Here is a 135,685-nt window from a genome sequence, read left to right as displayed (position 1 = left end):
CCTCAGGGGCTGCACTGCAGTGAGTCCAGAGAGTGCACTGGCACCACTGGGGATGCAACGCAGTGACTCCAGAGAGTGCCCTGGCGCCTCTGGGGATGCAGTGCAGTGAGTCCAGAGAGTGCACTGGCACCACTGGGGATGCAGTGAACTGACTCCAGAGAGTGCACTGGCACCACTGGGGATGCACTGCAGTGAGTCCAGAGAGTGCACTGGCACCAATGGGGATGCACTGCAGTGAGTCCAGAGAGTGCACTGGCACCACTGGGGATGCAGTGCAGTGAGTCCAGAGAGTGCTCTGGCACCACTGGGGATGCACTGCAGTGAGTCCAGAGAGTGCACTGGCACCACTGGGAATGCATGCAGTGAGTCCAGAGAGTGCACTGGCACCACTGGGGATGCACTGCAGTGAGTCCAGAGATTGCACTGGCACAACTGGGGATGCAGTGCAGTGACTCCAGAGAGTGCACTGGCACCACTGGGGATGCACTGCAGTGAGTCCAGAGAGTACACAGGCACCACTGGGGATGCAGTGCAGTGAGTCCACAGAGTGCACTGGCACCACTGGGGATACATGCAGTGACTCCAGAGAGTGCACTGGCACCACTGGGGATGTAGTGTAGTGAGTCCAGAGAGCGCACTGTCAACTCTGGGGATGCAGCGCAGTGACTACAGAGAGTGCACTGGCACCTTTGGGGATGCAACGCAGTGAGTCCAGAGAGTGCCCTGGCACCTCTGGAGATGCACTGCAGTGAGTCCAGAGAGTGCACTGGCACCACTGGAGATGCACTACAGTGAGTGCAGAGACTGCACTGGCACCACTGGGGATGCACTGCAGTGAGTCCAGAGACTGCACAGGCACCACTGGGGATGCAGTGCAGTGAGTCCAGAGAGTACACTGGCACCACTGGGATTGCACTGCAGTGAGTCCAGAGAGTGCACTGGCTCCACTGGGGATGCAGTTCAGTGAGTCCAGAGAGTGCACTGGCACCACTGGGGATGCACTGCAGTGAGTCCAGAGAGTGCACTGGCACCACCGGGGATTCACTGCAGTGAGTCCAGAGAGTGCACTGGCACCTCAGGGGCTGCAACGCAGTGAGTCCAGAGAGTGCCCTGGCACCTCTGGGGATGCAGTGCAGTGAGTCCAGAGAGTGCACTGGCACCACTGGGGATGCACTGTAGTGACTCCAGAGAGTACACTGGCACCACTGGAGCTGTACTGTAGTGAGTCCAGAGATTGCACTGGCACCACAGGGGATGCAGTGCAGTGACTCCAGAGAGTGCACTGGCACCACTGGGGATGCAGTGCAGTGAGTCCAGAGAGTGCACTGGCACCACTGGGGATGCACTACAGTGAGTCCAGAGAGTGCACTGGCACCACTGGGGATGCAGTGCAGTGAGTCCAGAGAGTGCACTGGCACCACTGGGGATGCAGTGCAGTGAGTCCAGAGAGTGCACTGGCACCACCGGGGATTCACTGCAGTGAGTCCAGAGAGTGCACTGGCACCACTGGGGATGCACTGCAGTGAGTACAGAGAGTGCACTGGAACCTCAGGGGCTGCACTGCAGTGAGTCCAGAGAGTGCACTGTCACCTTTGGGGATGCAACGCAGTGAGTCCAGAGAGTGCCCTGGCACCTCTGGGGATGCACTGCAGTGAGTCCAGAGAGTGCACTGGCACCACTGGGAATACACTGCAGTGACTCCAGAGAGTGCACTGGCACCACTGGGGATGCAGTGCAGTGAGTCCAGAGAGTGCACTGGCACCACTGGGGATGAAGTGCAGTGAGTCCAGAGAGTGCACTGACACCACTGAGGATGCAGTTCAGTGAGTCCAGAGAGTTCACTGGCACCACTGGTGATGCAGTGCAGTGAGTCCAGAGAGTGCACTGGCACCACTGGGGATTCACTGCAGTGAGTCCAGAGAGTGCACTGGCACCACTGGGGATGCACTGCAGTGAGTACAGAGAGTGCACTGGCACCTCAGGGGCTGCACTTCATTGAGTCCAGAGAGTGCACTGGCACCACTGGGGATGCAACGCAGTGACTCCAGAGAGTGCCCTGGCGCCTCTGGGGATGCAGTGCAGTGAGTCCAGAGAGTGCACTGGCACCACTGGGGATGCAGTGAACTGACTCCAGAGAGTGCACTGGCACCACTGGGGATGCACTGCAGTGAGTCCAGAGAGTGCACTGGCACCAATGGGGATGCACTGCAGTGAGTCCAGAGAGTGCACTGGCACCACTGGGGATGCAGTGCAGTGAGTCCAGAGAGTGCTCTGGCACCACTGGGGATGCACTGCAGTGAGTCCAGAGAGTGCACTGGCACCACTGGGAATGCATGCAGTGAGTCCAGAGAGTGCACTGGCACCACTGGGGATGCACTGCAGTGAGTCCAGAGATTGCACTGGCACAACTGGGGATGCAGTGCAGTGACTCCAGAGAGTGCACTGGCACCACTGGGGATGCACTGCAGTGAGTCCAGAGAGTACACAGGCACCACTGGGGATGCAGTGCAGTGAGTCCACAGAGTGCACTGGCACCACTGGGGATACATGCAGTGACTCCAGAGAGTGCACTGGCACCTCAGGGGCTGCAACGCAGTGAGTCCAGAGAGTGCCCTGGCACCTCTGGGGATGCACTGTAGTGACTCCAGAGAGTACACTGGCACCACTGGAGCTGTACTGTAGTGAGTCCAGAGATTGCACTGGCACCACAGGGGATGCAGTGCAGTGACTCCAGAGAGTGCACTGGCACCACTGGGGATGCAGTGCAGTGAGTCCAGAGAGTGCACTGGCACCACTGGGGATGCACTACAGTGAGTCCAGAGAGTGCACTGGCACCACTGGGGATGCAGTGCAGTGAGTGCAGAGAGTGCACTGGCACCACTGGGGATGCAGTGCAGTGAGTCCAGAGAGTGCACTGGCACCACCGGGGATTCACTGCAGTGAGTCCAGAGAGTGCACTGGCACCACTGGGGATGCACTGCAGTGAGTACAGAGAGTGCACTGGAACCTCAGGGGCTGCACTGCAGTGAGTCCAGAGAGTGCACTGTCACCTTTGGGGATGCAACGCAGTGAGTCCAGAGAGTGCCCTGGCACCTCTGGGGATGCACTGCAGTGAGTCCAGAGAGTGCACTGGCACCACTGGGAATACACTGCAGTGACTCCAGAGAGTGCACTGGCACCACTGGGGATGCAGTGCAGTGAGTCCAGAGAGTGCACTGGCACCACTGGGGATGAAGTGCAGTGAGTCCAGAGAGTGCACTGACACCACTGAGGATGCAGTTCAGTGAGTCCAGAGAGTGCACTGGCACCACTGGTGATGCAGTGCAGTGAGTCCAGAGAGTGCACTGGCACCACTGGGGATTCACTGCAGTGAGTCCAGAGAGTGCACTGGCACCACTGGGGATGCACTGCAGTGAGTACAGAGAGTGCACTGGCACCTCAGGGGCTGCACTTCATTGAGTCCAGAGAGTGCACTGGCACCACTGGGGATGCAACGCAGTGACTCCAGAGAGTGCCCTGGCGCCTCTGGGGATGCAGTGCAGTGAGTCCAGAGAGTGCACTGGCACCACTGGGGATGCAGTGAACTGACTCCAGAGAGTGCACTGGCACCACTGGGGATGCACTGCAGTGAGTCCAGAGAGTGCACTGGCACCAATGGGGATGCACTGCAGTGAGTCCAGAGAGTGCACTGGCACCACTGGGGATGCAGTGCAGTGAGTCCAGAGAGTGCTCTGGCACCACTGGGGATGCACTGCAGTGAGTCCAGAGAGTGCACTGGCACCACTGGGAATGCATGCAGTGAGTCCAGAGAGTGCACTGGCACCACTGGGGATGCACTGCAGTGAGTCCAGAGATTGCACTGGCACAACTGGGGATGCAGTGCAGTGACTCCAGAGAGTGCACTGGCACCACTGGGGATGCACTGCAGTGAGTCCAGAGAGTACACAGGCACCACTGGGGATGCAGTGCAGTGAGTCCACAGAGTGCACTGGCACCACTGGGGATACATGCAGTGACTCCAGAGAGTGCACTGGCACCACTGGGGATGTAGTGTAGTGAGTCCAGAGAGCGCACTGTCAACTCTGGGGATGCAGCGCAGTGACTACAGAGAGTGCACTGGCACCTTTGGGGATGCAACGCAGTGAGTCCAGAGAGTGCCCTGGCACCTCTGGAGATGCACTGCAGTGAGTCCAGAGAGTGCACTGGCACCACTGGAGATGCACTACAGTGAGTGCAGAGACTGCACTGGCACCACTGGGGATGCACTGCAGTGAGTCCAGAGACTGCACAGGCACCACTGGGGATGCAGTGCAGTGAGTCCAGAGAGTACACTGGCACCACTGGGGTTGCACTGCAGTGAGTCCAGAGAGTGCACTGGCTCCACTGGGGATGCAGTTCAGTGAGTCCAGAGAGTGCACTGGCACCACTGGGGATGCACTGCAGTGAGTCCAGAGAGTGCACTGGCACCACCGGGGATTCACTGCAGTGAGTCCAGAGAGTGCACTGGCACCTCAGGGGCTGCAACGCAGTGAGTCCAGAGAGTGCCCTGGCACCTCTGGGGATGCAGTGCAGTGAGTCCAGAGAGTGCACTGGCACCACTGGGGATGCACTGTAGTGACTCCAGAGAGTGCACTGACACCACTCGGGATGCAGTGCAGTGAGTCCAGAGACTGCACGGGCACCACTGGGGATACACTGCAGTGAGTCCAGAGAGTGCACTGGCTCCACTGGGGATGCAGTGCAGTGAGTCCAGAGAGTGCACTGGCACCGCTGGGGATGCACTGCAGTGAGTCCAGAGAGTGCACTGGCACCACTGGGTTTGCAGTATAGTGAGTCCAGAGAGTGCACTGGCACCACTGGGGATGCACTGCAGTTGCTCCAGAGAGTGCACTGGCACCACTGGGGATGCACTACAGTGAGTCCAGAGAGTGCACTGGCACCACGGGGGATGCAGTGCAGTGAGTCCAAAGAGTGCATTGGCACCACTGCGGATGCAGTGCATTGAGTCCAGAGAGTGCAGTGGCACCACTGGGGATGCAATGCAGTGGCTCCAGAGAGTGCACTGGCACCGCCGGGGATGCAGTGCAGTGAGTTCAGAGAGTGCACTGGCACCGCTGGGGATGCACTGCAGTGAGTGGAAAGAGTGCACTGGCACCACTGGGGATGCAGTGCAGTGAGTCCAGAGAGTGCAGTGGCACCACTGGGGATGCACTGCAGTGAGTCTAGAGAGTGCACTGGCACCACTGGGGATGCACTGCAGTGAGTCCAGAGAGTGCACTGGCATCAATGGGGATGCACTTCAGTGAGTCCAGAGAGTGCACTGGCACCACTGGGGATGCAGTGCAGTGAGTCCAGAGAGTGCACTGGCACCACTGGGGATGAAGTGCAGTGAGTCCAGGGAGTTCACTGGCACCACTGGGAATGCACTGCAGTGAGTCCAGAGAGTGCACTGGAACCACTGGGGATGCAGTGCAGTGAGTCCAGAGAGTGCACTGGCACCACTGAGGATGCAGTGCAGTGAGTCCAGAGAGTGCACTGGCACCACTGGGAATGCATACAGTGACTCCAGAGAGTGCACTGGCACCACTGGGGATGAAGTGCAGTGAGTCCAGAGAGTGCACTGGCACCACAGGGGATGCAATGCAGTGAGTCCAGAGAGTGCACTGGCACCACTGGTGATGCAGTGCAGTGAGTCCAGAGAGTGCACTGGCACCACTGGGGATTCACTGCAGTGAGTCCAGAGAGTGCACTGGCACCACTGGGGATGCACTGCAGTGAGTACAGAGAGTGCACTGGCACCTCAGGGGCTGCACTGCAGTGAGTCCAGAGAGTGCACTGGGACCACTGGGGATGCAACGCAGTGACTCCAGAGAGTGCCCTGGCGCCTCTGGGGATGCAGTGCAGTGAGTCCAGAGAGTGTACTGGCACCACTGGGGATGCAGTGAACTGACTCCAGAGAGTGCAGTGGCACCACTGGGGATGCACTGCAGTGAGTCCAGAGAGTGCACTGGCACCAATGGGGATGCACTGCAGTGAGTCCAGAGAGTGCACTGGCACCACTGGGGATGCAGTGCAGTGAGTCCAGAGAGTGCACTGGCTCCACTGGGGCTGCACTGCAGGGAGTCCAGAGAGTGCACTGGCACCACCGGGGATTCACTGCAGTGAGTCCAGAGAGTGCACTGGCACCTCAGGGGCTGCAACGCAGTGAGTCCAGAGAGTGCCCTGGCACCTCTGGGAATGCAGTGCAGTGAGTCCAGAGAGTGCACTGGCACCACTGGGGATGCACTGTAGTGAGTCCAGAGAGTGCACTGACACCACTCGGGATGCAGTGCAGTGAGTCCAGAGACTGCACGGGCACCATTGGGGATACACTGCAGTGAGTCCAGAGAGTGCACTGGCTCCACTGGGGATGCAGTGCAGTGAGTCCAGAGAGTGCACTGGCACCGCTGGGGATGCACTGCAGTGAGTCCAGAGAGTGCACTGGCACCACTGGGGATGCACTGCAGTTGCTCCAGAGAGTGCACTGGCACCACTGGGGATGCACTACAGTGAGTCCAGAGAGTGCACTGGCACCACGGGGGATGCAGTGCAGTGAGTCCAAAGAGTGCACTGGCACCACTGGGGATGCAGTGCATTGAGCCAGAGAGTGCAGTGGCACCACTGGGGATGCAATGCAGTTGCTCCAGAGAGTGCACTGGCACCGCCGGGGATGCAGTGCAGTGAGTTCAGAGAGTGCACTGGCACCGCTGGGGATGCACTGCAGTGAGTGCAAAGAGTGCACTGGCACCACTGGGGATGCAGTGCAGTGAGTCCAGAGAGTTCACTGGAACCACTGGGGATGCACTGCAGTGAGTCTAGAGAGTGCACTGGCACCACTGGGGATGCACTGCAGTGAGTCCAGAGAGTGCACTGGCACCACTGGGGATGCAGTGCAGTGAGTCCAGAGAGTGCACTGGCACCACTGGGGATGCAGTGCAGTGAGTCCAGAGAGTGCACTGGCACCACTGGTGATGAAGTGCAGTGAGTCCAGGGAGTTCACTGGCACCACTGGGAATGCACTGCAGTGAGTCCAGAGAGTGCACTGACACCAATGGGGATGCAGTGCAGTGAGTCCAGAGAGTGCACTGGCACCACTGGGGATGCAGTGCAGTGAGTCCAGAGAGTGCACTGGCACCACTGGGGATGAAGTGCAGTGAGTCCAGGGAGTTCACTGGCACCACTGGGAATGCACTGCAGTGAGTCCAGAGAGTGCACTGGCACCACTGGGAATGCATACAGTGACTCCAGAGAGTGCACTGGCACCACTGGGGATGAAGTGCAGTGAGTCCAGAGAGTGCACTGACACCACTGAGGATGCAGTTCAGTGAGTCCAGAGAGTGCACTGGCACCACTGGTAATGCAGTGCAGTGAGTCCAGAGAGTGCACTGGCACTACTGGGGATTCACTGCAGTGAGTCCAGAGAGTGCACTGGCACCACTGGGGATGCACTGCAGTGAGTACAGAGAGTGCACTGGCACCTCAGGGGCTGCACTGCAGTGAGTCCAGAGAGTGCACTGGCACCACTGGGGATGCAACGCAGTGACTCCAGAGAGTGCCCTGGCGCCTCTGGGGATGCAGTGCAGTGAGTCCAGAGAGTGCACTGGCACCACTGGGGATGCAGTGAACTGACTCCAGAGAGTGCACTGGCACCACTGGGGATGCACTGCAGTGAGTCCAGAGAGTGCACTGGCACCAATGGGGATGCACTGCAGTGAGTCCAGAGAGTGCACTGGCACCACTGGGGATGCAGTGCAGTGAGTCCAGAGAGTGCTCTGGCACCACTGGGGATGCACTGCAGTGAGTCCAGAGAGTGCACTGGCACCACTGAGGATGCAGTGCAGTGAGTCCAGAGAGTGCACTGGCACCACTGGGGATGCACTGCAGTGAGTCCAGAGATTGCACTGGCACAACTGGGGATGCAGTGCAGTGACTCCAGAGAGTGCACTGGCACCACTGGGGATGCACTGCAGTGAGTCCAGAGAGTACACTGGCACCACTGGGGATGCAGTGCAGTGAGTCCACAGAGTGCACTGGCACCACTGGGGATACATGCAGTGACTCCAGAGAGTGCACTGGCACCACTGGGGATGTAGTGTAGTGAGTCCAGAGAGCGCACTGTCAACTCTGGGGATGCAGCGCAGTGACTACAGAGAGTGCACTGGCACCTTTGGGGATGCAACGCAGTGAGTCCAGAGAGTTCCCTGGCACCTCTGTAGATGCACTGCAGTGAGTCCAGAGAGTGCACTGGCACCACTGGAGATGCACTACAGTGAGTGCAGAGACTGCACTGGCACCACTGGGGATGCACTGCAGTGAGTCCAGAGACTGCACAGGCACCACTGGGGATGCAGTGCAGTGAGTCCAGAGAGTACACTGGCACCACTGGGGTTGCACTGCAGTGAGTCCAGAGAGTGCACTGGCTCCACTGGGGATGCAGTTCAGTGAGTCCAGAGAGTGCACTGCCTCCACTGGGGATGCACTGCAGTGAGTCCAGAGAGTGCACTGGCACCACCGGGGATTCACTGCAGTGAGTCCAGAGAGTGCACTGGCACCTCAGGGGCTGCAGCGCAGTGAGTCCAGAGAGTGCCCTGGCACCTCTGGGGATGCAGTGCAGTGAGTCCAGAGAGTGCACTGGCACCACTGGGGATGCACTGTAGTGACTCCAGAGAGTGCACTGGCTCCCCTGGGGATGCAGTGCAGTGAGTCCAGAGAGTGCACTGGCTCCACTGGGGATGCACTGCAGTGAGTCCAGAGAGTGCACTGGCACCACCGGGGATTCACTGCAGTGAGTCCAGAGAGTGCACTGGCACCTCAGGGGCTGCAACGCAGTGAGTCCAGAGAGTGCCCTGGCACCTCTGGGGATGCAGTGCAGTGAGTCCAGAGAGTGCACTGGCACCGCTGGGGATGCAGTGCAGTGAGTCCAGAGAGTGCACTGGCACCACTGGTTTTGCAGTATAGTGAGTCCAGAGAGTGCACTGGCACCACTGGGGATGCACTGCAGTTGCTCCAGAGAGTGCACTGGCACCACTGGGGATGCACTACAGTGAGTCCAGAGAGTGCACTGGCACCACGGGGGATGCAGTGCAGTGAGTCCAAAGAGTGCACTGGCACCACTGGGGATGCAGTGCGTTGAGTCCAGAGAGTGCACTGTCACCACTGGGGATGCAATGCAGTGGCTCCAGAGAGTGCACTGGCACCGCCGGGGATACAGTGCAGTGAGTTCAGAGAGTGCACTGGCACGGCTGGGGATGCACTGCAGTAAGTGCAGAGAGTGCACTGGCACCACTGGGGATGCAGTGCAGTGAGTCCAGAGAGTTCACTGGCACCACTGGGGATGCACTGCAGTGAGTCCAGAGGGTGCACTGGCACCACTGGGGATGCAGTGCAGTGAGTCCAGAGAGTGCAGTGGCACCACTGGGGATGCAGTGCAGTGAGTCCAGAGAGTGCACTGGCACCACTGGGAATGCATGCAGTGACTCCAGAGAGTGCACTGGCACCACTGGGGATGCACTGCAGTGAGTCCATAGACTGGTTAGGCACCACTGGGGATGCAGTGCAGTGAGTCCAGAGAGTACACTGGCACCACTGGGGTTGCACTGCAGTGAGTCCAGAGAGTGCACTGGCTCCACTGGGGATGCAGTTCAGTGAGTCCAGAGAGTGCACTGACACCACTGAGGATGCAGTTCAGTGAGTCCAGAGAGTGCACTGGCACCACTGGTGATGCAGTGCAGTGAGTCCAGAGAGTGCACTGGCACCTCAGGGGATGCACTGCAGTGAGTCCAGAGAGTGCACTGGCACCACTGGGTATGCAGTGCAGTGAGTCCAGAGAGTGCACTGGCACCACCGGGGATTCACTGCAGTGAGTCCAGAGAGTGCACTGGCACCACTGGGGATGCACTGCAGTGAGTCCAGAGAGTGCACTGGCACCTCAGGGGCTGCAATGCAGTGAGTCCAGAGAGTGCCCTGGCACCTCTGGAGATGCAGTGCAGTGAGTCCAGAGAGTGCACTGGCACCACTGGGGATGCACTGCAGTGAGTCCAGAGAGTGCACTGGCACCACTGGGGATGCACTGCAGTGAGTCCAGAGAGTGCACTGACACCACTCGGGATGCACTGCAGTGAGTCCAGAGAGTGCACTGGTACCACTTGGGATGCAGTGCAGTGCGTCCAGAGAGTGCACTGGAACCACTGGGGATGCAGAACAGTGAGCCCAGAGAGTGCACTGTCAGCACTGGGGATGCAGTGCAGTGAGTCCAGAGAGTGCACTGACACCACTGGGAATGCAGTGCAGTGAGTCCAGTGAGTGCACTGGCACCACTGGGGATGCAGTGCAGTGAGTCCAGAGAGTGCAGTGACACCACTGGGGATTAAGTGCATTGACTCCAGAGAGTGCACTGGCACCAATGGGGATGCAGTGCAGTAAGTCCAGAGAGTGCACTGGAACCACTGGGGATGCACTGCAGTGAGTCCAGAGAGTGCACTGGCACCACTGGAGATGCACTGCAGTGCGTCCAGAGAGTGCACTGGCACCACTGGGGCTGCAGTGCAGTGAGTCCAGAGAGTGCATGGCACCACTGGTGATGCACTGCAGTGAGTCCAGAGAGTGCCCTGGCACCTCTGGGGATGCAGTGCAGTGACTCCAGAGAGTGCACTGGCACCACTGGGGATGCACTACAGTGAGTCCAGAAAGTGCACTGGCAGCACTGGGGATGCAGTGCAGTGAGTCCAGAGAGTGCACTGGCACCATTGGGGGTGCACCCCGGTGAGTCCAGAGAGTGCACTGGCACCACAGGGGATGCAGTGCAGTGAGTCCAGAGAGTGCACTGGCACCATTGGGGGTGCACCCCTGTGAGTCCAGAGAGTGCACTGGCACCACAGGGGATGCAGTGCAGTGAGTGCAGAGAGTGCACTGGCACCACTGGGGATGCAGTGCATTGAGTCCACAGAGTGCACTGGCACCACTGGGGATGTACTGCAGTGAGTCCAGAGAGTGCACTGGCACCACTGGGGATGAAGTGCAGTGAGTCCAGAGAGTGCACTGGCACCACTGGGGATGCAGTGCTCTGAGTCCAGAGAGTGCACTGGCACCACTGAGGATGCAGTGCAGTTAGTCCAGAGAGTGCACTGGCACCACTGGGGATGCAGTGCAGTGAGTCCAAAGAGTACACTGGTACCACTTGGGATGCAGTGCAGTGAGTCCAGAGGGTGCACTGGAACCACTGGGGATGCAGAACAGTGAGTCCACAGAGTGCACTGGCACCTCTGGAGATGTACTGCAGTGAGTCCAGAGAGTGCCCTTGCACCACTGGGGATGAAGTGCAGTGAGTCCAGAGAGTGCCGAGTCACCCCGGTGACTCCCGGCAAGCCCCGGGGCACCCCCAAGGACCCACCCCGGTGACCCCCGGCAAGCCCCCGGGCGCCTACGAGGACCCATCCCGGTGACACCCGGCAAACCCCGGGCACCACCATGGACCCACCCCGGAGACCCCCAGCAAGACCCCGGGCGCCCCCGAGGACTTAGCCCGGTGACCTCCGGCGGGACCCCAGGTGCCCCTGAGGACACACCCCGGTGACGCCTGGCAAGCCCCTGGGCGGCCCGAGGACCCACCCCGGTGACCCCTGGCAAGCCCCTGGGCGCCTCCGAGGACCCACCCCGTTGACCTCCGGCAAGCCCCCTGTCGCCCCCGAGGACCCACCCCGGTGACCCCTGGCAAGCCCCCAGGCGCCCCCCAGGACCCAGCCCAGTGACCCCCGGCAAGACCCCTGGCGCCCCCGAGGACCCACCCCGGTGACCCCCAGCAAGCCCCCGGGCTCCCCTAAGGACCCACCCCGGTGATCCCCGGCAAGACCCCTGACGCCCCCGGGGACCCACCCCAGTGAATCCCGGCAAGCCCCGGGGCGCACCTGAGGACCCACCCCGGTGACCCCCGGCAGGTCCCCAGCGCGTACGAGGACCCGCCCCGGTGACCCCCGGAAAGCCGCCGGGCTTCCCCGAGGACCCACCCCGGTGACCCCGAGCAAGCCCCCGGGCGCCTCTGAGGATCCACCCCGGTGACCACCGCAAGCCCCCAGGCGCCTCCGAGGACCCAGTTTGGTGACCCCCAGCAGAACCCCGGGCGTCCCTGAGGAACCACCCCGGTTACCCCCGGCAAGCCCCCTGGCGCCCCCGAGGACCCACACCAGTGACCCTCCAGCAAGCCCCCATGCGCCCCCGAGGACCCACCTCGGTGACCCCCGGTAAGCCCCCGGGTGTGCCGGAGGACCCACCCCGGTGACCCTCCATGCGGTCCCCAGGCGCCTCCGAGGACGCACCCCGGTGACCCCAGGCAAGCCCACGGGCGCCTCCGAGGACCCACCCCGGTGACCCCTGGCAAGCCCCCTGTCGCCCCCGAGGACCCACCCCGGTGACCCCTGTCAAGCCCCCAGGCGCCCCCCAGGACCCAGCCCAGTGACCCCCGGCAAGACCCCTGGTGCCCCCGAGGACCCACCCCGGTGACCCCCAGCAAGCCCCCGGGCTCCCCTAAGGACCCACCCCGGTGATCCCCGGCAAGACCCCTGACGCCCCCGGGGACCCACCCCAGTGAATCCCGGCAAGCCCCGGGGCGCACCTGAGGACCCACCCCGGTGACCCCCGGCAGGTCCCCAGCGCGTACGAGGACCCGCCCCGGTGACCCCCGGAAAGCCGCCGGGCTTCCCCGAGGACCCACCCCGGTGACCCCGAGCAAGCCCCCGGGCGCCTCTGAGGATCCACCCCGGTGACCACCGCAAGCCCCCAGGCGCCTCCGAGGACCCAGTTTGGTGACCCCCGGCAGAACCCCGGGCGTCCCTGAGGAACCACCCCGGTTACCCCCGGCAAGCCCCCGGGCGCCCCCGAGGACCCACCCCGGTGACCCCCGGCAAGCCCCCATGCGCCCCCGAGGACCCACCCCGGTGACCCTCCAGCAAGCCCCCATGCGCCCCCGAGGACCCACCTCGGTGACCCCCGGTAAGCCCCCGGGTGCGCGGGAGGACCCACCCCGGTGACCCTCCATGCGGTCCCCAGGCGCCTCCGAGGACGCACCCCGGTGACCCCTGGCAAGCCCACGGGCGCCTCTGAGGACCCACCCCGGTGACCCCCGGCAGGACCCCGGGCGCCCCCGAGGACCCACCCCGGTGATACCTGGCAAGCCCCCGGCGCCCCCGAGGACCCATACCGGTGACACCCGGCAAGCCCACGGGCGCCTCCGATGACCCACCCCAGTGACCCCCGGCAAGCCCCCGGGTGCCCCCGAGGACCCACCCCAGTGACCCCCGGCAGGACCCCGGGCGCCTCTGAGGACCCACCCCGGTGAACCCCAGCGGGTCCCCAGGTGCCCCCGAGGACCCACCCTGGTGACCCCCGGCGGGACCCCGTGTGCCCCCGAGGACCCACCACGGTGACCCCCGGCGGGACCCTGTGTGCCCCCGAGGACCCACCACGGTGACCCCCAGCATGACCCCGGGCGCCCCTGAGGACCCACCCCGGTGACCCCCAGATAGCCTCCAGGTGCCCCGGAGGACCCACCCCTGTGACCCCTGGCAAGCCCCCGGCTGCCCCAGAGGACCCACTCCGGTGACACCCGGCAGAACCCAGGCACCCCCAAGGACCCACCCCGGTGACCCCCGGCGGGACCACAGGCGCCCCCTAGGACCCACCCCGGTGAACCCCGGCGGGACCCCGGGCGCCCCCGAGGACCCACCCCGGTGACCCCCGGCAAGCCCCCGGGCGCCCCCGAGAACCAACCCCGTTGAACCCCTGCGGGACCGCGGGCGCCCCCAAGGACCCACCCCCGTGACCCCCGGCAAGCCCCGGGCGCCCCCGAGGACCCACCCCGGTGACCCCCGTCAAGGCCCCGGGCGCCCCCGAGGACCCACTCCAGTGACCCCCAGCGGGACCCAGGGCACTCCTGAGGACCCACCCCGGTGATGCCCGGCAAAGCCCCAGGCGTCCCCAAGGACCCACCCCAGTGAATCCCGGCGGGACCCCGTGCGCCCTCGAGGACCCACCCCAGTTACCCCCCAGCGGGACCCCGGGCGCCCCCAAGGACCCACACCGGTGATCCCCGGCAAGCCCCCGAGGACCCACCCCGGTGACCACAGGGCGTCTCCGACCGCCCCCGAGGACCCACCCCGGTGACAGCCAGCGGGACCCCGGGCGCCCCAAAGGAACCACCGCGGTGATCCCCAGCTTTACCACGGGCGCCCCCGAGGACCCACCCTGGTAACCCCCGGCGAGACCCCGGGCGCCCCCGAGGACCCAGCCTTGTGATCCTCGATGGGACCCCGGGCGCCCCCAAGGACCCAGCCCGGTGACCCCTAGCAGGACCCCGGGCGCCCCCGAGGACCCACCCCATTGAACCCCTGCGGGACCCCGGGCGCCCCGGAGGACCCACCCCCGTGACCCCCGGCAAGCCCCTGGGCGCCCCCGAGGACTCACCCCGATGACCCCCAGCAAGACCCCGGGCGCCCCCGAGGACCCACCCAGGAGACCCCCGGTGGGGCCCCAGGTACCCCGAGGACCCACCCCGGTGACCCCCGGCGGGACCCAGGGCAGTCCTGAGAACCCACCCCGGTGAACCCCAGCGGGACCCCGGGCGCCCCCGAGGACCCAAACCGGTGACCCCCAGCAAGCCCCCGGGCGCCCCCTAGAACCCACCCCAGTGACGCCCAGCAAGACCCTAGGTGCCCCCGAGGACCCACCCCGGAGATCCCCGGTGGGACCCCAGGCGCACCCGAGGACATGCCCTGGTGACCCCCGGCGGGACCCCGGGCGCCCCCGAGGACCCGCCCCAGTGAACCCCAGCGGGACCCCGGGCGCCCCCGAGGACCCACCCCGGTGACCCCCGGCAAGACCCCGGGCGCCCCCGAAGACCCACCCCGGTGACCCCCAGATGGACCCCGGGCGCCCCGGAGGACCCACCCCGGAGACCCCCGGGCGCCCCCGAGGACCCACCCCGGTGAACCCCGGCAGGAACCTGGGCGCCCACGAGGACCCACCCCGGTGACACCCGGCGGGACCACGGGCACCCCTGAGGACCCACACTGGTGACCCCCGGCAGGAACCCGGGCGTGCACGAGGACCAACCCCGGTGACCCCTGGCGGGACCCCGGGCGCCTTTTAGGACCCACCCTGGTGACCCCCGGCGGGACCCCGGGCGCCTCCGAGGACCCACCACGGTGACCCCTGGCGGGACCCCGGGCGTCCCTGAGGACCCACACCGGTGACCCCTGGCAAGTATCTGGGCATGCCCAAAGACCCACTCCGGAGACCCCCGGCAGTACCCCGGGCACCCCCGAGGACCAACCCCCATGACCCGACACTGGACCCCGGGCGCCCGTGAGGACCCACCCCGGTGACGCCCGGCGGGAACCCGGGCGACCCCGAGGACCCACCCCAGTGACCCCCAGCGGGACCCCTGGCGCCCCAGAGGACCCACCCCAGTGACCCCCGTCAAGGCCCCGGGCGCCCCCGAAGACCCACTCCAGTGACCACCAGCGGGATCCCGTGCGCCCCCGAGGACCCACCCCTGTGACCCCCAGCGGGACCCTGAGCGCCCCCGAAGACCCACCCTAGTGACCCCTGGCGGGACCCCGGGCACCTCAGTGGACCCACCCCAGTGACCCCTGGCGGAACCCCAGGCGCCCCCGAGGACCAACCCTGGTGACCCCCGGCAGGACCCCACTCGCCCCGGAGGACCCACCACGGTGACCCCCGGCAAGTCCCCTGGCGCCCCCGAGGACCCACCCCAGTGACCCCCCTTAAGTCCCCGGACGCCCCCGAGGACCCACCCCGGTGAAAGCCAGCGGGACAGCAGGTGTCCAGGAGGACCCACCCCATTGACCCCCAGCGGGACCCCAGGCGCCCCCGCAGACCCACTCCGGTGAATCCCGGCGGGACCCCGGGCGCCCCCGAGGACCCACCCTTGTGACCCCTGGCGGGACCCCGGGCGCCCCCGAAGGCCCACCCGGTGACCCCCGACGGGACCCCGGGCGCCCCCGAGGACCCACCCCAGTGAACCCCTGCGGGACCCCGGGCGCCCCCGAGGACCCACCACGATGATCCGCGGCAAGTCACCGGGCGTGCCCGAGGACCCACCCCGGGCCCCCCAGCAAGTCCTCGGGCGCCCCCGAGGACCCACCTGGGTGACCCCTGGCGGGACCCCGGGCGCACCGGAGGACCCACGGCGCCCCCGAGGACCCACCCAGGTGACCCCTGGCAAGTATCTGGGCGTGCCCAAAGACCCACACCGGAGACCCCCGGCAGTACCCCGGGCGCCCCCGGGGACCCACCCCCATGACCCGACGCGGGACCCCGGGCACCCCTGAGGACCCACCCCGGTGACGCCCGGCGGGACCCCGGGCGAGCCCGAGGACCCACCCCGGTGACCCCCGGCGGGACCCCTGATGCCCCAGAGGACCCTCCCAGGTGACCCCCGGCGGGACCCGGGGCGCCCCTGAAGACCCACCCCGGTGATCCTCGGCGGGACCCCTGGCGCCACTGAGGACCCACCCACGTGACCCCCGGCAAGACCCCGGGCACCCCCAAGGACCCAACCCGGTAACCCCCGGCGGGAACCCGGGCACGACAGAGGACCCACGCCGGTGATCCCCGGCAAGCCCCTGGGCTCCCCCAAGGACCCACCACGGTGACCCCCGGCGGGAACCTGGGCGCCGCAGAGTACCCAGCCCGGTGACCCCTGGCAAGCCCCCGGGCGCACCCGAGGACCCACCCCGGTGACCCCCCAGCAAGCCCCCGGGCGCCCCCGAGGACCCACCCCCGTGACCCCCGGCAAGCCCCCGGGCACCCCCGAGGACCCACCCCCGTGACCCCTGGGCGCCCCCGAGGACCCATCCCAGTGACCCCCGGCGAGCCCCCAGACGCACCCGAGGACCCACCCCGGTGACCTCCGACCAGCCCCCGGGAGCCCCCGAGGATCCACCCCAGTGACCCCCGGCCAGACACCGGGCGCCCCCGAGGACCCACCCCGGTCACCCCCGGCGAGTCCCCGGGCGCCCCACAGGACCCACCCCGGTGACCTCCTGTGAGACCCGGGGAGCCCCCGAGGACCCATCCCTGTGACCCCCGGCGAGCCCCCAGGTGCCCCCGAGGACCTACCCCGTTGAACCCCGGCGAACACCCAGGCGCCCTTGAGGACCCAGCCCAGCTAGCCCCTGCAGGTTCACGGGCGCCCCGTTGTATCCACCCTGGCAACCCCCAGAAGGGCTCCTGGGCACCCCGGAGGACCCACCCCAGTGACCCCCGCTGGGCCCCCGGGCGCCCCGGAGCTCCCACCGCGGTGACCTCTGGCAGACCCCCGGTCGCCCCGGAGAACCCACCAGAGTAACCCCTGCGGGTCCCCAGGCGCCCCAGAGGACCCACCCCAATGACCCCTGGCGGGCCACCCGGCACCCAAGTGGACCCACCCTGCTGACCCCCCGCGGGCCCCAGAGGACCCAACCCGGTGGTTCGCGGCAGGCCAACGGGCGCCCCGGAAGACCCACCCTGGAGACCCCCAGCGGGCCCCAGGGCGCCCTATAGGACCCACCTAGGTGACCCCTGGCAGGTCCCGGGGGCCCCGGAGAACCCACCCCGGTGACCCCCAGCGGGCCCCCGGGTACCCTAGACAACCCTCCAGGGTGCCCCCGGCAGGCCCTCCGGTGCCCCACAGGACCCAGCCTGGTGACCCCCAGTGGGCCCCAGGGCGCGCCAGAGGACCCACTCCTGTGACCCCTGGTGTGCCCTCGGACGCCCCAAACGACCCACTGCTGTGACCCCCAGTGGGCCTCCGGACACCCCAGAGGACCCACCCCTGTGACCCCCGGCAGGCACCCTGGGGCCCAGGAGGATCCAACCTGGTGACCCCTGGCGGGCCCCCAGGTGCCCAGGAGGACCCAGCCCAGTGAACCCTGGCAGGCCCCGGAGGACCCACCCTGGTGACCGCCCGGGCGACCCGGAGGACCCACCCCGGAGACCCCCGGTGACTGCCCGGGCGACCCGGAGGACCCACCCCGGAGACCCCTGGCAGGCCCCTGGGCGGACCGGAGGAACCACCCCTGTGATGCCCAGCGGACCCCCCGAGGTGCCCCAGAGGACCCACCCCAGTGCACCCCAGCAGGCCCCCGGGTCCCCCTGAGGACCCCCCCTGCTGCACCCCGGCAGGCCGCCCCCAGGCACCCCATCAGGCCCCCCCGGGCACCCCGGAGGACCCCCCCCGCTGCACCCCAGCAGGCCCCCAGGGGCCTATTAGGACCCACCCCTGTGACCCCTGGCAGGCCCCCTGGGGCCCAGGAGGACCCACCCCGGTGACCCCCGGCAGGCCCCCAGCTGCCCCGGAGGACCCACCCTGGTGACCCCCAGCGGGCACCCTGGGGCCCAGGAGGATCCAACCCGGTGACCCCCAACGGGCCCCCGGGTGCCCAGGAGGACCCAGCCCGGTGACAGCCCGGGCACCCCGGAGGATCCACCCCGGAGACCCCCAGCAGGCCCCTGGGCGGACCAGAGGAACCACCCCTGTGAAGCCCGGCAGACCCCCGGGCGCCCCGGATGACCCACCCCAGTGCACCCCGGCAGGCCCCCGGGTCCCCCTGAGGACCCCCCCCGCTGCACCCCAGCAGGCCCACCCTGGGTGCCCCATAGGAATTCCCCCGCTGCACCCCGGCGGGCCCCTGGGGGCCTAGCAGGACCCATCCTGGTGACCCGCGGAGGACCCACCCCATGACCCACGGCGGGTCCTCTGGGGCCCAGGAGGATCCAGCCCGGTGACCCCCGGCGGGCCCCCAAGGACCCATCCTGGTGACCCCTCGGGCACCCCAGAGGACCCACCCCGGTGGCACCCAGCAGGACCCCGCCCACCGAACCCAGCAGGCTCCCAGGGGCCCTGACCGACACCGCCCAGCCACCCCTGGGGGACCAGATCTGGTTACTGAGGACTGCCCACTGCAATTTGGTGCAGCAAATTGCTTGCGAAATCCCCCTTTCCCCCATTGTTTTTATTTGCAACTCACTTACCCATGCCTCTAGTATTGGCATAGATTTTCCATCCTTTTTTCTCCTGTCCTCTCTATGGTCACAGTAGTCAAACTACAGGATGGCACGGGCTATGTACCCTCTCTGTCGTCTTCCTTGCACAGAAGGACACTTACCCCTCATACCTCTGACACTTGTTTGTACAGGTGGGGAGGAAGATAAATTCTCTAAGTTGGTGGACCTCTCCTGAAAGTTTTTCCACAGCCGAGACGCAGGCCTGTAGGGAAGAGGAGAGGCTTCCTTCGTACTGCCAGGGCTGTTTAGCCAATTCATCCACTGCGGGTTCCTCATGGTCTTTCCAGTGAAGGTGCCCCCTACTCTAGATGCCTGCCCATATCCTCCCACTCTCCCTGCCACTCCTAACTATCCTGCCTTGGGACAGATCTCTGGATGACACTCTTCAGTATTTGTTTAACCTTAGACAAAACCTGAAGTGTATTCAGGAGACATAACGAGAAGAACATGCTGGTCTGAACATCGCAAGGATAGTCGAAGTTTTGGAAAGCTACCATAACACTCCTGGAGGAGAAGAAAGGGAGAGTGGACAAGTGGGAAAAAACACTGTCCCCTGACCCTACCTCAGAAACTATTAACAATTACACCTTTCACACTTTCTCTTCAGGGAGCCAACCTACAGAGGGGTCAGGGGGAAATGTCCAACAATAGTTTCTTTCTTTGAAGTTATCTCCTTGAAACTATAACTTCTGGTAATCTAAAGGCTTTTGACTTGCGTATTGTGGAAACAGCATTTCTTTTATGAACAGAACATTCTCACAATTTCCACTTAGTGAAAGTAATGATAATGCCACCACTATCTATCCAAATCTGTTCCTACTTACCAGAAGACATCATTTGAGTTCACATTAAGGCATCTTTTTCACACAGTCTGTTGTTCAATCTTAACAAATACTTAAGAACTTTCTTCAAAGTCAGGCTTACCTGTAAGCACTTGAGCTTCTGAGTTTTTTTGTTTTTAATTATTATTTTATTTTATTTTTAAGGGTTGGAAAGGGAGCTTAGAATCCACATAAGTAATTTCACTGAAAACAGGCAAGGTGAAGGAAGTACTTAAACTCCTCAACATTAAACAACCGTAGAACCCAGGAACACTTACCTGCCAGCTTCTGAACTTGAGTCACTTCCAAACTACTTCACAGTGAAGTCATACCACCAGGGTTTTACTGTACTGAGAAGGCACCACCAACGTAGCTAGCTCCTAGAGTCACTAAAACTATTCCACAGGGATGGTAGAAAACATGAAGAAAAAGCAGCCTCCTGAGGAACACTGAGTCCATTTCACCACAGTAGGAAAGCACCCTAGATAACCCAAGCCTCTAGCTCTCCTGGGTAGGTAATTCCCTACAAGTCCTCATGCTTCCTATAGAGCAAAGGTCAAATGATCCACACCTGGCAGATTTCACTTAACAAGGGTAGAGCCAAGAGACCTTGTGGAATAGGCTCATCTACCTGGCTTCAGTCTTTTAAGGTCAATCGCTCCTTATCACTAATAGAAATAGCCTGAGATGGGGCTTAGTGGTTAGAGTTGACCTAATGAATTAACTACAAAAGGTGCACAAGGGTCATATTTCTGGTAGTCATCTGTGAGGAAAATTAGTACAGCGTCTGTTAAAATCAATCAATCAATCAATCAATTTATAAATAAATAGAAGAAATAAAAGAAAAAAGAAAATGACCTTAAAGGCAAAATTGCTATCATAGATTTTCATCTGTCTAGTCATGGCAGATAAAGAATATAGTAATCAGAATTACTTTTCTTGACATTAATGTTATTTAAATTTGCTTTTCTGAGATCTCTTCTTTATGTAGGACTTTTCAAAATCTAGCCCTGTGACCTCTGACTACACTGTTTACTTGGGCTGCATAAAAACTCTCACATATAAATGCCAGGATCAGGATCCTCACCCACTATTCAGGTCAAGGATTGGGCTGAAGGTTTGGGCTTTAATTTGGTTACATGCCTACATTGCTGTTTCCTGGCAGGTCATGGGAAGAAGATTGGCTGGCTTGGGGGAGCTTATGTACACGTGGCTTTTAGGCTGCAGCCAAAGTGTTCCTCAAGATCTGGAAGTTTGAAGAGGGTTGCAGTCTCCAAGCTCAGATACAACCACATATTAGTCTGGCGCAACTGATTTTTGTGTTCCTTGCACTAGCTGTTCCTTCACCTCCTCTTCAGAGACAAGAACACGCATCTCTTTTGTGCTCCTTCGTTAGTAAACAAATCAGGAGAGATTAAAGCCCCTTTCTTCAAGTCAGTAAGATACCGGGCTACAAAGATGGTGAAGGGCCTAGAGGGGAAGATTTATGAGGAGCGGCTGAGGTCACTTGGCCTGTTCAGCCTGGAAAAGAGGAAGCTGAGGGAAGACCTCATCGCAGTCTACAGCTTCCTCACGAGGGGGAGCGGAGGGGCAGGCACTGATCTATTCTCTTTAGTCACCAGTGATAGGACCCGAGGGAAGGGTGTCAAGCTGAGGCAGGGGAGGTTCAGGCTACACATCAGGAAGAGGTTCTTCACTGAGAGGGTGGTCGTCCACTGGAACAGGCTCCCCAGGGAAGGAGTCACTGCACCAAGCCTGCCAGAGTTTAAGAAGCGTTTCGACTGTGCACTTAGTCACATGGTCTGAATTTTGGGGTAGACGTGTGTGGTGCCAGGAGTTGGACTCGATGATCCTTATGGGACCGTTCCAACTCAGGCTATTCTATGATTCTATACCCGCCTTTGGTTTCAGCAAGAATTCAGGCCCTCACAACTGAAGTTTCTTCTGGATGGTGTTTCTTCTGAATAGGATAATTTCATTTCCCTTTTGAAGACTTACAAGGATGTAGTAACAAAAGCAAAGGCCTAAAACAGTACCTGAGGCATAGGCTACTTTTCAGCCTGCAGCAGACTACAGGTAGGATATTATCATTTCAGACAACTAAGATCTACGTAATGTGAAGTGTTCCGGCATGCTTACAATTTGCCAAAGGCCAGAAAAGGGGACCTTCATTTTAAGACTGTATGGAAAAGAAAACAAAAACAACAACAACAGGGAAGGAACTTTTCCTTCACCTCAATTTTATTATTATTTTGCAACTCCTTCAGATATCCACAAGGAATTCTGCCGCTCTCCTCCCACACTCCAAAAAAAAAAAAAAAAATTAGAAATTGTGGCATAGAGGTATAATTTCAGTTCACACCAGAGGACATTCTTCTCACTGAAGTACAGTTAAGCCCCACAAAGTGCCAAAAAGCCTGCCAAAAAGTAATGTATTTACAAGTTAGTTTTACATGTTGGCATTATTTACTTGTCTGGTCTTGCATTCAGGGCTTGATCTATCTGGGGGGGAACATGTAATGCCGTGCAAGGTTGTTTGGTTGTATGACTGACAACATGACTTTAAAATTTTGAACTGTTTGTATAGAAGCAAAATACAGAAGAGTACACTATCCCCAATGGAAACGTAGAAACTACCTGTTGCTTCTCAGGTAGAAAGTTAAAAAGGTGTAAGCATCTGTTAAGGTGTAAGAAAAAGTGTCATCAGCTGTTTGAGCACAATTCTTACGTAAACATGAACATTTTGCTCTCCAATTTCCAACTTGGAGTGCAACATTTTTCATCATACTCTTAGATTAGGATTCTGATTCTAACACTGGTTCCTAGTGCAAATTTCCAGAGAAGAGAGAAGCAAACCAGTCCTGACTGCTTTGAATGAGATGGAGATAGCAACCAAATGTAAATGAATAAAATAAACCTGTAGGAATGTTTTCAAATAACTGTCGTTGTCCAAGAGCTTTAAATTCCTTGAATCCTTGAAAGGTAATTAATGTAAACTCAGGTTGCGTCACTGGATTTGAAGTAGTAGGCTAGACTTGCACCATTGCAGAGCCTCAGTCCCAGTTTAAATCGACACTGCCTCTAACTTCACAAGAATGAAAGAGAAAAGCACATCTTTCTACCTTGTCAGCTGCTGGCAGACCTAGAGAAAGAAAAAACAAAAGTTGTTAAAATTAAAAAGTAATGCTTTTTTAGGACATTTCACCCAATAGGTAATATTGAGTAGTAACCAGACAACAAATGAAAGGGAAGATGAAACAGTAGAAGGTACTTGCATGGCATTAATTTGCATGGCAATTGACAACAACCTCAATCTACAATGATTTATAAGTGCCTTACACCATTCACCCTTGAGACAGAAAAATGGGATTCCTATATTATGGAAGGGGAGTGCAATCCCTCTCAAAATACGAGAGTCTGGGCTACGCGACTGAGTACTGAAAATCTTAAGACTAGGCAGCACCGAAGTCAACTGAGAAGGGAGGATGAGTCTCTCTGGATGTTCACGTACCAGAAAGGAAACTCAGATTTTAGCCCTAAGCAGCTATTTTTAGAGACAGGCTGGGAAGAGGTTCTTTTTAACCCAGGGTCCATTTCAGCATCTTCAAAGCTAAAGAAATGGTTGACTGCTCTGTTGAATTGTGTTCCAGATGGAAAAACTCATGTTCCTGTTAACATGAAGAGGTTAATGTCTTGCTTCTGTCCTAAAGATGAGTTTTGGATTCAAACGTACCCCCTCCAAGATGAACAACTACCTTTACATTGTGGGGCTCATAGTCTGCATAAGAGATTTGTAGCTTCAAACTTTATAATGTCTCCTCTAGATGAAGGGAAGAGGTTGCAGACGTGTAAAAGGGCAAGACAACGTCCAAAAATACATTGCATTGCCACAAAGCTACTTTAACAGATTCCTGCCAGTGCAAAAACTCCTTTGCAAACCTCAACATATTAGACATTAGGGCTAAAAAGTGTGGAACGCTTTGTTTAACATTTTTCTGCATACTTCCAACTTTAGGAGCCAGTCAAGCTGAGATGACAGCGTGAGATCCCAACTGTGGCTTAGGATATGCTGTGCACCATAGAACTTCGTCCCCATAAGACACTTTGTTTAGGAATTACGTCCTCTGCGGTGACCTGATTTTTAAAGTTCCTTCAAAATATTCCTAGTGCTCTATGTAAGTCACACTGTCTTAATCCAGAAGTTTTCCTGGGGAGCAGATCTGGGGGCCAGATCTGGGGACTGAGCACTGCCCACTGGAAGTTAGAGCACCAAGTTTCTCAGAGAACACCTTTTTCCCATTTTTTTTCCTTGCAATTCAAGTACCCGTGCCTCTAGTGTCCTGGTAGATTTTCCATGCCTTTTTCTGAAGCCCTCTCCATGGTCACGTGGGTAAAACCACAGGGTGGCACAGCATGTGTACCCACTCTATCGTCTTCCTTGCACAGAAGGATGCTTACCCCTGATAGCTGAGACACTGGTTTGTACAGGTGGGAGGAAGATCAGTTCTCTTTAAGTTGGTGGACCTCTTCAGAAAGTTTCTCCAAGGCCAAGACGCAGATCTGTAGGGAAGAGAACAGGCTTTCTTCGTACTGCTTTTGACTTGCATATTGTGAAAACAACATTTCTTTTATGAACAACAAATTCTCACAATTTCCACTCAGTGAAAGTAATGATAATGCCACCAGTATCTATCCAAATCTGTTTCTACTTACCACAAGACAAAATTTGAATTCACATTAAGGCACATTTTTCACACAGTCTGTTGTTCAGTGTTAACAAATATAAGAACATTCTTCAAAGTCAGGTTTACCTGTAAGCACTTAAGCTTCTAAGGTTGTTTTTTTTGTTTGTTTTGCTTTTTGTTTGTTTTTTGGGTCCAGGTCCGGGACGGGGGGTCAGCTCTGGGTCCAGGTCTATGGGTTGGGTTTGAGTCCAGGGCTCCGGGTCGGGTCCAGGGTGGGAGATACAGGGTCGAGTCCAGGGTGGGGCTCAGCGTTTGGGCTTGGGGTTGACACTCAGGGATGGGGCTTAGGGTTAGCTCCAGGTCCTGGGTCAGCTCCGGGATTGGGGATCGGGGTCAGCTCCATGGTCCAGGGCTCGTGTCCGGAGCTCATAGTTAGCTCTGGAGTGGGGATTCCAGGGTCAACAATCTGGGGTCACTACTAGGGTCAGGGGCTCAGAGTTGGGGCTTGGGGTCAGGGCTTGGGGTCAGGGCTTAGGTTCAGGGCAAACTCTGGGGTCGAGGGTCCTGGGCTCGGGCATGGGTCCAGGTCTGGGGCTCAGGTTTGGAACTGGGTGCGGGGCTCTAGGGTTTGGTCTGGGTTGGGGGCTCCAGAGTCAGGTCCAGAGTGGGGTCTCCAGGGTCTGGTCTGAGGCAGGGGCTCTGGCGTTGGGTCTGGGTCGGTGGCTCAGGGATCAAGCGTCCGGGGTCAAGGGTTCGGGGTGTGGCTTGGGGTTAGGGCTCAGGTTTGGGACTCAGGTTTGGGTCCAGTTCTGGGGGTCAGGGTAGGGAGATCCAAGGTCAGGCCTGGGTCGCGGGCTCTGGGGTCGTATATCCAATGTCACACGTGTGGGTTTGAGGGTCCAGGGTAGGGACTCAGGGTTGGGGCTCAGGTTTGGGGCTAGGGGTTAGCTCCGGGTCCGGGGTCAGCTCCGGGTTTGGGGACTCTGGGACAGCTCTGAGGTCAGGGTCAGCTCTGGGGTCAGGGGCTCAGGGTCAGGGCTCGGGACTCGGGCTCAGGGTCAGGGCTCAGGGTTGGGGCTCGGGGTTGGGGCTTGGGGCCACCTCTGGGTCCAGGACTGGGGGTGAGCTTTGGGTCCAGGTCTTTGGGTTGGATTTGGGTCTGTGGCTCGGGGTCGAGTCCAGGGTAGGGGCTTCGGGGTCAGGTCTGGGGTGGGCTAAGGTTGGGGCTTGGGGTTGGCGCTCAGGGATGGGGCTCAGGGTTAGCTCCGGGTCCTGGGTCAGCTGCAGGGTTGGGGGCTCAGCGTTATCTCTGGGGTCAGGGCCTGGGGTCAGCTCAGGAGTGGGGATGCCGGGGTCGACAGTCTGGGGTCAGCTCTGGGGTCGGAGGCTTGTAGATGGAGCTCAGGGTCTGGGCTTGGGGTCAGGGTTTGGGGCGAACTCCAGGGTCGAGGGTCCTGGGCTCGGGCACAGGTCCGGGTCTGGGACTCGGGGTCGAATCCATGTCTGGGGCTCTGGGGTCTGGTCCAGGTTGGGTGCTCAGGGGTGGGGTCTGGGATGGGGTCTCCAGGGTCTGGTCTGGGGCAGAAACCCTGGCGTTGGGTCTGGGGGGGGTCACAGGTCCAGCGTCGAGGGTTCAGGGTTGGGGTTCCGGGGTCGAGTGTCCGGGATGGGGGCTTGGGGTTGGTGCCTAGGGGTCGAGCCCGGTTCTGGGGGTCAGGGTCAGGGGCTCTGGGGTTGGGTCCGGGTCAGGGGCTCTGCAGTCGTGACTCTGGTGTCAAGAGTTTGGGGTCGAGGGTCCGGGGTTGGGGCTCGGGGTTGGGGCTTAGGGTTGGGGCTCAGGATTGGGGCTCTTGGTTGGGGTTCGGGGTTAGCTCTGGGTCTGGGGTCAGCTCCGGGTTCAAGGGCTCAGGTTCAGCTCTGGGGTGGGGTTCTCAGGGTTGGGGGATCAGCACCAGGACTTTGGGTGGGGGATTGGGGTTGGGGCTTGGTTCCAGGGCTCAGTTCCACGGTCACGGGCAGGGTGGTGGCATGGATAGCGGGTAGGACAGCAGGATGGGCAGCTGGATGGGCAGCAGGATGGGCTACGGGCAGGTCTGAAAGCAGGGCAGCAGGATGGGCAGCAGGACGAGTAGGGCAGTAGTACAGGCAGCAGGCCGGACAGCAGGTCAGGCAGTAAAACAGACAGGACAGGCAGCAGCCCGGACAGGCGGTGCCCAGCAGATGGCGGCGGTGCCGCGGCGGCGCCCCGCAGGCAGCCCCCGAGTCGGGTCGGGTCTGGCCCCGCGCTGCCCCCGGTGCTGCCCACCCCACCCCACCCCACCCCATCCCATCCCATCCTATTCCACCCCACCCCACCCCACCCCATCCCATCCCATCCCACCCCAGCACGGCTCGGCTCGGCACGGCCCGGGGCGGGGCGGGGCGGCCGGGGGGAGCGGCGCTGCGCGGCCCCACGCCCGCTATAAGAGCAGCGGCAGCGGCTGTGCTCCGCAGTGTATGGCAGCGCCGGTCCTCTCCCCGCCACCACCACCCCACTTGACCTTGAATTTGGCACTCGGGGCCGCCCTGGGATGCGGTGGAGCGCGCAGGACCCTCGCCCGTAGGAAAGGGAGAGGAGGCCCCCTCCCGCTGTAGGAGCGCAAGAGGATTTACAGAGCATCTTTGCCCCCTTTGTTGAAGGGCAGGGGAGGGCCGTCAGGATGAGCACCAGCAGTAAGTACGGCTCTCCATTTGCTATGGGAACGCGGCTGGGATGGCATGGATCTGTCTGGGAGGAATCGGAAGAAAATGTGACACCAGGGCTAGCAACTCTAATGGGCTGGGTATTTTTTGACACCAGGGCTAGCAACTCTAATGGGCTGGGTATTTTTTGTCCCCCTCCCCCTCCTCCCCCCAGCATTCTGCTTCCTGACAGGGTAAGGCTTGGCTGGGGATGCTTTTGTGTGCGCTGAGCCATGGTGCTTATCTCTGATGAGTACTTCTTCGCTCATGTTTCTGGGGATTGGAGGGCAGATCATGCAGTAAAATGTCGATATGCAACATGGGGAGAGGCAGCCAGGAACACTCTGACTGGCAGCAGGCTCACTTCTGAAGCTGCTGCCTACATATGAATAGACACTGGGGAGCAGCCAATGGGGAGGAGAAAGAGGAATGAGGAAGGGGAGACCCCAAAAGCAGGGATCTGAGCAGAGCCCAGGTGTGGTACAGAAAGGCATGTACCTCTGCAGTTGGGTGTTCCTATTGTGCACAGGTGAGGGAGAGGGATGGAGATACTCGTGCACTACATATGAATCGCTAAAGAAGCAGGGCGTAGAGACATGCTACATAAGATGAGAACTGGCACCTGCTGCTGGTCTGCTTACCTCTGGTTTTATGGCCTCCTTGCAAAGTCTGGGAAGATTGATCAAGTCACACCTGACTTCTTTTTCATGGCTTTTAGGATGTGTGACAGCTGTGCCCATTTTGCCAGCAGGTCCATTCCTTTAAAAGCATGCCCAGCCACCCCCCACCCACAGCAGCTGGTGCTGACTGCCAGGTGAGGGTGTTCCACCTGGGATGAGGTGCTGTCCCTCCTACGGGTCCCAAAGGCTGTGAGGAGTTCCCCAGGCAGTAAGTGGCAGATCAGTGACTTTGTCCCAGTAGTGTGCTGAGGTTTCTCAATCTGAGGGCTTGGGGTGGTTCCCAAGCAAAACACTGTGGAAAAAAAATCCTTGGCAGGCTGCAGGCAACAGAACAGGTGATTCCAGATCTGTTGGGCTGCGTCAGAAGTGAGAAAACTTCCCAGGTGCCAGCTGCACAAGCCACGCCTGGGGCACGAGCTAGCCCCTTTTTGGGGGAGCAGTGTGGCTGGTAGTGCCTGGGTAGGGACCAAAGGGGACCTATTTGTTCCTAGCCCTGCTGGATGCCTGGTAGCAGAGGTTCTTCCTTCTCTCTATCTCTGAGTGATGAATGTGGGATGGCACTCAGTGCTCCCTGGGGCCAGTGACTACAGTGGTTGGGTGGGACTTCATGCCTTCTCTAAGCCACTTCTGACAAATTTGTTTGTTCCTACTGGGGGTTCCTTCCTAGCTCTTAACAACCAGCTTGGATGCTGATAGCAATGAGGGTTGTTTATCATGCCACGTATCATGACTATCTGATTGTGCTGCAAAACTCCTTTACCCGTTCCTCCCCCATGCAGAGGTCCCAGCAAACCCAGACTTGCACCCTGCCTGTTGCTCTGCCCTCACTCACAAGCAGAGGCTGCCAGGCAGGCAGTGAGCATGGAGCTGGGCATCCCTTGGGAGGCACACCGCCTCCTCCTGCCACTGACTTGCTCCATGATCTCTGGCATGTCACTGGGCCATGCCGTGGCATCTGGATTTCACAGCCTAATGCTTTGCCTACATGCTGTTCCCCCTTCCTAGGTAGCCAGGTCCTTCCTAGGTAGCCATCTGGCTTATGGAAGGTTTGGAAGGCTGCTAACAGCTGCTGTTTATTTCTAGAGCTGTGGGTTGATTGATGCGGCGGGCACCATGTGGGACCACACCTTGTACAAGCAGCTTGGCTGCTCTCTGCAGTGGTTCTGCAGCCTGTGTCCCTCGTGAGGAGGGCTCGGAGGTGAGGGGACCCTGCCTGCAGTGTCATGCGCAGGGAGGGAGCTGAGCCCTGTGTGGAAGTGAGGAGAGGAAACACAGCAGGAGGAGGATGGATGACAAAGCCAGACTGTGCACAAGGTGATCAGCTACAGGTGCAGCTGCAGTACTGAAGTTTTGGTGTTGCCAAACTGATGCGATGAGGACACTTTTTATCCTCTGTTGTGCGCCTGATCTGTGAGTTGCCACATCTCCTTTCCTTTTTGCTTGGTGTGCTTTGGTAATGCTTCTGTTCTGTCCGAAGTGATGTGAGGCAGGAAGCCTGGGGTTGCTGGCCACTGTACTGGCCTCAAGCCCAGCTGTTGTGCAAAAATGCTGGCTGGGCCTCTGGGGGCTCAGGGCAGGATTTGTTGTGCTCAGGCTGGGCTGTGCAGGTGCATCTCCAAACACAGCACACAGGAGTCCCGTGTGCCCTCGCTGAGGGACTTGCTTTGCACCCACTGTGGGCCCTGGGGTTGGGAGCCCCATGTGTGTCCTCTCCTGTGATGCGGGGGTAGCAAAGCCATATGGAAATGTTGCTTTAAGGGGAAAAGTAGGCCCCTAATCTTGGATGTGAACTCATATCCTGAGGCTCCAGAGCAGCCCAAGGGGGCCCGAGGGTGCAAGGCTTGTGGTGGCTGGGAACGCAGCCTCCTGGTGTACAACAAGCGCTTGGAGGGCACAGAGTTGATATTTACATTAGCTACACTATTTATACCTCCCACTCGGATTAGCACTGCTAATTGGTTGCAAATGGATTCATACATTCCTGAACAGGTCTATCAGCGCTGTGCTGCATCTCTGCTGAGGCTGGATCTGGTGGTACTAGCCTTTGCCTTAGAGAACATCCTTTGAAATCACCCTCTGAAGCCTCCACAATTCCAGGCTCCAGCCTTTCCCCGAGAACATTTTGGGGGAGGAAAGTCCCATCCTGCTCCCTCTGAGCAGCTGACACCTGTCAGAGCATGGGAAGGCCTTGCAGGGGGGTTTGGTATGCGAGGTGGAAAGCTTTCCCCAGACCATCCCAGTCCCTGGCACCTCAAATCCCTGCAGAGCAGCCCCACTGGTCTCGGGAAGCCAGGACAGGAGGTGTGGAACAAGGCTTGCTGGCCAAGCCTTTGGGAAAGAAGTCTTCATGCCAGATACTGATGAATGCAGCATGTTTGCTTGGTTATTTTTACCATTCCTAAATCGTGTTCCCTGTTACGTGATGATCCACTGAGCGTAATTACCCAGTAATCTCCAGGCACATGTGGTTACAAGGTGTTTACCAGCAAACTCTGCTAAGTCCCCGTGTAATTAAAGAGGAATCATGTGGGGGTGAGCGTCTCCAGGAGCTGTGGCTCTGCCCGGTACGGCTCAGCAGGCAGGGGGTGATCCCCAGCTCCCCTACCTGCTGGGGAAGGATGTGGTGCTGCTCCCCTGCCCAGAAATGCAGCACCCTGAACCATCAGCCCAGGTGATGTGCAGTGTTAGTCTTCCCCTTGGGGTTATGGTACAGCCTCTTCTGCTATAGCACGCGTGGCTCCTGGACAGCACCGGTTCCTCTTTCATCTTGGCAGTGCTGGAGGCTGCTACAGCAAGCAGTAAATGTAGGACAAAGCACAGCTCCAGCAGGGAAATGCTGCCCAGGGCTGTGGGTGTTGCTGCCTGGTCCCCAAGTGCTTGGTGAGGTGGGCTCGGGGTCTGGAGGAGCCCTCGTGCTCCTCAGCCTGGCTGGGCAGGCTCTCGGTGCGGTGGGAGAAAAGATAAATCTCCAAACAGAGCTCTTCACTCTTGGGCAGCTGCTCCTGGGGGAGGCTTGTAGAAGGGAGAGAGTTTTGGGAAGGTTGGAGCAGTCCTGGTGCAGGTGGTACAGAGAAGGGGTGCAGGTGTAGATGGAGAGATTTATATACAGTGTTGTAAGAGGTGAAAAGCTACCTTCCTCACATGTTTTCTCCTAAACCAGCCGTGAACATCACCTGGTGCCCACACTTCCCTAAGGAGGGCTCTAGCACTGAGTTTTGTAGAACTGGGGCACCAAGGGAACCTCCAGGCTCCCTACCCACATCTCAGTCCTCTCATTTAACACCTGACCCTGACTGCTGCCACCAACCTAACACAAATCATCCCCTCCTTTCTTCTGCACAGCCAGCAAAGGGACAATCATCAATAGCGTTCACTTTGTCCAGGCTCTGAGTTTTCTGACAGCTTCTCTCTGTCCCCAGGCTGGTGGATGGACGCTGTCCTCTCACCAAGCTCTGCTCAGGCTCCCCACAAGCCCACTGTCTTGGCAGTTTGCCCTCTGAAGAGCAGAAGCCACAGAAAGTGGCCTTGCAGGCCAATGAAGTGCATGCTGTAAAGCCAATTGAGGCAATTGAATTATTTCAAGGGCCTGCTATGCTCTTATAAAACAAATAGCAAGTTTTCTAATGACAGAGTGACGATCAGTTTAGCCAGATAATTCTTTATGATGCCAACAGGCTGGGCTAATGACAGACTGTCCTGTTACCAGTGAGCTGCTGTGATGCTGCCTTTGCTCTCTGTGAAGGCAAACCCACCAAGCTCCTGCCAGACCCTGCAGTCCTATCATGGTGATACCATAATGAAGTGCTCGGAACATCTAATTAGATATTTTTAGACTAAACGCATCAGTGCCTCTCCATTGTGAGCACTGCTGCACCTCTGGAAGGCATCCTGGGGGTAGAGTAGTGATGGCAAGGGCCCAGGGAGAGAGCGGTGGGGGGAAGAGGGAGAATTTACAGAGTGGAAGGGGACCAGGAGTGACTGTGGCAGCCATAGGGAAGGCAGAGCCCAGATCCAGATGTTTTAGCCCTGGAAAGCTTGCTTGCAAACAGCTCAGGGTAGGCATGTCAGGGATGGCTGACAGACTGCAGCAGAGAGGGTTGTTCTTGCTTGGAGGGCACCCAGGCTGTCCCAAGTCCTCCTGTGCCCAGCCTCTGCACCCGTAGGCCCAGTAAATCACTGGGGAAGTAGAAGAGCTTGTGTGCCCTGATGCACAGCCCTGATGGACATGCTTTCTCTTCCAGAAAAGGGCTGTGTGAAGCTTAATAGTACCCAGTTGAGCATGTGGGGCAGCCAGCTTGGACATATGGTTCCCATATATTTGATGGTGGCTCAGGTTTTTGGTAGGTTATAGCTTATACCTGCATTTTTCAGTTCTGCTACAGTCTGCATGCTCTGTCAGTATCAGCCATAAGACCTGGGCTGGGAATTGATTTGCTTTCTTTGCTGCCTGGGGCAGAGATCTGAAAGAAGGAGGAGCTGATATTATGGTTTCCTTATGCAGCCTTCCTGACCTTCCTTTCTTCTTGCCCTTTTTACCCTGGCAAAGCCCTTCTCTGAGCTCCAAGCGTTGCTTGTTTTTCTGCTCATGCACGTTTTACTTCCATTTTGAAACACCTTTTTTCTGAGGCTTAGACAAGTGGGAAAGCCCTTGGGAGGAAGGTGTCTCTAAGGAGCAGGACAATGTAAGAGGGTGTGTTTATCTTGTGGGTTTGAAGCCATTCTGCTGGTTTCCATCTCCCTTCTTGGTAAAAAGGGATCCATTCTGGAGAGCACCAGGCTGCTGTGGGCAGGAAATGTGCTGTTGGTGCAATGCCACCCCTGGAGTCGTTCCTCAGCACATTTTGAGTCCACTGAGGTCTGTATTTTAGTTTGAGGGGTTAATGTGTTCTCACAACAGTGAATTTTGGGAAGATTTCTCTGGTGCATGCAGCCTGGGTGAGATGAGCACAACCCAGGCTGGGACTTGAGGTGCGAGCTACGAAGCATGCATCCCAGGCTCTGCAGTATGGCACTCTTCATGAGCACACTTTGTGCATCTTGCTCACAGAAGCACACTGAGGGCCTGCGTGCCCTTCCCACCACCCATGTCATGTACTCATCAGCCCTGAAGACGTTGCTGCCTCTTCCATATCCAGCCCTCAGGACCTGGCTGCAGGGAGGCGTCCTGGTGAGCACTGCCCAGCCCAGGAATGCTCGCTGGCGAGGGGAAGCTATTTTTGCTGGGGCGGCTCCCTGGCTCAGCACCACTTGCTGGGACAAGTCAGGCACCTGCTGGGGGTGTCCCCAGCTGCAGCTGCTCCCCAGCCTGGATTCACTGCGCAGGCGGGGAGGGCTGTTTTTCCCCCGGTCAAGGACTCGTCCCTGCCCCTCTGGCCCTCCCCAGGGGACCCATGGCAGGTCCCTGTGTCTCCAGCTTCTCCCACCAGCTGGGGATCTGCATTCAGGTGCTGCATGCAGTGAAGGCAGGGGAAAACTGTACTTGTCTGGGGCAGGCAGAGGTCCTGGGGGATGCAGACCTATGTGCACTCAGCACCCATGGAAAATACATCCTGTAAGGGGCAGGATGCTGGGTGGGCAGGTGAGCTGTACGGCTCGGTGCCGGTTTCTCCTGTCAGCTCTGCTCCAGACTTTCTCTCTCTCTCTGCTCATATCGCAGCAGCCCTCGGAGTGTGATAGAGTGCAGGCTTCCCTAGCACCACTGCGCTCGCACAGCCACTGTCTGCACTCGGGTCCCAGCATGGCGCTGGTCCCTGCACACCCCTCCCTGCCCGCGCCCTGCGGGTGGCATGGGGTGCCCCTGCCTCCCTCCTCAGCACCCCCTGTCCTCAGAGGATGAAGAAGGGGGGAAAAAGTGAGATGAGCTCCCTCTGACCTGCTGCAAATAGCCACATCACCCGCATGTGTCTGAGCGATGTGGGCGAGCTGTGGCTCCTACAGGCGTGTCCAATGCTTGGTCACTGGCACTGATGGAGAAGCACCTGGGGGTGCTGCCTGTGACACAGAGCGTGTCATTGCCTCAGCATGTGGTGGGACTCTGCTCGGGTTGTGCCTCTCCTAATCTTGCCCAGCTGCTGACCAGGTCTGGGGCACTGATGGAGGTTTCCATCTTCCTGATGGAGGCATCAGGTCTTCAGTCAGGCCTTGGGAGGGAAGGGGAGGATGCTTTTCTGCAGGAATCAGGGAGACAGAAGTAGTTATCCTGGTGCTGTTGGAGTGCCCCTGGGCTTTCTGAATGCTCCTGTGCTCCCTCTGCCCGTGCTGGGCTGGAGACTGGGGTTGATCAAGAAACTTTGGTCTTCTCTGTTTGTCCAGGCGGCCTCCTGAAATTCAGTTCTTGGGGTCTTTTGTGCCTTCAGGAGGAGGTTTTCTATGGCACCAAGCTATCTTCCACCTCTTGCTTGTCTGGGACCACCAACCAGAAGGAGAATCACACAAATACAGCAGCTTCCTCATGGGCACTGGGCATGCAGGGAGCAGCACAGCCACCTCCTCAGCGAGGAGGCTTCCTCCACTTGCCTCTGGGGCACGAAGCTGGGTGATCCCCAGCTCAGAACCCTTCACCCTGTGAGAAATCTTCCCTCTGGATAGCCACATCACCTCTGTGAGGGGATCTGCTGTGTTCCCCAGCATCAGTGCCAGCTGCCTCCTTGGGAGGGAGCAGGTTGGGCCCAATCCTTCCCCTCCAGGATGGGACATAAATGGCAGTGCTGGCCCAGGCAGGCTGACCAGGGAGAGCTGAGGGACCAGGCGTGGATGTTCTCCCCCCTCACTTTTTTTAAAAAGTCACTGTCTGCATGGTGAGTTTTATGTGGTGATGACAGTTCCTGAGGGGTTACATATAAAATCCCTTGCATCTCCGAGGATGCTACCAGTTGAAAGCTTTTATGGCATTTTAAAAATAGCTGCAGAGGGGGAGAGAATGAGTAGATGGATGGGTAGGTGGATCCCTAATAAGGAGAGAAGAGGAAACTGCAAGAGAGGGAATGGAAAGACTTTAGTGAACGGCATGTGAGTGATTGCTGAGGGAGGGGGGGATGCAGTTGTACTGAGCTGCGTGCCCAGCAGGAGCGGGAAACCCTATAAAAAGCCTGGACATGAGATACGTTCCTTGCACAAGTCAGGGAGAGAGGGATGGGATGAGCATCAGTGTTGGCTGTCTCTCTTGCACGTGCTCCTGGTGTTCTACAAGTAGCCATTAAAATTAATCCCCAATTTGGGCTTGCTGCTGCTCTTGCGTGGCTCCCCGAGCACCTCCAGGCTCACCCATGCCCCTCTGCCCGCTTCAGGCTGATGGCCTTGCCTGGGAGCTGGCAGATGAGATTGATTTTTGGCTTTCCCCATGGTCTTTCCTACCTGGGCTGTGCTCCAAGGAGAGGTGCTGAGGCTGCCTCTCTGCTCTGGCCCTTGGCTTGCTGCTGACAGCCTCCAGCTCTCGGAGGCAGGACCTGGTGGGGCTGGGACAGAGGGTCCCCATTCCTCCATGGAGCAGTGATCCTGGCAGGATGACCCTTTGGGACAGCCCCTCGCTGCCTCACATCACTGCTGGTGTGGCAGCTCCAGGGCTGCTGTACAGCCCAGTGCTCTCCCCCAGCATTCAGGGAAGATTATATGGAGCGTCTATAAGAAATGCTAATTGCTTTGGCTTGTGCTTGGTACAGCAGAGCCACCAGGCACTCAGAGCTTTTAGTCAGCTCAGAGATCTGCCGGATCCTTCCTCTCCCTCCTCCAGAGAGCCAGCAAAGGTCTGATGTGGCCATCGCTGATCCTTTCATCCCTGAGCCCAGCTGAGCAGTGGGCTGGCACCCACGTGTGCTGCCCCAGCACCCATCATGACATAGGGACAGCAATGTGCTGCCATCGGGGTGCCACAGCCCTGGGCAGGCACAGCACACTCAAGCGAGGCTTGTGTTGGAGGAAGGTGCTGGGAGGGTGTTGGGAGCTTCCCGTCCCAGGGAAGAGGACGGAGCTCATGGCGCAGCAGAAGCCTTCAACACCGTTCTGCTGCCTGTCCTCCCTGAGCCCCACTGCTGTTGCTCTCCTGATCTGCCCCTGGCAATCAGATCTCTGTGAAGCTGGGCTCATTTGGTGCAGGCTGCTGGGGAGCATTCCTTGGCTTTGCCCCTGCTCAAACAGCAGGGAAAAGCGCTGTTAACAAGATTCCTCTGTCAAATATGCCAGCCTGTCACATCCAGGCCATCTCCCCCTGCTCCCCTGCGCTTGCTTTTTTTTTGTCTGTTTTTTTCTTCCTCAGCAGTGAGGCAAATAATCAGGGAAGCTGGGAAGTGTGTGTTCCCTGGTCCTTGTGCTGGCCTCTCACAAAGTGCTGCTGCTGGTCCACGTGCTGTTTTCCTATTGTGTTTTTCCAGCTCTCAGCTTTTGTCCAACGCTGCAACTCAGGAGCTGGAGTCCAAGCCCAGGTATCCTCTGGGGGCGTTGAGGTCTTCACCCTGCCTTTGTCACCAGACCTGGGGCTTGGTGGTAACGTGGATGGGTCCTGGCTGGCCCTGGTGATGCTGGTGGGCAAGGGGACGTGTGAGCTTGGGGGTCTCCTGGGAGCTGCATGGAGCCTCCTCCAGGTGCCTGGTGAATCGAGGACTTGCCAAGAGAGGTCATCTGCGGCTGTCCCAGTTCCTTCCTCCATGCTTGGGTCTGGTGGCACAAAGGGTACAATTCAGAAAATTTTGCTCCTTGGCAGGCAGTTCCTGGCTCATGTAAGCCAAAAGCATGCACAACAAAGCCCGTGTTGATTATGTCCCTTGAAAAGAGGACTTGTTCCCTGGAAAACACGGCTCTGCTGGGCCCGTTGACCACCCGATAATTGGCACTAATGAGGATCTGCGAGGTGGGTGCTGGGGACAGATAGTTGTTGCTGGTGTGCGGCGGGGAAGGGAGATGTGACCTTGGTGCAGGGAAGCTGGGCTGTGGGATGGGGCTGTCCCTGGAGAGCACTCTGCTCTCCTCCTGCAGCGCTTAGCTGCAGAGGATCTCTGGTGCTTACTGTACACAGATGGATTTATTTACATCTATATTGCAGGGAGCTGGGATGTGGAGGGTGAAATGCCATGTTGGGAGCATAGGGCTGATGCCAGGTTGGGCTGTTTGCCTCCAGCCTGACCACCGGTGCCTTTTTTCTCCAGGCCCTGATGAAGGCACCGAAAGCTTTTAGCAAGAGACAGCCACATCTGCCTGCCTGCCACTTCCTGCGCTGGCAGCCACCCCTTTCCTTTTGAAGTCTGTTCCTGGGCGTACACAGGAGCCAAGGAGAGCAGGAGTGTGGGAAGGAGGAGGGGAGGATGAGTCTGTGTGAAACCCCTGTGTACACGCGCCCTGGGGAGCTCATTGTTCTGCCCTGCCACGTCCTCCCCTCCATGCACACTGTCCCCTGCTGGCACTGAGCCCTTGTGGCCCCCTGGTAGGAATGCCCCGTGTCCCTGGGGGCTCAGGATGTGCCTGGGGTTTCCAGCCCCCTGGGAGGGCCTGGCACATGGGCTCTGGTGGACTGAGGTAGTGGGGTCGGGTGCTGCTGCCCTGCTCCAGCTTTCCTGTAACACCTGCACTGATTCCATTGCGGGTTCTCATCTTCTTCTTGCTAAAGTGTCCAAGCTGTTGCACCCAGTCCTTTCTCTGGGAGGTTTTTCAGGCTGCCAGCCCCTCTGACCACCGCCTCCACCTGGTTGCCCACTCTTGACCCCATAACCAGGAGCCCCAAGGCTTTGCCCCCCGCGTTGTGCTCTGCGTGTCAGAGGCTGTCTGTGCTGTGAGGGTGGCTTGGCAGCGGGAGAGCTTCCCTTGGGGATCTGTTTTTTTCTTAGAACAAACAACCAAGTGGGATGCTATTTTCCCATTCAAGCTGAGAGAGGTTGTAGCTGCTGCTTTTTGACCCTAAACCCTGACGTTTGTTTTATAATTATCTCTGTCTTCAATGAAGTGTGACCAAGAGATGAGAGCAGAACATGCTTTGGCGGTGGACGCAGCTTGTGGTTTTGCAGTTTCAGGGCTTATGTCAATATATTTGTAGCTGCATCGCTACTTCCTACATTGACCTTGGGCTGGGGGTCCAGATGAGCCTCAGGCTGTTTGAGGAAGCGTTTTTGGAGCCCTGCTCCTTTCACAGCCAGCCATGGAGATGGCCTGCCCTTGTGGGGCTGGCACCGGGCGTTGCCCCAAAAGGGTCCACTTGGTCTTGGCAGCATGGCCCTGAAACACCTCACATCAGGGCTTGGGCTGAATAACCTGGCCTTGTCCCCAGGCACCCACCCACGTCACCTTAAGAGTGTCCTCAGGTTGGGTTCCTGCCCTGCCTCAGGGCATGTGAAGGGCTCCCCCAGCCTCCCGGATGCTTCTTCCCTGTGCCAGGCTGGGATGTCCCACAGCATGGCATGGAGCTGCCAGAGGGAAATGGCCCATGGGCTGATGGGCACCATCTCGGTGGCACAGCTCAGTGTGTGCCCTCGGTTGCTTCCTTGAAGGTCATCCCAAGGTGAGCAGCTAAAAGGCAGCTCTCCTCCTCCTCCTCTTCACAGCCCTAGTGCTTTCCCACCCCATTGTTCCCTCCTGCCCCAGCCTTCCCTCCAGGGTTGTAAGCTTGTCTCCTTCCTTTTTTTTTTTTGCCTTTTCCTCCTTTCCTCTTTCTCTCCTCTCCTCTCCCACCAGCTTTGTTCGCCCTGGCTGTGTACTGGAGTTGCCATGGTGATTGCTGGAGCGTCTCCGCATCCCAGGGCAGGTCCTGTGCCCGGCCCTGGGAGCGGCAGGGCCCACTCCTGCCCCTCAGGGGGACCAGCCACCATGTCCTCCTGGGGGTGGGGGTCTCTGGGGACATCCCTGTGACACACCCTGGTGTGTGAGGGGAGGATGGGTCAGGGTGCAGGGTGGTCCTTGCCCACCCGGGATGGGGCCATGCAGCACCTTGTGCTGGGAGAGGTGCTGGCAAGGCTGCTGCGTGGTGTGGCATCATTAGCCTCTCATTGCTGGAGCTGTTAATCTTCGATAAATGTTGCTGATGAGTGAACATCACTTATGGAAAACAGAGGAGCCTGCTGCAGCATGGGCTGTCCCTATAACGGGCACCTCCATGTGCCAGCAGAGGGGCAGAAAGCTGTGCAAGTACCAGGCTGAGCCCCATTAACTTTTATGGGACACGTGCACCTTTCTTTTAGGGAAAAAGCTTTCTTTTTCCCACCCTGGGAGCCATGCTATTGCTCCTGTTGATATTATGTCACCATGCAAGTACCTGCAGAGACTTCACCTTGCCTTGGCCATGCTCAGGACCCTGGGGTGCAAACATCCCCAGGACTTTGGGCAAAGTGATACCTGGATCCCAGATCCTTTTTTGGGGCATGATGTACATGGAGGACCAACGCTGGCAGCGGGGACTTAGCTGCATGCCCAGCTGGGGAAGGTGCCCCTTCATGAGCCATATTCTGGTGTTGGAGGACACGAGCAGAGCAGCGGTTTGGAGGCAGACAGTGACCTGTGGTCTCTGGTGCTGCTTGGCAGACAACGAGATAACCTTTCAGTATTTGTCAGAGCTTTTGTGTCCCTTTCATGAGATAATTAGGGTGACGTGTTATTAGCTGATTACTGGGGGAAAAATATATTTACTGAGGATTTATTCTAGAAACATTAATCTTGTGTATAGTTGCTAAGTCCCCATAAATAATCTGGTTTTGATAATCAATTGCTATTGTGACCTCCCTTATAAATATCAATTAAATGCACACTTAATTCACATAAAGTTGCCAGATTTACTTGTACGTTTCTGTCCTGCTGTTTGCCTCAGGCAGTTGTCTGTGTGTGTGTTAGCTCCACTCTGTTTATCAGACAGCCCCAAACCAGGATGTGGCTTGCCAAGGCGGAGCAGTGGCAGCAGCAGCGAGGCTCCTCTCCTGGGGTCCTATGAGGAAAGCCCAGCACATCCCAGCTCCCTTCTAGATCAAACAAAAGTGCCCTGCAAACAGCGATGCACAGAGCCCTTCCCCTGCCCTTTTTGTGCTTTGTGTCAGGTTTGAGGGGAGCAGGAGCAGTCCAAAGAGATCCTTCACCCAGAGCAACCCAAGGTGCATGGCCGTGCGTGAGCTAAGCCCCAGTTTGCGGGTGCCAAAGCCCCTGCAGAGGCTTTCAGCAGCCTTGGTTTGAGCTCCAGGGTGATGGCAGAGCTGGGTGTGCAGCTCCCGTAGCTCTGTGGTGCCTTTTTGCTTGTTCATGATGAGGCTTGGCTGGAAACCCAGGTCTGGGTGGGCTCTGCAGGGTCCTGAGTGACCTCGGGCCAGTGGTGGGAGTTTCTCGAGCCTCGGTGTGGGCGGGTGGGTCAGAGGGGAATGAAGTGGGGCTGTTGTAGGGGTGAGGCAGTTGGCCCTGGCTAGCAGGACATGTCACTGTCAGCTTCCTCTGGAGCTGCAGGGAGATTCCAGTCTTGAATCAGGCTCTGTTGCTTGTCGGGGCTACGGTGACTTATTTTATCCTCTTGCAATGTTGCACACCCAGAGAGGGAAGAGGACTGGCTTTGTTCTGGCAGAGCCCAGAGGTGCTGGTGGCCTTCCTGCCAGGGAACACATGGATGGGCCAGGTGGGAGCATGGCAAACCTCCTGCTGTGATTAGGGATGTGGGGTTTTTTCCCCTCACCTGTGCCCCCTATGGCGCTGCCCCATAGCTGCAAGAGCTGGTGGTCCCTGGAGCGCAGCCTGCCTGCCCCTGCCAAGACACCAGGAGGGACAGCTTGAGCAGTGATGGTCTCAGTGACAGGGACCTTGCTAGGGGAGCTGTAAAAGAAATGATGAAGCTGTTGGAATTGCTGGGAAGACGTCAGCTAAGATCTCCTCCTGAGCCTGGCTGGAGCCCAGCCTGCTAATTGTGGTGGTAGGGGAAATACACAAACATACAGATGGCAAGGAGAACAGAAACTGCTGCCTCTTAATATCGAAAGCTCTGTTTCTGACCAACTGAAATCGACATATGGCAGAAGATAAACGCTAACAGCTTTGGGGGAGAGCGGCACACATCACCAGCCTGCTCAGGAGCACCTTGAGCCCTTGCAAAGCCCTAAGGGGGATTTGCCTCTCCCTGGGCAGCAGGATGGCCAGCCCAAAGTCACTGCTCAGGGGAGCATCACCTCTAGGGTATCATTCCTTGATTTTTTTTTTTTGTAGTTGCAAAGGGGCTGTGCCTATAGCTTGTAACAGATGTTCTGTCCCATGGGGCTTCACCCTGACCCTAGACACTGAGGGTGGGATGGGTGAGATGGACATCAGGCAGCAGGAGGCAGCTCAGTCAGCCCATGGGACAGTGAGCCTGATGCTGTGCTCCAACCCACGGTGTCTGCGGTGCCTAAAACCCCTTGGTGGCCATGTGGTTGGCACATATACGGTGCTGTGCTCCTGGCTCTGCCACCCCCTGCATAGCCACGTGTCTCCCTTGCACCCTGCGGGGGGGTGCAATCTTTTTCTGACCACTTAAAGGCTCCATTTGCTGCCTTCAACAGAATTAGAGTGGAGATTACAATAGATTAAAGGAGGCGGTAAGCACCCTCTGTGCTGCTTGTGTCATATGTGAAGGCCCCATGGGGGCCAGCTGGGTTGGGGCTCTGCTGAACCCTTGTCCTTTGCATATTTTTTGTAGGATGGTCCATATTAAGTGGCTACAAGTGTGTTTTCTCTTCGGATGCCATGGTTTGGAGGCAGTTTTATGTCCTGGCAGGGACGTGGCAGTGCCCTTCACACCGCAGCTGCGAGCTGTGCTGCACTGCTACCCGACTCTAGCTGTTTCAGAAGCACCTTCCTGGGGCGTAAGAGAGACCAGAGGAATTTGGAGCCTGCCGGGGAAGCTCCAGATCCATTTTGCTGCCAGCCCTGAGCCGAAATTCATCCCCTGGAATGTGACTGGCTGCACGGCGGCTGGTCTTGAACCTCCAGCTTCCGAGCATGCACTGATGGCAGTAAGGTTGCCCTGTAACCTACACCCCTTCGGTGCATCCTATTTTTGTGGAGTCTGTCCCCTCTGTGACGCCAGGGCTCGCTTGGCCAGCTGTCACCCCCAGTCCAAACTCCCACTTCATTGCATTAATATCTGTGCGGTGTCTCTGGCTAGAGATTTGATTTCAAGTTCCCTCCCCAGAGCAGAAGGAGTTAAAAATAGTAAATCCACCACCCTTCATTCTCTGGCGATGACGTAGCCTCCCATTTTGGAATTACAATGCCAGTGTGAATATGGTCTAAAATAAAACAAATGAGCGTGCTGTGCTCACTCTGCAGAATAAAAGAACAAGTTCCAGTCTCGAGCAACACCATGGAGGAGCCTCTGTCTGCTAACCTGCACCTGCAGAAAGCAAAAATTCAGCTTTCTTGCAGCGCTTGTGTTGGCCAGATGAAGGATGATATGCACGGAGTGATTAGCGGGGTAATAGAGGTGGCATCCAGCCCACTGGGGAACCAACTGATTGCCGGAGGAGCTGGAAAGGAATTAGCTTAGTGCATTATGGTTTGACACTGTCTTCCTCCAGCATCACATACAAACCGCCCTGCCAAGGGGTAGCTGGATGCCAGAAGTGAATTACTGGGGCAAAGCTGTGCTGGATGCAGCTGTGGTCCATGTAAAGGGCAGGGCGTGAGCAGCGGGCACCAGCCCTGAGCAGCAGCCTGCCTCCATCTCCCCGAGTGGGGCTCTTGCTCTGAGCTGGTCTAGAAAATCCAAAATCTTCACATTTTTCCCTCTCAGATGCTGCCCTAGTTTAAAAATGCTGGTTCCTGGCTTGCTTTGTAATATTTTAAATATAGCATCCTTTATTTTTTTAACGTATGCACCATATGTTTTGAAAACTGCAACAAAATCCGTGGGGCTTGTGGGTGGAGATTAAAGGGAAAAAAACATTTCCATACAGGAAGCTGCAAATGCGAAACACAGCAGCAAACAGAAAATCCCTCAGTGCATCAGCCAGAAATAAGCTCCTTTCTGTCCTGGCTGCCTCAGACCCACTCCTGTGCATGCAAGGAACTGACCTGAACCTTTCCATTGTGTCAGCTCCTCACCCAGATGCCCTGGCACCAGCTCCTCAGCCCCCTCCAAAGCCTGGTGTTTGATGCCACTGTGTCGGAGAGCATCCTCCTTTGCTTTTTCCCTTTTTCAGTGCTGTCTATTTGTCTTGTTTGTTTGGCTGGCTGGGCCCGATCCCTCAGGATTGGTTGCTGCATCCCTCAGCTTTGATGGCAGCGGGGAGCGTACACCGTGGCTCACTGTGCTCCCTCCCAGGAACAAATGCAGACTCAATTTAGCAAGAAATTCAGCTGAAGCAAAAAATGACGAGCTAATAGGTTTCATCTCTTGGCCAAAGCCTCAAGTTTTTTTCCACCGTGCACATCTGGCGCGCCTTGAGCCAAGGACCTAAAGGCATTTGCTTGCAGGGACACCCCAAACCTGCCCAGCCTGGTTAGAGCAGAAAATAGCAACATGTGGGCTGGGGCCGGGCTTGCTCCCCAGCCCGGGCGCTCTCCTCCTGTTCTCTAGCTGCCAGGAGCTGCCGGATGAGTCGTTTCACCGCCTGCAGCTCACCCACTTGTCACGCCTCATGAATAAAATCTAGGGGAGGAGATGGGCTGTGGCCAACCTGTGGCTGCTGGCAGGCTGCTTCCCTCTGGGGCCATCCTGCAGGTCCCCAGCCATGGTCACTGTCACCCCCGCAGGCAGGAGAGGGGCTGGGTGCCAAGGACAGTGGTGCGGAGGGGGCTGGTGGGACCCCCATGGCTGCCGGGTACCCAAAGCTCGTGCTGGGGTGGCCCTGAGGGGGATGACACCAGTTGGCCACATTGGAGGAAGGGACCTGGGACAGAAACCCCCTGAGAGTCAGAGTCAGCCCCTTGCTGGTTCCCAGCCTGCAGTGATGCCTCTTCGTGGGTTCCTCTGTGTTTGTTCCAGCTCTGCAGCATCCCCTTGCAGTAGAGGTTCGGGGCTGGGGCTGTGTGTCACCCTGTGGGATGTGGGGCTCTTGTGGCATGGGGATGGCAGGGCGGAGGGAGGGTGCTACCAAGGACCTTAGCTGCACATTGTGTCCTCTGGAGAACATGGCCTCAGGTACTCCTCCTGCACCTGGGACCCGCTGAGAGCATGCTCTGCGACCGTCCCAGTGGGTTTGTGCTCAACCAGGTCTCCATCCCGGAGTAGTCCTCAACTCAGTTTGGGGCTCAGGCAGAGCTCAAGCCCAGCACACCATGGATATGTGATGTATCAGCATGCTGGACTTACTCATCTGCCTCGCCCCCACGCTCATACACAATTTACTTGTATCTATAGCAGCCTGGGCAAGATTTTTAAGCTGAACCAGATGTAAGGATGAAATTCCATCTTCAGCCTCCCAGTGGGGATCCCTCCTTGCCCGCCTCGAGTAAATCTTTCCGCTGCCCAAACCGCTGATCTCAGGGAGCGCCACACATCTGCTGGGAGCCGGTGGGATCGGCATCCAACAAGAGCTTACGGCTGCCGGCCAGGGCTGGAAAACATCAGCGGGGTGAGGGCTGCAGGTCTCTGGGGCACTGCAAGGTCTCTGGACCTGTGGCCGGGGTCTCTCAGCTTCTCCCAGCTGGCTCCAGTCCCTCTGCATACCCCCGGGCTTCATGCCCATTGCTTATTGCTCGTCAGACCTCCTGAAGCATGGCTGACCCCTCTGATTCGAGAGGTGATCCCTCAGGAGAAACCTGGTCTGGCTTTCTGGGCTGGGATCCAGCATTTTCACAGCCTCCTGGGTTAAGAGCTGATGTGTGCATGCCAGCGGTGTCTGCTCAGGGCATCGGAGCCCCTGTGTCCCCTGCAGTGCTGGGGCTCTGCTCTCACTTCCCACCTGGGTGAGAAGAGCTCCGGGCAGCGTGTGTGGCACTGGGAGCTGCATGGTGCTACAGGGTATCTGAATCAAGCCCTTCTCCACCTTGCATGTCTCATAAAGGCTTTTTTGTCTTCAGCTGACTCTTTTCTAGCGAACCCTGCTCACAGGTGCTGGGCAGGAATGCTTTGCTTGGACTGCTACTGCACTAGGATAAGCCCCCAGCGAATCTCTCCCTTTGCAGGCTTGCCCTGCCCTCCCGTTTCTCCCCCCACCAGCTCCTGCAGTTTCCTTCTGGTGTGCTGAACATGCACATCATGTCTGAGGCTCAGCCTGATGTTCTCTGATTTCTGGTTCACCCTGTACGCTTTTGCTGCCAGGCCTTTTTGCTGGAACAGAGCAGATCAGGTGGCTGCCTGAGAGTGCACGCAGCCAGCCTCCAGCACCCACACTTGGGGTGACCAGGCCTTGTGTGGGGACCTCAGGGTGGCTGTTGGGAGCTGGGAGCAGGGTCCTGAGCACCTCTGAGCTAGTCCGCACCATTCCCTCGTCAGCATCCTGCACCTGATGCCTGTGCCAGCCACAGGCATCGCCCTGCAGAGCCGACGGGGTGAGTTGCATCGGAGCCATGAGATGGGGACATATCCTGCGTGCTCGGGGAAGCATCTTGCTTCCTAGCACTGCCAGTCACTGTGGAGCATCCTTGCTCAGGGATGGGGCAGAGGGGGCAGCTCCCAGCTGTTCTGCTGCAGCCACCCTGGGGCAGGATCCCGTGCCACCCCACTGTCCCCCCAGGACCACCGTGCTGTCCCCTCCTGTTCGGTGCAGCTCCCAGCTGCAGGCTCACCATGGCTCCTGCCCTGCAGCCAAGCATCCCAGCCATTATTAATTAAAACACAATCTATCCTCTCTCTCCCTCTCCCCAAGCCACCAAGAACTGCTAAAATATTCTCAGGGCTAATAGGGAGGGGAATTAAATAGTTACTGTGCAATTCAAGCTGTGCCTTTTGGAGATTTATTGCCGCTCCTGGAGCCCGTGATTCCCTCTTGGGTACTATGTAGCTCAGCAGAAATCTGCCTGCCCAAGACAGTGGGCACACTGTGCGAGGGGCTCAGGCAGCTGCAGTGTGGCCAGCCTGCTGCAGCTCCTGGGTGCCCAGAGCTGGGGGATCTCTTCTCTGTGAGCCACTGGAGGTGAACATCTCATCTCTGCCCACATGCTGGCTGGCTGTGCTAGGCCCCATGGGACGGGCATGATGCTTGTGTTAGGATGAGAAGTGGCGTGCTGCTGGTGGAGAGCAGCTCCTGCTGCAGGCTGCTGCGGGGAGCAGAGGCAGGGGGGTCCTGCTCACACCCGGTGTGGGGGCACGGGCTGCTGGCAGGGCCAGGGGCTCTGCTGGAAGCGTCTGCATGGTGTCTGCAAACTCATGAGCACCCAGAGTCCCGGTTGCAATTGCAGCTCAAGGAGCTCTTGTTGCCATGACGAGCTGTACAAGCATTAGCTGGGAAGAAAAGCCCCCAGCAGCGCTCGGTGGAGATGGGAGAAAGGCGGCCAGCATGGCAGCACACAGCCCCTGTGCAAGCCACACACCACTGTGGGTTCCGGTGTGGGTCCTGGAGGGGCCGGGGGTGCTGTGCGTGCAGCAGGGTGCTGTGCTTGTCCTCCTCCCGCAGCCCCGTGCGGCACAAGGACCTCTTTTCCCAGACAATGGCTTTGGCGTCAGCGGCGCCCTGGGTGTGCCTGTGTCGCGGTGACCTGCGGTGGCAGTGCCGTGCTGCCAGCACAGCCCTGTTCCCTGTGCTCCCAGGGTCATTTCGGGGGTGTCAGGGCACGCGGCTGACCTCAGCAGCCCCCAGCAGGCCGGGGAGGAGCTGCCAGGCTCAGGAAGCCGCTGAGCGCTTCACAAGGCTTCTCACCCCACACAGCCCACGTCCCTCATGGCCACGGGGCTGTGCCGGGGCAGGTCCTGACCCCACAGCGAGGAGGTGCATCCCGCACAGCCCCAGCCCCAGCAGGCTCTCTGGGCTTCCCTGGCCCTGCCGGGGGAAACACACATCCTGCAGGCAGGGGCAGCTGCCGGCAGCTGGGGGGACAATTGCCGGCTTCCTCCGTGCTCGCGCTTAGAGAATAATTTCCATGAACGCAGCCAGGAATGAACTCGGCCGCACATTCTCTATTCACTGCTCCTTTTTTTTTTTTCCCATTTCCCTCTAACCTCTTTCATTTTCTCCATTCTGCTTCCCTCTTTCACCTTCTCCTTTGGCTCCCCCAGTGACCTCCCTCCTCTCATTTCAGAGCAGTACCAATGTCCTGCTGCCAGCAGCTGCCTGCCCTTGCCCGCACTATCCCCTGCTGCAGTGCTGTCCTGGCACCCACGTCCTGTTTTTGTCCTGTGTCCCACTGAAGGAGGTGACACAGGGTGGGAGTGGCACGGCGGGTGGACAGCGTGAGGCAGGTGGGAGCAGTAATGGGTCATGATCTGATTAGGGAAGCCTGGGGCAAGATGGGGAGCAGCGGCAGGCCGAGGGCTGTCGCTGTAAGCCACAGATGGCTACGAGGGCAGAGGTACGTGGCCTCGCTGGGTTCCCAACCCTGCCTGCTCCATGATTCCCTAACGGGGCTCTTTTACCATTTTTGGGGACCCCTCAGTGCTGCTCCCAGCTCAGTGGTGCCACCACAGCCCACTCCTGCAGCTCCGCATGTGTTGCCAGCAATTAATGCAGTGCAAACATTGGAAGCAGCAGCAAAATGTGGAGCAGCCGGAGCCAGGTTCACAGTGCCCCGCAGCAGATCCATGGCACCTGCACTCAGCCTTTGTCAGCAGCACCCAGCTTAAAAAAATAACGTTAAACTTAGGTAAGGGATCATGGAACGCTTCTGAGTTTTACACAGGGGAAAGATTAGAATGAAAATATTTTAATGAAAGGTAGATAAGCAATTTTCTCACTGCTCCAAATGACTCCAAATGTGTGGAAGCATGACAGAGAGCAATGGCCAGCAACCTGAGCACCAAGATGGCCACAAGCCTGTCTCTGCAGCTCTCGGCTAAGCCACCGCTTGGAGCCCCCCAGTTATTTGGGGTACTTTGTCCCATCTTTCAGCTGGGCTACCTGTGCATGGCATAGCTGGGCTGCACACGCCTGCGTTGTGCCCTTTACCAGGCTGTCTGCAGACACAGCCCCGGTGCCTTCCCCACTGCTGCATCCTTGGCAGGGATGGGGCAGGAAGTGGCTGCAGGGCCGGAAGCCAGACAGTTCCCATGTGCCGAGGTCGGAGACACCGCAGCAGCACAGCAGCCGCGGCTCTCCCCACAGCACCGGCACCGGCTGGCCCCAAGCTTGCCCTTCCCTTCCTCCCCACGGCCACAGCCAAGCTCCTCCTTGCCTTTGGCCTCTGCAGGACAAGCCCTCAGCCCTGCAGCTGATGAGAAAACCATGTCCCGCGGCTCTGGGGCTCCCACCCTTCCTCCCTGCCACCCTCGGGGCGCAGCGGGGCTCCGGCACGAGGGAAAATCCTGCCCCTCGCCTCCCGCAGGGCTCCCACACACCTCTCTACTGGTACGCCTGCGGGGCAAGCCCAGGGGCTCTGGGGCTCCTGTCTCCCCCCCCACCCCTCAGCAGGGTCTCCTTCGTGCCCTTCCCACCCAAAATTACACAGCATGTCCCAGTGCTTCACCCCAGCCTCTCCCTCAGCATCTAGCCCTTCCTACAGAATTCCTTTCTGGTCACTCATTGCCCCGCTTCGGCCTCGACGCCTCCGGCCCGGTGTGCTGGCGGGGCCGGGCTTCCTCTTCCTGAGCCTCCCCAGCCCCCGCTGTGCTCCCGGCCTCTGACCTGGCCTCTGCTTTGCCTCCCTGCGATGGCACCATCCTGCCCAAGGGACACGGGGCTGCCCCACTTCTGCCATCCCTGGGGACAGCTACCGCCTGGTGTCATGGGGCAGGGACCTGAGGGTTGCTCACGGCCTGGAGCATCTCCTAGGCTGGTGGCGGCCCCACTCCCCGTGCCCTCCCTGGGGACAAAGCTCCTCGGTGTACTCCTCAGTGCAGTTTTGGGTGCTGTTTGGGGGCACTGTCTCTCCCACCCAGATTCTGAGCTCCCGTGCTTGCGTACGGCTGCCGCTGTGTGTCCCTGAAGCGGCGCAGGGCACCGATCCCTGACCGGAGGTGCCACCTTAATCGGGATCAGTGGGGGATCTGCCACGTGCCCACGCGGCCCCACACCACATCTCACTGCCCCACTATCCTAGGGCTGTGCCCAGCGAGTGCCAGGGGGACCTGGAGGCAGCCCTGGTGGGATCCAGCCCTGGGCAGCCTTCTGCACCCCATCGGGGGCTGCAGATGCATTGATCACTGGGTGAAGCCCAATTAAAATCCTGCCCTGCGATCACAACAGGAGCAAACTGGGGGCAGATTAAGGCATTCCTTGGGCAGCTCCCACCCCTTTGCCTGCCGTATCTCAGCCCGCAAGGCCACTAATGCTACTTACATTATTACTGGATTATTTGGGTGTAATGAGCTTTGCCCCGCTCAGCTGTCCCTCCGTGCAGGGGTGCTGTACTGTGTAATACTTCCTGCACAGGGCCACGAGGCGGGCAGCTGACTGCTGGAAAACAAGCAGAGCCCCAGCAAAACAATGTGTTAATGTTCCTGGCAAAAATTCCATCGCGGGGCTGAGCCTAATCACAAACCAGGGAGCTCGGGGCTTAGCGCTGAACAAAGCCAGCAGGACGGCGGCAGTGCCCTAAGCCGGGTCCTGACCCATCCCCATGGGTGCCAGTAGAGTGACTCCATGGGTGTCATCCCTGCCAGTACGGTGACAGCCACAGGCACCGCTCCATCACCTCTCCCATCCCCAGCTCCCTTCCCTCTTCTCCCATCAGTCCCGCCAGCACAGGGGCTTGGCCATATGGACACACAGATGCTTCCCCTAGAGACCAGAAGTACCAAATAAGTGATGTTGGTATTTTTTTTGACACTGTTTTTTTCCTCTTTATTATTATTAATGTTTATTTAAGTGCTGATGTAATTTGCAGCCTTTCAGCACCGCCGCCCCCCGCTTCCTGCTGTTCTGGCTGAGCTGTGTGCATTGCCGTGGCTGCATCCCAGGGCTTGCCTCCTGCTTCGCTCCCCGCCAGGGTGTGAGCACAGGGTGCATGGGGCGAAAAGTGTCAGCGCTATGACTCTGCTCTGCTGGACACCCCTCCAGCAGGGATGTCCCCTGACTGCAGGAGACCCAGCCCCGGGTGCTCCTGTTGGGAGCCGGCCCAGGGTTCCCCCGGCTGCTGCAGCGTTCGTGGGCTCACAGCTGCTACAGGAGGTCCTGGACCCCTCTTCCCAGGGTTTGTGCCTCCCTGCAGGAGCATGGGTGGGGGCACTGCTGCCTTTATGGGTGCCTTCCATTCTGCTTGGGACCCCAAGGTGATTTGAAATCCCAGAGGCTTTCAGGAGCTCGTGCCATGGCTGGAGCCTGAGCTTTGCAGAGGCGCAGGGGGGTTCTCATAGAGCATCTCAGCTTTCCTTGCAGCCCTCAGCCTGGATTCCCAAGCCAGCAGAGAAGCAGCAGCCTCCAGTCCTTGTCCCTTCACAGCCCCAGGGCACAGAGCAGAGTCAGGGGGACCAGCACGTTGTCACCCTGCTGTGTCCCCGTGGGCGGTAGCAGCAAGCAGCCCCGCATGTCCTAGGGCATGTCCATGGGTGCTTGACCCGTGAGATGGGCTTTTACCGTGAGATGGTCTCTAATCTCACTTTGACTTTTCTTTCTTTGCTTTTTAGGCCAATAATGGGCTGTTTCAGTTCCCTGACACCCGATCTGCCCTTCAGTGAATGCAGAGCCTCTCTGATGAGTGAGCTCCTCTGTCCCGTGCCCCGTCCTCCCTGCTCCACAGGGTGCTGGCGTGCCAGCTTTCAGCCCGCCGCGTCTCCTGTTCCTGGGTAGGCAGTTCAGCTCTGGGTCAGAAAGTCTCCAGTCCTTTGAAATCCCTGCCCTTCAATGGCTGGGTTGTCCAAATTGCAAGTCCGTCTCTGAAACCTCGCAGCAAACATGGCCTTGCTGCTCGGTCTGTGCCAGCCACAATTAACATGGCGAGGGACAGCCCGGAGCTCCTGCGAGCAGCGTGCAGGTGGAGCAGGGGAAGCAGGGGCTGCTCCTCGCAGTGTTTACAGTGTGTGTCTGGGGTGTGCTGAGTCAGCAGAAAGACCTCTGCTGTCTGGGGTGTGCTGAGTCAGCAGAAAAACCTCTGCTCCACGCTGTTCCTCCCCTGTGGCAGGGGTGAGGCTGCAGCGCATCCGTCCACCACAATGGTCAGCAGAGCTGCCGGAAGAGGGTCAAGGAGTGGGGTGAGCACCCGGACGGCTTTCTCTGGAGCTCCAGTGTCCCCGTGTGCCCGTCCTGCTGAGCACAGAGGCCGCACATGTCCCAGTGCCACTGCGGAAGGAGTGGTGGGGCTGGGAGGCTGCTGCTGGCCAAGGAGGTGAGACCTGCCCGGGCCGAGGCTCTCAGCTGCTGCCATCCTTGACAGCTCCTTGAAAAACGACTTCTCCATTGAGTTCCCAAACAAACAAGTGGAAGCTCCACAAGCTAACAGTTCTTTCCCATGCTGCTGCCAAATGAGCAGGTCAACAGCAAGCCAGGGCTGGTGGAGCCGAGCCGAGCAGGGCAGTGTCGGGGTGGCCAGTCCCTGCGTGCTCCTTCTGCACCCACTTTGCGGACAGGAGAGCATTGGGGAGCTGTGCACAGCTTTGGGGGCGATGGCACAGGTGATGCAGTTGTGTAGGGGCAGTGAGCAGGGCCGGGTGCTTGCACTGTGCTCTGGTGAGGGGCTGACTCTCAGGGTGTTGCTCTCCTTGCCCTGCACCCTCAGGTACCTGTATGTTTGAGGGGAGCCTCCCAGAGCATCCCCAGGAGAGGACCCAGACCCCTTCTGCATGTGCACCCTGAAAGGGACCTGCGAGAAGCAGCACTTGGGATGCAGACCTGTGAGCCACATGTGGGTGGCTGCAGTTCTGTGGGGACAGGGAATCCCAGACCTGGGCAGGGATGTGCACCCAGGTCAGGGCCACCAGGGACCGGCATGGCCTGGTCTTTAGCTTCAGCATTGCCTAATGTCTGCCTGCAGCGGGAGTGTCTGTGCCGTGACGCCCAGCCAGGCCACGTCCCGAATGCTAACAGACCCCTTCCCTCTCGTTTTTCCCTCCCTCCTTTCTGCCAGCAGTTCCCTACCAGCAAAGCCCCTACACCCCCGGGAGTGGCTCTTCCGTCATCCAGTGCTACCGCTGCGGGGACACCTGCAAGGGCGAGGTGGTGCGCGTGCAGAACAACCACTTCCACATCCGCTGCTTCACCTGCCAAGGTAAGACGGGGCAGAGCGCGATGGCACTAGGCTGCCCGTGTCTCTGTAGGATGCCAAAGCCACCAGGCTGGGTACAGGGGTGCCAGAGACCTGGGTGCTGTCAATCCCTGGGAGCTGCACATGTGGCTGGGGGCTGCTGTGTCCTTCACTGCCCGTCCTCAGCGCTGGTGTCTGCGAGGAGCAAAGGTTGCTCCCCCTCGACAAGGTGCTCAGGCAACCACTGGCTTCAAAGGGGATGGACCCGGTTGGAGATCTTGGCAGAGCTTGCTGCCTGCTTTCCAAGTGAAAGGGAATAAATAATGAGAGGAAATCCTCCTGTCTCACTTTCCCTGTCAGCTTTTACCCATGCCACCTCAGGCTCGCTGCCGCCAGCTCCCGCGCCAGCCCCGAGGTTCATCCCCACCACGTCCACAGGAGCCTGGCACGGACAGGGCAGCCCATGGGGATGCGATCTGGGCCCCACAGCCAGTCAGGCATGATCCTGCCTCGGGTTTTCTTGCCTTGGGTAAAGCAGGGAGCTGGGTTGTGCTGGCAGGTGCTCAGTTGGTCCCCCTGCTGCACCCCATCACCTTGCAGGAGAGGTGATGGGCATTGTGCACAGGCCCCTGGAGCCCATTTCTGTTCTGTTCCCGAGGTGCCTTACGGGGTTGGATGCTCTCAAGGTCTCCCTGTAGATGGAGAAGATGCAGGAGGGGAATGACACTGAGGACCAGGGCTTGCCATGTCTCTGTGCATCACTCTGGGCTGTGCACCACCCACAGCTCCTGCTGCAGGGAAGGAAGTAGGGGGCTGGATGCCTCCCCAGCAGCCCCATCCTGCACCCTGCTGCAGCCCAACACTGACATCGTGTGGTGTTGGGGGAGGTCCCAGTGGGCCTGGTGGGCAGGGAGACCAAACCCTCTGAGATGCCTGCAGACACCTGCATCTTTGGGATGCCCTGAGAGCCCTGCTGGGGCAGCAGCAGGGAAAGGATTCACCTCAACCTGCCCAATGGGGCTGGGAAAACCCAACCGGGTCCCAGGGCTGAGCCTGGGGGGCTGCAGCTGCCCCCTGCCCCCTGACGGGTGCGTGTCCTCCCCCTGTAGTGTGTGGCTGCAACCTGGCCCAGTCGGGCTTCTTCTTTAAGAACCAGGAGTACATCTGCACCCATGACTACCAGCAGCTCTACGGCACCCGCTGCGACAGCTGCGGGGACTTCATCACCGGAGAGGTCATCTCGGCGCTGGGCAGGACCTACCACCCCAAGTGCTTTGTCTGCAGCACCTGCAGGTGAGCCCCTGCCGGCACCATGGGACGGAGAGGGTGCAGTGGTGGGTGCACCTCAGCAGGCACCTGGTTTTCTTGGTGGAAATCTTTGGGAGGCTATGGGGTGGTCCAAGCTGAAGAGCTGCCTCAGTGCCCAGCTCGCTGCCTGCCCTCACCTGCAGCCGGGGACCGAGCACACAGCTCCCATGTCCCCCCTTCTCCTTGGCCACAGGAAGCCGTTCCCCATCGGAGACAAGGTCACGTTCAGCGGGAAGGACTGTGTCTGCCAAAACTGCTCCCACTCGCTCATCAGCACCAAACCCATCAAGATCCACGGACCGAGCCGTAAGTTACACAGGTGTTATGCGATGCCTACGAGGAGAGACCACGGGAGCTCCTGCAGGCCCTGCTCCTTGGGGCTAGCAGGGCTGTTCATGCTCCCCCTGAAATCCTTTTTCTAAGCCCATCCCCTGGGTCCCCCCCATGCTTACAGCTGTGCCTTTTGCCCCAGGCTGGTGCTGGTCAGAGCTGCCCGTGCCGGTGCTTAGGGAGGCGATGGGAAGGGTTTGGGGGCTGGCATGCAGCCCTGCACGAGCGCTCGCAGGTTTTGGAGGAGGAGCAGGGCAGTCCTGGTCTCCACCCAGGGCTGCAGGTCACCACTGGTTTCGGTCACTCCCTTGGCCTGTTTGTGACCTGGGTGGGTGCTGCCACCCCGTCCCTGTGCCAGAGGCTCGACGGGCCGCACGAGGGCTGCCGTTGCTCGCTGCCTCCACCAACTGAGGAACATTTCTCAGGCTCTTTGCCTGTGCTGATGATCCCAACCTAAATCACAGCAAGAGCAATGTTTTGGGTGGGTTTGGCCAGGTGTCACCATGAGCTTGCCTGATTTGGGGATGTGGCTGGGTCTGTGAGCCCCAGCCTGAGGACAGGGCTTCCCTGTCCTCATTGCCACCTCGAGCCAAGTGGGCAAGCTGCCCGGGGCATGCTGTGGCCAGCCCGCAGCACCTGCTGCCTCCCATAGGGCAGCAGGAAGGGCAAGGGCAGCCACGGGCTCTGCCTAACGCCAGCTTCCTCCCTTTCCATCCCCTTCCAGCTCCTCCCTGGTGTGCACAGCAAGGTTACCCGAGGGTACCATGCTTTAACCAGCGGTAGCAGCCAGGTGCATGGTGCCGTCCTGGCTTCCCTCCTGCTGTGTTTCCCCTGGTGGCCCTAGCACTGCCACCCTGCAGGGGTGGCACTTGAGGCTGCTGGAGCCCAGCTGGTGCCCTCGGTGGGGAGGACCTCCCCGGAGGAAGGATGCTGTGCCTCTCCCTGCAGTCCCAGCACTGGAAGCAACTCAAGAACTAGGCGAGCAGCACTTGCATGCGAGAAGGACTGGATCCTGACTCAGCCAAGCTGATGCAACTGCTTTTTTTGCTTTTGGCCAGGGCCTTGGAGGGTCAAAAATCCCCCCAGCTTTGCTCAGTGGGCAAGGCTTGGTGCAGAGCTGCTGGAGGCTGGGCTGAGTGGGAAGCCCTGCCTGCTTGCGTGGTGCTGCTGCACCTCCGCAGCGCTGCAGGGAGGACAGAAGGGAGAGGGTTAAGGAGAAGCCCCATCCGGCCATCGAACCTGCTGTATGGGGAAGAAGAGGATGAGGAGCCAAGGTCAGGGGTCCGAGGCCCATGTGCTTCCTGCTCCCAGCCTTGGCAGGAGCCAGGGAAAACGGGGAAGGAAGGGAGTCTCATAAATACTGCGGCAGGGCCGGATGTGGCTGCTGGAGAGCACAGCCCTTCCTCTGCTCCGCTCACTGCCGGGGTCTTCCCACTGCCCCTGCCCCCCAGGGAGCCCCCAGGGACCGGTCACTGGGGAGCCCTGGCTCTGTGCCATGCTGGTCCCAGCTCCAGCAGGCGGCTTTCCACGTGGCTCCCTGTGGGAATGGGCAGGAGGGTGGCATCTTCCCATCAGTGGTAAAGAAAGGATCCCCATGGGGCAGCAGTGTTTTCATGTGTTCCCCTTCTTCTCGCCCACCCCCAGATTGCGCAGGCTGCAAGGAGGAGATCAAGCAAGGCCAGTCCCTCCTGGCGCTGGAGAAGCAGTGGCATGTCAGCTGCTTCAAGTGCCAAACATGCGGGATCATCCTCACCGGGGAGTACATCAGCAAGTGAGTGCCACTGGCTGGGCTTCCCCTGCTGCTGGGGCTGCAGCACTGGGAGATTGGGCACCTGGCCATGGGGAGGGGGTGGTTTGGTGTCCGAGCTGCTCTCCAGGAGAGGCACCAAAGTCAAAACAGCATAAGGCAGTGCTGAATTTGTCCTTGAATACACAGGGAGCAAGAGCTGGGGAAAGGCAGTAACACAAATCCGGGCAGGAGGTAGATGGAGAAGCCAAGGGCTGGTGCCCGAGGTACCCTCTCCAGCCAGGATCAGGCTCCCCAGGCAGGCAGCGAGCAAGCGCCCCATGGGCAGGTGGCTCCCAGGGGTACTGTTTGGGCTGGGGGGATTTTGGCAATGCTGCAGGTGGTGCCCAGCCCGGCTCACCTGCCTCACCCCGCTCTCCTCCCTTTCCTGAAGGGATGGAGTCCCGTACTGCGAGTCTGACTACCATGCCCAGTTTGGCATCAAGTGCGAGACCTGTGACCGGTACATCAGCGGCAGGGTCCTGGAGGTGAGTCTCGGGGCCATGGCCACTTGTCCTGCCCTGTAATGGGGGCTGTGTGCGTCCCACCCATCATCCTTGTCACAGCATCCCTCCCTCGGGGCCATGGCTGTCCCTGCAGCAGGGGTGTGGGCACGGTCCGAGCACCTTGTCTGGAGGGTGGCAGTGGGAGGAGAAGGAGCCAGGGCTGGAGGAGGAGCAGCACCATGCTGTACACCATTGGAGAGGTGGCTCTGGTCCCCAAGCCCCTGAAGCACCCCCAGTGGTGACCTGGCTGTGCTGAGACATGACCAGAGCCCCAGCTGTGGGGACACCAGCCCTAACCAGCTGCCACCATACCCAGCTCCAGAGCATTCCCAGCCTGCCGAGCGCATCCCGCCAAGCAGCCTGCCAGTTGCCTTGGAAACACATCCAGCACGGCAGCATGCGGGGGACTGCAGCGCCCTGCCTGCAGGCAGCCTCCCTGTGCACCCCCCAGGGCTGCCACCACAGCAGGGCCCCTGCCCTGGGACAGATCTGGAGGAGGCTTTGCTTTTGCTCAGCATCCTAGCCAGCAGGAGCTGCTCCAGCATGCAGGGATCCAATGGGTGCAGGTGGCCATAGTGCAGGTTTGGGGCGATTGTAGAGCTGTATGGTCAGGAGCAGCCAGGTGGGTGGAGGTTGTAGTTTTGGGGGGAAAGAGAGGCCTTTTGGGGCTGGTCCTTCCTGCAGTCCTGCTCCTGGGGGTGGGGGTTTAGACATGCTTGCTTTCTGTTTCTATCCCCAGTATCTGCAGGGGGAAGAAGGCTGGAGTGTGATCTGGTCTGAGCGTAATCTAAAGGGTCAGGAGGTGGGAGGCAGAGAGAAAGATGTCAGAAAAAAACACGCTGTGGTTTTCAGACCTGCTGGTCCTGCCGTGGTGGCACAGAGAGGCAGCGATGCTGGAAGTCACTCCTGAGCCCTTCCCCTCTGTGCAACGGGGTGGGAGGGAACTGATCCCCGAGCAGCACTGGCACCCGCTTCTCTTCCACCCCAGCCAGCAGTGATAGGAAGCAGTATCCAAAAATAAGACGTACCGCAGCTCTGCAGCAAGCCAGGCACAGACTCTATGGGCTGCAGCAGCAGCAGTTGTGTAGCCAGCAGCTGGAGGAGGGGGCTGAAGCCTGCTGGAGCTGCCCCAGGGCTCCTCCAGCCTGGCGCACTTACAAGCAGTGCTCACCCTCTGGTCCCTGCTGGTTGTGCTGGCCTGAGAGCACTGCACCTGCCCAGGGACCTCTCCTGAAGCTGGAGCCAGGACCCGCCAGCACCTTCCTCCTCATCCTCCCTTGGGGAGCTGCCCCTGCCTGGGAAGGCTTTCTGCTGACTTTGCGCTTCGCGCTGGCTGCTGCGAGCGTGAGCTCAGCACTGCAGCAGCTGCTGCGGAGCAGCTGACTGGCACAGGGCTGCTTGCTTAGCAAACCTCCAGGAGGAGCATGGCGAAGCCAGAGGCTCCCTCAGCTTGAACCTCAGCTCCCATGGGGCAGTCCAGTCCCTGAGAGCACCCTGCCAGTACTGGAGCATCCTCAGCCACCTGCTGCGTCCCATCCACCTGCCAGCAGTGCTGAGGGGCAGGAAGCAGGAGCAGCATGGTGTGCAGGATGCTCTGCCCCTCCGGCACGGGGTTTAAGGGCAGATAAGAGGAGTGAGACGGAGCTGGGACCCCAGGTTCTTGGCACCCTCCATCTCTAGGATGCTCACTGCACTGCTCTTAGGGTTTTCCTTGCCTGGTGCAGCCACATCTGCTTAGGATAAGCGTGCGATGTTCCTGCCCCTACATATGCGATGGGGCAGACGGCCAGCTCTGCCTGTGCTGGGCCATGGGGAGACAGATGCTGGCTGGATCCCAGCAGATGCCCCGAGCAGCCACAATCTCACAGCAGAACCAGGGAGTGCTCTTGTGCGCGGCGCTCTGCCGGGCTGGAAGTAATGCGCCGTGGCACTGGGGTCCCTGCAGGCAGCAGCGAGGTGCCAGGCAAGGTGCCACCTCCTCACAGGCATTGTCACCGAGCTGAGAGCAGCAAGGCGCTGGGGTCCCAGAGGCCGTGCCGGGCGGGCAGGCACCCCACAGCCCAGGGAGCTAGCACTGCTCCTGGCCCTGCTCAGCGTCTGCCTGAGCACTCCCCGTGAAACCAGAGCTTTAATCATCTTTCCTGGCAGGGCACAGGATGGAAAGGGCGCCTTTACATAATTGTAGGCCCTAACAAGCCTTCCCGTGCTATCTGCCAGCCTGAGGGGCTTTCAAAGGGGTTGGAGGTGTGCGGCCAGGCATGAATGATTAATGAGGCTGTGAGGGACTCCCGAGTGGTAACAAACGGGTCCTGCCACCCACAGCCTCTGCCGGCCTTTATGAGCTGTAATATTAAGCAGTATAAAGCAAGCAGGGCTTGCACACAGTTTTGGAGAGGAGCAGTGGGTGCTGAGGACATGGGGTGTCTGTTTGCACGATGGGGAGCAGCCGGCCCCACTGCGCTCCTGCACGCTATGTCTGCAGCGCTTCCCTCCCAGCCTAGTCCGACCCAAAACAGCAGCACTTTTCCCATATAGGAAAAGGCATTTGTGTTATTTTTTCCCTTAGTGTCAGCACACTGAGCCACAGGGGGACACTAAGAGGGTCTGAGCACTGAGCTCACCTTGCTGCAGCACATCCTTTACCAGGGGCCCGTGTCTGCAGCCACTGGGAAATGTGGGGCTGGGACTGCAGGCGTGCTGGCCCATGGTGTTTTAGGAGCTGGGGTTTAGCTGAGTTGTTTTCAGTCTCTTTTCCACATGTTTATATCTGTCTCTGGTTGGCACAGCCCCATGCGATGGTGGGTCCCTTTTGGCATAGACCAGAGGGGAAAAGCCCCTGGCTGCCATCCACACCCTGCGGGGATCAGTTCCCTGCTGATTTTGTGGGCAATCGCCACTTTCCTGGTGGCTGCTCTCACTAATCTTCACAGCAGAGCTTCATATTGATCTTCCCCGTTTCCAACTGTTTCCAGCCCCCTCTATCATCACCATTCCCTCTGTCAGCCAGAGCCTCATCTTCCCTCTGCCACCCCAAATTATCCTCCACCCTCTCTTGTGTTATTGCAGGAGTAAAATGTCCTTTGGGGCTGTGCTCCAACTCCTCCTAGCCCCGAGCTGGTTCCTGCCTCCCAGCTCCAGAGCCCAGAAAACGAGCCTATAACTGAAACGCTAGGAGTGGAGGCAAGATACAAATTAAACCCCTGGTTTCTGTCAAAGAGCAGGGGGAGCAGCCCAGCTCCGGCTCAGCTTTGGGACCCCCCGGCTCTGCTAGCCTCTGGTTTTGGGCTCCCAGTCTGGCCCCAAGCCTGCCAGCTTGGGGCTGTTTCTGGATGAACGGCTTCCACTGCATCCTGCCTTGCTCAGGGCCCTTTCCCCTTGCAGGCGGGAGGGAAGCACTACCACCCCGCCTGCGCCAGGTGCGTGCGCTGTCACCAGATGTTCACGGAAGGCGAGGAGATGTACCTCACAGGTAGGAACCCCGCTGTGCTGGCAAGGGACGTTCCCCGGTCCAGGGGAGGTGGCCCAGGACCCCATCCCGTCTGCCCCTTGCCCAGGTTACGCCAAGAGCAGCACCGCAGGGGTGAGGCTCTCGCCCAGCATGGCCACTGGCTTGGTGTCAGAGCAGCTCGTCCCTGCCCGCAGCCACCTTAGGTTCTGCCTCCTGTGCAAGGTTTGGTTCCTCTCAATAACCTGTGCTTGCCCATCAGCCCAAATCACTGATTGCCACATGGGTGGTGAAGGGACTGTTGTGCACAGCAAGAGCCAGGGTGGGGGTCCCAGGAAAGCCCCCGTTGTGGGCAGCAGGGACAGCGTGTTCAGGTGTCTCCCTGGGGCACAGCCACCCCCAGAAGCTGTCCCTGCAGAGTGCAGGACTTGCACACCTCTAGCACCAGAGCAGCTCGTGCACCAGCACTTTTCTTGCTCAGTGCAGCTGTGGGGAGCACAGACACGTCCCCCTGGGGGACAGCAGGCTCTGGGACAGTGTTGGAGATGGCAGGGCTTGGGGCAGTCAGGGACAGGACAGGAAAGGACAATTTCCTGCTGGGGGTGCAGGCTGTGCACGGAGCTCAAACGCTTTCCCTTTGCACTTCAGGCTCTGAAGTGTGGCACCCCATCTGCAAGCAGGCGGCCCGAGCAGAGAAGAAGCTGAAGGTAGGTGGCAGGGCAAGGGGTCTCTCCCAGAGGTGGCACATCCCAGGCGATGCCACCCTCGAGTCTTGTTCCATGCTGTGGAAGTGTCCCAGCCCAGCATGGTTCCTGAGCGTGTGAGCCCCGTCCCCACTGTCAGGGGGACAGCGTTGGGCACAGTAGCCCTTCGCCAGCCCCACATCCCCTGAGAGGGTCGTGGGTAGCGGGTGGGGGATACCCCTGCAGGAAGGCTCAGCCCCAGCACAAGCACTGCTCGCTGCCCCCGCTGCCCTGCCTGGGCTGGGCTCTGCCTGGGCTCTCACCTGCCCTTGCTCTTCTGACCCCACAGCACAGAAGGACGTCAGAAACCTCCATCTCGCCCCCTGGGTCCAGCATTGGCTCCCCTAACAGAGTCATCTGCGTAAGTACAGCTCTGCCCTCATCCCCACAGGGCAGAACTGTGACCATGGATTTGGGGTGACTCAGGGAGGGGGAGACAGTTCCCAGCCCCACATCTGGGGACAGCATGGATGAGTCATGTCCACTCGCCCCATTGGCACAGAGTGGAGCACCCAGAAGGATGCTGTCCCGCTGTCCCCTCATCCCAGTTCCTCTGCCCCATCCTGCTGCTGCCTCTTGGGCACCTCTGCTCACCTCTCGCCTCTGCTGTGGTGGTGCTGGGGCTCTGTGTGCTTGTGCCAGCTCTGCGCTGTGTGCTCCAGCCTCCCCTTCCCTCTTCTTCTCTCCCTTTCTGTCTCTCTGTCTCTGTCTCTCCCTCTCCCTAGGCTAAAGTGGATAATGAGATCCTTAATTACAAAGACCTGGCAGCTCTTCCCAAGATTAAAGCCATCTATGAAGTGCAGCGTCCTGACCTCATTTCGTACGAGCCCTATCACAGATACACGTCAGATGAGACGCTGGAGAGATATAGCTATGGGGAGGTACTGAGAGCTCGGACATGCCCGGAGCCAGACCCCAGTCTGGGGACATGGTGTGGGGCTTCACCCGGTTCTCCAGGAGCCCTGCGGGGAGGCAGGACAAGGGGGGACCTGTCCCCAAGGGAGCAGAGGTCATCCTCGTTGAGGTGGTAGGGAGCTCTCCATGGCAGCCACGAGCAGGGGGGCATGGTGTGGGCTCGCATCCCACCAGGGTGCAGGGACAGACTGCCAAAAGGACAACGAGTCTGTTCTCACTGTGACATGGGGAAAACGAGCCACTGTGTGGCCCCGCTGTCACCACTCCTGTTACTCACCCGCTGTCTCTGTTTCTCCTCTCTGCCTCCTGCTGCCTCCAGTCCCTGGGTACCCTCTCCCCGTACTCGCAGGTAACGGCACCGCGGGGTCTGACGCTGCTGGGGCTCCGCTTGACGTCCCCTGCTGAGTGCTGGCCCAAGGTGGGGGGACAGGGGGAACCCCATCCCTTAGGGCTGCTTCTGCCCAGCTCCTGGGCTCTGCTGCCTATGTTTCAGTGGCCGGGGGGGGCAGAGCAGCCTGGGGACGTCCTGCAGGCCACACAGGACACGCGTGCACGCCAGCATCCTCGGCCACAGGGTGCCTCCCTGCACCAGCCTGCCTCCCTCGCTCATCCCGTCAGCTCTAACCCCTGCTCCTCTCCATCCCCAGGACATCTATGAGAGCTTTGACATGCGGCAGAGGCGAGCCTCCAGCCCTGGCTACATCGACTCTCCCACCTACAGCCGGCAGGGCATGTCCCCTACCATCCCAAGGTCCCCCCACCACTTCTACCGCTCAGGTGAGGATTCCGGCTGTGAGCCCAGGCTGGGCCATGCTCAGACCCCCACACAGAGCAGGGGTCACCCCCTGCTTCTCTCAGGGGACCTCGGTGGTCCATCCCCTGGAAAGCAGGCTGGGACAAGGACTCAGGAGTGGTGGGGTCCCTTGGGGGCTGGCAGCGACCAGCTCCGCTGTGTGCATCCTCCAGTTCTCCTCCAGGGAGAGGCCAAGGGGGCTCAGACCTAAGCCGGGGCTCATGGAGAACTGGCTAGGGGGGTGGTGGTCCCCAAGATCCAGCAAAGCCTAGAAGAGAGAAGCTCCCTTAGCTGTCTTGGTAGCTGCAGGGAGCATGCATGTGGGTGCTTGTGCTGCAAGAGCTGCAAGGAAGGGCCCTGTGCATGCATGCGTGCACCCTGCAGATCAGCAGGGGAGGAAGCAGAGTGTGTTGTGCCTGGTCTCCTGGCCTTGGGAGCCAGGGAGGAGTGGACAGGAGAAGCCGAGGTTGGTGTGTCTGGAGGTGCTGCCTCCCCATGCTGCCCCTATGCCTCACCACCAAGGTCCTGAGCTAACATCACCCACCGCGGGGCTCCCTCTGCATCCCGCCTTCATTTGGGGGTGCAGGAAATCCCCCACCTGCTCTGGCACACCTCACCCTGGGCCGCAGCCTGGCACATGTCCCCGTCCCCACCGCCATGTGGGCCGTGCCCAGCTCGTCTAACACCACTGCCTTTAACGCCTGTTTTCTTCTGCCTCTCATTCTCTCTCTTGGTCACTTATGGCTGCTTCTGCTCGGCACCACATAGGCACAGAAAGCGGGCGCAGCTCCCCCTACTATAGCCAGTTAGATGTGAGGTCTTCTACTCCAACCTCATACCAAGCACCCAAGCATTTCCACATTCCAGGTAGGCTCTGGAGCCCCCCGGCCCCCCGGGGAAGCGCTGTGTGTCGCATGCCCGCATGTGCTGTCCCCTGTGTGTTGCATGCATAGCTCCACCACCTGCCTAGAGCCAGCTGGCAGCAGGATCTCCCCCCATCAGAGGCCATCCATAAACAGGACCTGCAGCTCAAACTCTCCCCTCTCTCCATCACCACCCAGGTGTCCCAGAGCCCCCCAGAGTCTGCCTGACCCCCTCAATGTCCCTCTTGTCCCCCCTGCCCAACCTCCTTCCACCTGCACACCCAGACGAGCCCCTGCAGAGCCTGCCCCCCCACCTACCCCAGGACCACAAGGCGGCGCGTGTCTGCCGGAGGCCTTTCCGTGCCCCCCCTTTACAGATGACTATTTTATACTCCCCCTAGGGCCCGCCGCTCCCTCCCCCCAGACTCTTCTGGGCTTGCCAGCTGCCTGCTCCCCTTCTGCAGGGATTGCAGGGGGCCACCAGGTAAGGGCCACCACCCGCTCCCGGCCACGCAGAGCCCACGGGGGTGGGGGTGGAGCGGGGAGAGGAGGGAGGGAAGCAGGCAGAGACACCCAGCTGTCCTCCTGCATAGGCAGGGGAGCTGGAGGAGAGCCCCAGCCCACCCTGCCCAGCTTCAGGCATTTCCCATTGCCCTGTCCCACCACCAGAGCGTGGGACCCTCAGCACACAGGTGACACCCCGGACCACAAGGACACCCACAGGCTCCCCACCACAGTCCCCTGCTCCCACCCTGTCTCCCCCATCCCCAGCAGGGCCCTGCCCTCCTGCAGGTCGGTGCTTTATGGATGGCCCCCTCCCCGCTCCGCCAGCTCAGCTGCCCGGCCCCTGGGCTCTCGGCACGAGGCTGCAGCTCGCTTTCCCTTCCAGCTGGCTCTTTTCTCTCTCTGCTGCGGAAAGAGGCTTTGGATGACTTTGCTGTGCCCCTCAGGCAGCTCACAGGTGGTTCTCTCAAGCACTGTCATCCCCCCCATGCCATGAACCTGGTCCGGGCAGAGCCAGGGTGCCTCGCTGCTGGCTGGCAGGGCCAGCGGTTCAGGCTGTGCCCCCTCCCACGGTGCATGCTGACCTGGGGCGCTCGTTGCATGGCCCTGTGCCCACCGCTGCCCGCCCCGGCCCTGGCTGAGCTCCCGGCCCCATTACGGAGCCAGCCTGGGTCCGGTCAGGCACCTGGAGCTGGAGGCAGCTGCGTGCTGGAAGCTGACGTGGGGCAGCATCTGCAGGGCTTCCATCCCATCCGCTCTCCATAAGCTTGCACTGACCTCCCTGTCTGTCCTTCTTCCCTTTTTTCTTCCCTTCCTTCTTTCCCAGCAGCCGGCGAGAGCAACATCTACCGGAAACCCCCCATCTACAAGCGACACGGTCAGTGTGCACGCTGCTTGCGGGGTCTGCTCACCAGCCCAGGTCTCTGTTAGGGGCATGGGGGGAGACGCAGGCAGGAGAGGTGTTGATGAGCTGGGCTGTGGGGGCCAGTGTGCCTGCTTCCCCTCCAGAATCCCTTTAATTAGGTTTAGTGCAAGAAAAAGGCAGCTTTGGGATGTGTCCTTCACGGGAGGATGATAGTGGGGAGCCCGGGCTCGGGAGGTTATCGGGAGAGGGCAGGAGCAGGGCGCAGGTGAGGGCTGGGCAGGGGACAGAAAGAGTCCCGGGAGGGGGGCTGAGGCCACAAGGGGTGGCAGAGGAGACGAGGGTGACCCCAGGAGTCAGAGCAGCCTCAGGAAAGGGATGAAGATGGGGCTTTACAGCTTCACACGGAGCCCTTGGATAAAATCACAGCCCGTCCTGGACGGACACTGCAGGAAATGTACCCGGGGTGCTGGAGGGTGGGGAGGAGGCTTGGGGGGGGGCTGGTGCCCCAGCAGGGCTGGCTTGCGCTCCCCCCACTTGCTTGCTGACTCGGTGGGGCAGCAGCAGCCTGAAGCAGTAACCGTGTCTCCTCTCTCTCTGCGGGCTCCCCTTCCCCACCTGCCCAACTCTCCGCTGGCTGCCTGCGCCTGCTGCTGTAAGTAGCTGCCCGTTGTGGGCTCCCCTGCGCCTGCTTGGGTGGTGGGGTGGCTCTGCCTGCACCTTCCTGCCTGGTGCCTGGCTCCTGCGGGACAGCCACCGAGCTGTGCGAGCAGGAGAGGGTCCCATGCAGTCTGTCCTTGGTGCCCCTTCCCCTGCAAGAGTCCTGTCCCCGGGGGGTTGAGCCCCTTCCCCAGCTGGAGCTGCTGGGGCCATCCCTCTGCTGCTTCCACCTGCCCCGGCAGTAACCCTCCGGCTGCCCTCTCCCCAGCAGGACTGTGCCTGCCTCCATCCCTTCCTACGTGAGCCCCCCTCGGGTGCCTGGGCACTTGTGGGTGCCGTGACAGCCTGGGGACACGGGTGCTGGTGGTGCTGGGGCTTGCCGTGGTGCCGTGGGCCTGGGGCTATCAGCCTCCTGGGGACTTCCCAGCCAAACTGTGTTTGTGACCGTCCCCACCATCTGCCACTGCATCCGTGTCTCCAGGAGGTGTCAGTAGTCTGAAAATGGATCATTTCCAGCTCTGCTCTGGCCTGTCCCAAGCACAAATGGCTGGTGGACACCAGGGAGAGGGGAGGGAAGAAGATTTGTGTTTGTCCCAGGGTGGGTGTTTGCAGGTGCTGCCAGAGGGACTCAGTGTCCTCATTACAGCTCTCCCTGCTCCTTTTGCAGACGACATCCCTGCAGCCACCAAAAGCAAAACGAGTGAAGACATCGCACAGTCGTCCAAGTACAGCCCTGCCTACTCACCAGACCCCTACTACCACTCCGAGTCGGAGTACTGGTCCTTCCAAAGCTCCCCTAAAGGTAACAGCCCCCCCCAGTGCTGTGGGAAAGGGAAACCCAACCCCCCCCCCCAAATCAGGCACCCCCAGGGAGGGTATCTCCCCGGGATGGACCTCAACCTGAAGATGGGTTTGAGCTGAGATACCCACGAGAGTGACCCCGAAATCCTAGCAGCCCTTGGGACCTGGCTGTCTTCTTGCAGCTGGGGACTGCCTCCCATCCCACCTTCACCCATCTGACCCCACATGTGTCTCCTTGCAGCCCCCCGGGCCCGGAGATTCTCATCAGGAGGCGAGGAGGATGGGTACGAGCGGGGCATGCACAAGGTGAGCAATGTCCCTGCCCGCTGCCTGGCAGGGGAGGGACCGGAGACGTGGCAGCGAGCTCCACATCATCTCCTTGCTCCATGGTCAGGGTGCCACTGCCATTGCCGTCCCTTGCCCTCTGCCATCGCCACCCCTCGCCCTCTGCCATCTCTCCCCCCTCGGCCATCTGCAATACGGGGCTGAAGGATTGGGGTGCACCCCATCCCAGCACCTTGTCCCTGGGAGGTGACATGCCAGCAGGCAGGGGGGGGCTGCAGCAGGGACGGGAGCGGTGCAAGCAGCTTTCCCTGCGTGCCCAGATCCAGAGCGGCATCGGCAGGCTGATCCTGAGGGAGGAGATGAAGGCTCGCTCCAACTCTTACGCGGACCCCTGGACGCCCCCTCGCAGCTCAGCCAGCAGCAGAGAAGCCCTGCACACGGCTGGCTACGAGGGTTCCCTCAACGGCTGTAAGGAAATCTGTCCATCTGTCCATCCATCCCATCCAGGGGGGAAGGACATGGGAGTGGGGGGCCCTTGGAAATGACAAAGCACAGCCATGGGGGGGTTCTGAGCTGTCGTGGGCTCACTGTGTGCTGTTGGCATATCTGGGACCTCCTGGCACCCAGAGCTGCTGCCAGTGTGGATGTCCCTGCCTGCTTCATGCTCTCCTCCCTCATGGCACGGCTGCCCTCGCAGAGCTGGGGCTGTGAGCAGGACCGGGGGGGCGAGGTGGGGGGAGCTCTGTAGTGTGTGGTTCTCGCCCCCCTGACCCAGCTCTTCTCCCCTTGCAGCCCCCCGGATGCACTACCTGGCTGACAGCGGTGAGTGCATCCCTCGCCCCTCTGCACCTGCTCCTCCCCGGGGGCCAGAGCTTGGAGCTCAGGGGCTGGAGGAGGTGTTGGCACCCAGGGAGGCGTGGGGAGAGGAAGGAGCCCCCCTGGTTGTGCCAGGACAGGGCTGGGAGAGCTGGGGGCAGAGAAACCAGGAGAAGAGGAGGTTTGGAAGGGAGCTGTTGGGATGGAGGAGGAGGGAGGGCTGCTGCAGAAGAGGGTGCTGGCTGGGAATGAGTTGGGGATGGAAAGGGGACAGAGCCAGGCGAGTCTGGAGCTGGGCAGGGATGGGGCAGTACTGGGAAGGCAAACTGACTCTGAGCAGCTCGCCTGGGGATGCAGGAGCACATCTGTGCAGTGACTGAGGGGATGCATTGGGGAAGGGATGAATGGCACGGGTTTGGTGCTGTCCTGTGCCCTGGGGCCAGCCCCTGTGTTTTCCCTCATGCCCCATGGCGGTTTCCTTGCAGACCCCCTCATTTCTAAGTCGGCCTCCCTCCCTGCCTACAGGAGGAATGGTTTGCACAGGGTAAGTGCCTCCTGCTGCTCCTCCCCTGCACCCCACTGCCACCTCTGCTCTGTGCCAACCCCAAATAATCCTTAGTGGGGCACTGCTGGAGAGGGAGGTCCAGCCCCAGTGGTAGATCTCACCCCCGTCCTGCAGGTCACATTGCTTTGCTCCTTACCTTAGGGATTGGGAGACCTGGTGCTGCCTCCCCGTGACCTGGGCTTGTCACTGCCTTGTCCATTCCCCTCCCCGTGCCTCAGTTTCCCCACTGCCAGGCACAGGGAGCAGGTCCTGCTTTGGGCTGGGCAAGTGCCGTCCACGCTGGGGACGTGGGAGGTGCTGTGCTGGAGGGGGTCGGTCCGGAGTGGACCCTTCTCACCCTTCCCTCTCTCCGCACATCCCTCCTGCAGCCTCCCAGCGCGGAGCTTTTCCACTATGACAGCACCAACGCCGTCAATTGGGGGATGCGAGGTAAGGTGCTGCGGGGCTGGGGATGGCAAAGCGGGGAGACCCCATGGGTATGGGGCACCGGGGGGCTGCCCAGCCCACTGCGGGCAGCTCCAGAAAATGGGGTCTGGGCCAGAGGGGGGAGATGGGGAGGAGGAAGGGTGTCTCTGCAGCTCCGAGGGGGGATGCTCGCAGCGGAGGGGGCGCTGGCTAATGTCTCTTTCGTCTTTTTCTGTCCCCACAGAGTACAAGGTACGATGGCCCTGCTCCGGGGAGTGACTGCCACCCAGAGGTGACACCCAGAGAAGTGCCCTTGTGTCCCCAGACCCTGTTGGGGGAAGTTTTGCCATCTCCTTGCAATGCCCTCCCTTCGTTCCCCTCCGTTCCCTACCCAACACCTCCATCCTTGTACCATGTACAATCCTTGTACTTTGTACCCGTCCTGGCAGGGCCCCCAGCCCTTTGCCAAGCAGAAATGTCTCCCAGGTGAGGAACGGAGAGGGGTGGCCCTGCCAGTGCTCCCAGGCTCAGCTTGTCTCTGGGTCGCTCCTGCCGCTGCAGAGCGAACAGCAGACCTTTGGGTTGCCCTCCACAGCTACCGAGGTGGCCCAGGGTGGGTTAGGGTCAGCCTGAAAGCAAATCCCCCCCTCTGTCCTGCCCCCCTCAGGCCCTGGGGGCAGCTGTGCCACCCCAGCCCTGCTAAATGTGGCGTGGCTCCACTGCTGTGCTCTTCTGGCCCCCGAGCTCTGCCATGCCCTCTGTCCCCCCGCAGATATACCCCTACGAGCTGCTCCTGGTGAAGACGAGGGGGAGGAACCAGCTGCCCAAAGATGTGGACAGGACTCGGTTAGAGGTGAGGCAAGTCTCTTCCATGGGGCACAATCTCCCTGGGGGATCGCAGAGGTACCTGGTTACATGCGGGATGTCCCCATAGCCTGTCCTCATGGACGAGCAAGGAGTATCTCCATGGCGCCCCAGCAGCACACAGGTGCTGCAGGACCCCATCGCACCCTGCAAGACCCCCCACGTGCCCTCCTGCCTTCCTGCAGCCCCTGTGGGTGCTGTCAGACCGCGGTGGGGGTCCCGGCCCCCTGCCTGCCCCAGCTGCCCCTCTCTCCCCAGCGCCACCTCTCCCAGGAGGAATTCTACCAGATCTTTGGCATGACCATCGCTGAGTTCGACCGCCTGGCCCTCTGGAAGAGGAACGAGCTGAAGAAGCAGGCCCGGCTGTTTTAAAAGCAGTGCACTATAAATATATACATACCTATAAATATATACATAGAAAGATCTCTATATTGCAGCTCTGTATGATTCTCAGTACTGTACGTGGCAGAGGCGCCCTCTGCACCCCTGAGAGTGAATTGGAATCTCATAGATAATTTTATGCTCTGTCTCCTTTTCTTCTTGAACCTTGTTTCTGTATTGAGCCTTGGGTTTTGTCAGGGGCTAATTTCACGTGAGCCTCTCAGTGCCCATCGCTGCTGCCCCTCGTGGCGAGGGGCAATGCTCTGGGTACGTCTGCAGGAAGCCAGGGTCCCACCAGGGACAGCCACGGGGGCACCTTCAGCCTCGCCACTTATCCCCAGAAATAGAAATCCAGGACATGGGACAAGGGATGAGGAGGACCCCTGGGGAGCAGGGTGCACCCCCACAGGTCAAAGCACAGTCCCAAGCCCCAATGCTTCCCCTGCTGTTGCCTTGCCCTGCAACCCCTGTAGTGCTACAGAGCCAGTTTCTCCTCCCAAAGTGCTGCAATGACAGCTTCTCAGGCTGTCCCAAATCTAAGCCCTTCTCGAATGAATAACCCAAGCCACCTCCTGCCTCGTGCAGCTTGTTGCTGCTCTTCGGGTTTGGCCAGGGCCAGGAGAGCAGGGACTGGGCAAGCTGCAGGGCTTGGGGCTGCTGTGCTTCCCAGTGGTGGCTGGGGTATCGGCACCCATGCGTGTTTGTTTTTTCTTACCAATAGGATTATTTCCACACTAACATCTTTTCTGGTGTGGGTCCCCCTGCCACCAGCGGCAGCTCCGGGAGCTTTGTGCTGGTGGGGATGGGAGCAGGAAGGGTAAAATTGTTCTGGTAATTGCTCCTGTTGGCGTTAGTGCAGCAGTAAGTGAACTGGTTGTATTTATGATTTCACCCCCATAAACTGCAGCTCCCTAAATGAAGCTCGGCTGTCTGGGGCTGTGAGAAACTTCATCTTCAGCAGTACCTTCAGAGATAAAACCTTGAGAAGCCAGTTCTTCTGTTAATTAATAATAATAATAATAACAACAACACAACAATGAGAGGCTTTTCATTTTCAGAGCATTTTATGGGCACTAACTAACTGTTCCTCACCACTGCCTGCATGGCAAAGATGGGGAAACTGAGGCAGGGGCCACTGCTTCCTCTTGGAGCCAAGAGAGCCCCCCTGCCCCATGCCCTCCGGGGCAGCAGACAGCGACAAGACCCTTGTGGGGTCCCATCACCGGGATGTGCCACGTCCATGCCCTAGGGAGCCCCAAAGCCAGCCCTGGCAGCCAGCGGTGCCTGAGCCCACGCTGCTGGTTTGGCTGCTCCGCAAATCCCAGCCAAAAACCGGCTGTGTTTGGTGGCCTGTGTGTGCCTTGTGCCCTAACCACAGCCCCGGAGGTGACAGGTTTGTGGCTTGAGAGGAAAATGGAGCTCAGTCCAGGAGGGGAGACCTGGCTGGGTGCCTCCGGCTATGCAGAAGGGTGCATGGGGCGAGCGGGGCTGGGCTGGCTGCAGCCCAGGCACAGGGGGCACAGGAGGGGCTGCCTCTGCTCTGCCCAGCACTGCCAGTGCCCCAAAAGGGGGAAAATCTGGAGCTGAATTGCTAAAGAGTGCTTAACATTTTGGATACTGCTCTCCAGTGCTAGCCAGGCACGTGTGGAACCTTCTCGTGTGTCCCTCAGGGCAGCGGGCAGCCCGGTGTCCCCAGGGGGGCTTGGTTGCTGGCTGGGGGGGTGGGGTGAGAAATTGTCCTGGGGGGGCAAGAGCACGTTGCAAGAGGTGCTCCCCTCATTGCAGAACTGTCCCCATGCTCTGCCAGCCTCCCAGGTCCAGGTGTCCCCCAGCGTCCCTGTTAGGGGGGACAGTGGCCACGCCAAGGAGGGGCACCAGGAGGGAACGGATACGGAAGGTTTGGGGAGATGCTGGAGCAGGGGCAATGCAATGGGCCACTGGGGGAGGGGGAGGGGGAGGGGGGAGGGTCATGCTTGCCCCCTGGGTGCTCTCTGGGCGGGGGCACAGCCCCTAGTTCTTTACCCAAACTGCAGTTTCCAAACCCAACGCGCTCCGGGCGGGACATGCCGGGTGGACGCGCTCCAGGCGCTGCCACAAGGGGGGGGTCCCCGCAGCCCACCCACCCCCGCCCCGGGCCGGGAAGGGATCCGGGTCTGAGCCCCGATGGCTCCCAGCCCCTTTCCCGGGGGGGGGGGGACACCCACCCACCGCGCACCTCCCTCCCCGCAGCCCCGCAGCTGCCGGGCGCTGTCCCCCGGGGGGGGTGGGGGGGGGACCACGAAAGCGGCGGGGGCGGCCCGGGGCGGAGCCGTGCCGGGCCGTGCCTTGCAGTGCCGGTGCTCGGGGCTGCCCCTCGCCGAGGGAGGGGCGGGCTTGGCGATCGGCCGCCCTGCCGGGAGAGCCGGCCCCGCCGCCGGTGCCACTCGGCATCCCGTAGCTCCCGGGGCGGTTGCCGCTGCCCTCGGCTCCGCACCATGGACAGGCAGAGCGGTAAGGGGCCGCGGGACACCCCCCGCACCCCGCCGGGAACGGGGGGCGTGGGGTCGGTGCGGGAGAGATGGGGAAATGAGACACCCCCCCCCCCCCGCCCCGTGTGCGTCCCTGCGAGACCCCGGGGTGTCCTGGTGTGGGGTGCGGGCTGGGGCTGGGGATGTGGCCCCCCCCGTGGGTCGGAAGGGTGAAAAGTCACAGCCTGGGATGGGAGTTCATGGGGTGTGAGTGCCTGGGGGGCTCCGTGGGGGAATTGGTGGTCCCAGCAAGCAAGGTGACCGGTTCCATACAGAGCTGCTGGGACCCTGAGCGTTTCCCCAGCTGGGGAAGGTGCCCGTGGTCTCTGAGGGCCTGATCCCCAGCCTGCCCTCCTGCACGAGCCGGTGGCATTGGGCTCATGTAGGAAAGGTGCTGGCTTTCTGCTGGGGTCGGCAGGTCCCAGGGGGAGCAGGGGGAGGCTGGGCAGCGAGGGGGTGATGCTGCTGCTGCTGCCGCCGAATACTGGTCTAGGAAGGATGAGCCGGTGGTGGAGGGTGCAGCATGGGAGTCCTGGCCCCTGGGTGCTCCGCATAGGTGCTGCGGCAGCACTGCCCTTAGGTGACAGCAGGGGATGAGGGACATCGCTCTGGCTCTGCAGGACAAAGTCCTGGGTGGCTGAGGCAGGGCTGTGCCTGCGGCTCGGGGTCAGCACCAGCAGGACCTGAGGGTCAAGAGTTCCCCTTCCCGATGTAAAAGGATTGGGTGGTGTTTCCGCAGTGGAAACACAGTGTGAGGAGTTCAGCTCTCGGGATGCAGCTCATGGTGGTGGTGCTCAGAGAGCAGTGTCGGGGCCCAGCAGCCCAGGAGGGGATGGGGACAGGGACAGCCTTCCCCCACAGCTGCAGCTCACCCTGCACACCAGCCCCAGGATGTTGGCTCTGAAGGAGGCTGCTGCTGCGGTGGGGGGGGGAGGGGGGGGGCACTGATAAGTGACACATGGTGCCAGCACCATCCTCCAGGGTCCCAGGGGACCTCACTGGTGGGCAAAGGGGAGAGCAGAGCCTCATCTGCCCCCCCTCTCTTGCTGTGTGAGCTGCTGGGCAGCCACCCTCACCTGAAGTGGGATGTTCCCGTGGGCTCCCAGGGCTGTGGACCCCTCTGTGGGGAAGGGCTGGGGGTGCCAGCACGCTGCTGAGCCCCTCCTGGGGCTGCGGGGAGGTGGGCATGGGCATGGTGCAGGGCTGGCATGGAGGGGCCCCGGTGCCTGAGCCCTGCAGGGCTGCCTGCAGCCCACCGTGCCCCGCTCCCTGTGGGCTTCCCCTGCTTCTTATCCCCCCCGTAGGTGCCTTCTATGGTAGTGGTGGAGGTGCCTGCCTGCTTTGCTTGGAAAGCTTGTAATGAATTGCTGTTGGCACCTGTATCGCTCTTTGCTAACATAAACCTCCTCCAGCCCCACTGTGCAGCACCCAGAGCCGCTGGATCCCTCTGGGGTGCTGGCTGTGCAGGGAGGGCAGGAGGGGCTCAGTGGGCAGGAGCTCTGTCCCCAGGTCCCAACCTCTCCTCTCTCTCTGGCAGCCCCTTTGTTCACCTGGAGCCTCACTCAGCCCCGCGTGTGCCCTGACTTGCTCTTGCTCTGTGATCCTCCAGCTCTGTTCCTGCTTTCTGCTCTCTGGCTGAGCACGGTGCCTTGCCCGCAGGCTGTGCAGCAAGTGGTGCTGTGCTCAGCTCACCATCAGTGCCGGAGGCTGTCGGCAGTCACTCCAGGCTATAGTGGTGGAGAAATGCGTATGTGCCTGCATTTGGGGAGATGCTCAGTGCTGTGAGGCTTTGCTCTAGCAGGGCTGTGCTTGCTTTTCCTTGTTAGTGGCACTTCCCTGACCTTTAGTGCCAGGGGAATTTAGGTCCTGCACCAAACTTATCTGCGGTCTAAATCCAGCAAAGCCAGCGGAGATATGTAAGGGATAAACTTGGCTCCAGCTCGCCCACAGGAATGGGGAGGCATCGGGCTCGGCAGGAGGGCGCCGGGATCATTCTTGACCTGCTGCCTGAAATCGGGCTGCAGGAATCCCGCCCGCTGGAAGGAAGGGGGCGAGCAGTGAGCCAGGGCCAGCTGTTAGCGCCGGGCAAATGCCAAGCTCCCCCCCACATTGCAGCCATTCCTTCCGCTGGGAGCTGAGCGGCGGTGGTGCTGGCAGCCTGTTCATAGTGTGTGGGAAGGGGATGAGCCCTCCTTGGGCTGCCCTGGTCCCCCAGGTGGGCAGGTGGCCCCGGGGTGCTGGCACCAAGTGCAGCAGGCAGGCAGGGTGTCGTTTGCCTGGCTCGTGCCGCACAAGGTTAGCGTCCTGCAGCCAGCGACCCTGGGGACTCTGGTATCACAGTGGGCTGTCTGGGAAACCTGCCTCTTCCCAGTGTCTGCTCTCGACCTGGAAATGCAGTTTTCCGGTGGAAATGTGCTGAGCTGAGAGGCCAACGTGCCCCGTGCTGAGGTCCTGCATCCCGTGTCCCAGCCCAGGGAAATAAAACCGTGCTGTAAGGGTCTGAAAAAGTTGTCTCCTCTTGAGCAGCTGGGAGGCCTTTTAGAGGAGGTCAGTGGGTGAAAACTGGGCTCGGCCCAAGATCTGCCTCTTGTTAGGTAGCCAAGTAACTCACAGGGACCCGAGATAACAACGTGCAGAACCAAGGCTTGAAGTGGTGCCTGACATCCCAGCCTCATGTCCCAGCCCCTTAACTCTTCCCTGCACCAGCTGCCATCCCATCTGGTCCTGCTGAAATTCCCCTGAGGAACAGGTACCTCCTACACAGAAGGAACCTGTTTTTCCATTAAAATTAACATCAAATCCGTCAGTCCTATATAATATCCTTTAAATGCCCCCTTCCAGGGCAGCTTGGTTGGAAGATTCCCCAGGATCTCTGCATTGTCCCTGCCAGGCGCAACCAGCTCTGGGGGCAGCACCCCCTGCCTGGGCACCCGGGATGAATGGCACTGAGCCCTGCCACCCGCCGCAGCCGATAAAAGCCTGACTTTCATCATCCCCAAGCACTGAAAGTCGTGGCATTCAGGGAGCTCAAATCCCCCCGCAGACACCACGCTGATGATCTGCAGCCTCTGCGGTGGGGCAGGAGGAAAATAAGTTATTTGTAGGTCCCCCCCCCAGGCAGTCGGTCCCACAGCCCCTTCGATTTTTGGATTTGATAAAGCCTCCCAGCTCATCAAAGGAGGGCTCTTTGCCAGGCGGGGGAAAACACTGACATTTCATAACAGTTTGGAACGAAAACAAACCTTTGCAGGGAGGAGTTTCCATTCTCAAAATCTTTTTTCTTTTTTTTTTTTAAGTAGGTTTCGTGTGCCTGTGATCCTGGGAGCGATAGGAAGGAGGGCTGGGCCACGCTGCCGTGCTCTGATCACTGGCAATTAGCAGGAGAGCACCTGGGGGAGCAGCTTCAGGAATGGCTTTGGCTTTCTTCTTTTTTTTTTTTTTGGGGGGGGGGGGTAGTTTTGTTTTGTTTTGTTTTTAATTTAAACCCATCAGGCATGATGATGGGCAAACATCCCCTTTCTGGCTCGCTGTCTGGTGGGTTCTGCCTCCCATTTCGCACAACCCCAGCATCACCTTATGCTTTGGGAAACAGGTCGTAAAGGGCAAAGCCAGGAATAGATGTGCAGGAACAGGTCTGATAGCTGGCTTTTTTGTGCCGGAGTTAAAAACAGGTACAGTAAACCAGTCCAGGCACCGCCAGAGCCATCAGCAATAACAGAGCTGTCGCATCTTCCCCTGCGCCCGTGCTCGCCAGCTTTCCCACTGTGCCAGACCGGCCATCATGGCTCCGTGCCCCTGCCCCGAACGGGTTAAGGCGGTCGGAAATGCCGCGGGCTGGTGGCCTTGCCGCTGCACCTGATGCTCCCGGAGCTCGCCAATGGGAGGAAACGGAAGGGCTGTTCTCAGCTGAGCAAACACGCTTATCCTGCCTCCGAGGATCCTCCGGCAGCACGGCCCTGGCCCCTGAGCACAGAGACGCTCTGCTGTGCCCCTTTTTCCCTCTGCTTCTCCTCGGTGGCCCTCCCAACAGGGATGGGGAGAGGTGGCCGCTGAGCGGGTCCTTGTCCAACCCTGGGGTTCTGGGCATGGCTGGCTCTGGGGTGCCCTGGGTGCTGACTCCGTGGGGATATTTCCCCCATAGGTTTTTTCTACCCCTGTTGGTATTTTCTCCTCCCAGCACCTCTGGAAAGAGGTGCCTGCGTTGTGCGACACAGCTGAAAGCATTTGGAGAAGGGGAGCTGGCTGGTGGCTGTCCCTGCTCCATCCTGTCTTGTCACTGTGTCCTCCTCTGCCTCCCCGGGGCCAGGCATGACATCCCTCTGTGACTTCTTATAGAGGCACCTCTGCCCCGCCTGACATCTTTTGGACCATGGTTTTGGGGAAAGGTGATGCACGGGATGCAGAGTACAGCCTTCTGGGATGCAGAGATCTTCCCAGCCCCATCAGGACGGCCAGGATGTCCATTCTGGAGATGGAATGAGCCCACCCCATCCCTCTCCTGGGGCCCCTCCCGGTGTCGGGGGGATAGCACCAACCTGCTGCTCCCTGCTGGCTGCAGGGCTTGTTTTGAAGAGGCTGCCGCCGAAATTTTGGTTGGAAAAAGCATAGTTTATTCTGGGTCCTGGCTAATCCTAACATCTCTCCTCTGGCTGAAGCTTGTTTTTATACATTACTCAGCAGGTCTTGCCCCTGCCTGACTATTCCTTTAAAAGGGCATCTCAAATCTCTCGTTTTCCTTCATTATTTAAATACGTTCTCAGCCAGCAGCCCTTATCATCCTCAGCCGCTGGCCCTGCAGAGCATCCTGCAATATGGCCACTTCGCCTCGCACCCAGTTTTGCAATGTAGCCTGGAACCAGTGAGCCCAGTCCTTGTATGCTTGCAGAGCTGATTGCGTAGCTCATTTTGAGCTGTGGCTGGGAACAACTTGTACCTGGTTTGGGGATCCCCCGGGCTCAGGGGTCCTTCCCCAGCCTGGCTCAGGAATACCCCACCCAGAGCAGCCGTGCCTGTGTGCCTTTATTTGCTCGGCTTCTTGCTTCGCTCAGCGGTAAGAGAGCCATATAGAAACCACCCCCTCCTCCTCTGGGGTGGGGACAACTGCAGCCTCTTCATTTGGGAAGACCAAAGTTTGCTTTTAGTGAGCTAAAACAAACTACCGCAATCCTCTCTAGGAGAGGGAGCAATGTCAGCAGAGAGGGGGCAGCCCCCAGCCAAGGAGCCCTGCTGCAGCACAGGGCACTGAAGGGTCATTATCTGCATTGGTCGCAGATGTTTGGGGTGATTTAATCAACCTGTTAATTATTACCTGCACAGCTCGGGCTTGTGAAGCCACTCTGCTGTGGCAGGAGCTGCTCTTAGGGTCAATGTGGTGGAAAGGGTAGTCTTGTTCAGGGCACCTGGAGGCTTAACCGGCGGTGTGAAAGGCACTGCAGGAAGGATGCACACTGGTGAGGGCTGCCCAGCAGCACCCATCCTGCTGGGCGATGCTGAACAAGGCGCACACAGGGCTGGGGGATGCGTGGCTGGGAGCACCGCTCTGCCCTGGGCTGGGCTCGCTGCTCAGCTGCTCTCCTCCAGGGTCGCTGAGAGCAAGGCCGCCAGATAAGGCTTTCAGCAGAGCTATTTATACCGGGGGAGAGCTGCTGCTGGCATATAGCTGCACCAGGCACAGGACCAGCGCTGAAAGCAGTGGACAGGGAGGTGGCCAGCACAACCTTGAGCTGCTGGCCATGTTGGGATGCGTGTCGAGGAGACATGAGGATAACAGCGGCTCAGCAGACACAGCTGGGGCAGCCTTCTGGCTCTTTCATCCCCCTGGTTGCTCTCTGCCCTTCTCCCAGTGCTGCAGAAGGAGAGAAGCCGTGGGGCCCTGTGAAACCCACAATCTCCCTGCTGTAAGATGAGCATCCAGGGGTGGCTCCGCCATGGGGGACTCACTGTCCCCTTGAGCAAGCAGGGTTCACCTTAACCTCCCAGGGCTGATTTTCTGAGATTATCAGCTAAGGCTCTTAATTACTGTGAGGTCACGGTGATGCACTCCCTGGGAGGTGTGTGTCCCTGCCCTGCCTGATGCAGCCTGGCTTCACGGGGTCCTGGGGTCTCTGGGGGGACGGGCTCCCCCTGGGGCACAAGGGGCAGGCCAAGAGGTCAGAGGCACCTCATGTTCTGCAGCGCTCGGGGATGCTGCGGCGCCTGAGCTGGGAATGAATGGCTGGAGGAGAGGGGATGCCTGCCCAGGGTGCTTGGTGAGGGCATAAATCGCTGCTGGTGGTGGCTGGAGAGACGAGTACGGGCTCCATCCATGCAGGAGCCAGCCCAAAGCACTCAGGCTCCTGCTGCCGGAGTTGGAAGTGGAGGCCGAGGCACTCCCTGCATCCGCCCCGCTCAAGGGGCCCTTGTTTCTAGGGAAGAAATGATTCACGGGCATCAAGTGGCCCCTTAGCAAATCTTCCACTGTTATGGGATGTTTCCAGAGCTTAAGTGTGATAATTAATGGCTGGCATTTCTCTCAACCCCTCCATGCGGGAGCATGCCAAGCTGCTGGGCAGGAGGGGTACTTTCCTGCCTGATTTCCTCGCCCGCCAGCACAACCCAGCTGATCCCGTGTGCCCCATGCCACTGGGTGAGGATCTGCGGGGCCATCAGGCAGCGAGGACATGAAGGGACAACGCTGGGAGCCTGCCTGCCATGATGCTTCGTCGCCAGCCCCACGCCTGCCTCCTGTCCGTGGCAAAGGAGCTCCGTGTGAATGGGAGCAGCCCCTTTACACCGGGCTGGGGAGGTGCGAGCAGAGGGTCTGGGGTCCCCGCCTGTGCCCCGTTCCCCATCCCGTACTCCCCCCCTCTTTATGGCGTCTATAACCAGGGCTATAACCATTTGTTTACTGCTGGGGGCGGCTCTAAACAGTGCTCCTCCGCAGGCACAGCATCCTGCGGCCCTGCCCGCGCCAACAGGAAGGATTTATTTTTGCTTGGCTTTTATTTTAGCTACAAACAATGGCAGTCGCTCCCAGCATCCGATTTCCCCCAGCCCCCCTCGCCCCCCAGCCTCCACCTGGCGCAGGAGGAAGCATGGCCGGGGCTGGGGGGGGGGGGGGGGGGACAGCAGAGCTGTGGCCGTGGGACGGAGTCCTCTGCAGTAATGTCATGGTGCCGCTGGCTGGGAAACTGCACCTCCCCCCCGGGGCTCTCTTCTGGGCTGTGAGTGCCGAGCAGCTTCGCTTTGCGACCCCACCTGTATTGTCCTATTTCTATGCCTGCAAAAAGCTGGACTGTGCACCAGGAAACTAATGCATCAGCTTGGCTGGAGCGCCTTCCTCCTCCTCCTTCTTCTCCTTCTCCTCCTGCAGGTTGCTGGAGCAAGACCTGCTTCCTGCTCCCACGACCGAACGGAGGCTGGGGAGGGGGAGGTGGGCTCTGCAGCTGCTCCCAAACCCTTATCTCCGCCCGGGATGCCTGGCTCCCCGAGGGGGATGCACTCCCAGGGTCTAAACTTAGAGCTGGCCTGGGCACGAGGTGGGGAGAGGCGGTGGGGTGCTGCCGCGGGGAGGGGATGCAGTTCCTCTGCCAACATCTCGCTTGGTGCTGCCCCTGGGGCATGTTTGGTCGGCGGAGGAAGCACTGCCTCCCTGTCCTAGCAGCAGCAAAAACTGGGGCCGTTCCACAGCTCTCCCTGTCCCAGGGGTGCTCCCCTAGGTCCTCCCCGGCCCATCCAGCCCAGCTTGGCTCACGCTAAAGCCATCTGTTGCTGCAGCTCCTGGCCTTCCCGGGAGAGGCTCGGGGACCTCTGCCCCCTTCCCATCCCTGCTGCGGTGCTTGGATGGGCTGGAAGTGGGGAGCAGGGTGCGTGTCTGTCCCAGGGCTCGTGCCGCTCCCTCCGCTGGGATGTCTGTGTCCAAACCCTGTGCCTGGTAAAGCGGGGCGCTCCCACGGGATTCAGGGTGTGGGAGAAACCCCTGAGGCTCCCAACAGGTGGGACCCAATTGTCAGCGCTGGAGGTGCCCTGTGAGCGAGGCTGTGGCATGGCAGGAACTTGGGGTCCCTGCGGCCCCTTCACCTGCTCAGTGCTCCAGTGCTGCACCACCTTGTCCCGCAGGGCCCTGTGACATCCCGCTGCCACCTTCATCCTGGGCTCTGCATCCCCAGTTGTGCCCTGGCACCAAGCACATGCCCACCCCCCTTGCACCTGAGCCCCTGGCCCTGCTAAGGTGCCCGTCGGTGCCATCTACAGCCCGTGGGCAATCTCTCCTGGCTTCCTGCAGCCCCCGTTAACCTCAGCTGGGCCGGGAGCCTAACGAGCGCAGGAAATTAATTCCTTCCCTTCCTCCGCTCCCCCAGGCACAGGCTCAGCTCTGCGAGCCCGCTATGGATCACAGGCCCCTTTGAGCAGCTCGCCCCCCCTCCCCCAGCTCTGGGGGCATGTTTGACAAGGGATACATGGGACGGCTCAGCTGGGGGGAACAAAGAAGCCTTCAGTGCTGGCCCCACTCGGCTTCATGCACCCGCGGGTGAGCTCAGCGGGCTGCAATGCCGGGCGGTGAGCCTTGCTTAGCAGCCATTCTCACCATGTGTGTGCACGGGGGTCTCCTCGCCCCTCTGGCTGTGAACACCACCAGCTTTGGGGTTATTAATAGGACCCCGCTCACCCTTTTGGCCCTCAGCTGGTGCAAATCCCTGCCACGGGGCTGGGGGCGGCAGTGGGAGATGTTGTGTGCACGGCAGGGGATGGGGAAGCTCATGGCACCATGGCTGTGGGAAGGTGGTGTAGGGCATGGGCATGGTCCTCATCTCCCTGGAGGAATGTGTGGCCAGCTGAGCTGGAGCAGGATGGTGGGTAAGTGTCTCCCTAGGTGGAGGGGGCAGCATGCAGAGCAGCAGCAGGACCTGGGTCCCAGGTCTGCTGTTACCAACTCCAGAGCTTGCGCAGGAGGCCCAGTCCCGCTGTGTGTGCCCTCTCCATCCCCGTGGGCTGCGGGATGCTGCCAGCTCCCCTCCTGGGGGCTACCTTCCCCTGGGGTCTGCCCACAGGAGGCTGGTGCTGGCAAAGCCGGCTGTGCCGAAGGGCTGATGCCGGTGTTCAGCTTGGCACTGGGCAGGGAGGAGGAAGCAGAAGGTCTGCGGAGATAGAAGCCCATTGGCAGGAAGAGGCTTTTGAGCCGCATCCTGCCTCATCCCGGGGAGGCAGTGCTCTGGGGCCAGGCACGCTGTCTTCTCGCCTGGGGGGCTCGTCTTGGCCGGGTGCTGATCTGCATCAACCCACTCACATAGGGCTCCCCTTCAGCCAAAAAGCTTTGAAAATGCAGTTGTTTTTACCGAGCTGCCAGCCTGCTGCACCGGCTCTGCAAGGGACTTGCTCACGGGTTGAAGGCAGGCAGGATTTAACAGCAACTGTCCCTGCTGTGCCACCAAAATGCTGGGTCAAACCAGGTTTTGCTGGGTGCCAGGTGGAGTGGATGTGGTGTTTGGATAAGGCCCAGCAGAAGCTCATTATGAGCATAAGTAACAAGGATCCAACGTCAGCAGCACCACAGCACCCTGCCCTGGCCCTGGGAAATGTCCCCTCGCTGCCACCCAGCTCGGCATCGCTGGGCAGCCCCACAGCTATGGGGCAGCCAGCTCTTCTTCTGAACAGTCCGGCTGCCTCCATGCCACTCGTGTCCCCCTCCCCGGCAGGTGACAGGCACGGCCCAGGCAGCGTGTCCAGCAGCCCTGGTGCTCAGCTCTGCTGCGGCCTGTGCTCTCCCTTCCTCTTTGCCAAGCATCCCCGTCAGTCAGCATGTCTGAGCCTCCTCTGCGGTCACCTCTGGTCTCTTCCACTGTCCCTGGGGACTCACAGCCAGCTGCACAGCTGCCCCAGCTGTGCTGTGATGATGCTCAGCAGCTGCCAAGATCTTGCTCATGCTTGCATTGGAAGAAACAGCAGATTTTTTTTTTTTTTCCCACACTCCATAACCTCCAGAGCTGCAGGTTTGCTGGAGCCCCTGAGCCCAGCCTCTCAGAGCTGGGCTGTCTCAGGCACTGGGTTCTGCAGGTGCTGCCCTCCCTCCTCACCAGCACACCAAACACTGCATTAATTGATAATTTTTTGTAGCCCTGCTCTCTTTTCCTGCCTTTTGCTGGGTTCTCCCCATTTATCCTGCTGGTTTCTGGCTGCTGGTGGCGTTGCGGGGTGCTGCAGAGCGGAGGAGCTGCTGGTGCTGGGCTGGGGGGTGTCCCAGAGTGGCACTGCCAGGTGGCTCTGGAGGTGGTGTCTGGATGTCCTTTCCTTCCTTCATCAGCACGCAGAACAACGATATCCCGCACGGAGGACAGAGGGGTGGTTTTATCTGCATGGAAACACTCACGTGCTGAGCCCTTTGATGGCAGCAGCCTGCAGAGCTCGTGTTTCCATCGGCGGGCTCAGTGGGCTGCGTGCCGGTGCCTGGGCGAGTGTGCATGCAGAAGGAGCACGTGTGCGCTTGGCAGCCATGCAGGGGTCTTCCACGTGGTCCAGCCCCTTCTGCCTCGTCTTAATCCTCTTTGCTCCTTTATTTTAGCACCTCTGGTATTGCCCTGGCCAAGCGTGCATCACATGCCTGGCTGTGAAAAGGGGAGAAATGTCCCCAAGGCACAGGCTGATGAAATTCCTGAGCTTGTCCCAGTTTTGAGCTGGATTTGTTGGATTAAAGTTGGATTAAAATGTGCCAGGCCACCAGGCTGGCTTGGGAAGTGTCTCTGTCCTCCTGCTCCCCACTTCCCCATGTGCTGGGGGGCTGCGGGCGAAGCCCAGCACCCCAACCCCCCAGCTGAAGGGCTTTTCCCTGCTTCCCCCAGTGCTGGACCAGCTCCTTCCTGAGCTCAGCGTCCTGCTCAAGCTGCTGGACCACGAGTACCTGAGTGCCACCACACAGGAGAAGAAGCTGGCCGTCTCCACCATCCTTCAGAAGCTGCAGCCACCTGCAGGTCAGTGTCCTGCTCCCAAGGGACCTGGTGGCTGCCCTGGTGGCAGTGCATCCCCAGCCTGGGACCACAGATGGGCCCGGCCCAGCAGGGCAAGGAGAAGCTTATTGAAGGCACAGATGAGTTTCCCTGCCTGTGCGCCTGCTGCCTCCGTTTCCAGTGCCCAGCACCACCCTCGGGGCACTTTGCTCCTCTCTCATGTTTCTGGCTCTCTCCTGCTTCTCCCCTGGGTGCTGGCATCGGCACTGCTGGCTGCCCCCTGCTTCTGCTGGAAGTGCTGCCTCGCAGATGCCCTCCTGCTCCCAGTTTCTGCTGAGCACAGGGATTTCCATGGGAAGGCAGAGGGGCCGGGCACCCAGAGGCTTCCGGCCCTCCCTGGGGGCAGGCAGTGTCCCTGGGGGCTCCTCATCTCCTCCTGCCCCACGGCGTGGTGCAGCCTGCCTGGCCGGGAGGTGATCCGAGACCTCGGATAGGTGATTTTGGGAAGGTGCTGGTGCTCACCTGGCCGTCCTGCCTGTCTGTGGGCTGAGAGCTTCCCCCTCACCCCCAGGGAAGGATGCGGACTTCATGTACGTGAACACGACCTCCCTGAGCAACGGCACCAGCTTCGTGGCGTCTCTCTTCGAGGAGTTCGGTATGTGTGGCCATCCCAGGGCAATGCCAGGGTCTCACTGGGCAGGTGCTGCGCTGGGCTGGATCGCAGCTCTGACAGTGGGGGCACTAAGGGGGGACAAGAAGGGTGGTGAAAGCTGCATCCTTGTGCCTGGGGACTGCTCCCTTCACCCTCAATGCTTGCTGCCAACCCAGACTGTGACCTGCGGGACCTCCAGGACATGCAGGAGGAGGACGGGGACACCGGCGATGGCATTGGCTTGGAGCTTGCGAGGAGCCAGCCAGCAAAAACCGTACGTCAGTGTACCCACCTGTGAGATCCCTGCTCTGGCATGGGGAGGTGGCTGTGGCTGGGACCCATCTCCATCCCTTGCCACCACGGTGCCCGCTGGCCCCTCAGGGCCCTCTCCGCTCATGCTGGTGGAGTTTCTGCCGCAGGTTCCTACAGACCCTCCTCCACCACTGCCCACCACCCCCCCACCCGAGGATTACTACGAGGAAGCGCTGCCCCTGGGCCCGGGGAAGGCCCCCGAGTACATCACCTCCCGCAGTGAGTCCTGCTCCCAGCTGCACCTGCCTGCCCCCGCCGCCCTGCCCGGCCGAGCAGGGCCCTCGGCAGCATGCCGGCTCCTCCCAGGGAAGGAAACCGCCCGCACCCTCCTCTCCCGCTTCCTTCCCATCCCCACACACTGGTTGTGCAAGGAGTTGTTTCTTCCTGCTTGGCAGGGAAGGGGGCGATGAGCTGAGGTTGGAGCCACGGAGGGAGCGATGCTTCGACACCCCTGGTGTCTGCATGTGCTCAGGGCGGGTGTGCTTCACTCTGCCCCGCATACAGGCTCATGCACGGCCAGCAGCCCCAGCTGCCCTCTGCTTCCTCTGCAGACAGCTCCAGCCCTCCCAACTCGATCGAGGATGGCTACTACGAGGACGCAGACAGCAACTACCCTGTCACCAGGATGAACGGGGAGCAGAAGAACTCCTGTAGGTACTCGGGTGCCTTCACCTGGCAGGGGACAGAGAGCTTTGGCAAAGTCCAAGATGTGGGCTTGCGCCAAGCCAAGAGAAGCTGTTGGTGTGCCCGGGGGTGAGATGTGGCTGTGCTTGCGCTGTGGTGCCAGCAGGATGGGGAGGCACTGGGCCTTTCTGACCCGCTCCTCTCCAGTGCGCCAGGCAGCCACCTCCCACACCTCCGCTCTCAGACCCTGTGATGTATTTTGGCATATCCATAAAACCACTGCCCCATACCCAACTAGGGAGGTGTAGGGCAGAGAGCCAATGCATGATCCTATATTGAGGGTAGACGGTTTCATCCAGCCTTTGCAGGTTTGAGGCTTGCAAGGAAATAAGCCAGCCCTGAGGTTTGAACAGGTGCACCTGGGAATGGCTTTTGGCATGCAAAAAAGCTCCCCGGGACAGGGAGCTGCTTGGTGTGACATGCCTGCTCCCTTCCAGACAACGACTCGGATGCCATGAGCAGCTCTTACGAGTCCTATGACGAGGAGGAGGAGGAGGGGAAGGGCCAGCAGCTGACACACCAGTGGCCGTCAGAGGAAGCCTCCATGAACCTGGTGAAGGACTGTAGGATTTGCGCTTTCCTGTTGCGCAAGAAGCGCTTCGGGCAGTGGGCCAAGCAGCTCACCATCATACGGGACAGCAAGCTGCTGGTGAGCCAGAAACTGGTAGGGCATAAGGGGTGGGGAGAGATCCCCGGGTGCATTGGAGGGAGGTCAGCCCCAGAGCAAATAAAGATAGCCATATCCAAACCAAGACCCTGCCCTGAGGCTGCGACTGCCCTGCAGTGTGTGCAGAGGTTGCTGTTGCTTCCCTTGCAAGCAAATGAAGGGCTCCTCACTTTTGGGATCCCCTTGGCTAGTGGAGCAAAGGGAGAGGGCATCCTGCAGCCCTCATGTGACTGTGTTGCAGAGATGGAACCACGTCCATCTGTGCCGCTGGCTCAGGAGCCTGCAAGGGCCTCGTCTGGGCATGGCAGCGGGAGAGGCTGAACCCTGAGTGGTTGTCTTTGCTTCTCACAGTGCTACAAAAGCTCCAAGGACCGGCAGCCGCATGTGGAAGTGCCCCTGGGCACCTGCAATGTCATCTACGTCCCCAAGGACGGGCGGCGCAAGAAGCATGAGCTGCGTTTCTCGCTGCTGGGGGCTGAGGCGCTGGTGCTGGCCGTGCAGAGCAAGGAGCAGGCTGAGGAGTGGCTGAAGGTACTGCCGCTGCCCCCCTCCACCCACAGCCTTCCTCAGGCTGCGATGGGGAGCGGGCTGCCCTGGGGAAGGGGAAGGAAGGGGGCTTTCCTCCGTCTCTTATCGGCCGTGGGGATGGCTGGCCAGCTGCTTCCCAAGCCTTGGGCGTCTCCTGTGCTGATAGCCCGAGCCCCTCGCCGGGGAGTGGGGTGGGGATGTTTGCTCTCCTCCTCCTCTTCCCCATGGCCCTTTCCTGTCTTTGTTCTGGGGGTGGGAGGCGGGGAAGGGACTGGCTCTGCTGCTGAGCCCACAGCTGGGAAAGGGGCTGGGAAAGGGGCTGGCCATGCCTCTCCCGTGGGGAGCTGTGCCATGGGGGGCCCTGAGGAACGCAGAGCCAGCAGGACAGTTGTGTGACTTGGTGCCTGAATCCCTCACGTCCAAAATTTCCAGATCCTCTGACCATCCACCTTAACAATGGTTGAGGTTTGGAAGGGCCAAGCTGGGTGCAAGGCCCCAGGCAAGCAGGGTTTGTGCCCCAAGCAGGGCTCGCCATCCCGTCCTCGTGGCGGGCAGCAGGGACGGGTGCTGCAGAGCCCACGGCAGCGCTCCCCGTGGGCCAGCTGGGCTCAGGCGGTGGGACGGGAGCTTGCCCTTTCTCCGTAGGTGATAAAGGAAGCGAGCAGTCCAGGAGCAGGCGGGATGGAAGCCCCCATGTCCCCAGTGATGCCCTGCAAGATGGACCTGGATAAGGTGACGCTTTCTGGTCAGGATGACAGGGACCAGCCAAAGCACTGTGTGGGGCTGGTGACTAAGCCTGGAGACCAGGAGGATATCCTGAGCACTGAGCTTCTGGTGCTGTGTAGGGAGCCCTTCTCATCCTCACAGCAGGTCTGTGGGGCTCACGGGGCTCCCCAGCACCAGGGGCACATCCCAGCCCTGTGCTGGAGGGACAAAGGCCATGGTCAGACCGTGGTCATCGCTTGGGGCTGAGCAGAGGGGCGCTGCTGAAAGGGCACCTGCCCTGCTCCTCCCTGCAGAGGCTGTCGCAGGAGAAGCACACCTCCGACTCGGACAGCGTGGCGACGGGTGAGACCTGCTCCCCCATGGCCCGCAGGGAGCCCTGCGAGCACGGTACGGCCCCACGCCCCCTGGGACAGGCTGTCCTCCTGTCAGGTGCACCGCACCTTGCAGCATCCATCCTGGTGTGAGGGGAGTGCTGTGATGTGGTGCGCGTGGCTATCGGGGCTCTCCCCCTTCCAGGAAAAGGCAAGAAGAGCGGCTTGGCTGACCTGAAGGGCTCAATGAGCCGGGCGGCAGGGAAGAAGATCACCAGGATCATCAGCTTCTCCAAGAAGAAGCCTTCCCCTGAGGACACGCAGACCTCCTCCACTGAGGAGGACATCCCGTGCTGCGGTTCGTGGGTGCCTGGGGTACAGATGGGTCCTGGGCTCCCTCCTGGAAAGCCTGGCTCTAGCGGGGCAAGCAGGGGGTGAGGGGCTGTGGGGGGAGCTCCTCTTGTGCTTGTGGAGAGCTGGGACACGCCTTGGGGACACTGAGGCACAGCAGGACCGGTCTGCCCATGAGCAGGGAGACGTGCCCTAATCCCTGGGCAGTCCCATCTCATAAGGTCCCAAGGTCCTGCTGTGGGTGCCCGAGGTCCTGTCATGGGTGCTTAGACCCTTCCATCGGGTCTGCGCTTCCCAGGCTACCTCAGTGTCTTGGTCAACCAGTGCTGGAAGGAGCGCTGGTGCCGCCTGAAGGCCAACACCCTCTACTTCCACAAGGACCGCACCGACCTGCGCACCCACGTGAACGCCATCGTCCTCCGGGGCTGCGAGGTGGTGCCAGGGCTGGGCCCCAAGCACCCCTTCGCTTTCCGCATCCTTCGCAACGGGCAGGAGGTGACCGCGCTGGAGGTGAGCTGGGCACATTGCCTCCCATGGGGACGTGCCCTGGGGATTGCGCAGCTGGGGGAGCACCTGCTGTGATGGTTAAAGCCTGAATGCACCCGGTGCCTTGGTTCCCCTCCTGTGCACATCAATGAAGCCCAGGGACGCAAGGGCATGTCCCCAGGCCTTTCTCTCTCCTGCAGGCAAGCTGCTCAGAAGACCTGGGCCGCTGGCTGGGTCTCCTCTTGGTGGAGACAGGCTCCCAGACAGCGCCAGAGGCCTTGCACTATGACTACGTGGACGTGGAGACCATTGCCAACATCGTGACGGCCGTGAGGCACTCCTACCTGTAAGGCTGTGCGCCACTCTGCGGGGGCTGTGCTGGGCTGGGGGTAATGCTGGGATGGGGATGGGGGAGAGGTGGCAGGTGCCAGGGGAGAGGTGGCATCCCAGGGCTGGCATATCCTGAGGCAGGGCAGCTTGCCTTGGGCAGGATTGGAAGTGGAAGGTGTTTTAGTAACGCTGATGGAAGGACCTAAGGGATATGCGTGCTCGCATAGCGCAGGGTGGGCACTCAAAAGCAAAGCTGGGTCCCTGCCCAGAGCTGGGAGAGCAATGTAGGAAGAGCATTGAGATCAAAGAGCCCTTCAGGGGTCTGCCAGGGACAACCTGGAAAGGAATCCGGCGGCAAACACCCGTCCCTCCTCCCGCAGGTGGGCCAGCTCCTCCCAGGACAGCCGGCCAGACTCCTCCCGCGTGGTGTACGACGACGTTCCCTACGAGAAGGTTCAGGTGAGCAGGGCTTGGGGGCTCGCTGTGGCCAGGCTACAGGAGATGCCCTGGAGAGCCTTGGCAGGTTGGGGCAGCCCTGCAGGAGTTTCAGCACGCTCTCCCATCCCCACCGCAGGCCCAGGAGGAGCCAGGGCGGCCATCAGGAGCCCAGGTGAAGCGCCACGCGTCCTCCTGCAGTGAGAAGTCACGGCGGGTGGACCCACAGGTCAAAGTGAAGAGGCACGCGTCGAGTGAGTGTGGGACTGCGAGAGGGGCCTCGGAGTGGGACAGCAGGCTGCAAACCTCCATAGGGAGACACCGGTCCCTGGGAGGGGGCTATTCCCACAGGGGGTCCCAGGTTGAGCTGCGCCAGGCCAGCAAGACCACGGGAGGTGTCCACGCAGCTGGGGCTGGGCTCAGGTGGGACGTTCCTGGGGACAGAGTCGTCCTGAGAGGCTCTCCTTTGTGCATGCAGACGCCAACCAGTACAGGTACGGGAAGAACCGGGCCGAGGAGGATGCCAGGCGGTTTCTGACGGAGAAGGAGAAGCTGGAGAAGGAGAAAGCAGCAATCCGCAGTGAGCTGGTGTTGCTGCGGAAAGAGAAAAGAGAGCTGCGAGAAGCCATGAAGGGCAGCACAGGTGGGTCAGTGCCACCTGGGTGCTGTGACCGGGAATGCTCTAAGGCATTCGGGTACAGTGGGAAGGGCCGGTATGGGGACACCAGGCTGGCGGCATGGTGGTGGCATTGTGGCTGTGAGCAGAGCTGGCTGCAGTGTGCTCCTAGGCCAGCAGCCCCATCTAACATCCCACCCAGGAGCATGGGTGGCTTCTCGGTCCCCACAGCCTCAGCCCTGGGCCTGTCCATGCAAAGGTGCTGAGCTGGGCACGCTTGTGCAAGCAGGGATGAAGCTGCAGGACCTGGAGCAGCGGGTGGCAGTGCTGGAGGAGCAGTGCCGGCAGAAGGAGGAGAGCCGCGTCGACCTGGAGCTCCAGCTGACCGAAGTGAAGGAGCGGCTGAAGCAGTCACTGGCAGGAGGGCTGGCCCTGGGGCTGGCTGTGACCAGCAAGGCGGAGAATGGGGTGCGTACCTCTTCATCCTCACTGCCGCAGCTCTGGCTTCACCCAGCAGAGGGGCTTGGGGCAGTGCTGGGAGCAGCATGTGTGGATGAGGGGACACCCCTGATCTTTTGGTGGTTAGAGGTGGGAAGGAAAGCGTTGATTAGGCTTGGCCACATGAGCTTTGACTTCATGACAGGTTGTGCTTTCCTGGCATTCCCTGTTCCATGGGTCTCCTAAAGCCTGCTTCTCCTCCCCCTTTTCCACAGGAAGCTACGAACAAGCCAAACGGGAGCCCCCCTGAGCACTTGGTCCCTGTCAACTGTGCAGCCGAACTGAGGAAGAGAAGCCCCTCCATCCTCCCTGCCAACAAGGGAAACGTGCTGCGGAAAGCCAAGGTCCTGCTTCACTCTCCCTCTCCACCCCTGTTCCCCAGGAAATCTCAGCCTTTCATCCTGTCCCTGTACTTGGCCATGAATTTTGGGGATTGTGGGTGCTCCCTACTCCAAAAGCAAGGGATGCTGCCAGGGTCCCCTGCAGCCAGGCTGGTCCAGCTTGGTTGGCACTGGCTGCTGGCATGAGCCCAGCCTGCAGGGAGACCCAGGAGATGTGCAGCTGCGTGGGCAGGGGTAACAGCATCACCTCCATGATGCCCGGGGCAGCAGTGACCTTGCCTTTGAAGATGCTGGGGTGTTCCAAAGCCCCCCAGTAGGGAGGGAGGCCCTTAGAGGGCTCAGTGCTCCCTCCTGCACCTCTGATGTCTCATCACTCTCTTTTTTCCCTTTCTCTGCAGGAATGGGAAAAGAAGCAGACTTAAGCCGGGCTGTGGCAATGCCTGCCAGGCCCCTGCCAGACACCGGGGCTCACCGAGGAGCTATGAGCCCCCTTTGTCCCAGGCGCTGGGAAGGCACGCGGGGACAGGCGCCCTCCCTCGCCCTTCTGCTGCAGCAGCATCTGCCGCGTGGGCAACACCACAAACCATGGGGAAGGGGGTGGGAAGGGGATTTGGGAGGCTGGGGGCGGGGGGGGGGGGAAGGGGAGTCCTTTGTGGATCAGGGTCACATACTACTGGGAAACCCACATCTGGGGGAGCCACACGTGGGGGCAGCACGAGGTGTGTGCCCGTGGTGGCATGGAGAGCATGGGGGACTGGCAGTCGGCCACCAGGCGCTGTGATTTACCAGGATCAGCATGTTCCACCCTGGGGATGCTGGAGGCCAGGCTCACACTTTCCAAAGTGACCATGGACTCTGGGGATTTTGGCTGCCTCAGTGTTGGGGTTCATGAGCTGCTCAGGACCTGACCTTCCGGAGACACCCACCACTCGCCCTTCTCACTGCTCTCGGCTCCACAGGGCCTCATCTCAGGGTTCCTCGTGTCTCCAGCTCGCTGTGCCTCTACTGAGTACCCTTGCCCGATGTTTCTGCATTGTCCTCCAGGCAACAAGGGTGAGGGGACGTTCCTTTGGGAATGAACAAAGCTCAAATGTCAGCATTTGAAAGCAAATTAACAGCAGACACCTTTTTAACCTTGCTAAACAGCAAGCAAGTGCTGGGGCTGAGGCTGGAGGCAGCCCAGCTCTCTCTGCCCTGACCCCATGCCATTAAGGGGGGGTAGGAGAAGGGCCGGGGCTGTCTCTGGGCCAACAATTAATACACAGCATCGCTACTGCTGTCAGACAGGGTTTGCCAAAGCATGTCGTCAAAATGGAGCCAAGGGAAGTTTAAAAATAAAAAATAAAAGTGCTTTCAAATGAGGGGACTGGAACAGACAAGAGAAATGGTGGAAGGTGATTTAGCACAGGCAGAAACAAGGGAGAGGAATAAAAAGGAAAGGCCCAGGCTTTTGTGCCAGAGACAATGGAGCAGGCCCCTTACCCATTTGTGCACACTACTGCCACAATTAACCTTTGCAACTCACTCTTTCAAGGCCCCCTTTTTAGTAACTAGATAAGCAGCTTTTAATAAAAACGTTGGCACTGGTACGGCCCTTCCCCTGGCTGTGGGAAGCGAGTTGGCTACATTACTCCTGCTTGTAATGAAAGGTGCCAGGATGGTCTGGGGTGGCCTGGGGCTGTGCGTGCATGCTGCATCCACAACAACTGCCATGGGCAGCTGGCTGAACCCGCTGCACGCTGGCTCTGTTGGTGACCACAGGTTCAGAGCTGTGAGCTTGGTGTTTGGCTGCCTGGACATGAGGTACGAGGAAGCCCCGTTCCTGGCCTTGCTAGTTCTCTGCTCAGCAGCGGCATCGCCACACTGCCTGTCACTGTTCCCGTCCTCCCCATGGCCACGCTGCCCCTGATGCAGGGGGAAGCTCAGTGTGGAAATGGGTAAAAAAAACCTCTTGAGCATTGAGAACCTGTGCAGCTCTTGTAGTGGAAATGGGTCAAACTCTCTTGAACAACAAGAGAAACATAGAACCTGGGCCACCAAGCAGGAGAAGCAGAGCTGCTCCACCACCACTTTGAAACCATGCTTGCCAATTTGGAGGTTAAAAAGCACACTTGACCAAGGTTTACTATTATTAGTATTATTATTATTATCCAGTTTATTCATTATGAGGCCAAAAAAAAAAAGTTCCTTCCTGCTTGGGTGGACTACGGACCCCAATCCTTGCCCATGAGGCTCTGGTGACGCCGCACCTCGAGTGCTGTGTTCAGCTTTGGGCCCCTCACTACAAGAAGGACATCGAGGACCTGGAGCATGTCCAGAGAAGGGCTACGGAGCTGGTGAAGGGCCTGGAGCACAAGTCCTGTGAGGAGTGGCTGAGGGAACTGGGGTTGTTCAGTCTGGAGGAGGCTCAGGGAAGACCTCTCTGCAACTGCCTGAAAGGGAGCTGGGGGAGTTGGGGTCGGCCTCTTCTGGTAGATAAATAGTGGCAAGACTAGAGGGAATGGCCTCAAGTTGTGCCAGGGGAGGTTCAGGTTGGAAATGAGGAGACATTTCTTCCCAAAAAGAGCAGCCAGGCATTGGGACGGGTTGCCCAAGGAGCTGGTGGCGTCACTGTCCCTGGGGGCATTCAAGGAAAGGTTGGACCTGGTGCTTGGGGATGCGGTTTGGCGGGTGATGGCAGTGGAAGGGTCTGTTTAAAGTTGGACGTGGTGCTTAGCGACACGGTTTAGTGGGTGATGGTGGTAGGGGGCCGGCTGGTCCTGATAACCTTGGAGCTCTTCTCCAACCCTAACGATTCTACGAGGGATCACAACGCGCCGCCTCCCCCACGGCCAGGCCCCGGCGGGGCCCGCAGCGCGCCCGGCCCCAGCCGCGGGGCAGGGGGCGAGCAGCAGCCCCCGCCCCGCCCCGCGCCGCGCCGCGCCGAGCCGTTCCGACGCGACCGGCGCCGCCCGCCCCTCACACCGCGCCCTCGGCGCGGGGCGGCGCCGGGCGGGCGGCGCGGGGCTGCCGGGAGCTGTAGTCGGCGGCGGGGCCCGCTCCGCTCGGCGCCCGGCGGAGGATGGCCGCCCGCTCCCTGCCGGCCGCCCGGCGCCGCCTCGGGGCCCTGCTCTCCCTCGGCGCGCCCCGGCTCGGCAGGTACGGGGGCACGGGGGGCACGGCCTCCGGGGAAGGGGACGGGACGTGGCGGCGGCGGCGCCGGGCCTGGCCCGCGGTGGGGCCCGGGGAAGCAGGGAGCGGGCCCGGGGTGCGCCGAGCCGCCCGGAGGGGTCCCGGTGCGGGTAGGGGAAGGAGGTGAGCGCTCCCCGGGCTGGCTCTGTCCCGGGAGAGTGAAATCTCCCCGCAGGGAGAGGTGGCCCTGTGGTCAGCGAGTCACGCCGGCCGCTGTTTCCTGCTGCCGCACCACGGGCGGCAGCCCCTGTGCCTCCCTGGCGGTCACTCGCGCGCACCCAGGCTTGTGGGCCGCTCGTTCACGGACTGAGGTGCCACATCTTTAGTGTCCTCGGGTTTTTGGTAATGGGACAGCACCCGTGCCATAGTAGCTCTTTCTGTGTGGTTTGGGAAGAGAGTCAAATTAATTTTGTTAATATTTAGACAGAGTGTCCAGGCATGTTTTTGGACACCGTGGAATATGGCTTTTAAAAGGGCGGTGAGATCCATAGCAGTTGCTTTGGTTAGTTGAATGAAATGCAGGCAGCTGAAAACCAATAAAAAAAAAAATAAAACATATGTTAGTCTATTCTAAAATTTTTTCTCTAAAAGAAGCCATGTAAATGTAATAAAACAATTCTAGAGCACATAACAGAAACAGCTGGGTTTGGGACTGAATGTGAAGACGTGTGTCTGAAAGTCCTTCCGCTTTCAAGTGCTTTCATGTGCGTGAAGACTGCTTGGCCCCTCTCAAAGCACGCAACAAGTCTGAAACAGGTGTGACTTCTCCTGGCAGAAACCAACCAGGCTTTGTTGGTAGAAAACAGCCAGAACCTGCCGTCGGCGTGAAGCTCCTCTTTGTGCAGGGGCGCTCCGTGGCTGCATCCGCACTGCAGCCAGCGGGAGCAGCTCGATGCAGGCAAGTGGTGGTGGGGACCAGAAGTCCACGTTTTGGGGACTTCTTCCACTGGACTGGCTGTAGTCTGGGTGTCTGCTGCCAATTTGGTGGTCATCATGTGCTAAGGTGCGCTGCAGAAGCTTGTTCTCCTGTTAGGTTTCATCGAAGAGGAATCCACAAAGTGTTCTCTTACACCGCTCCCAGATGAGACAGAGCACAGTGAGTGAGGATAATTAGATTTCTTCCCAAACACTGATGTAGATGGCTCTGTACCTCAGCTCTGGCATGCTTTGTCATGCAGATTTGGGAGGAGGAAGGAGAGTTTAAGGGAGAGGTGGGATAGGATCCTTGTGTTGGAAGGGGAAACAGCGTGGGTTTGGGGTGCTTGGGTATCGTGCCTGTGCTCCAGAAAGAGAGATCATTAAAATGTTAATCTTTAAGGACAACTGGCTTGAACCATGTGGCTACGGTCAAGGTCTCTCCTCCATCTATCTGTTTGCCCTTCTGTGACATCAGTTTGTAAATCTTTTTGAATCACCAGCTTAGTTGTACGATCCTTTCACACCCTTTGGGACTTCCCCATGTCTGTCACTTCAGGATGCGTCAACTTCCTCCCGTGGGATTCCTGCCTATTTTTAGGGCAGCTGTGATCAAGACTGTACTTAGAAGGTAGAGCACGGTGCAGCGGACAGACTGTAAACAGCACATGCCCTTGGTAGAAGCGTATTTCTTTCATCCTCAAGGAAGAAGTAAATGGAGCGACATTTTCAATTCTGCCTAATAATCCTTAAGAATTCCCTTTGGAATCAGTCTGGGACTCTTTTTTCTTGCCTCCAACTTTTACGGCAGGCTTGTCTGAACAGCCTGTGGCACCCGGGGCATTTCAATGCATGGGGGAGTGTTTTGTGGCTTGTTTTCACCAGCTGGAGAAAGGAGTCCATGCTCGCAGCTCTCTGCTTCACGTAGGCAGGTCCCCATGGTGGAGACACCAGCTCGCTCATGCCCCTCTCCTCCTACACACTGAAACACACCCCTTTCTGTAATGTGAATCACTTGCACAGGGAAATGACACAGTAAGCTTCGCTTCTTGGATGCAGAAGAGTTACCTCTCTTGGATAGTTTTGGTTTGGTTTGTTTGTTTTAAACTGCAGGTACCTAACCTGTGAGGTGCCAGGCAAGGCTGCTTTCTCAGCTGCATTGCAGCTTCTTTGGTTCATCTGAAGCAGGGCTGATTTCCGTTCCTGCAGCTCTTTAAATGAAATCCAAGAAGATAAAGGACAAAGCTTGTAGTTGATGCTTACCACAGGCACACATTTCCCCCCACAAATAAAGCTTTCCAGTTGCTTACAGGTCATGCATTGATATTTGAAGGCATGGTAAAAGGGGTACATCTCTTTCCTCACTTCTGGCTTAACTACTTTCTAAAATTTTGTAAAAATGCTGGTTAACCAGTGACCAAAACAAATGAGACGAACATCATTCAAGGTGGGGTGTTGTGCCCCAAACAGATCTCTGCAGCCATGGCTAAAATGTTGGGCTTTCTCCTCTGAAGGCATTCCTGGGACCAGAGCTGCAGGGGCTGGGAAGCTCTTTAAAGGAGCGTCCTGCTCCAGAGTAAATACACTTAGTAAAGGCACTTTCAGGTCTGTATGTGATATGTAATGGTTTTGAAAAGGAACAGTTTGGCGTACAGACCACGTTTCAAGTACCCACTTAATGAAAAGTGGTATATGCAAACGTCTTCAAGTGGGAAAAGGGAGTCTATCATTAGTGCTGTGGGTGGTATAGCAACCTTGTATTAAAGATAAAATGAGGGAACATCTGGGCTACTAAGCAGGGAGTGGTAGGAGACGCTTGGTGGTCTTTGGGCAGATATATCTCTTAAAGTGTGCTTTGGTCAGAGAGATAAGGCAGTCTAAGCCATCGCTGCCACCCAACAAGAGACGCCTCTTCCTTTCCCCATGTTGCCCTTCTCACATCTCTCCAGGCTCCACACGTTGTCTGTTCTTCTGTGCTGGCACTTGCACTCATCAGATCTCTCAGCAAACCTATTTGAGGACACTGGACACAAAACGCTTCAGCAGGGGTAGTTTTTGGCAGGTCCCTGAAGGGACCTGAACCTTTGGAAGGTCCCTGAACCTTCATTCTGCAGGAGCTGCACAGTTCGGTACTGGACTAAGGGGCACGAACCCGTCCCATTCGGTTGCCACTGTAAGCTAGATCCGTACTTAGTGTATGTAAAAGCTGTGTGTTGCAGGGGGTGTTGCAAGCCCTGCTCTGCTCAGCTGAGGTCCTCCTAAGAAAGGAGAGGCTCGCTCTTCCTTGTCAAGACTATACTAAAATGTTTCCTCTTGGAAGCAAATTGAGCTTTCTTCTGCAGACCCTGTGCCTGTGTGAAATGTGAGGGGGAGGTGGGCTGAGGCTTTGCTGTCCAGGTCAGCTGTAAATGCAGGGGGTGCTTCTCTGCCTGGAGGAGGTGGGGTGAAAACTCTCCGCTTCGCTTCTGGAGCGACTGCGGTGTTGGTGGCAGTGAAGGGCGCTGTGGAAAAGCAGAGTGAAACACTGTCTATTTATTAAAGTGTCTAGCCTACTGCTTTTGATCGCCTTTAGATGAAACTGTTTTTAGCCAGATTTCTGCTATTTAGTTTTTGGGAAACCTGTGAGATAGTTACAGTATAGAATAAGCTTCTTGGCATCTAGGCAGTGTTGCTACAGCTCAATGCAATTATCTGACTCTTTGGTTGTTTCATAATTTCATCTGCAAGTTCTGGAGTCAGCATTCTGGATGAGTTTCACCTGCTGTACCAGCATGAATTTACCTTCTTAGAGGAGCAGGCGAGGCTCTGCCCATGTATCTAATTAAATGCTGCAGATTCACAGATCTACTGAATTTTGCTCGGAACATTTGTTTGTTATAAAATAATTCTTAAAACAGCTCTCTGCTACCTGCTCCTTTTCAAGACTGCCTTGCAAAAAAGTTTCTGAAGTTTACCATTCAGTATTGACTATCTGTACTGGGAAGTTAGCAAAATGCAACCAACAGCTTGTTTTCCTGTAAAAACCTGACTCTTTTTTAGTTACATCCGGGAAGTGGCACACAGCCTCTGTAGTGATATGAGCCTAAAATAAAAGAATTTTTCAAAATGTCTGTCTGTGTTTTCTGTGCTAGTTGCCTATCTTTTCTGAAAAGAGCTAAAATTTTATCTAGAATCCTATGTACCTTTTTAAGAGAGTCTTTTAGAAATTACACTAAACAGGAATCTTTCTTTATGACCATGTTGTAACATAACTTTCTATTTTTTTTTTTGTCACTAGTTTGTACTTCAGGATGTCCCCATGTGTTTTCAGCACTGCAGCTCAGCAGAGAAGTACAGGAGATGAGTGTGGCCCAGAAGATCCCCGCGATGAGCCAAAGCATCCCCTTTCTGATTGTGCCTTAGAGCACAAAGCCATCAAATTGGAAGAGCAAGTCCGGGATTTAACTGTAAGTGTGCTGCTGGTGGCAGCGCTGTCTTTCATTCAGTCCCCTCGAGTTTGTCTTTCTGCCCTATCTTTTCCTCTAAGCACTGTAACATCCAAACGTCATCGCTGTGCTCTGGCAGCATTCAAAGCAGCAGTGCTCTAGGTGTTAGGGTACGCTGTGGAAGGAGTACAGTCTGCCTTTCCCAGAAACACAAGCTGTCAGTAGCTCCTGGGAGCAAGACACTGACAGTATGATCCTGGCAGGGAAAACTGTATGTGAGAGATGGGCTGTGGTCAGTTCTTTCACAATGCTGTGAAGAGGGAATGGCAGGAGCTTTGTCCTGACAAGTATTATATGTTGTAATGTGCTGGACCCAGATTGTCTGAGAAGGAAAGTTATCTTTGGCATCTAGCAGGGAAATGGAAGGGATCATTTTATAGGGAATTTTCAAATGTGAGTAAAGAGAGGAATAAATACTGAAGCATGGGGCAATTGTGAGGGTAATTGCCCAGAAAGTACTACTGCAACAAGTGATAAATCAGCTGGTTGCGGATCTGTTGCTAAGACTTGCCTGGTAGAGAAAGGAGCGTCTCAATAGGCGCAGTGAGTCATGCAAAAAGCAGCAGCCTGACAATGCGGCATCCAACTGAGCTGTGCCCTGAAAGCTTCTGGCCTTGACTTGGGTCTTTTGAGGGAGTTGCGGTTGTGCTGATTAATCAGTAGGAGAGGGCTTGGGTTTGCCTGTTCTAATGAAAACGCTGGAGCCCAGCGCAAACCTTCTGATGTGAAATTGGTAATTTTTAAATGATTTCTAAGGGATTGCAAACTCAACAGGAAATCAGTTTTACTCCTTGTTTGATGTCTGCTCTTGCTATCATGGTTACAGGAGCGATACCGGAAAGCTTTGGCAGATTCTGAGAATGTCCGGAGGAGAACACAGAAGTTTGTGGAAGATGCCAAACTCTTTGGTAAGCAAAGTGAGGAAGAGCTGTGTTTACTGCAGTGGCCTGCCTGCCTGCTTGAACATAAAATGCTGCTCAGCAGCTTTTCTCTCCCCTCTCTGTCCTGCCCTTGTAAAGTCCGCACAGTGTTTGGCCTGGATTGTTGGTGTCTGGGCTTACTCACTATTTTTCTATATGTCCAGCTGCATCCTGTCAGTTTTATCTCAGTGACTGCTTTGTGATCTTTTCTAAATAAAATAGCTCCAGTGCAGTTGAGTGTAGTTCTACTGACTCCATGGAAATTACAGGTTCTTATGTATGCTGACAATTGGCTCTCGCAGGATGTATCTCATACTCTCAGCAATTTCATCAGGTTGTAATGTCCTGTTTTATCTTAACGACCTCTTCTCTTCTGCTCTATCTTTTAGGAGGTAGATCCTGTGAGGGACAAAGGTGGTAGGTTCCTGTATCAGATGGTCTTAAACATGTCTATAATAAACATTTTAGCATCAGTGAAGTGAGCTGGATCAGTAGCTTTGGCAACTGAGACAGGTGAAGGGGCACCTGTCATTGCACTCTGCCAGCACCATTTCTGAGAACGAGAAACCATTATTTTCTATAGCACGTGAATATCTGAAGGGTTTTTTTGTAGTTAATTCCAGTAGCTTTGAAATTAGAGCTGCTGTCGTTTTATTACCATTCTACCCATGGTGCTACAAAATGGCTGTTGAGTTCTGGGTTAATCAGCATTATTGGTTTGCAGTTTTTTTGAGTTGAGTTTTTGTATGCAGCCTGCTTTAGATTTGAAGAAAAATGAGTTTCTTTATTAGAAGTTGCTCATGGAGTGAGGCACATGGGGCTGTAGAGCATGAAAGCAGAGCCTGGTTTAAGAGGAGACAAGTTGGTAATTGGTCTGCTTCTGTCTGCTCCTTTGTTGCCTCTCCTTCATGCTTCTTCATTCTGTGCATGTTTGAACATGTATGTACAGGTGTAGACAGCACTGAACTATTGCTTCTCTTTCTCTCCTCTCTTTTCGTGGTATGTCTTTCCAGTAAATTAGTTATGGCATCATTATAACTGAGGGAGGTTGGTTTTCCTGAAGTTTCTGCACTGTGTAATATACTGTTTCTGGAAATGTGTATGATCTAAACACGTTTTTCTAATGAAAGACACTATGGCAGTTTTCATGACCAATTAAAGGACCATTTTATCCAGTCCTTCCACAGCAATTTTAACGTATGAATATGAATAAAATTGTGGATATACATATGGATGGCCATGTATTATATCAATTTCCCCCCATTTTGTTTGTTCCCTGTGTATAGGCATTTCTGTGAGTTGTTTGGCAAAACATTCAGGAATGTGGGACTGTTTGGAAGGGTATGGAACAGTGTTCTAAATGACAAGTCTTAGTCACAAGAACTTCTTGGAGTGAAATACTAATAATACTAATAATCGTTGATCTGTATAGATGTACCTTTCCTGCATATACCTTGATTTGGGGAGTCTTCATGATAGTACCCATGTAATGCTAAAGCTTTCGCTACAGGATACAGAAGGCACCATCTACTCTCATGTAAGAGTTGAAATCAATTAGTAGCTGTAATGGTGCTTTCAAACTTCCGTGACTTCGTGCCTGTTGTAGGCACTGTAGCTCTGTGTAGTCATTGTTCTTCATGTACTTCTTGCTTCGTTGTACGTGTAGGAATCCAGAGTTTCTGCAGGGACCTCGTGGAAGTAGCAGATATTTTGGAGAAGACTGCTGAGAGTGCTGCAGAAGAAGCAGAGCCTAGTAATCCAAATACAACTCTAAAGAAAATCTATGAAGGCCTGTCTCTCATAGAGGCCAAGTTGCAAAGTGTATTTGCCAAACATGGCCTTCAGAAGATGAACCCTGTTGGGGGCAAATATGATCCATACGACCATGAAATCGTCTGCCATGTACCAGCCGAGGGAATGCAGCCGGGCACGATAGCACTGGTGACTCAGGATGGCTACAAACTCCACGGTCGCACTATCAGACATGCACTCGTCGGCGTGGCGGTAGAGTCACAGGAATGACGTCTGCTTGCCTCCTTGGCATCTGGGACCTGACGGAGCTGAGGACCTCTCAGCACTCAGTGACAATGCAGCTGCATGTCTTTACTTATTTATTAAGCTAGGTTTGTATTGTACGTTGGCTTCTTTATAATGTGTGCAGTCATTTTGTCATTAATTATAAGGTACTTGTGTATTTAATGATCCTTTTTGGAGTACATGGAGTAGTACTAGGAGTTCTGCTATTTGTCAGGAACGTGGTACTATAGCTCCTTTCTCTGTTGCTCATTTCTCCATTAAAACTTGTACAGGGAAGGGGATATGAGAGAGAGAAATTCTCTGAGATTTAGGGAATCTTGTCTCTCAGCTCCATCTCTGAGACAGATGCCTGCAGTGGCCTTCAGGCAAGTAACTCCTCAGCCTCGGTTTCTGTATCTGTAATAAGGGAGTATAATAATACTTACTGACCTACCTCACAGGAGTGTGGTGAGGCTTTTTCTTGGCAAAGCACTCAGAAGAGGAAAAGCTCAAAGGGCTGAGTATTATTATCGGTCTGATTCTGGTGTCTTCCCTTGTCCCCAGAGCCCTTAGATGAGGATCAAGATGATCACTTGAATTGATATTTGGGGGCAATTTTTTTCTTACATCATTTCAGGAAAGTAATCCTGGATTAATGAAATCTCTGTCATGCTACAGTTGAATAGGGATGCAGCTTTAAATAGAATTCAGTTGTTGTATCAGACTTCAATGTGTTAGTATTTGTTCTCCAAGTAAAATTTCAGCTTGACACCTTGTTCCTTGAGGTAAAACAGGGAGTGATGGTTCTTGGTAGAGCCAGAAAACTCTTCTCAAATCTCTCTCCAACCAAAAAGTATATTTTATAGGAGAGTAATCTCTCTTCCCTGATGGGTATTTGTGCATCTTTCAAGCTTGATAAACTGTATGCTCTTTGTTGCAGCTTTCGGCAAAATGGAGATGTGCCCTTAAGTAGGAAATCTTGACTGTTTTATTTTCTGGAGCTCTCCAATAATGGTACTCAGATAACACTAACTTCCAGTTCATATTCAGATTCTACTTCTGTGTAGTCATAGCAAATATTAAACCTTCTGTTTATTTTTTTTCTTGACACAAGGAGAAAAATCATTTCTACTAGAAGTCTCAAGTGTCCTTGAAACAATTTTAGCAGCAGTGAGAAGAAAGCTGGAGAAGCAGAAGGCAGGGGAAGTGAAAGCTGACCTCAAGCCATCCTCCTAGTTGGAAGCATGTTGTCACAGTATGCCATATGTATTTCCCAGTGGTCCTTTTGCCTGGGAGTCCATTTATGTCAGCTGAAAGGATGCAGTCACCCAGTGAGATCAGAATTTAACCCTTTAGAGAACAGTAAGCAGAAGAGTGGCAAAAGAGTTACATAAGCCAGGCTGTGGTTTGCACTACGTAAAAAGCAAGCAGGCACGGTGGTTTTCAGGTTATTTCTTACAGATTCATTAATTCCTGCCTTTTTGCTTTCTGGAATTGGATCTGTGGCCTGACAGTTATTTGAGATCCACTTGCAAAAGCTCTTTATTTATGGTGGATGCCGTCACTGGTTTGGAAGAAAGCTTATTCTTCTCCCACTCCTTTGCAGGCTTCAGTTTCGTAATCCTTTTGTGATGGACTTCGAGATAACAGCAGCCTTCAATTAGCAGCTGTCAGCACTCTTGCATGTGAAGAGACTATGCAGAGCACATGCAGCTAATTGGCTGTCACTGCAGAATTTTTAGGAAGATGCGCATTTTGAATATGCTTCATGCAAGCTCCTTTAGTGACAGCTGGATGGGGGTGACTCAGTAGTGGATACAAGTGCGGTTTTGTGCCTCATAGGTAGGTTTTCAGAGGGGTACTTGAGACTTCAACCCTGAAACAGTGCTTCATGGCAGCACTAGATCACTTTGGAAAAAGCTCTAGTTCAGTACTCTTGTTTCATCACACTGTTGGAAATTTTAGAGATATAGAGGACTTCCTGCTCATTGTCTTTGCTGACTGTACATACCAACTGGGTAACCAGGTTATGCTATTAATTGAGGCAGAGAACAGGTGAAATTTGTGATGTGGCAATGCAAGTCTTGCTGTTCTGCCTGGTGACTGCCTGCAGCCTGTTCTGTGGAAACTGTAGCTTCAGTTAGAGCAATTGGTTCTTCTCTGCCTCTTCAGTCCCTGGTATATCAGCTGAGTCTTTCTGCAAATACAAGGGGAGAGCTAGTTATGGAAACTAATTTGTAGTGTGAAATGTTAGTTATAAGAAACCAAACAAAACTACATCCATTTCACGTAACAGGTAGTTTTCAGTCATAGAAAGGCTGCAGCTTATCTGAGCCAGATATACAAGTAGCATGTGGCCAAAAGTAACGGGATACAAAGCATCTTTATACTGACCCACTGAGCAACCTGACTGTGAAAGTATGCTGCATCTGCTTGGTCCACCTTTGGACCACTTGCCAGGCCTGCCTGTGACCTCAGCTAGTATTCACCCTTTTTTGCCTTAAAGAAATACCCTAAAATGCACTCCAGACACTTTCCATCTGTAATAAGAGGTTATTGATTCAGTTTCTGTATCTGGGATCCGCTTTCAGTGAGGCATTGTTGTATGGCTGGAGCAGAGATCTGAGGTATCGGGTTCCCATGCAGTATTTATGAGCCTCCCACAGTCCTGGTTTAATTTGGGGCAAGCTTTTTTCCCAGTTCCTGCCTCAATTTTTAAAATCTATGAAACTTCTATAAGGTCTGATCGGGCTTTTATGACGGTTATTGCAAGATGTACCTATTGCTTAGAGACTTAGAGAAATTACCAAAGAGATAGATACCGTTACTGTTGTTTGTCCTAGTTTTCTGCTTAATTGCAATTGTGAAATGAGAATGAAGTAACCGAACCTTGATTCCAACGCAAAATTTAGATTACCTAAGCAAAATTTGATTCTCTTGCCTTTCAAGCACACTTAATGATCTCTCTTACTGTGGATGAGATTGCCTAAGGATGGAGTGAATTTCTCCTTTGCAGATTGTAGCTCCCGTGTCTTCCCCGGTTGCGTAAAGCTCGCACACTGAGTGCGGTGGGACAGAGTTCCCCTTGGTGCAGTTCCATCGTGCTCTGCAGTGACACCAAAGAGGAGTCTGATTCATGAGCTTCTTCTCTCCGGTAACTTTATTCGATGACTCTTGAGCTTGTAGAAGGGACAGAATAGCGGAGGAGAGGAACCTCTTACTGCGTACCTCTTACTCATTTCCACTCCGTTTGCCCAGCCATGAACTGAACTGGGAATGCGGACTAGATAACCCCTGCGTGCAATGGTGATGTGCGGACCTGCATTTCTGCTCTCAGAAAGAGGGCAGCCCTGCTGCACAGGGGCTCTGGCCTTGTTCTGTGACCCCGCCATATCGTGCCGGTGTCTTAGCTCTGACCAGGAGCAGTGCAGAATGTGAATGTTGCTTTGTGAACCTTAAGTTCTCAGTGCTTCATCAGCAGAGCTTCTGTTGAAAGAGAACAGCTGTGATAAATCAATGGCTATAAAAAGTCCTTTAAATTTAAAAAAAAAAAATGTATTTAAGTTTTATATTGTGAATATTGTCTTTTTTTTTTATTTTAAAAGATGTTTTGATATTACTTGCAAAGTCAAATGAACAAAGCGTTGCTAATCTCCAAAAATCTTAATTCTGTTTAGTTGGTGGGAGACCTGTATATACTGTACGATTTTGTGTTTCTGTGCTCACCCAACGGTTCTGGCTGTATGAAAGAGGAAGACTCAAGTGTGGGAGCAGTGCAAATAATTGACAACAACATTTGAGTTAATGTTGGAAAGGGCTGATTTTCTTTAGATGTCCAGCTACTGTCCATTTGCTAATGATAATAATAAATAAAAAAGAATTGCAGTTGCTTCTTTTCCTTTTTCCCCCCTCCCCAAACTGCTGCTCATTCTGGCTGCTGCTTTAATTGAGTGGGACTGTGGATTGAAAGGTTTCTAGCTATTCCTGAGCTGGCTGTCTAAAGTAAGGGCTACAGTCCACTGCATTTGTTCGGCATTTTATGAACAACCCTTTAGGTGGACTCCAAGAAATTTGCATGTGCGGGCCATCTTTCCTCACACAGGTTGAGTCGCCAGGGGTTTCTGCACTGATGAACTGCCCACTTCTGTCATTTTCTGGTACTTTGTGCCTGCTTTCCTTTCTGTTCCTGGTTAAGTTCATTCACAGACCACTGTGTAGAGAAAAGCTCTCTGCCAACCTTTGGTGTTTCATTCTGCAGAACTCCTGACAGTTGAAATACATGTTATCTTGTGTTATTTTTGTCATTCTCTTCCCTCACAGCTTCATTTTGCTGCTTATTTCTCCTTTTGTGTGTGACATGTGGTAGCAAGCATACTGTACAGCAATTTAAGTGGTGTAATATACAGTGTGTTTTGGTGCTTATGGTATCCACAAGCGGGTTAGGATTTCAGGGGTTTGTTGGGGAGAACAGGCTTTCTCTCCAGGGTTGTGATTGCAGCAGATTTCTTCTCCCTTCCTGCATCCTCTGCAAAGATAGCCTGGCCTCCATTCCTCGTATTGCTGTAGTCTCTTTGTGTTGTGCTATGTCAGCAAGCCTTGCTTGCCTCATTTTCCTGAAGCTCTGAATGCCCCTGTGCACTTATCACTTAAAAGAAGAAAAAAGAAAAAGCCACTTTGTAAAAGAACATTATAAATGGCCTTTCTGGGATAAGACCTAAATCCTTGTGCTGAGGATCTGCCAGCAAAACCCCCTTGTGATTGTAGAGGCAACTTCCCACCATACAGGCTCTTCCTCATTCTGCCCAGGAGCAGCTGTGATTGCATTGCTTTGTGTGTGTGCTAACCAGCCGAGACCAGGAAATAGTGCTACCTGCTGTTGTGCTAGTAATTTCTGGCTCGTCTGGTTTTCTCTTCAGCAACAGTGAGAGTTGGGAGTTTTCAAATCACAACCACCTCCATCTGGAAAAAAAAAAAAAAAAAAAAAACTTGTGTGTGAGCAAGAGACAGAGCGTTTTGCTTACTGCACGGAGCTGCAGAAGGGCTGCAGCCGGGGCTGGTCAGCCTTTCCAGCAGCAGCAGGGAACCAGAAGCTGTGCTGACCCGGGCTCCCCAGAGCTTTGCTGTAGGTACAGCCTGATTTCTTGTTGCCCTCAGCCATGGTGAAATCGGGACAGTTAAAGTAAGGGCTTGTTAAAACCTGAAGCACGCAGATGCATTTCTGTGCTGTGTTTTAAGCAACTTTGGGAACGTGGTTGCCCTGTGCTGGTGGGTCAGTACTGCTCACTGTAAACTTTAGGGGAGCTGAGCAGCAGCAAGAGCTTGGCCTGTGTCTCCCCCCTGTTCACACCTGCATTTTGGGATTGTGTTTGCTCCCCTACTCCGAACTTCCAAAGGGGCTCCTGACTGGGGGAAAGGGAGCCTCTGCGTGTGTTCTGGCTTTTCCCTCTCCTGTGATGGATTCCCAAATTTAATTTTGTCTTGGTAGAGAGCCAGCCCTTGGCTACAGCAGGCTCTAGGTGCTGTAATTACATGCACTTCCTGGTTTTGCTCAGATTTTGGTAGCCTTTGTATTCCAGGTAGCAGCAGGCTCCCAGACAGGATCCCCACGGCACAAGCGTCTTGCTGCCAGGCTCCTTGTTTTGCCCAGGGCAGAAACTACAAGCAAAAGCTTGAAATGCTGCTGCTGATGTACGAGTCACAGCAGAGCCCAGCCTCATGGCCAGGTGCTGAGCACCGTGTCCTCCTCCACATGCCAACTGAGTACAGGGAAAACGTGCTCCCACAGCAGCTTGGCCCGAGGGCAGTAAAGGTGGGCTTCTGCCACTTTGGAAGCCCAGCACTGTGCAGGAAGGTCCCGCACCGGGGCCTGTCGATGTGGTTTGAGGGATCGCTCGGTTTTAGGCTGTTGGTTCAGCATTGGGCTGGCTGCGGGTTGGCAGCCGCTGTGTGTGAAGCATCCTTGGTGTGGTGTTGTCTTGTTCGAGCATTGCCTCCTCTGAGCCCTGGCATCAAGGTGCGGGGAGCCAGATTTCCCAAAACAAGGCCAATTTTGATGCTACTTCTGTGTCTCCAGCCAGCCCCTCACTTCCATTGGGGTCGCAGGGAAGCCAGGGAACCGTGCAGCCCGGCATGTGGCTGCACAGCACCCAGGCACGCTGCCGTCCCGTGGGGCGAGCCCGGGCCCCTCTCCCCTTGCAGCTACCAGAGGCGCTGTCTCGGTGCTCTCAGCCCTGCGGCCGACCCAGCCCGGGCTCTGCGGGCCCCATCTCCCTCCTGCGAGCAGCAGCAGCCCCTGCCCTCCTTCCCCTTCCTCCACGCGCCAAGCTGTCCCGGCGCCGGCCCTCAGCGAAGCGGACGGCCGCCAGCGGGCCCAGCCCGGCCGCAGCCCCGGGGGCCGAGCCTGCCGTGAGGGGCGGGCCGGGGCGGGCGCTGCCGGGCGCCGCCGCTGCCGCCGCCGCCCGCGCCATGGCCCCGCTGCCGCCGCCGCTGCTGCTGCTGGTGCCGGCCCTCCTGGCCGCCTCCGCCGGCCGTGCCCCGCCGCGCAGCATCGGTAGGAGCCGGGGGGCGAGCACCGGGAAGCGGGGAGGGCGTGGGGGGCAGGTAGGGGTGCGGGGCAGCCCGGCTGTGGGGACGGCGGGGTGCGGGTGCCAGCCCCGGCTGACCCTCGGCCCGCAGCCGTGGTGGGCGCCGGGCTGGGCGGCTCGGCCGTCGCCTACTTCTCGCAGCAGCAGTTCGGGCCGCAGGTGCAGCTGGATGTGTACGAGCAGGCCGGCGTGGGTGGCCGGCTGGCCACCGTCACCGTCAACAAGCAGCAGTATGAGAGCAGGGGCGCATCCATCCACGCCCTCAGCCTCCACATGCAGGACTTCGTCAAGACCCTGGGTGAGCAGATGCTTCCAGACGTGCCTCAGGGCCGTGGGCACGCCGCGTCCCCTTCGCTGTCCCTGCTCCCCTCTCCTGGCTCCCCTCGGTGGGATTTAGCGCTCACAAAATCCCCCTGCTTTGTCCCATAGCACTGGGGAGGTTCCACGGGATGCCCAAACACATGGGGTTGGACTGGGGTCCCTGGGGCCATACATCCCCTGATGCTCAGCCAGGAGTGTCGTTCTGTCACCTGCTGGCCTGTCTGCGTCCCCGTTTGCTTCTGCCCTTTCCCAGCGGCCCACCGGGGCCCCTCTGCTCCCTTCAGGCCTCAAGCACCGGCGTGAGGTGCCGGGGAAGAGTGCCATATTCAGCGGGGAGCACTTTGTCCTGGAGGAGACCGACTGGTACCTGCTCAACCTCTTCCGGCTCTGGTGGCACTATGGCATCAGCTTCCTGCGCCTGCAGATGTGGGTGGAGGAGGTGATGGAGAAGTTCATGAGGTAGGAGAGCCAAGGGGCTCGGGGGGTGCCGGGGTCTTCCCGGCACCAGAACCTGACCAGGCGCCCTGTGGTGCTGTCCCCTCCAGGATCTACAAGTATCAGGCGCACGGCTACGCATTCTCCAGCCTGGAGGAGCTGCTGCGCTCGCTGGGGGGTGACGCCTTCGTCAACATGACGCAGCGCTCGGTGGCCGAGTCCCTGCTGGAGGTGGGTGTCACGCAGCGCTTTGTGGACGATGTCATCGCGGCTGTCCTGCGCTCCAGCTACGGCCAGTCAGTGCTGGTGCCCGCCTTCGCAGGTGAAGTCCCTTACCCCCCTGTCTGAGGGTTCCTCCTAGGGTCCCCTCCCCAGGCAGGGCTCTGAGGCACCCTCCTCTTCCTCCCCCCAGGAGCCATGTCGCTGGCAGGGGCCCAGGGCAGCACGTGGGCGGTGGAAGGAGGCAACAAGCTGGTGTGCTCAGGTCTGCTGAAGCTGACCAAAGCCAATGTCATCCCTGCCAGGGTGATGGGCATCTCTCTGCACAGCTCGGGTGAGTATGGCCAGGGGGGGCTGCTCCAGCCCCGCGCACCCATGGGTGCTGCTGGCCTTTGGGTGTGGGTCTGTGCCCAGCAGGGTGGGAGGTGGGTGGTGGGTGGTATGGGGATCCCAGGGCATTGAGGGATGTCGTCTGTCTGTCTGATCCATCTGGGAGGCAGGGCCCTGTGCTGCAGACCTCAGCCCTGGGGTCCCTTAGGGCTTTTCTTTGGGCTTGGAGGCTCACATGGACACCGTCCATGTTGCAGGCTTGCCCCCCTGCTCCAGCTCAGCAGGAGGGCTGGAGAGCTCTGGTTTGTGGGGTGGGCGGCCCTGCCCCACTCCTCCTTGCCTGACTAGGCTGAGCTTCTCTAGAAGTTTTCTCCCACAGGGAGAAAAGAAGGTCCAGGGCAATACAGCTTGGGGCACGGGGCTACGCTAACTGTCTGCCATCTCTTTTCAGAAGGGAGAGCCCTGTACCAGGTGCACTACGAGGGCAGCGAAGGCCAGGGCTCGGCTTTCTACGACATGGTGGTGGTGACAACTCCCCTGCACCCCAGCAGGAGCAACTTCATCTTTGAGAACTTCGAGCCGCCTATCGCCAGCTTCCCTAGTGCCTTCCAGCCCTCTGTCACCTCCGTGGTGCACGGCTACCTCAACTCTTCCTACTTCGGCTTCCCCGACCCCAAGCTCTTCCCCTTCGCCAGCATCCTCACCACCGACACCCCCGACCTATTCTTCAACGCCATGGACAACATCTGTCCTGTCAACATCTCGGCAGCTTTCCGTCGCAAGCAGCCCCAGGAGGCTGCGGTGTGGCGAGTCCTGTCCCAGCAGCCACTGGACAAGCAGCAGCTGAAGACCCTCTTCAGGTCCTACTACTCGGTACAGGTGATGGAGTGGCAGTCATACCCCCGCTACGACTCCACCAAGTCCCTCCCGCCCATCATGCTCCACGACAACCTCTTCTACCTCAGCGGCGTGGAGTGGGTGGCCAGCTCCATGGAGATGATAGCCGTGGCGGCCAAAAACGTGGCCCTCCTGGCTTACAACCGCTGGTATCAGGACCTGGAGAAAATTGACCAGAAGGACTTGATGCACAAGGTGAAGACTGAGCTGTGACACGCAGGGGTGGCGGTGCGGTAGCCAGGGGAGTATTTATTGCCTTGGGAACAGCACGGGGTTTGGGGCAGGGGGTGAGGGACGGGCTGTGTCCCAGATGACTTGAACAAGCTTTGCCTTCAGGAATACGGCCCCTGCCCTGTGCTGCTGCCTGTTTGTGCCACACGCCTGAGGTTTCCCCATTCCCCTCCCTGCTCTGTACTGGAAGGAACCTGTGGGTTTTCTGTCAGAAAGGGTCACAGCTCTTGTTGCTGTGGGAGGGATCTCAGGGGGCTTCAGAGGCCAAGGCTGTGGGGTGAGCAGCAGGGGTGGCTGGCCTGGCCAGGAGCAGAGCCCTGCCCTCCTGCCGGCAGTGCACGGAGCGGCTCAGACAGGGGTCAGTGATGAGCTTTATTGAGGATCTCAAAAGCTGCCCCAGCCTCTCCAGCCAAGCCCCCAGTTTGTGCACGGGGTGAGCACCCACTCCGCAGCCTGGGGCTGGGGGTGGTGGGTGAGGACCCTCCTCCTTGGCCCTTCCCTGGAGGTTAGAGGGCTCGCGGTGAGGCTGGAGGCAGGGCTGCATGGCTGGGTTGCTTGCAGGGGCTGCCCCAGCACTGGGTGTCCCCAGAGTGGCTGCTTGGGCTGAGGCTGACGGAGCCCACAAGGGGATTTCAGGGAGCCCTTGGAGCTATGTGGCCGCAGTCTCCTTGCGCAGACACATTCCTTGCCCTGGCGATGCTCAGGAAGCAAGAGCAAGCTGGTTAGATGCCCGTGAAGGGCTGTTAGGGTTAGCTCTGCAGGCTCAGAAGATGCAGGTGCAGCCCACGGCGATGGTCTCCATGACCGTCTGGTACTTCTTGTGACACTTCTTCCTCCCAGAGGGCTTGTGCCCCACCTCGCCCGGCACCTGGCAGAGCAGCCGGCGGACGGGCAGCCGGCTGTAGATGGGGATGCTGGCCATGGTGCGGTCCTCCTGCATCGTGAAGGGGTTGATGCAGCCGGTGCAGAGGCACCGGGCCTCGGGGATGTCTGCTGGGATCCGTGTTGCGTCGTGGTTTATGCTGGAGGAGAAGAGAATCAAGAGGAGGCGGGGGAGACGGTGAGCCTGGCAGGTGAGATGGGGATGGGCAGGGCAGTGCCACCGCGGGGTGACACAGGGAGCTGCAGCTGGGGTGGCTCCGTGCTGCTGCAGCCACGGTCACCGCCGTGCCTGCCAGCGTGGGGCCAGCACACGTGGCCCTGCTCACAGACCCCGGCCCTGAGGACCGTGCCCCACGCTCACCTGTAGGCCCAGGGGGACAGGCTCCTCTGGTTAGACCTCCAGAGCCGCAGGTTGACCTGGCACTTGGTGTCGCCTGGCTCAGAGCTGTTCCTCAGCTGGCGCACCATGTCCTGGATGCTGCGCTCGTAGTCCTCCATGGGGGTGTAGGGGTCGTCTGGGGTCCAGGCCAGGGCAGGGGCAGCTGTGGGAGGCCGCGCCAGGCCTCTTCTCCTCCCCTTGGCTGCCTTGCTTTGGTCTTTGGCTTCTGGCACCAGGACCATGGCAAATGTGAAGATGCAGAGGAGAAGCTGAGGACAAAGGAGGATGGTGCATGACTGCCCAGGCCTGCAGAAGGGGTCACCAGGCGATGTCAGGGCCGCATCCACTTCGGGGTGGCATGTGCACCATGGGGTGGTGAGCACATTGTCGTGGTGAGCCCGTAGCCCAAGCGCCAGGTGGTGCTTGTGGCTGCACAACCCCTTGCCTAGGGAAATGCTGGCAATTTGCATCACCCAGAGTGCCCCCGCACCTGCCCATGCTGCCCTGAGCTGTGCCCCCAGGGGGCTGCGTGCTGGGAGGGACGCATGCGCACCCAGCTTGGGGTGTACCTGGGGCTCCTCTGGTTTAAAAGGAGCTTTAGAGATGAGACAGGCAAGAATGGGATCTTTATCCAAACCCTCCTCTCTCTCCCTCTGTGCTCCGAGGACGGAGAGAGAAAGAAAGATGCTTTTTCCTTTCCTTCTCCCTCAGGCCTCATGGGGCCGAGCTCCCGTGTGCTGACAGCCGGCAGGCTGCCCAGTAGCAAACAAAGTTGCTTTCTGTAGTCCTGCTCCCTGCTATTCACGTTGCTGCAGCTGGCCAGAGACAGCCCCACACCCTGCCCGCGGGTCCTGCTCGTGGGCAGCTACCGCGACACTCGTCCCATGCGGGGACCCGGGGCAGAAAGCTCTCAGACCCGGGCTGTTCTCTCCCTCCTGTGCTGTGCTGTCCCCTCGGACCATCCTGAATATGCTCTCCAAGGTTGCTTTGTCCTTGTTGCACCAGGCATGGGAGCGATCGGCCCCGCAGGCCAACGTGTGCATCTCCAAAGCAAACAAACCCAGGTAGCCGTCCGCAAACAAGCGTGTCACTTACTCTATTACAGAAGACAAATGAGCAGTGAGCCCCGAGCCACGGCACAGTCACCTACCAGGTTTGGAGCCCGTTCCATCGCAGCAGAGGGATGTCTGCCTGCAGTGAGGCTGGCCCAGACTCACCAGGAGCTAAATAGGGAAAGCCTCAGCCCCCTGCGCTTCCCCAGAGGTGTGTCTGGCGCATCCCAGAGGTGCCAGCGAGCCTCAGGGCCGGGGGCCAGCGTGGTCTGGGATTCGGCCACTGCCTCCTCCCCGGGCACTGGCTCCACCAGTGGCTCCAGCTACGGCCCCGAGGGACTCACTGGGCAAAACCTGCCCAGGGAGGGGTTTGTGGCTCTGCTGGGGGTGACAGCGCGGTGACAGGAGCCACCCTGGCTCAGACCCATCAAGCGACGTGATGGCGCCCCAGCACCCCTGGTGTTTCTGCCCCAAGCCCATCCTGACCCTGCTGCTGCTCCCAGCCCCTGGCAGTGCGGGCACACCGGCTGAGCTGGCAGCTGGCCCTGGGGCTGTGCCCCGGGGCTGCAGGCTGGGGGTGCTCCCGGGGGTGTCGCTGGGGGTGCTGCCCCTTCCCCATGCCGTGCCATGCCACTCCGGCTGCCCGAGGCCAGGCACTGGGGCGCAGAGCGCTGCGGAGGGGGAAACTGAGGCACGGGGAGGGAGGGGGGCGCAGCCACGGCCTGGCCCAGGGACAGGGCTGGGGGCAGCGGGGGTCCCTCGCGGGTGGGGGGCCCGGAGCAGTCCCTGTCCTTGTCCCTGCAGCCGGGGGGATGCTGTGCCACACGGTGGTGCTGTCCTCCACCCAACCGCGCCGCCACCCGCCGCCCTCCAGCCTCCCTCCTCCAGCCTCCGGCCCTCCCCTGCCCAGAGCCCAGCAGGGCTGGAAGCGGAGGTGCCTCGAGCTGCTCCCCAGGCTCACGGAGCGCAGGTTGTCCCCTGCTCCTCTGGAGGGGCCTTTTAGGAGTCGAAATCTGCGGCCCCAAAAGCTGGGAGGGCCACTGGAGGAATGCACCCACCTGGCGCATGCGCCACCCTCTCGGGCTGCGAGGCCTTTGTGCTTTGTAGGGTGTGGGGAAATTTCCTCCTCCTTTTCCCAGTGCAGGACCTGGGCCTCTAGACAGAGATAATAAACCACAGAAAATGGGGTAAACCTCACTGCCCCCCCACTTGCTGCTGCATCTCCCCTCCCTTGAGCCCCCAGCAGCCTGGGGATGGCGCAGGGAATGTGGTCCCGCTGCCCTGCATGCAGGGGAGCCCCAGCCCACGTTAACACTCCAAGGGCGTTTGCCACCACAGGGCTTTGGGGGCAATGCCATCCTCTCTGGCAAGGCCTGAAGCTGTGCGGTGTGTGCACCTTGTCCCTTCCCAGGACAGGACAGGACAGGATGGGACAGGACGGGACAGGACAGGCAGAGCCCCAGGCCATGCCCGGGCTGTGGGGCCAGGCGCCCGGAGGGTGCTGGGCTGCGCGCGTGTGCCGCAGCCGCCTGCGTTGTGTCAGCGCTCGGAAATGCTGTTTACACATGAGAGAGGCTCAGAGGCATCCGTGCTGGGAGCCAATTACCCAGTTTTGATCTTTTTTGGTGAAAAGGAAACCAGGGCTTTTCAGACATGGCCAAATTTGATAAGCTGAGGGAGGCGGCTTTTCCCCACCGGCCTCGCAAAAGGGAAGGGGCTGGGGTGCGCGGCACCTGGGGGGGGCCAGCCCCAGCCTCCCAGTCTTAGGGTGGGCCCTGCGTGCCCAGCTCCAGCCATGGCACTGCCCTGCCAAGCTGGGTGCTTGGGGATCAGCCCCAAAGTGTGGTGGGAAGGTGAGGGAGCAGGTAGCCAGGAAGGGCTGGAGCCCCCCAGGGGGAGATGGATGTGCTTTTGGGTGCTTGTGTACGTGCCCATCCCTGCGAACTCCCCCACCGCGTCCCCACCTTCCCCACTGCTGTGGGAACCTTGATGGAAGACGGAGCCTGAAAAGTGGCAGCTGGCACCCAAATGGGGTAGGCCAGGTCTGCCAGCCCTAGAGAAACCGGGATACACAACTCCCAGGCGATCCATCACAAAATCCACTGTCATGGCCTCAAGCTCCCGGGTAGAGGCTGGGTGTTAGACAGGTTTGGAGCAAAAATAGCAGAGCTCATGCCTGCTTGTGCGATGCAGGTGTCGGGGGGGGGAGCACACCCGCTGGGGAGCATGGGCCATAGCACGTGGCAGGGAGTTGCTGGTGTTGGTTGGGGGGGTCAGGCTGCCATTCCCATGCTGGCAGCAAGCAGCTTTTTGCCTGCAGGAGGGCTCTTGCTGGGGTGGGAGCCATGGACATGGGGTCTGCGCTTCCCCAACCCCCAGCAGCCTCAGCACGGAGCAGCTGTATGGGACATGGCCTTTCCCCAGCATTGAGGCTGCTCCCTACAAAAGCTGAACCGGGATCCTCGGCCAGATTTGTGAGCCCCGAGCGGGGCAGCACCAGCCTCAGCACCCGTGTGTACGCCCATCTGCGGCTGCATCTCACGGAGCCACGCCGTCTCCTATCGCCGCATAAGCAACATTTTCCACTCATCAGAGGCGAGCGAGACGGCCTGGCCAGAGCCAGCCCCCTGCCACTGCGTGGGAGGAGAGCTGGGGCTGGGCACAGCAAAGTGGGGACAGCGTGGGGCCCTCCACATCCCCACACCCCTGGGCAGGTAGCATTTGCCCGGCCAGCCGGCCCCGTGGCACGGTGCTCACAACCATATTTGCACAAACGCTGCTCAGCGCACCAGCGGCTCCGTCTCGCCTGGGCCAGAAAGGCTTATTTTAAGCTCGCTGGAAAAAGAACATTGTTTGGTGGGAATTAGAAGTACCCTTTCTCAAAAAAGGGAAGAACAAAACGTGCTTCATTCTGCCCACTCCTCCAGTTGCATAAACACGGAGACGTGTCCCGGCTGAAGAGGGTGGCCGGGAATGTGCTGCTGGCATCGACAAGGGTCAGTGCCCCACCCCGGGCATCCATCAGCAGGACAGGCACTCATTCCCTCCCATGCCCTGTGACAGCAGTAACATCCCTAGAGTCCCCACCCTGGGGTTTTCCCACGGGGTGGCCGAGTGGGCAGGCAGGCGGCACAGGGCATCGCCCCAGCACGGGTGCCACGTGCAGGAAGGGCGACCACAGCAGCCGTGCAAGGGGACGAGCTGTCGGCAGCCCGGGGCCTCGCTGCGCCTGGGCTCTGCGTCAAAGGCTAATATTATTTATACAGCCCTAATCCGGTCGTGTCAGCAGCCTGTCCGCCTCCTCGGGCTTGGGGCCGTCTGTAAATCGAACCCCATGGATAATGCACAGCGGAGAACAGCTGGGATTTGGAGTCGGGAAGCAGAGCTGTCCCCCCCGTGGGGACGCCCGCAGCACCCAACCCGCACACCCGGGGGCCGGAGGCATTGAGAGGCAGCTGCCGGCAGTGCCGTGCTGGCGGGAGGGAGCGCGTCCGGCACATCCTGCCACAGCCCCGCCGGCGCATCCATCAGCCCTCCAGCGTTTACAGCACGTCGCCCGTTACACGATCCAGACGCACAGGTTCCTGCTGCCCCACTCCTCTCCTGCCTTTTGTTTTCTTTTTCTTTCTGCTCTTGGAGACAGAGCACCTGATGGAAAAAGCCTGCGTGCGCTCTTGTTCCTAGAAACAACCCGCTTCCTTCCACTGCTGCCCTGGGGTGCCTCAGGGGGAGGACAGCAGGGGCAGGGCAGGCACCAACTCTTGTCCCAGCAGAAGTCTGCTTGGTGGCTCTGCCCCAGGTCCCCGTAGGACTGACAGAGCAGCCCCAAGGCTCTTCTCCAGGCAGGGAGGCTTCAGGGATGTCTGAAGCACCACCCAGGAATGGGTCCCATCAGCCTGCCAAGCCTGAAGGGCATCCGTTCCCAGCCCCCGCTCTGCCTGTGTCCTGCTGCTCCCTGGGGAGCTGTGCCAGGAGCTGCACCTCTAGCGAGCCCCAGCCCTGCAGAGATGTTCCTCATGGGCCTGTGTGGCTCAGGAGGGCTCAAAGGAGCCGTCGGATGGAAAGGCCCTGCCTGGGGTCTTATGCGTCATGGGCACCCAAATGCCTGCAGCTGTACCCGGTCCTGCTGCAAAGCATTGCCTTGTCACACGAGCAGCCTGGAAAGGGGTCTTTACGCTCCCCTTGATTTGCCCTCCCTCCTTCCCCGGCCCTTTGGGTTCCTCATTTCCATCCCTAGTGGCTGCACCCCACTGCCCATCCGCTGCACGAGAGGACCATGCGGGCTATCCAAATAATCCAGCTTTTCCCCCACAGCCAAAGCCAACGAATGCAATGACCAAACACTGCCCATAGGGCACTTTGTTGGGGTGTCTGCATTTTGTGCCAGGCTCCCAAGGTGAGACCCAGTCCTGCCGGGATGCCCCCTGCATCCCCACAGAGCAGCCCGGAGCCATCCCTGCTGCAAGGACGCAGGGCTGGAGTGAGCCCAAGGATGTGTTTCCAGGGCAGCGATGTCCTCGGGTCTGCAAGGAGAAAGCATCCTTATTTTTAGGGCTTTGGTGGCTTTTGCTTTGAGGGCAGGCATCCAAGTTCCCAGTTTCCCAGGGCAGGACATAGGTAAATGGAAAGTTCAGCAGTGGCACTGACGTCTGCCTCTGTGGTCATGCCCCAGCCAAGCCTCTCCTCCCCGCAGACCTGGGGACAGGGCCACGCACACGCAGGGACTTGGAGCTCGCGGGGAGCTGTCACCAGCTGGGGACCCAGGCAGCTCCTGCTGCCCATCCTGTGCTCACAGGTATTGCTGTTTTAGCCACTCCTGGAGGGCTGGGATCTGCAGAGCAGCTCAGGAAGGTCCTGAAAGTCACCTCCAGAGCTGCTCCAGCCCAGGCTCGCCCGTGAGCCACGCCGTGCTGCCCGTGTGGCTGACACAGCACGGGCAGCGGGGCCGCCAGCTCCTGCCTGCAGTGATGGGCTGCGAAACACCAGCAGCCCCCTGCAATGTCAGCTAGCAGATTAAAAGGCTGTAAATTAGCGTGGTTGGGTATTAGTGGGGCTGGCTGGGGAGGGAGGTCTGCTGGCACTCCCCAGTCTCTTGGGAGGGTTGGAGCCAGCACACGCAGCCCACCAGCCTCGCCCCCAGGGGGCTGCTCTGCACCACTGCCCATGGCACCCCCAGGGTACCCAGCACCTCCGAGCCCCAGGGCTGCTCCCTGTGGGGCCGTGCTGGGGACCCGAGGGTCTGTCCCCTTGCCAAGCAGAGGCTGGGGTGGGAACGGGGCTGCCCGGGACCACCCAGCCCTTCGTGCCCAGCCAAGTGGGGCAGGGAGTGGGAAAAAATGGCTTTGGTGGAGATACTGAAACCGAATGTGCTGCGGGGAGAGCTCGCTGGGCAGCATCTTAGCGAAGGAGTAACAAAAACAAACCCGCGCCGAGGAATCCTGCTTTGCCCCAAATGTTTTTCTTATGGAGTTGTAATAAGACAAGAGTTGTAAAGATAGTAACCTCCTAAACATTACCTTATTAAGGCTTCTTAGAAACCACAGGGCATGACCCTTCTGGGTCATGGAACAAGAGAGCAGCATCCAGCGAACAAACAGAGGCTAACGTTACATTTTTCACTTCATTTAGGAAACCAGGTTTCTAATTATAGGGTTTGTTTAATGGCAGCATTTATTTGTGCTTTGCTTGCAGCCAGCCCACCAAGAGCAGGGGCTGCATGTCTGTGCGACGGGGCGAGGGACCGGGGGGCAGCAAGCTCCAGGGCTGCTCCCGGTGCCGTGGGTGCTCAGCACAGCCAGGTGCTGGCCTGCCATCACCGTGGTCCTGCTGGCCCATGGCGCTGCTTCTCCTCCTCAGCACCAGCCCTGCAGCCACCTCTCAGACCACCCGTCCCCACTGCTGGTGTAACCTCTCCGCATTGGTTCTGCTCCCCCTGTCCCTTGCTCGCTGCTCAGGCGCTGTCCCCAGACCTGTGGGCGCAGCTCCGTGCCTCACACAGCCTGGCACATGCTGCCTCTGCTCCTCACATCATCAGCTTCTCCGTGACTTCCCCAAGCTCTGTCCTTCTGGAGGGGCAGGGGACACCAAATGCTGGCATACTGTCTCTGGGCAAAACCTGGTGTGATGGCTCAGCAGCCTCGGTGCTGTGCCCACATCACAGACGATGGGGACGGGAGGACCGATCGTGGCTGCTCTCCCCCTGCACACCACGGCAGCGGGGAATTCCTGGCCCCTCTGGGGCTGTGTCAGTGGAATTCCTCTCCACCAGACACAGCCTGCAGGCTGGCCCCTGCGGGATCAGGCATTGTGTGTCCCTTCCCAGGCCCCTCCAGTTCACACTGGGTGCGTGCAGCAGCCGTATGCCTTGGCACGGCTGGTGGCTGAGCACTGTCCTGTGAGCTGCCAGGGTCTCTCAAGGCCCGAGACCTCAGAGCCCGGCCCTTTGCTTCCTCCTAGGAGTGTCTCCAGCTGGGAAAACATGAAGGAGAGGCCCTTGATTCCTCCCGCCTTGGGCTTCGATTAGCACTTGGTTGCTGCTGGCTGCAACGGACCACACCGCCTGCTTCCCCGCTCCAGAGCCATGCTCTGCTGCTGAGGAGGAGCCCGTCACAGCCCCACAAGCTGAAGCATCACTTGGGGGGGGGACTTGGAACCAGTCAGGACATCATTACCAAAAGCAGGGGTGCCCCCCTTCCCGGCCGTGCCCCCCACGCTGGCTGTGCCCTGAGCTGATGGCCGGCGCGGGAGGATGAGGGCGCGTCGGTGCGGCGCGTTTCCCTCCGAGCTGCCAGCTGGCTGCTGGTTACAGCTGTCCTCAGCGTGGGGCAGCTGCCATACATGGGCTCGTGCTTCGGGACGGGACGGGGCCAGCAACACCCCACGGCGATGGAGCACCCACGCTAAACCCTGAGGAGAGGCACCGCGGGCACCTGGCTCCCACCCCAGGATTTGGGGTTCCACAGCCACTGCTGTCCCTGCACATACGGCAGCCCTACGGCTGCCCCAGCACCATTTTCCCAGGCCAGATGGAGCTTCTCAAAGTAATGGGAACCACAAGCCAGGCCAGGGAGCATCTCCGCTTCCTTCCCCCACAGCCCTGCTGGCGGGACAGCCGCCAGCATCGCCCCGTGCCCGGCCCCGCTGCCAGCCTGGCCCCCCACGCCCCATGGGCAGGGGCAGGATGGGCAGGGGGCTGGGGGGAAGCCTGTTCTTCCCCAAAACTTTCTCCGAGTGAGTTCCCGTCTGTTCCCAGGCACAGAGCTGGCAGCAGGCGCAGCGCTCGCATCTCCTCCCCCCACGCCCCGCCACCCCTCCTTCCCTCGCTCCCGCTCTCCCCCTCTCTCTTGCTCTCCCTCTCGGACTTAATGACTTCCACATGGGCCTCTGGCATCCTGAGCCAAGCCTCCCAGCATTGTCTGAAATCTCCAAATTTAGAAGAAATATGAAAATTGTCAAGCAGCCCTTCCTTAGGGGGTAAAACCAACACTCAGCTGAGCGGCCGCAGGTCAAGGCGGCGGCGCCACGTGAGGCACCTCAGCCAATGGGTCCCCTCGGCGCCCCTGACAGATGTGGCCGTCGGCAGCCTGGCCTCCTTCTTCAGCTCATATAAGGTAAAAAGAAAAAGGTTTTCCAGCTTCCGAGCCGCATGGAAGGAGTTTTCGCTGAGGGCTCCCATGCCAGCTGCTTAAAAAACCCCAGCTGGCAGCACAGGGGTCCCAGTGGTGGGTTATAATGTGACGGCAGAAGGAGGTGGCCGCAGCCATGTCCCCACGGCGCTGGCAGGTGTGGGGTGGCAGGTAGGTGCCCGCGGGGGCTCCGGGATGGGGCTGGGGTGGGCAGGGGCAGCGGGCAGGAGGCAGGGGATGGCACGGCTCCTCCAGCATCCCCTCTGCAAAGCATGGGACCCTCATTCCTCTGGTGGGGTGTCTCCGGGGCCATGGGCAGGGTGCCCCCACCCCGTGTGTGTGCACACACAGGACTGCAAACCCAGAGCTGTGCCTGAGAAGGGGAGGGAGGTGAATGGAGCACGGCCACGGGAAATTCACCGTGCTCGGTGGTGGTGAGGAGTGGCTGGAGCTGCATCGGTGCCGCAGGGTCCTCAGCAAAGGGGTGCCCAAAGTCAGCCCCATGCCAGCGCTGGGAAGGGGTGCACGGTGGGGCGGAGGGCTCTCCCGGCCGTCTGGAGGCTGAGCTGGAGAAGAAATGCTTTTTGATCTAGGAACATCTGGGATGGAAAAAACTGGAAGTCAGTGGTGAGCCCAGGCAGGGCCGGCTCCGATGAGGAAAGCGGTCCCAGGCCACTCGCCCTGCTGCGCTGCCCAGTGCTGGGGGGAGAGGGCTGCAGGTGCAGACAGGGCTCGCTGCCGGGGGCTTGCGGGGTGCTCAGACCACCCCACCCAGTGCCAACCGAGAGCACCCCACAACCCGCAGCTGCAGGACCCCGCCAGCCCAGCCCGCGCTGCTGGCTCGCCTTGCCTGCCTTAATGCATCCCCCAGCCGGCGCTGCTGGCGCCTTCCCAAGCTGCAGAGTTTCCCCTGCTCCTCCGCAATCTGGGTGAATGTTTGCTGCGTCCTCGCCTCCCCGGTGCTGCAGAGCCGGCTGCCGAGCGTGGTTGCAGCATGGGAGCCTGCGGCAGAACCACCAGGCTGGCCACCGGGCTGGTGGCGAGGGCAGGGGATGCACAGTGGGCAATGGCCGGCCTGCTGTCCCTGTGAGGGGTGAGCAGACAGGCACGGCTTGGTCCTCAGCTGAGCAAAGCCTCCTCGATGCTCCCCAGGCAGTGCCCCATCTCTGCCCGTCTTGTGCCAAAACTCCAGACAAAAAGCACCGAGGTGCTCGTTGAAGCACACCGACTGGTCGCTCCGGTTCGCCTTTGGACATTTCTCTTCCAGGAGCCTTGCTTCCTCTCCCTGACCCGTCACCTTTCCTCTGTGCAGCCACCCTTGCCTCTCCTCATCTCCTTCCCCACCACACCGATGGGGAAACTGAGGCAGGGAGTGGGGCTGGCACCCACCAAGCACCCCAGCCCCTGCAGCTGTCACCCCTGCAGTGCCTGGCTTGGGAGCGCGGGGCACTCGTTGCCTTCGTGCTGTTCCCTGCCTGCATCCCCTTGCAGTGGCAGTGTCCCCAGGCCTGCCTCAGCACGGGGCTATTCCTGCCCCAACCCCAGCATCCCAGCCCGCGGCACCATGCCCAAGGGCATTGCCATTGCCTCCCCACTGCCGGCCGATGGGAGAGGAGTTAATTTCCAACAAACACATGCACACGCCTCTGCCAAAGATTTCCCAAGCAGTTATCAGCAGGAATTTGGGGAAGGCTATGTCTAGACAGGCTGCAGCTCTGGGTGGCTCCTGGAAAGAGTGGCATTTCCCTCCATGCTTGTCAAGAGGCAGTCTGGAGATGATTAAGGGATTTTTTTTTTTTCTTGCCTTTTTTTTTTTTTTTTGCCTTTTCTTGGTCTCTCTTTCTTTTTTAACGGAGAATCTGCCTTGTTCCTGATCAGGATTTTCCGAGGCTTGTTCCTCCTCACCCTAGCAAAACCTGCCATTGCCAGGGGCTCAGCATCTTGCTGCTGCCCTGCTCCAAGGGCTGGGCAGGGGGAGCCGGGTGCCTTTGGGCACCGCGTTGTTGCCTGTAGAAACTGGGGCTGTATCGACCCATAACACCCACCCACGGCGTGCTTCTCCTCCTGGCATGGCACGAGAGAGGCCCTACCAGCCCAGGAATCACCCCCGAGGGCTGGGAACCCCACAGCGCTCACGGGGCTGGGGTCCTGGAGGGGGTACACTGGGGTGCTTGCAGTGCCCAGCGCCGCAACCCACACCAGGAGAAGCAGCACGGGCTTGTCTGTGGGAGCCGCAATCAGATAGCAAGCAATGAGGCAAGAGGCTGGAAATCTGAGCTCTGGAGCCATTTCACCATCCTTTGACCTTGGCAGGCTGCACACACGCACACAGAGAAGAGCAGAGCAGACCCTGTGTGGGGGGAGGCTCCCAGACGGGAAGCAGCCCCAGCACCCCTCCCAGTGCTGTGGGCCGGTGGGCGCCGGGGCAGCATTTGCTGCTGCCTCGCTCCGAGCCCTTTCGCCTACCCGGGGCTGTACACATCCACTGTGCAGCCCTCACCTCTGTGCCGCCACTGCTCCCTCTGAGGCAGTGGAGACGTGCTGCTGCCCTGCTCAGGGATGTCCCCGCTGACATGGGGTCTGGCAGGGGAGCAGGGCCTCCTCCTCCTCCTCCTCTTCCTGCCCCATCCCAGCCGTGCAGGGGGGGGTCACTGGCCGGGAGGTGTAGGTGCAGTGCTGGCCCGTCTCCCCGGGCACCTCTGGCCCTTTGGCTTGGGAAAGGGACAGCACGTGCTGACTGGTGTGGCACGGCCACGGGCACCACGGGGAGAGCTGAGTTCTGACTCCATGTTAGGGACATGGTTACTGGGGGGTGCCCAGGGTTTCCTGTCCCACACCCCTATCCCATAGGTGGGCTGGAAGCCCTGGGATGCCCCCAGGGGTGGGGCAGAGACCCTTTCCCAGCAGCAGCAGCCACATTCCAGCCATGCACACACACGCGCTGTGCAGCTGGCAGCGCATGGAGCTGGTGCAGCAGCACAAGGCCATGTTTGCGCCCTCACGGGCTCAGGATGCTTAGGGTGAGCACCTTCCTGCTGCCAGGTTTAGGCAAGGGACGGAGCTGCTTTGTGCTGGTGGAGGAGCTGGAGGTGGTCACAGTGTCGTGGGGATGGAGATTGACATTTCTGGAAGCCTGGAGAGCCCTGGGGCCTGCGCTGTGCCCACATTCAGGTGCCTGTGGTGTGCGTGCCTGAGCCACGCAGGGGTACAGCCATGAAGGTGGTCCAGGCATGCGAGAGGCCCCAGCTCAGTTAGACATCATCGGGGCTCACCATTGCTGAGCACCGACGCGCTGCCTCCCCCATCAACTTCCTCCTCAAGAGGGTTCAGCCCCGACTGCAGCGGTGCTGGGCTGGGGTGTGAGGGCTCCGTTAAGACCCTTTCCCTGTGGCTGCAGGGCATGGGACACCTCAGCGAAGCTGGGGTGGCAGCAAGGTCTGTGCCCCGACATTGCGGGGAGGGAACACATCTGGGGCTCTGGGACCTGCCGTGCCTCGTGTAGGCTGATGCTGTGTGCTGGCCAGCAGGTCACCTGGTGCTGTCTACGCACCAGCTCTGATTGCTGGTACAGCGGGAAATGTCCTTCTGCCAGCCTGGGCTTCTTACCTGTCTCCTTCATTGCAGATTTGCCATTCCTTTTCTTCCCTCCCTCTCACCCTTATTTGATGGCTGCCCCACTGAGCTGAATGCTCGGTGGTCTCACCCGCGGGGAAAGGCAGCTGTCCCCAGTGTCCCCCCGGATGCAGCTTGCAGTGCACGGGGCCGTGAGTGCCACGGTGTGCTCCCCTGCTGTCTGTCGGGGGCTGTGGGCTCACTTTTGTCCCTTTGAGGACAGGCTCAGCATTTCCTTCGTGCTTCTCCTTTACCATGGTGATGGCTGCAGCTTCACCGGTGCTGCGAGGGGCAGCACAACCGCAGCACCCAGAGCCCTGCTGGAGGGACCCAAGCCCTGTGCGGGGATTTGCCTCCCGCCATGGCCATGGCACATGTGGGGACAGGCGTTCCCAGCCAGCCATGCCTGCAGGTTCACACGGGACAGCCTGGCCACGTGGGGAGATGGTGCCCTGAGAACCAGACGTGAGTTAAATGCTGTGCTGGATCATCTCCTGTGCCTTGTCTCCTTCTTGCTGGGGACCCAGCCTATCTGGGGCATTTTCTTTCAGTGTCTAATGCCTCTTACTGACTCAGCTTGGAGGGGCTGGGAAAGCCAAGATGGGGCCTACTGGGGAGGTGATTTACGAACTGGGCTCCTCTGCTGTGCAGGATCTGCTGCACGCACACACATGCACTCCCCCTCTCCTTTGCTGGAGCAGAGATAAGATGATAAAGCCTTGATAAGCAGCCAGAAGTGCTGGCAGCCTAATGAGCTCCAGCCACAGCAGGACCATGCCTCTGCCAGGGGGGACTCGGACCATGGCTCACAAGGTCCCTGCCTTTCTGTTGACTGCGCCGTGCTCACCTCGTGCGGAGTCCTATGGGGCCGTGGTGCAGAGGAACATCCCCACGGCCACCCTGTCACCTCCTCCCGATGGCTCCAGGGATGGGCGAGGAGCAGAGCCCAGCTGGGCTGGGGGGCAGCAGGGGAACCATACTGCTGCTGGAGCCCCAGCCCTGCTCCTGCCTGCGCCATCTGGGAGCCGTCCCTGCGGGGAGCTTTGCTCTGGGCTCCCGTCCCCTCGGAGGGCTGCAGGCCGGTGACGTGACGGAGGGCTGCAGGCCGGTGACGTGACGGCCTCTCCCCGCTGGGACCTCACCCCTGCACCACTTCCTCCGGACCGGGAATGTGTCGTGTAAACAGCCCAGCAGGGCCAGCTCCCGGCCCGCTCCCACGCTCCAGCTGCAGCTGGGGTGACACCCGCTGAGCTCGCTCTGCCCCCCAAAATGCCTGTGCCCCAAAAAACGCCATCCTGCTGGCCTCAGCTAGGTAGGACTGAGGGGGACAGGGCTGGGGGAGCCCCCCCACACACAGGGAAATGGGGGGGAGGCAGCGCTGAGAGGGAGGCAAGATAAGGCTGGGGGAGATGGTGGCTGGGCTGGAGGCAGCAGGAAGAGCTGAGGCCGTGGGAAAGGTGATGGGGTCCGTGGGGAGGCCAGGCTCTTCCACAGCTGTGTGCCACCACTATCCCTTCTCCCACCGCTCCTGCCCCGCCAGAGGCTCCTTCTGCCCTGCCAGCCCAGTTCTGGTGTGGCCAGAGTGCTTTTGGTCCCTCACCACAGCAGCCGGCACCAGCGGTTTGCAGGAGCCAGCACAGGACCCAGCAGGGCCCAGGGCTGCTGCTGTGGGGGCAAGAAGGGATTTTCCTGCTGCCAGGCCAGGATTAGGGGCCTGTCCCCTGCCTGCTGTCACAAACACAGAGATGACACTTGCTTTTGCAGCATGGAGGTGACACGCTCGCCAGACACTGCTCCTGGCTCACCTTTCTGACATCCCCACTGGGCCACCACCCTGAGCCTCAACAGGGATGCAGAGACCCCAAATTAGGCTATTTTGGCCTCAGTCTGGCACCGGGAGAGGAGCTGCATGCCCAGGGAGAAGGAGCACAAACCAGTTGCATCCTTTCCCCTCTGCACCCATCCCCAGCTCTAAGACATGGGAAAAAAGCCCCCCAGACCTGCTCCTTTGTTCTCGGCATTGTAATTTATCCCAGCAAAACCCGCAGAGAAAGAGCAGCATCCCCCTGGGCCCCCTTGGCTCGCCCCCAGCATGGGAGATGAGGGCCGCCCGGGCTCCAAATCTGCCGATTTGTCCATAAAAGGGCAGGCATTTTGCAGCCCCGGCGGGAGGATGGGAAAGGAAAGGCACTGCTATTTATAGCTGAGCATCGGGACCTCAGCCTGAACCCAGGGTTAATCAGCCTGGGACCAGATTAGGATCTCCCTCGGCCCCTCCGTTTTCTCATAAACCTTTGATTTAATACCAGGCTGGCCAGGGAACGAGAGAGGAGGCCACTGGGGCTGGCGGGGGCCGGGATGGAGATGCTGTGCGAGCTGGTGCTCGGCAGGGCCCCGCTGGATGCTGTGCAGGACGGCTCTTCATGGGGGCTGCCGCCCGCTTGTCTTGCAGAGCCCCAAAAAGCAGCATCCCCACGTGTGGCTTCGATTCCCATAGAGCTGAGGGAGCAAGAGCTGCCCACCTCTGTCCTCCCAGGGGGCACCAAGCACGGACCCTGCCTCAGGCAGCACTCGCCGGTGCCACCCAGCAGTATCTCGGCCAGCTGGAGGTGGCAGCTGGGTGTTTTTGGGGCTGGAGATCATGGCTGAGTCCCCGGGTGGGCTCGGCTGGGACAGGGACAGAGCTCAGACCTGCATGGCATGTGTGCCAGCGTCACCCAGCACCTTCTGTCCTCCCCAAGCATGGGACAGACACAAAGCCGCTGTGGCAGCGCCATCCTGCTGGGCTTTTGGGATTCCCTCGGCAGAAAGCACAGGCTGAGGCAAGACTTGGGCTTGGGCCCTCGCCGCTGGAGAAAGGAGGCTGGGGAATTTCAAGGAGGAAACAAATCCCAACTGTTATTAAAAACGGACATTTCCTGCAGGAGCGGCTGTGCTGGAGAGGGGAAAGGGCGCTGTGTTGTAACCGCGGGGAGGGCCAGCGCTGGGACGGGCTCTGGCGCAGCCCAGTACCGCCACCGAGGAAGCGGGCGGCCGCCGGCGCTTGCCTGGCTGGTGACACAGGGACATGGAGGCGAAGGCTGGAGGTGAGCGTGGCAGGAGCCGGGGCAGGACCCGCGGGTCCGGTGGCACTGAGGCGTCGCGAGCACTGCCCTGCGTGGGCACCCTTTGGGGAGCGCCTGGCTGGGCAAGCGGTGGCAGCTGGTGGCACCCGCACGTCGGGGGCACCATGGGTCCAGCCCCGGTGTGTCCTGTGGGCACGCGGCACATCCGTGCCATGCGAGCAAGGGGACGAGCAAAGTGGGGCTGGTGAAATTAATGAGCATGTTGTCATTATGCGGGGGCTGGGCTGTAAATCTCGTCCTGGGAGCTGCACCTAAACGTGTCCGGGCATTACAGGGAGGCTGAGCTCGGTGGCTCCGAGCGTCCCAGCTGTCCCTGCAGCCACGTGGGGGGCATGGTGCTGCCAGGGGATGCCATGGGGTGGTGGCGAGGCTGGAGGTGGGACGATGCCCCCGCCTTGTGCACACATGCTCCTGGCAGGGCTGAGTGCTTTACTTTGGCTACTTGGTTCGGACAGGCTGAGCACAGGATGGCAGCCGCATGGCATATGGGTGTGAACCCCATTTCCCTGGGAAACTGGGCCAAAAGGAGAGCAGAGACAAGGGGGAAAGGACAGGCCTTGCAGCACCCTTTTTTTGGCTTTTGCTTTTTTGCCCCTCCTGAGGACGAGGAGGCTGTGATGAGGACAGAGCAGGGAGGACGAGGGCACCTCCCTCCCCCAGGCGAGCTCCCGGCAGATGTTTTGCTTCCCAGCGGTGGGATGCGCAGCCCAGTGCATTCCTTCCTGCACGTCTTCCCCCGCTGCCACCTCCCTGGAGACGGCAGCTGAGGTCCCCAGCCCCACGCTGCGGGTGAAGAGAAGTCTCAGGCCTGGCTTTTCCCACCAAGATGGCCAGGGTGGTGGTGGCAGGCGGGGACGGGGCTGTCCCTAGACCCCATGCGGGGCTGGAGCAAGGCACGTCCGATGGCTACGTGGGGCTGGGGACGTTCCAGCTTGCCCACAGGAGAAGGGGACTTGTCCTGGGCCCCCAGAATTTGGGGAACAGGCAGCTTTGAGCAATCTTTGAGCTATGGAGCAGGGCACACTGGGCTGGGGCTGAGCAGAGGCTCCATTCCCCAGCGCCAGCTGTCCACAGTGCCCAGCCAGTGGCCTTTTTGGCCGGTGGCTCACTAGCACTGCTAGGCTGGGGAAAACAGGGTGTGAGCAGGGAGGCTCAGAACACTCTGGTCGTTGCAGGGTTTTGTGTGTGCACGGAGCTGCTGGTATTGCCTGGGGACCTCGTCATGCTGACAGTGCCCCGTGGGTCTGGTTGTGTCCAGCCCCCAGGGGAGGGAGCACAAGGACGGGTTGGTGATGGGCAGCCAGAGGAGGAGTGCCCGGGGAGGCACTGCTGGGCACCCCCGGCTGGGCAGCACCGGGGTTGCTGCAGGGCTCGTGGCATGACCTGCAGCTGCACCATGCCCACAGGGGATGCACGGCAGGGACAGGTCTCCGGGTGCCTGACCCCCTGCTCCTTCACACCAGACCTGAGCCCCTGGTTGGGGCACTGTGCCGGAGCCCCACCTAGACCCTGCTTCAGTGCCTTGGGGGTGCCAGGGACCTGAGGGGTGCCCCAGGGCTCACTGCCCCTCACAGCCCCTCACAGCCCTGCCTGTAGCCCCTGGGGACTCACGGCCACACTGACTGCCACCTTCTGTCTTTCACAGGGACATGGTCCTCACTGGAGCTGCTGGAGGTGCACCAGGACTGTACATCCCCGGACAGCAAGACCCAGGCAAAGCCAGCGTGCCAGCACAAAGCCGGCACCCCCCACGAGCAAACCAGCACTACCCCCAGCTCCCACCACCCGGCGTGCAGGAGGGCTGGCTCCTGGGGCACGGGGAAGTGCTGAGCCAGGCATTGCGCCTTTGTGAAAAGGCACTGTGCCCCTTTGCAGGGAGGTACTCAAGGGCTGTGCACGGCACTGGGCGTGCAGGAGGCTGGGGACGGGGCTGAGGCTGGGCTCTGCCATGGTGCAGGGCAGGGAGGCAGCAAGAGGAGGCCTGCAGGCAGCCCTGCCCCGCGGTGCTGAGCCCCCTGTGGCTGTTCCCACACTTGGCCAGGGCTCAGGGCCTGCCTGGCCGGGGCTGGGAGCAGGGATAACCCATGCCGGCAGAGGCTGCTCCCAAACCTACCTCCTGGGTGATTCGCGCCATGACATGGGCACCAAGTCTGGGGCACCGTGGGGCTCTCCCCTTTCTCTCCTCCCAAGAAACCCAGGGACGGCAGGTTGGGGTCCTGGCACAGGCATTGGGCTCTTTGTGCCCCAGTTCCTGGCCAGGCACAGCCATCCCCAGGGGCCGGGGAGGCCGGTGCCGGATGCCGGGGGCCGCACCAGAGCCTCGCCATCTGCTTCTCGTCAGGCTGCTGGGAGCGCCACGGCTGCCGGAGCCCGGCAGCGGGACGCTGCGGTGATGGATGGTCTGTTTATCACGGCTCGGCTCTGCTCAGGATGTTAGTGCTTGCCTGCGAAAGATATTTCTGGGCTTGGCTGCTCCCTCCATCCTCCCCCTCCTCCTGCTCCCCCTAGACCCTCTCCCTTGGGGCCGCAGTGAGGGAGCAGGGGGTGAGCAGGGGGTGTCCCTCGTGCAGCCCCTGGCCTGCGTCTGAGCTCCCAGAGCTGGGGTGAAGCCTTCCCACAGGTGCTGATGGGGACAGGGATGGGGACAGGGATGGGAAAGACCATGGGACTTTCACATGCTTCTCATCCCCTGGTGCCTGAGCTGGGGTGGGACTGGCTCTGGGAGCAGCATCCTGGGATGGGAAGGGGCAGAGGGCAGGGAGGGAAGCACTGTGCTGGACCCCCCCCCATCCCCTTCCCCATACTGTCCTGGAGGTGTCCTGGCCCTGCTGAGGAGCAGTCCTGCATCCTGGAGCCATCCCAGCAGCCACATCCCTGTGCTTTGGGACCCCCAGCAGTGGCACCCCAGTGCTGGATCCAGGTCCTGGGTCCCTCAGAAGCACTCTTGGGATGCACAGACACCAGCTTCCAGCCCTTCTCCCAGCACAGAAGTTTATCCCAGCCCATGCTGCAGCCTACCCGGCCACGCCCTCCCACCTCACCAAGCCCCCAGCCCCTGTCCGTCCCTGCAGCCATGAAGTCTGTCTGTCCAGCAGAGCAGCCAGACACACAGCCATGCCATGGCACAACTTGCAGCGAGCGCGGCCACGGGCTCCTCCATGTCTCCCAGCCCAAGGTGCAGTGCTGCATCTCTGGTCAATTGGGAGTCTGAGATGAAGCACTGTAGCTCGGGAAGGGAGGAACTGTGCCCTGGGACCCCCGACACCCCCGGACCACTGCCTGCTGCAAGGACTGATGGAAGCAGATGGATGCGCAGCAGGATGGGAGCACAGCTCGCGGCTGGGGGGCAGGGCTCCGGGGGACTTCTCAGGGCATAGGATGGGAGCAGGTCTGATGGTAGGGGTCTGCCCCCTCCATCCTGCCAGTCTCTAGGGCCAGGTACCCACCACCAAGGGAGCGGGAAGTTCTTCCAGACATGCTTTGGATGCAGTCCTGTAGTCTCCTGGCTGGTGGGGGAGCAGAGGGGAGGGTGCCTGCAAGCAGCCAGCATGTCTCCAGGAGCCCCCAGAAGGATGCTGAGACCCCAGAAGGATGCTGAGCCTCAGCTATGGGGAAGGGCTCATTCCACAGCTCCACACCCCTGCAAGGGGAAGGGGGAGAGGAGGAGCCCACAAAAAGCACCGACAGTTCTGGAGGTTTCTCCTTTGGCCGAAGGACCCCGCCTGCGTCTGCTCAGGACCCCCAGCCCCTCACTGGGCACCAGCAGGGGGGTGGCACAGAAGGGTGGGAGCCATGTGTGGCGGAGGTGCTGCGGGGGGACAAAGGGGATGTGGCAGCTGCCAGAGGAGGGGACGTGCAGGGCAGTGACTGGGGGAGAGCTGCGGCCGCCGTGCTCTCAGGGTCCAGTTTTCCCAGGAATCCCTTAGGCGCTCTGTTGGGGATTCCTGGAAATACTGTTCTTGGGGCCATGGCTCTGCATCAGGAGATGGTCCGACCCCGAGGGGAGCCACGGCATCCGGAGGAGCCAGGGACAAGGTATGGGGTCATGCCTGGGGGCTGGGAGTGGGGGTGGGCACCCAACAGATGTGGGGCAGCACACAGCCCAGCCCAGGAAATCCCAGTCCCCAAAGACCGGGGGGATGACGGATGTCCCCTTGGGTCACAGCCCCCTGCGAGAGAACACCGCTGGTGGCCTTTCATCCTGCTTCTGCCCTTCGGTGCCCTCCTGGAGGGGTGGGTCTCAGCAGGCCCACGCGCATGTCACCTCGCCACCCTTGCGCCAATAAAGGTCTCAGCTCCAAGTGACTCTCCTGGCCGTTTCTTCGGGGCTGGCGGCAGCGCGGGGCACACTGCGCTCTGGTGTCACGCTCTCGCGAAGGGAAGGCTGCATCCTGCAGGCATGGGATGGAGGCAGAGGAAGGGGACAGATATGGCAGGCAGCAGCAGGCAGCAGCAGGCAGCCTGGCCAGGCAGGAACAGCAGGTGGCAGTGCTGCCTCGGCTGCAGCAGGCAGGGCTGTGCTGCCCTCCCTGCCTGCGCTGCAGGGGCTGGGGCTGCCCCCCCCTTCTACCCTCACCCCACGCAGCAGCAGAACCATCCCCACGCCACAGCTGTGGGTCACAGCTCCCCCACAGTCCCCTCTTCCTGCCAGCCCTGAGATGCCCGCGTCAGCAGTGGGATGTTCATCAGCACCCAAACCCATCACCGGGGTGCCCCCCATGTCCCCCTTATCCTCTGCCCGCTGCTCGGCCTCTTCCCAAGGGCACCATCCCACACAGTCCCCTACCGTGTCCCCAGCACTGCAGCCTGGTCCCTGCTGTGTCCCCTGCACCCACGGAGGTAGCACCCCCCTCTCCTGGGGGCACCCCAAAACCCTCACCCTGCTCCAGGAAGGACACGGCTGGGGAAACCCGTCCCCCATGGGAAGGAAAAGTGGAAATCACAAAAACCTTCCTGGAAATTCCGAATCGAAACCCAAACTGTTCCCTGCCCCCCCCCCGCCCCTTTCCCTGCAACAGCATTTTTGGTTTGGGGTGGCTCCAAGTGCTCCGTTTCAAGCACTTCCAAGCAGCTTGTTTGGATCCCAGCTGGGGGAGGGGGGTTAAATGGCATGCAGTTGCATGCTGGAAAGCCTCTTCTGTCTCACACACACACAAATTAAAAAAATACGGCACTTCGTTCAGGAAATGCCAACTCAGAGAGTTTTGATTGTTTCCTCCTTTCTTTCTCCACCTTTTTTTTCAGCCAGAAAAATGTATCAAAGCTGACCCTGCCCATGAGAGAAATTTGCTTTGGACAATATTGGCAATCCTTGGCCAAAAAGAGCCGTTCCACTGAGAATCCCCAACCTGCCCCCAGCCTGCCAGCAAACCAGCTGCCCCAGCAGCTGTGGAGGAGCAGCAATCTCCTCCTCACTAACAAATCAGGGCTGGGTTTCATCTCCCCACGTTTCGTGACCGCCTTTCATCCCGCGCTGTGGCAAAGCCTACCTGCCTTACTGCCCTGTGGCCGGGGCGGAGGGTGCAGGCCCTGCGCTCAGCACATCTCCCCGCGCTCAGCACTTCTCCCCGCGGTGCCGCCTTGGGCTCCCGCACCCCGTGCAGGGGCTGCTGGCAGCTCTGCGCACACAGCCCAAGGCGTTGACCCGTTTCCCAGATAGGGAAACTGAGGCACGGCTCCCCTGCTGTGCCTAAAGAGCATTCCAGGGTCCCGCGGCAGTGTAGGGACATTTTGAGATGTGGTTTGGGTTTGTCCTTTCCTGCCAGCCCCTGTGGGAGCAGTATAGGGCCCGGTGCTGGGGCCACGCTATGGCCAGCACCCCACACTGAGTCAGCCCGGCTCCTGCAGCGCACCGTGACCGCGGGCGGCTCCCCCTGGGACTTTCTCCCAGCTGCCATGCCACCAAAATGAGAATTTCCACCTCTCCCCACTCCACCCCGCCATGCCGGCTTGCCAAAGGCTGCGCTCATAAACCAAACACCTGGATGGGAACGCGCTGCCTCGTGCTGGCACGTGGGGCCGGGGCTCTGGGAGGAGCGCAGCCACCACGGGGGTCCCAACGCTGTCACAGTGGGAAGGTGATGGTGACAAGTCCTGGTGGGAATGGCGGGGGGGGGGCTTTGCGGGGCTCCCACTGCACAGTCCACCCGGCTCCATTAATGCAGCATCTCGTCAAGCTTTGGGGGGCTCAGCCCCACCTCCCCACCCAACAGAGGGCTTTCCAGGGCTTCGGCAGATCCCCGGCACAAGACGTGCTCCCTGATAATGACCACGGGGGAAGCCACACCTGTCCCTATCCGACGTTAGTCACAGGCATTGCACACTCTGTGCCTCAGTCTCCCCACTGGCAAGGCAGCATCGGCACTGAGTCACGGGGAGCTGGGAGCAGCAGGAGCAGGATGCAGCAGGAGGGCTGAGCAGGGTGCAGGGCTGCTGCCCTGGGGCTCGCAGGCAGCCGCCCTTTTTTCTCCCTCTCTCCTCACAGGACCAGCCCACCTCCAGGACCTAGCAGGGCTCCCAGGGACATCCCAGCAGCTCCGGGGAGGCGAGGGTGAGCTGCCACACTCCCTTTTTTGGGCAGCTTTCTTTTCCCTCTGCCCCCTCCAAGATTCCTACAAAGTCATTGTCTTTGCAGCAGCTCAGCAGCTGTAAATCCTCCCGTGCCTGCAGGGAGACTCCAGTTGTGCTTTCCTGCCTCCTCTCCATCTCCTTTGGAGCCATGCATGCTGTGCCACAACACAACCCCCCCCAGAAATATTAGGGGGGTCTTTGGCTGCCTCTCTAGAGCAAGAGGCAGTGAGCTGGAAGCCAAACCCCAGCCTCTGGCCCTATATGCCCAGGCTGGGGTCACAGCCTCACTGCCCACCCCATCCCACCCGAGGCACCCAGGCGGTGCAGGGACCCTGGCTGATGCCGAGGCTGTCATGTCAGCAGCCCGGCCGTGCCCCTCCTGCCCCAGCACCCACCAGTGGGGCCACGGAGAAGTGTCCAAGCTCTTCCCCAACAGGCAGCAGCAATCAGCTTAAACTTAATCCCCTGTCCTGCGCTGGCCCCTGGGCGGGGGGGCTGATGGCAGCCACCCCGCAAGCCCCCAGGGCAGCACCCGCCGCACTTTCATCTGCTGCCAAGTGCCGAAGGGAAGCGGGGGGGATCTCAAGGGGGGGAGCGGTGGGCGCTCCCCTCCCCCAGCTCCCACGGTGCGACCCTGCCCTGGTGGTAGCCTTGTATGCAGGCACCCTTGGTCGCCCCTGCGCTGGGCAGCATGGCCCTGGTGACAGCGGCACTGCAACTCACGTCCCACCGAGGAGCCCTGAGCCGGGAAGGTCTCACAGGATGAGGGCTTTTCACACAGCAGATTTGCAGAGATCAGCGTGGCTGGGGGGAGGCGGGGGTGTGTAGGCACCCACACGTGAGCCCACGGAAGCAGGACGAGCAGCTGAGCCTGGCTGCACCCCCGGGAGCCCTCCTGGTGCTTGGGAAGCCGGAGGGGAGCAGGTGTAGGGGGGCAACGGGCACAATAGGCGTGGAGGGGGTACAAACACGCTGTGGGATGCAGGCCCCGGCCGCAGAGCTCAGCCGGCTCCCAGCCCAGGCTCGCAGCCGCCCGCCTGGCCCTGCTGACTCAGCACCCATGCGGCCCTGCCACGCTTTCCCAGCCTGCCCAGTGCCTGAGCAGCCACCATGCCACGCGGGAGGGTGCCGGGCCAGCAGGGAAGGGGTGCTGGGGCGCAGCACTGATGGAGCAGCAGTCTCCCCACTGCTGGCTGGGGAACGGCACGCTGGCTTCGTGCAGGATGCAGCACCAAACCCTGCTCCTGTCCCTTACTGCATGCTAGAAGGGGTTTTGCTGGCATCCCCTTGGCACTCCGCACCCCCTGGCCCTGGGAGCAGACCTGGTGGCGTGTAGAGGCCGTGCCCAGCCCTGCCCCGAGGTGGGAGGCACGGCTGTGCACGCTCAGCCCGACGCAACGCCTGAAAGCCCCTCCGTCAGCAACTCGCAACCATCCCCACCCCGGCGAACAGGCCCAGCAGCTCCAAACCTGCTCGGCGGGGTCGGCTTGCCCTGCTCCGCTCCCACCCCAGGCACCTGAGGCTGGCAGCAGCCTGGGAAAGCAACACGCGCCCAGGAGAGCAAGGGTGGTGGCGGCTCCACAGTGGGTTCCCACCTCTGATCCCTCCTCTCCAAGTCCCCCAGGGGCTGGGGCCAGCTTTGATCCTCCCATGTAGGGCTGCAGTGCCGCCCCGCGGGGCTCCAGCAGCTCCCTGCCCCCCTCCCCAGCTCTGAGCACCTTGGGGGGTGCTGAGAACCAGCATTAGCTCAAGGCACACCTCGACCTGGGCTCCGGCTTTATTGGGGTGCTGAGCTGGGGCACCGAGTCCCAGCATAGCATTAACCCCCACCCAGGATTGATCCAGGCCAAGAACCAGCTTCTCGCAGCACGGGGCTGCTCAGACTGCTCTGCACCAGCCCCAAGCAGGCCGATGGCAGCAGGAAGATGGCCAGCCCCAGCCTCCCCACGCTCCCAGCTGGACTTTGGAGCCAGCCCAGGCATCTCCATGGCGCCAGTGATGAGGGGCTAAGCAACACAGGCTTGGCAAGTGCAGCCCAGGCAAAGGAGGGGGAACGGTAAGCTCCCCACCTGGGAGCTTGGCGCCCCACCTGCAGCTTGGCACCCCATAGCCGCCCCTGTTTGTGTGGTGACAGGAGGGAACACCAAGCACTGGTGGGACACGGTCCCGCTTGCTGTGCTCAGGCATCCCCTTACAGACAGGGCACTGCTGGGGGCTGTGGTGACAATGTGTCCCCCCAGGAGGTGAAGGGCAAAACTGTCCCCTCCCCTGATGCCTTGGGGGGAACCACAGCCATGGGTGCCACCCCCTGGGGGGTGAGAGGAGCTGATGTTTTCTTTTGGGGTCTGGGGGAATGGAAGGGAGAGGAGAGGAGCTGAGGGAATTAACATAGGAATACCCAGACCACATTTCCATCCAGAGCACGTTTCCCCCTCTGCAGCCCAGCCCCTGCAAGCATGCAGGCAGGCACCCTTCCCTCCCTCCCTCCCACACAGCCGCCCCAAACCAGACTCTTGCTGTTGCTGTCTCCTCCTTGCAGTCAAGCAAGGGCCAGCCTTTGACAAGCCGCAGCAGCCAGCCTGGCCCTGCCCGGCCCTCCTCAGCTTCACACAGCATTAAGCAGGGCGCTGGAGCTGCAGCAGCCAGCAGGGATGAATTTCATCACCCAGCCTCGCAGCTCCTCCGAGGGTCTGTCCAGCCTGGAAGGACGAGGAAGAACAGAGCAACTTTGTACTTGCCCTCAATTAAAGAGTGACCTACTTAGGGGAAATCTGGGCTAAGTGGGATGAAGGGAGCTGTAGAGGGCTGCTGTTAGTGGCACAGCCCTGGAGAGGATCAGCCGCAGAGACACTTCTCTTCTTGCAAAGACAGAGGATGGGGCAGAACGTGGCTCATACACGCTGAGACAAGGACAAGCACAGGCCTGAAGCTCAGGCACCACTCACAGCCCTACTGGCAGGGCTTGGCCCTGCTGCCCACTTACAACCTGCCATCTTCGGTGCAGTGATGGCCCCAAAGGCTCCATCAGCACCCTTCAGGCCTCTGCGACAAAGGATGAAGCCTTGCAGCCTGGTGCTCCACAGAGCGTTGCTCCTAGAAGCCTGGCCTAGGCTCTTTTTTTGGCTAGGCCTGTCTTCCTCCCCTCACACCTGCCTGGGAAAGACACCAGTGAAGCCCCCAGGGGAGAAATCAGCACTTCCACCGCTTGTCCCCTGGGCCCTGCTCTCTTCCTCCAGCCCCCGTACCAGGGGACATCCCCTTCCGCCAGCCAGGGCTCCAAAGTGCTCAGCACCACCCAGGAGCAGGGTGGATAGGAGGGAAGGGGCAGCCAGTGCAGCAGGAACAGCAGGCAAGAGGCCACGGTGACAGCCACGTCCAGCCCTCATTTCCCCCCCTGCACACAGTGAGGAGGGGAGTGGGGCTGGAGCCGCCCTGCAGGACAGGCACGAGCGCTCCCCTGGGGCAGCAGAGCTGGAAGAGGTGCTGGCCTGATGAAATGCTGCCAAGAGCAGGAGCAGTGTTTCAACTCGATGGCAGCTTGGAAAGGTAGGCGTTGGTCCTGCCTGGCAAGCGTGTTAAGCCAGCAG

The 135,685-nt window shown here is 59.3% G+C and overlaps 6 protein-coding genes and 1 long non-coding RNA gene across 14 annotated transcripts; 5 read left to right on the top strand and 2 right to left on the bottom strand.

Annotated features, from left to right (window-relative positions):
• Nucleotides 1-14,056: 14,056 nt before the first annotated feature.
• On the bottom strand, nucleotides 14,057-26,881 carry LOC310881648 (uncharacterized protein). The gene is made up of 2 exons (XM_083799161.1): nucleotides 24,378-26,881; nucleotides 14,057-23,061 (listed from the first exon to the last, which is right to left on the bottom strand). The coding sequence occupies exon 2, from the start codon at nucleotides 18,843-18,845 to the stop codon at nucleotides 17,169-17,171; it is 1,677 nt and encodes a 558-aa protein (XP_083655287.1). The 5' UTR covers nucleotides 18,846-23,061; nucleotides 24,378-26,881; the 3' UTR covers nucleotides 14,057-17,168.
• Nucleotides 26,882-26,982: 101 nt separating this feature from the next.
• On the top strand, nucleotides 26,983-69,100 carry ABLIM3 (actin binding LIM protein family member 3). Of its 4 annotated transcripts, XM_083799157.1 has the most exons (22): nucleotides 26,983-27,316; nucleotides 52,018-52,158; nucleotides 53,244-53,427; nucleotides 53,636-53,748; nucleotides 55,417-55,543; nucleotides 55,953-56,046; nucleotides 59,446-59,533; nucleotides 60,158-60,216; nucleotides 60,542-60,613; nucleotides 60,978-61,133; nucleotides 61,487-61,516; nucleotides 61,815-61,944; nucleotides 62,729-62,827; nucleotides 64,154-64,204; nucleotides 65,517-65,651; nucleotides 65,892-65,956; nucleotides 66,256-66,403; nucleotides 66,728-66,757; nucleotides 67,237-67,295; nucleotides 67,685-67,750; nucleotides 68,494-68,574; nucleotides 68,844-69,100. In XM_083799157.1, exons 1-22 carry the CDS (start codon nucleotides 27,304-27,306, stop codon nucleotides 68,955-68,957), a joined length of 2,055 nt encoding a protein of 684 aa, XP_083655283.1. In that variant the 5' UTR covers nucleotides 26,983-27,303; the 3' UTR covers nucleotides 68,958-69,100. The 4 variants fall into 4 exon arrangements, with proteins under 4 accessions (XP_083655283.1, XP_083655284.1, XP_083655286.1 ...); XM_083799158.1 differs by lacking the exons at nucleotides 68,494-68,574; nucleotides 68,844-69,100 and adding an exon at nucleotides 67,966-68,146 and having other exon boundaries at nucleotides 26,984-27,316; nucleotides 61,487-61,585; nucleotides 67,685-67,745; XM_083799160.1 differs by lacking the exons at nucleotides 60,978-61,133; nucleotides 61,487-61,516 and having other exon boundaries at nucleotides 26,988-27,316; nucleotides 52,021-52,158; nucleotides 64,157-64,204; nucleotides 65,532-65,651.
• A 2,197-nt stretch (nucleotides 69,101-71,297) lies between these two features.
• On the top strand, nucleotides 71,298-90,934 carry AFAP1L1 (actin filament associated protein 1 like 1). Of its 3 annotated transcripts, XM_083799144.1 has the most exons (20): nucleotides 71,322-71,456; nucleotides 78,062-78,257; nucleotides 82,288-82,416; nucleotides 82,964-83,047; nucleotides 83,221-83,318; nucleotides 83,464-83,575; nucleotides 83,908-84,006; nucleotides 84,478-84,689; nucleotides 85,059-85,238; nucleotides 85,881-85,967; nucleotides 86,255-86,348; nucleotides 86,478-86,630; nucleotides 86,922-87,133; nucleotides 87,310-87,455; nucleotides 87,820-87,898; nucleotides 88,014-88,128; nucleotides 88,353-88,517; nucleotides 88,780-88,958; nucleotides 89,204-89,332; nucleotides 89,728-90,934. In XM_083799144.1, the coding sequence occupies exons 2-20, from the start codon at nucleotides 78,164-78,166 to the stop codon at nucleotides 89,749-89,751; spliced, it is 2,391 nt and encodes a 796-aa protein (XP_083655270.1). In that variant the 5' UTR covers nucleotides 71,322-71,456; nucleotides 78,062-78,163; the 3' UTR covers nucleotides 89,752-90,934. The 3 variants fall into 3 exon arrangements, with proteins under 3 accessions (XP_083655272.1, XP_083655270.1, XP_083655271.1); XM_083799146.1 differs by lacking the exon at nucleotides 78,062-78,257 and having other exon boundaries at nucleotides 71,298-71,456; XM_083799145.1 differs by lacking the exon at nucleotides 71,322-71,456 and having other exon boundaries at nucleotides 78,055-78,257.
• Nucleotides 90,935-92,307: 1,373 nt separating this feature from the next.
• GRPEL2 (GrpE like 2, mitochondrial) lies at nucleotides 92,308-103,721 on the top strand. The gene is made up of 4 exons (XM_083799151.1): nucleotides 92,308-92,467; nucleotides 96,693-96,861; nucleotides 97,727-97,808; nucleotides 99,487-103,721. The coding sequence occupies exons 1-4, from the start codon at nucleotides 92,391-92,393 to the stop codon at nucleotides 99,840-99,842; spliced, it is 684 nt and encodes a 227-aa protein (XP_083655277.1). The 5' UTR covers nucleotides 92,308-92,390; the 3' UTR covers nucleotides 99,843-103,721.
• A 2,514-nt stretch (nucleotides 103,722-106,235) lies between these two features.
• Nucleotides 106,236-108,966, top strand: PCYOX1L (prenylcysteine oxidase 1 like). 2 transcript variants are annotated; one of them, XM_083799147.1, is made up of 6 exons: nucleotides 106,236-106,386; nucleotides 106,512-106,718; nucleotides 107,026-107,200; nucleotides 107,287-107,498; nucleotides 107,589-107,729; nucleotides 108,177-108,966. In XM_083799147.1, the coding sequence occupies exons 1-6, from the start codon at nucleotides 106,302-106,304 to the stop codon at nucleotides 108,833-108,835; spliced, it is 1,479 nt and encodes a 492-aa protein (XP_083655273.1). In that variant the 5' UTR covers nucleotides 106,236-106,301; the 3' UTR covers nucleotides 108,836-108,966. The 2 variants fall into 2 exon arrangements, with proteins under 2 accessions (XP_083655273.1, XP_083655274.1); XM_083799148.1 differs by having other exon boundaries at nucleotides 106,258-106,386; nucleotides 106,580-106,718.
• A 131-nt stretch (nucleotides 108,967-109,097) lies between these two features.
• Nucleotides 109,098-113,114, bottom strand: IL17B (interleukin 17B). 2 transcript variants are annotated; one of them, XM_083799150.1, is made up of 3 exons: nucleotides 111,265-113,114; nucleotides 110,097-110,383; nucleotides 109,098-109,875 (listed from the first exon to the last, which is right to left on the bottom strand). In XM_083799150.1, exons 1-3 carry the CDS (start codon nucleotides 111,283-111,285, stop codon nucleotides 109,617-109,619), a joined length of 567 nt encoding a protein of 188 aa, XP_083655276.1. In that variant the 5' UTR covers nucleotides 111,286-113,114; the 3' UTR covers nucleotides 109,098-109,616. The 2 variants fall into 2 exon arrangements, with proteins under 2 accessions (XP_083655276.1, XP_083655275.1); XM_083799149.1 differs by having other exon boundaries at nucleotides 110,097-113,114.
• A 5,455-nt stretch (nucleotides 113,115-118,569) lies between these two features.
• LOC310881630 lies at nucleotides 118,570-129,829 on the top strand. The gene is made up of 3 exons (XR_014572479.1): nucleotides 118,570-118,962; nucleotides 125,328-125,489; nucleotides 127,174-129,829. It is a non-coding gene; the product is annotated as an uncharacterized lncRNA (long non-coding RNA).
• Nucleotides 129,830-135,685: the final 5,856 nt, after the last annotated feature.

Source organism: Anser anser (assembly GCF_964211835.1).
Source record: "Anser anser genome assembly, chromosome: 14".
NCBI lineage: Eukaryota > Metazoa > Chordata > Aves > Anseriformes > Anatidae > Anser > Anser anser.
The sequence above is the reverse complement of the archived record's forward strand: the minus strand, read 5'-3'. Positions and strand labels throughout refer to the sequence as shown.

Bases quoted from the DNA above. Each gene is read 5' to 3' on its own strand.
- LOC310881648 (XM_083799161.1), bottom strand. From the start codon at position 18,845: ATGGGTCCTTGGGGGCCCGCCGGGGGTCACCGGGCTGGATCCTCCTGG.
- ABLIM3 (XM_083799157.1), top strand. The intron at 61,517-61,814 runs GTAACGGCACCG...CTCCATCCCCAG, and splicing joins CCCTCTCCCCGTACTCGCAG to GACATCTATGAGAGCTTTGA. The intron at 67,751-68,493 runs GTGCTGCGGGGC...GTCCCCCCGCAG, and splicing joins ATTGGGGGATGCGAGGTAAG to ATATACCCCTACGAGCTGCT.
- AFAP1L1 (XM_083799144.1), top strand. From the start codon at position 78,164: ATGATGCTTCGTCGCCAGCCCCACGCCTGCCTCCTGTCCGTGGCAAAG. The intron at 83,576-83,907 runs GTGAGTCCTGCT...CTTCCTCTGCAG, and splicing joins CGAGTACATCACCTCCCGCA to ACAGCTCCAGCCCTCCCAAC. The intron at 87,134-87,309 runs GTGAGCTGGGCA...TCTCTCCTGCAG, and splicing joins AGGAGGTGACCGCGCTGGAG to GCAAGCTGCTCAGAAGACCT.
- GRPEL2 (XM_083799151.1), top strand. From the start codon at position 92,391: ATGGCCGCCCGCTCCCTGCCGGCCGCCCGGCGCCGCCTCGGGGCCCTG. The intron at 96,862-97,726 runs GTAAGTGTGCTG...TCATGGTTACAG, and splicing joins AGCAAGTCCGGGATTTAACT to GAGCGATACCGGAAAGCTTT. The intron at 97,809-99,486 runs GTAAGCAAAGTG...TTGTACGTGTAG, and splicing joins GGAAGATGCCAAACTCTTTG to GAATCCAGAGTTTCTGCAGG.
- PCYOX1L (XM_083799147.1), top strand. From the start codon at position 106,302: ATGGCCCCGCTGCCGCCGCCGCTGCTGCTGCTGGTGCCGGCCCTCCTG. The intron at 107,499-107,588 runs GTGAAGTCCCTT...TCCTCCCCCCAG, and splicing joins GCTGGTGCCCGCCTTCGCAG to GAGCCATGTCGCTGGCAGGG. The intron at 107,730-108,176 runs GTGAGTATGGCC...ATCTCTTTTCAG, and splicing joins CATCTCTCTGCACAGCTCGG to AAGGGAGAGCCCTGTACCAG.
- IL17B (XM_083799149.1), bottom strand. From the start codon at position 110,584: ATGCAAATTGCCAGCATTTCCCTAGGCAAGGGGTTGTGCAGCCACAAG. The intron at 109,876-110,096 runs GTGAGCGTGGGG...CTTCTCCTCCAG, and splicing joins CTGTCCCCCTGGGCCTACAG to CATAAACCACGACGCAACAC.